The 144,179-nt window shown below is 47.5% G+C and overlaps 1 protein-coding gene across 1 annotated transcript; it reads left to right on the plus strand.

Annotated features, from left to right (window-relative positions):
* The first annotated feature begins 45,774 nt into the window (after nt 1-45,774).
* LOC144807707 (uncharacterized) lies at nt 45,775-98,963 on the plus strand. Its single transcript, XM_078673351.1, has 2 exons — nt 45,775-45,893; nt 95,668-98,963. The coding sequence occupies exon 2, from the start codon at nt 96,385-96,387 to the stop codon at nt 98,740-98,742; it is 2,358 nt and encodes a 785-aa protein (XP_078529477.1). The 5' UTR covers nt 45,775-45,893; nt 95,668-96,384; the 3' UTR covers nt 98,743-98,963.
* Nucleotides 98,964-144,179: the final 45,216 nt, after the last annotated feature.

Consider the following 144,179-nt stretch of genomic DNA (forward strand, 5'->3'; position numbering starts at 1 on the left):
GGGGTCTCCGCTGTGTTGGTCGGGTAAATGGCAGGCACCCCTGGTGAATTTTAGTATATATGGCACCCCTTACCCCAACCTGCCGTTGGTAATGGTGGCCGCCGCTCCGGGCAGTGCACGAGCGTTGCAGCGGCTCTCTTCCCTCTGTGCGCTGCAGGGAGACTCTCCCCCTGTCGGCCCCTCTGCAGCCCGTAGCAGCAAGTGTCAATGCAAAGCAGCGGTGCGGTAGCCTCACAGTCCCGGCCGCGTTCACTAACTCAGCCCGCCTCCTCGATGCTGGGTAGGTGTCCAGTGACTCGGCCTTGTCCCTCGTGGGCGACCCCGGACTCGCGCAGATCAGCTCTCCAGCGTGCTCCCTCCGCCGGCTCCAGAGCAAGTCCCAGCAAAAGTGCACTCCGCGTTATCTCCTGTCCCTCAGCTCGCAGCGGCTCCAAATTCACAGCGAGTGTGCAGAAAGCAGCCCTCCACACCGCAACGCAGTCTGTTGGCGATTCTTCACCATGCAGTCCAGGATAATGAAAGGATTATATGCCAGGGCATGGGAGCTACTCGTTCAGGCAGCCATTCCACTTGCGTGCCCTCTAGCGCCCCCCTGGGCAGAAATAAAGTTAAATGATAAAGAAGAAATAGAATAGTGAAGAAGAAAAGAAAAGAGTTTAAAAAAGTAGTTTAAAATTAACTAAAAGTAGCAGAAAACACAAAAATATAGAGCTAGAAAAATAGAGGGATAGATAATAAGTAAAATAGATCAAATAAACTTCAAACAAGCAAAGGATGGCAGAGATTCAGAGAGGATACAGAAAGCATGCCCAGAACCATAGCAATGAATGAGAAACAAGATGGCCGCGCCCATTCACGACCGCGTGGGTAAGTTCGCGCGAGATTTTCCTCGCGATCACGTGCGAAATTGTACTAGCGAGCAGCACACTTTGCGAGATTACACATAGCGGCCGGAAACGGAATTACGTCACGCAAACAAGATGGCCGCACCCGTGTACGACCGCGTGGGTAAGTTCGCAAACGTATCACTACAAGCGCCTTGCGAACATGCAAAAAATCACGCGAACATACACGCCGCAAACAAAAAATTAATGTATTCGCACGCATTCGCGGCTTCCGAAATCGATCTCACACGGATTCGCGCCCCGCGAATAGCGCGAAATTGCAGAAAAACGATTTTTGCTAAACTGAAAGCAATCACCAGGTGGAAAAGTTCAAACTTAACATTAGTAACCATTCACTCTAGTGCTTCCTGAGGGGCCCCTCCAGAGTTCAGTTGCCTATTTGCAACTATTGTATGACCCTGCTATGACCCAAACAGCAGGCTCATAGAATAGCTACAAGTAGACCATAAAGGTCCTGTGAAAAAAAATAGCAGCACTGCAACAGAAAGCAAATTACAGATAAGGAAGGAAGCAGGTGCCAGCCAGACTGAAAGTTTCAAAATTACTGACACATTAATCACCCCCAAATTAATTCATGGCAGTTGAAGAAGGGCAGGTGTGCTTGCTTTCACTGCAACAGAAAGCAAATTACAGATAAGGAAGGAAGCAGGTGCCAGCCAGACTGGAAGTTTCAAAATTACTGACACATTAATCAACACCAAATTAATTCATGGCAGTTGAAGCAGGGCAGGTGTGGTTGCTTTTTTTCACCCCCATAATATACAGTGATAAACAAACCTAATGGGTGGCAGTGAGGATGTACCAGAGGGTGGCATGGGTGTACCAGAGGGTGGCAGTGGTGAAACAGAGGGTGCTGTGAACCTGTGATGATAAACCAGACGTAGAAACAACATAGTCGCGGCCGTTGCGAGCCGAAAAGTAAGTTCGCAATTGCGAAATGGTCCACAAATCCTCGCGAACGCGCGCCAACACAAAAAACGTAAAAATCCATAAATCCGCGAGAGTTCGCGTATTTTTGCGGATGGCGAATCCGTAAATACGCAAATTCGCGTACGCGAGATCCGCTAGATCCGCCCATGCTTATAAAATTTACAAAACAAAATGCAATGTAACATCGATTGTGCAGATGTATCATCGCATGGGCATAAGATCAGGTTTTTGGACCAAGAATTTACTGCAGGGAACGTAAGTAGTCTGAAAAAGCTTCCCCCCTAAAGCGTGTCAGTAGCATACAAGAATAACTACTTTGTGTGGAAATCAAATATTGCTGAATGCCCTGTCCATTTAGAATCAGTTGGTTCTCTACGACAGAGATCTTACTTTTCTCTAACATCCAGCGTTTGTTCTCCAGAATAATTAGACAGATTTATTTTAGCTTCTTTCTTGATATTGTCACTAAACAAGTCGGGGATTCAAAATATTCGGAATGTCCGATATCTCTTAGGAAGTTTTTTACATATGTAAACCCATCAATTCTAAGAGCCCCCTGGAGTTTTAGACATTCCATAATTATATCTCGCTTAAGTCCAGTCTCGTCCGTGGTCCATACCTTGTGCCATAATAAAATGGGACTAACTTTAATGAAGTCCAAAATGAAGTCCACAATATAAGCTAGACCTACTTCTTTATGACACATGTATGTGGAGGTAGACCTAGGAGCTGCTAGTAGGTACCGGAGGAATGCGTTCTCACAAAGTTGGATTTCGTGAGTATCCGCTATCCCCCAGATTCCTGCACCATATGTTACGGTGGACACACATTTTGACTTATATATGTCCACCAAAACTGGCACAGGTCGCCCCTCTAATTTATTAGCAAAATTTCTCACCGCTCCAATGGCGAGTGAGAAAGCTAGTTTCCTTGTATGAGCTGCTGATGACCAGGTCCCCTTCTTGTAAAAGTTGATGCCCAGGTAAGAAAATGTGCTGGTTGTGTTTATCTTTGTGTTTGATAAAAAGATCTTGCACACGGGGTTTCTCTTTGTATTACAACACATGCTAAAAGTCTTGCTAATATTAATTTTTAATCCTCTTGTGCTCATATAATTTGAAAAATTGGCAAGTGCTCTCTGTAGACCAACTTGAGTCCTGGCCATAATTACCGCATCGTCTGCGTATAATAAAATTGGGACTGAGAGGTCTCCAATTTGGGGGTAATCCTGTTTATCTTTGGTAAGATGGGATGCCACGCTATTTATATATAAATTAAATAAAAACGGTGTAAGTATGCATCCCTGTCTGACTCCTTTATTTATGGGGAATTTTGTGGTACACTCGCCGTTGTTCCCATACCGCACCCTCGCACCCGCCCCCCAATATAATTCTTTAATAAAATTCAGCAGGTTTAAGTCAATGCCTAGTTGCAGTAATGTGGACCATAAAAATTCATGATTCAGGCAATCAAAAGCCGAACTCAGGTCGACAAGTGTTAGATAAAGTTTGTCCCTTTTTGTCACCACATATTTAGCTATTATAATTGCTAAGTTTAGACCTTGTTCTGTGGTGCCTAATCCTGATCTAAAACCATATTGAAATTTTGATAAGATACCTGTTTCTTCCGCCCATAGCTGCAGTCTATTGAGTATTACCTTCCCTGCAACCTTCATTAAAGAATCCAACAATGAAATTGGCCGGTAACATTTTGGGTCATTACGGGCTCCTTTCTTGAAGATTGGGAACACAATGGCCTCTTGCCATGTAGGGAGAAACCCAGTTTTATTACAGCTATTTAGAACATTAGTTAAAAGGGGCGCCCAAAACTTAGCATTAGATTTATATATGTCTACAGGAACCCCATCCGGCCCAGGGGCTTTTTCTGCAGCGCTCTCTGCTATAGCAGTTTCGACTTCAGATAATGAAAAGGCGATGTCAATTGGGAATAGTCCATGAGCATTGATATCCTCTACTCCAAGTATTCCAGCATTCACATTCCCTGATAAATCATCTTTTTGATATAGCTCAGTGAATTAGTTAACCTAAGTGTCCTCATCTATTGCCACCTCTATTAAATCAGTTTTCCTATCTGCAAAAAAAGGGTCATTTACCGCCCTCCAGAATCCTATGTTATCTTTAGCCAAACAGGCTTGATGTAAGGCCTGCCACGCCTCCTGCTTTAATACCTTCTTTCGATTTTTTTATTTCACTATAATACATAGTTCTGGCATTTCTAATTGCGGCGACATTTCTGGGTTTGCTTTTAAGCACCAGCTTCAGATTTAGGTTCTCTCTCACCTATTTTAAAATCCTGTGTGTTCTTAACTCTGCCACCATCACCCTCGCTCGATTTAAGAAGCGTTTTAGTGTATTTTACTTGTGGTGCCTTTCCGCTTGATTAAAAAGCGTTTACCTGGCAGACACCTCAGCCGCATCTCTCCGCTGCCTGGGCCCACTCTCAGCTGAGCACTGACACTGAGAGTGTGGTCCCGGGGAGTCGAAGCCCCTGCAGCGGCCAATTTGGGTGTGAGTAAGCGCTCTGGTGTGCTCTAGCTGCCTATAAAAGGGGACGGCCGCTCTCCGCGTAGCGGACGCGATTGGTGGACCCGCCGGACTCACGCCGGACTCACGCCGGACTCACGCCGGAGTCATGCCAGAGTCCTGCCTGTCTGCGCCCGTCCGCGCCAGTACGGGCCCAGGGACCATCAACCCTGTCCTCCCCACGGCTGTCCTAGTCACGTACCCGCGCTGCTCCCTTCTGCAATTAAAACACGCCACCACCTCGCCTAACTCCTTGTGTAAACACTCGCTAGACCCCTCACACAATCAACATTATTGCCGACACTGCCCCTACCAACTGATTAAGCCGGCAGAGATCAGGCAGACACAGGTGCACAAGCTCAATATGGCACTATTGAATTGCCGCTCCCTGCCTAAACATGCCTCGGAGATTTCACTCTTACTTCAGGATGCGACACTGGACGCACTGTTTCTTACAGAAACATGGTTAGGACCCAGCTCAGGCCCAGACATTGTCCAGGCCCTGCCTCCGGGAAACTCAATCCAGCACCTCGATCGAACAGGGAACATAGGAGGAGGGATCGCTATCCTTCATAAAGATCATTTAGTCTGTCGCTTGTTAGGCAGTCCATTACTTGACTGTGAAAACGTCCATTTTTTGATCACGCTTTCACCATCAGTCTCCTTCACGGGGCTTCTAGTATACCGTCCTCCAGGATCCTTAGGACAATTCCTCAAAACACTACTAGAATCGGTGGTGAACCTTGCCCGTGCGGCTTCCAATTTTACCATACTGGGAGATCCGAACCTCAATTTCGATAACCCACTAGATACCTTAGCTGTGGACCTGGCCCAAGACCTAGAGACATGCGAAATGGTTCAAAGAGTCCAAAATCCCACACATTTAAAGGGACACCTGCTTGACCCCATATTCTTTAACATCTCGAATTTAATTACCTTGGACCCGATCCCTATCCCATGGTCAGACCATTTCATCATATCTTTCACCTGGACTGTCTCTCCCCCAGCCCCGGTCAAACCCTCTAGCACTAAACAGACAAGACACTGGTCCAAACTCAATATAAACGAATGGTCGGAAGCCCTAAGAAATACTTTACCGCCCGCCAACCCAGACATCAATGTAGCGAACCCAGAGTTTAACCAGTGGATAGAGAACTCATTGGACGCCATCCTACCTAGGAAATCTATAACCCAAAAAAGGGGATCCATCAATGGTTTAGCCCAGAGCTCCGAAAACTTAAACAGAGTTGTAAAAAGGAGGAGAGACAATGGAGAAAAGACTTTGATCCAGAGATAAAAACTAAATACAGGGCATCCATCAAATCCTACAAAGCTGCGCTAAATGCAACTAAAACAGCTTTCTACGCAGAGAAAATCATTGCATCCCCCAATTCATCGAAAGAGATTTTCAGAATTGTTAAAACTCTGTTGAAACCCCCTGACCCCCCATTTGCCCCAAACGCATCAGGGCCCCGCTGTGAAGAACTTGCACTCTTCTTCCATAAAAAAATTCAAAAAATTCTTCAAGGTCTTCCACCCATCACCTTCCCCAAACCTCTCCCGCTATCTAAACCTTCCTCTCAAGGGACCTCCCCCGAACTCATCTCTTTTATCCCTCTCACCGAGGAATTGCTACCCCCCCTCCTCAACTCAATTAAAAGTGGCTCCCCCCTTGACCCTGTTCCTATCAACATCTTGAAATTAGCCTTGCCTATCTTGGCATCCCCTGTCATCAATCTGATTAACACCTCGCTTGAAGCAGGCACAGTCCCACGGGACTGGAAAATGGTCATGGTCAAACCTCTTTTAAAAAAACCTACCCTTGACCCTGGAGACTTTTACCGCCCCATCTCCCTCCTCCCGGGCATCAGTAAACTGGCAGAAAAATTCATAAACCATCAACTGTCCTCATTCCTGGAAAACTTTAATTTACTTCATCCCTCTCAAACAGGCTTCCGCCCGGGTCAAGGGACGGAGACGGCACTTCTTAAGGTGGTGGAAGAGTCTAGGAGGATCCTGGACACAGGTGGCAATGTGGCCATCATCCTCCTAGACCTCAGTGCCGCCTTTGATACGGTAAGTCACTGTATCCTTCTATCCCGCCTAAACAAAGTCGGAGTCTCGGGAAAGGCCCTTTCTTGGCTCGAATCCTTTCTTTGCGAGAGGTATTTTAAAGTATTTGAAGGCGATTGCCACTCTTCGCCGTTACCCCTGCAGTGTGGGGTCCCTCAGGGCTCCTCCCTTAGCCCCACACTTTTTAATGTGTACATGTCCCCCTTAGCCGAGATAGTGGCCCCCTACGGAATTGAATTAATCAGCTACGCTGATGACACTCAGTTCGTGGTCTCTCTGAATCAGGCTGATCTGTCCAACTCGAGCCTGAGCAATTGTCTCGATGAGGTATCAAAGTGGATGGGCCAGTCTCAGCTCAAACTGAACAACCAGAAGACTGAACTGATGTTATTGGGCAGGAAGGCATCATTCAACTCCCCCACGCTATGGCCTTCCTCTATGGGTGCGGGTCCGACCCCAAAAAGCGTGATCAAGAGCTTAGGATTTTGGTTAGATGATGACCTTTCATTCAAAACACAAGCCAGAAAAACTGCGGCCACCTGCTTTGGCTTCCTAAAATCCCTACGTAAAATCCTCCCTCAACTTCCTGATAGAGCCAAAAAAATCCTGGTCCAAGCTATGATTTTATCGAAGCTTGACTACGGTAATGCTCTCTACCTGGGAGCCCCGGTTTCTGTGATCCAGAAATTACAGGTGGTCCAGAATTCAGCAGCTAGACTGCTAACGAGCACGAACCATCGCTCCTCAGCCAAGCCAGCGCTAAGATCACTCCACTGCCTACCAATAAAAGAACGGGTACACTTCAAAGCCCTCTGTACGGCCCACAAAATCCTGCAAGGCAAAGGCCCCCCTATCCTTAACAAGCTGCTCAAACCATACAAAACGACCAGAAACCTCCGCTCCAACGATCTTAACCTGGCACAAGTCAATTGAATCAACAAGGCTCGTTCGGGTGGTCGCCTCTTTTCCTATAACACCTCAAAGTTATGGAACTCTCTGCCCCCCCCCCCCACTTCATCAGGAGCCCAATTATCTTTCTTTCCGTAGGAAAATAAAAACCTGGCTTTTTCCTGGAATCTAATGAAACTATCTCTGCTTATCTCAGGCCCTTTCTGCTCGCAGCTTAAGCGCTGGGATGCCTCCGGGTAGCCATGCGCTATAAAAGAGCTAAAAAAAAAAAATGTGCGTGAGCTTTGCTACACTCTGAATCAAACCAGCCCTGCACCTTGGGCTTGTTATTCTTCGGAGTTTCCGTAAGAGAATTGCAGATTTCTTCAGAGATACTACAAAAAGCCGAAATTACTGAAATACAGTCATCATTCTCTGAGAGGCATGTTACGAATTCTTGATATTTATTCTTAACTAAGGTTTCAAAGAAGGCAGTGGGCTCTACTTTGTTCCACTTAATAGCATATCCATTCTTTTTCGCTAGGCTTAAATTATCAATTAAATCAGTTTTTTTCTGTTACGTGCCACAAAAGAAAGGAAGAAGCTATTTGGGAAGTGATCGCTTATTGCCATGTCCCATGTTTTGTTAGTAAGAACGTGGCAAGAATGACTGTTGGAAATCAGTGCCAAATCTATCACTGATTGACATCCCCTTCCATTAAATGTAGGCTCAAAAGGGACATAATTCATTTACAAAGCCCAAATCCAAGTGGAATATTAGGTTATTAAGATAATTTCCTACAGCCGAATGTAGAAAATGAGTGCAGGGGTCTCCTCTACCATTATCCAGACCACAAACGCCCAAGTGGCTGTTAGGGCATAAAAAACAATTAAAATCGCCCGTCCATAGGACACATGTCTCAGCGGGGCAATTATCGTCAATATCTAACAAGCTTTGCGAGATCTCTTCAAAAACCTTACTTAGCTCTACTTTCGGGATATTGTTATAGAAATTAGTCCCAACAATTGTTTGATTTCCTCCTACATTCAGCTCTAAAAATTGGTAATAGTTGGAGTGAGTATTAGATTTTATAACCATATCGTTCAATATATTTGAGATATAAATACAGAGTCCACCTTTATTTCGGCCTCTTGTTGACGGAATAGCGGGAGTATGGAAAGTACGGAAGCCATTAATATGAATAGCCTCCCGTTCCCAACACTCCTGTAGGCATATGATAGAAAAATCTTGTATGAAAGGTAAAAACCCTGGATCCCTGATCTTATTTGATAACCCGGCAATATTCCAGGATAGGAAGGTAATGGTGTTACCCTTTTCTATATTCTTAGATTCGACAAGAACATTTTTGTTTGCACTTAAATTACAACTGGCCAAAGGATGGGGACAATGTTCTATATTCTGTTGGTTATCTGCGATAGGTTTTTCCCTTTCACTTCTTGATCGGGATGCCTGTAATTTACAGGGGTTACCTTCCTTCGCCATGGAAGGATTAGAATCGTTCCTCATGTTCATTTTGCCTTCTGCAATGAATATGTCTTGCACACCCATAACAGAATTAAAGGATCTACTTTCACTGTATTGTCCCTCTGTTTCTTTCATCCTTACTACATTAGGATACCTGGATGTAATAATTCTTGGGGTGAGTCAATCAACCATTTCAAGCGCGCTATATCTATTGCTAGTGGGGCAGCCATATTCCAGATCAAAACTCTCATAATCATGCCCTCTACTCAGGCCGCTATCAACAAACTTCCATTCCGCAGGCCTTCTCTGTTGGATATAATTTTTCTTAGATGGATCGTGTATATAGAAGTAAGTTAAATTTAGTGGCTGTATTCTAGTATTTGTGAGATTAGGCCACCCAGCACAAATGTACTGTACGGCTTGCCTATCCTTAAAATTTACAATAATGCAGTCCCCCGAAACATTTTTTCTAGTAGTACCGACCCAATTCATTCTGCGAACGAATAAAATCTTACTTTGAATGTGATAGGGTAAGGGTCTGTGGACGTTAAGCCAGTGTGTCGTTTTATTCTTTAATTCTATAACTGATTCCTGGCTGTCTTTACCCAGCTCGGGGACCCCTGTCAGAACTACAACGTACGGGACAGATTCCGGTGGTAAATCAATATTTGGGATCAATTGACCTTGATCCATCGTTTCATTAAATTCATTTCCACCCTTCCCTTTAATCAAACCACCCTCCACTACAGCATTTATTTCACCAGATCTATTAATTGAGACTCTTTTTTGCTGTGAGCCTATAGCATTCTTTTTATGCTGTCCTCTTTCAGCATCACTCCGTGGAATTTCTTTTGTCAAATCCACAACGGAAATCTTAAGGATAGGCGTAGGCGTCTGCACATTACTTGTCGCTTTAATAGGAAGAGAATTAACTTGAGATACTGGGTGTGCTGTAAATTGGTTCTTTTTGTGGAGTTCTAGGTTTGATAAGGTCAATTGTTCAATTTTCTTTAATCTTTCCTCGATGACCTTCAGTCTGTCCGTAACTGGTCGGATAGAAGATGCAACAATACCTCCAACTTTAGCCCAAAACCCTTCATCAAGAAACAGTGGTCCATCAGCTGTGGCATTAGAGCCAATGGTATTTTCTCTGTGTGTATCAAGATCCGGGTTGGATTGTTCAGCCGATGTTAATACAGGACAGTTAGCTTTAGAGTTTTTTTCTTGATTACCTCTTTTAACACCCCCTCCACGTTTCTTTTTCGCTATTGCGCCTATTGTTGTTCATTTGAAGACAGTTTCACTCCGGACTGCGCTAATGTTGATGAGCCGGTTGATACCCCGTCTGGGGGCCTAATCACTGCACTGGTAGTACAGTTGGTTTGAGGATTAGAAAGCCCACTTGTTGATTGGGACGCTATATCTGTGGTGGTTAGGTCAATGTCCAAACATACAGATGGCAAATCAGTAATAGCTTTTGAGTTTACACTGCGTTCAGGTGTTTTTGATAGCACGATGTTACCCAGTGATGAACGTTTGGTAAAGGCCGGATCAAGAGAAAGTCGACGCTCTGTCATGTCGATTTCTCTTGCAAGCACAGATGTAGCTCTAACAATAAACTGATCAAGGGTACCTGCCACGGAACCCCCAAACATGGCCTTACTACCTTTTCCTGAGCGGCCTGCCATACTCAATACATATAGTAATACGAGCAGTCAATAGGAGACTTACTGGAAAGTCGCAGTCTTCAGCCGTTTGAGGGGTGGCCCAGCCCAGCCTCTCCATGCTCGAACGGGCTCAAATGGGCCCGCCCTTGGCCCGGGCTTCGCCCAGCGCGCGCCAGTGCGCATCCCGCGCGCGTCCTACGGAACGCTGAATGAGCGTGACTGAGGGCCATATGTATCAAGGCCAAATGGGTTCGCAAATGCCGAAATTCGCAGAATTTTGGCTTTTGCGAACCCGTTTTCATGGTATGTATGAAAGGATTTGGGTACAAAATAAGGAATCGAAAAATTTGCCATTCCTTATTTTGCGATTGCATTTAAGGATTCGCAAATTTTGCGATTCCTTAAATGCAATGTATGAAGCAAAAATAATTTTCAAAATGTCCTTAAGGAATCGCAAATTACCACCAACTTCTAGTTGGTGGTAAGTTGCGATGTCCTTGAAAAATGCACATTTCAGCATTTTTCAAAGTGCCATGTGATGCACATACATGCCCGTAGGGCATGTATGTGCACCACATGTGCACCCATGCTTATTTCAGGGGTGCAACAGGGTGTCCTTTGGACACCCCTGCACCATTGAAATTATTCTCAATTTGCGATTAGCAAATTGTGAATCGCAAATTGCGAATAATTTCACATTCATTCCTATGGGCCTCCTGGCCCATAGGAATGAATGGTAAATTATTCCTTAATTGCGATTAGCAATTTGCTAATCTCAATTAAGGAATTTTTAGAAATCGCTAAAAAATTGCGATTTTCTACATACATACCATTTTGCGATTTCTAAATAGCGATTCCTTAAAAATCGCTATTAAGAAATCGCTAAAGGGTACGTTGATACATATGGCCCTTAATGCAAACAGGAAGTGGGCGGGAAGAGGCCCCAGCTGCGGACGGTGATAAGGCTGCTGGTCCTCGCAGTCCCGCACCAAGAGTCCTGGCTCCACGAAGGGTAAAGAAATCCCGCGTTGTCAGTCCCGTAAGTAAGTAAGTAAAAGCAACCACTGCTTGTACAGGTCAGAGCAACAACTACTGCTGCGAGCGGCACATTTCTATACCAAATTAGTATTTACAAAGCTTATAGACCTGTCCTGGTTGCTGGAACTTAAGTAAAAAATAAGGTATTGAGCTACAATGAGAAAAAAGAAAAACATTGATTTCTATATATAATCCCTCTAGGAAAAAAATAATTTAATAGGTGATGATTCTGCATACTTTTGAAATGTAAACAAACCTAAGCACTCAATAGGAGGTGGAGCGATGCACCAGACAGCCAGTACTCTGAAGTGAGAGAAAATACTCTTCTGTTTGAAGCCGAGCCCACTTTATACATATTTGGAAGAATTTGTAATATTAGGTCTGCAGACAGGCTTCTTCATGGTTAAAAAAGTGCACCAGACTCACTGTAGAGGTAACTTCTTAGGCCCCATTATATAATGTGTTCCATCTGCTGGGGCAGGAGATAAAGATTACTGCCTGGGTGGAGAAAACACTTATAGTGGCATTAGGAAACAATGCTACTCCACTCATTTTCCTGCAGGACAGTGTCATTTTTGCCGGCAACTGGGAGCAGCAGAAACAGACAGCTCAGTTAAGCTGAGCAAGGTATTTTATCTCCATGTGCATGGACAGAACAAGGATTTTGGTGCCATTGGAAAAGTAACAGTTTGCCTCAGCCACAGGTGGCTGCCTTCCACCTTAGGGTAGCACCGGTCCTACACACTACTGCTCTACCCCGAAGAGGGGGTCTCATTGGTTTGCATACATAAGGAGGGGGAGGGGGTGTCACAGGTTGCAGCAGAAGCCTATCCTACCCCCAGCAAGCCTCTTCTCTGCAAGACCCACGGGCGCACCTCACAAACTTTCATAAACCTGCCATAAAGATCAGAAAATGATGATTGAAACCTAGATGCCTAGATTCGGCTGGAAAGCTAGTAGTCAAATGTATAATACAGCCAACAAAGTGAGGCAGCATGACTCTTAGCAAGTGCCACCTCCAAGCAAATAAACCCAGCTAGCCTCAGAGATGTGTGTACATGAACCGTTGTTTTTGCAGATGGTGGGTGAATCCTCATGGTCCCTCACATCTCCCACCTTTGCATAATATAAGGTACGCTACTGCCTATACATAAGTGCATCTTAGAACTCAGCACCGGGAGAAGGGAATCTTCTGTGCTAATGATAATTTTTTTATGGCATGCCTGAGGCAGCTCATGAGCGGCTGCTCGCGAGGCATTGTGTTGTAGATTAAAAGGGATGCAAAAACAACAGGCGATGGACAGAATGCAGAACATTGTCATACATTCACCGCAGTACAGAGATCTGGGCCTAAATCCATCGTTTTTTTGCTCCCCATGCTCAGTGCAAAAAAACGATGGATTTAGGCCCAGATCTCTGTACTGGGGTGAATGTATGACAATGTTCTGCATTCTGTCCATCGCCTGTTGTTTTCGCCTTTGTCACCCCGAGTGTGATGGGTATGCTCAGACTTGAGTCCCATGCTCTCCACACCACTGGAGTCAAGCTATCCAGGCTGATGACGGCTGATAGCCAGAAACCGGTCCTTGGATGCTTGACTCCGGTCCAGGAAAGACATGGCTTGGTAGTTCGGGCTGGACTGTTCCCATGAGGCACAGGGTCAGAGCTGATTTGCACATGGCCATGTCTGTCCTGGGGTGGTGTGGAGTGCAAACAAACTATGGATTTAGGCCCAGATCTCTGTACTGGGGTAAATGTATGACAATGTTCTGCATTCTGTCCATCACCTGTTGTTTTTGCCTCCGTAGATTAAAAGGGGGCTTAGAGCCTGCCCATTGCTTACCATTGGTTGACTTTATCGTCACTCTGATTGCCATTTCTTGCTTTCGATTAGTCAGCGTGGACAGGTTTCACTCTCTCTTTCTGTTTGGCCTTTTCAAGAGTTGTGCACTTTCAGAGGTACTTTTTTTTAGGTCGAGTCTGGGCAGCGCATGCGCTGCTCTGCAAGACATGCAATGTTCGGTATATGGGCTATCGGGGACTTTAAACACGCCCACCGCTTTTGGTTGGTTAGCTGGGCTGCTTTTCAAATTCTTTTTCTCTGGTTGGTTGATATTGTGCATATGTCCCGCCTTTCGATGCTTGGTTCCCACCCAGCAGACACTGGCCTGCTGAAGAATGTCATGACATCCCAGAGGTAAGATCAAGATTACACAAGGATTTGCAATGCAATAGGTCTTGCAATAATAATGCAACACCAATAGCTCAATCTTTCAGTAATGTGCAACCTATTGCGTTGCAAATGCTTGTTCTACACGCGTTGTCTTGTATTAATGTCAAATGTGTCCACTGCCATACTCCTAAGCATATGGTCTCTCCAAATACCCTTTAATCTCGTCTTCTTGGCTCTACTACATAGGTTCTCTTATATGATATAAATAATTATCATCTATCACCTGTGGGCCCTATACATAGGTTTTCTGTAACAAAGGTCATAAATGAGTTAAATTAAAATATGATTATTGTAATCAGTGGAATAAAGTTGTAATTAAATATGAATTAGCTGGGCTGTGCTATGTGTGCACCTACTGGAGGTAAAAAGAACTCATTAACATTATTGAGATGGCTTGGTGTGTTCCATGCACAGGTGACACACAGTGAGTGCATGTATCCCCTCTCCATCCTCCATGAACCATCCCATTCTCCCTTCCCCTCATTGGGATCAGCATCCTAGGATCGGTTTCAGGGCTTTACTCCTCATCAGCCAGGATAGCTTGAATCCAGTGGCACAGTGAGCCCGGGACCCACATCTGGGGTTTAAACCAGCTGACCAACATTGCTACCAGCTCCTCCCGCATTGTCATCATCGGTGACTTTAATTACTGGTTTCAGCACGAGGACGCTGGCCCTCATGCCTCTGAATTGTTCGAGGGTCTTACGAGCCTGAATTTTATCCAACTTGTCAGGTCCGCCACCCATAAGGGTGGCCACATCCTCGATCATATTTGGACCCATGGAGTCACGTCCTCTCGCCCATTAATAACACCTTGTGTGTGGTCAGACCACTATCTGATCGACACCACATTTTCGGCGGTTGGCCAGATCAAGGTCCCCCCACGGGAGGGCGGCTCGGCTCGCAAGTGGAAGGCTGTCGATTCCTCTAAACTACTGGCTCATCTGTCCCATACTTACCCCCTGCGACCCAATGACGCTGGCACCGACGAGCTCCATGGGCTTGTGGCAGACTGGCTCACCACAGCCAGTGACATCTTTGCCCCCCTCACTAAGTTCCCCCAATCCCGGCACAGCAATTCCCATAAATGGTTTACCCCCCACCTAAAAGTTCTCCACCTGGAACTCCGCCAGCTTGAGCGCAAGTGGAGGAGGGACTACTGCCCCTCTAGCAGAGACGCCTATGTGGCTGCCCGCAATAGGTATAAACTTGCCATTATGGCTGCCAAAAAAACGTATGCCTCAGGTAAAATCCTATCTGCCCCCTGCCAGTCTAAGGAAATTTTTAAGGTTCTTAATGAATTTACCTCCAGGACGCTCCCTACCCAGGCCCCCACACAGGAAGCATGTAACACCCTTAGTACTTTTTTCATCGAAAAAATCGTATTGATTAAGGACACCATCCCTGTTATGTCTCCTGGCGCTGGATCCGTTTCTCCCCCTCACAATACTTCCTCTTTCACACAATTTCCTCTCCTAGACTCATCTTCCTTGGCCACTCTCGCTACCCGCATCAAGTCGGGATCTCCAGATGACTGTTGCCCCCCCTCTATACTCCGGGACATCTGCCACTCTTTACCCGACTGCATTCTCCCTCTGCTAAACTCTTCTCTCTACTCTGGTACGGTGCCGGGCTCCTTTAAGGAGGCGGTGTTGGTGCCCCTCCTGAAGAAGCCGGGGGCTGACCCCGCTGCCCCGGCTAACTACCGCCCTATCTCCCTCTTACCTTTCTTCTCAAAAATCCTGGAAGCCCACGTCACCACCTGTCTCTCACAGTTCATTGAGAGCTCCAACTTTCTCGAGGTCAATCAGGCGGGCTTCAGACCCGGCCACTCTACGGAGACAGTGATCTTGGCCGTGCTGGATGCCCTGAGAGACGGTGTTGACAAGGGGGCCCCCCAGGCCCTGGTACTACTAGACCTGTCAGCCGCCTTCGACACGGTGGATCATAACATCCTTCTCCGCCGTGTCGAGCAGGCTGGCATTCAGGGCCTGGCGTTGGCCTGGGTCAGATCCTTCCTGACTGGCAGGTCTCAGACCCTCAGTCTGGGCGCCTTCAGGGCTCCTAGAGAGCACTCGCTCTGTGGGGTCCCCCAGGGTTCTTCTTTGTCCCCTCTTCTCTTTAACCTTTATCTTCGCCCCCTTCTCTTTTCTTTGAGGCAGTGGGACGTTACCGTATTTAATTACGCGGACGACCTGCAACTCATTTTTTCTCTCAACTCCCCCTCTGCTATCCCCAACTTTCAGGCAGTCATGTCCCACATTCTCCAGTGGATGGGCCACAACCAGTTAAAGTTGAACCCCGGTAAGACGGAGCTCCTCCTTCCCGGTAGGAGCGCCACCTTCTGGGGGCCCCAATTCTGGCCGGCGGAATTGGGCCCTTCTCCCACCCCGGTAGCTTCGGTGAAGAGTCTGGGGGTCACCATTGATTCCGCCTTATGCCTAGGGCCGCAGGTGGGGACCGTGGTCTCGTCCTGTATCTACCAACTGCGCAGGATCAGGAAAGTGGCATATCTTCTCACACCTGATGCCCTCCTGCAGGTTATCATGGCCCTCGTCCTCTCCCGCCTAGATTTTTCCAATGCGATCTACCATGGTCTGCCTAAAACATCGTTGGCTAGACTGCAAGTGGTCCAAAATCAGGCGGCGAGATTGGCCTTAGGGATTCCGAAGTGGCAATCCGCCAGGCCCCTCCTTGTCAAACTCCACTGGCTCCCTGTCATCTCTAGGGCAGCCTTCAAGATCGGCTGCCTTACCTTTAAGTCATTAGCTGGCCCCTGCCCTGCCTTTGTGAAATCCCTCATCAGACCCTACTGTCCATCCCGCAACTTGAGATCCTCTCACCTCCACTTCTTGACTGTCCCCTCTTACAAGCTCTGCAGATCTGGAGGCCGGAGATTTGCCTACCTGGCCCCCAAGCTCTGGAACTCTTTCCCTCTCTCTCTTAAAACTTCTAATTCTTTGACTCTTTTTCGTAAATCTTTAAAAACTTGGCTCTTCCCCCAATCTGGTTAGTCTTTCTGTCCCCCCTCACTTCTGACCAGCGCCAGGAAACCCATGGTGTCAGTGCGCTTTATAAGCACCCCTTACGATACGATACGATACGAAACCCAAAACCGGTCCTAGGATGCTTGTTTCCGGTCCTGGGAGGACCTGGCTTGGTAGTTTGGGCTGGCCTGTTCCCATGAGGCACAGGGTCAAGACTGATTTGCACATGGCCAGGTCTAAACTGGGGTGGCATGGTGAGCAAAAGAATGATGGATTTAACCCAGATCTCTTGACTGGGGGTGAATGCTTTATTTGTTCTGCATTCTGTCCATCACTTGTGTGTCTTTTGCCCTGGTGAAAGCCTGGAGGCCTGCAGGATAAATTTGGCCTGCTGGTGGGGCATGTGTAGTGCCTGCTCTAGCTGTCAAGGTGCATTATTACCCTGGCAACATATTTCATGTGTCTCTGAGTTCAGGAATCTGGAGAAACAAAGTTGGCAAAAGGATCTATCAAAGACCCTGTGCTCAATAGGGGAGAAGCAGAGAGACACGGAAAGAAAGGTACTGTTTTAATGAGACCTAAAAAATGCTGAAAGTGCCCGCACCTGTCCATAGAGGGGATCATCTCTGGGAGGAGCTTCTTGGCACTGCAAGGACTGTAACCGTAAAAAGAGGACTTGGCAGTAAACCGTGGAGCTACACCCCCTCCCACAACCCCAATTCCTCCCCACGCATCAAATTACCCACGTGGTCAATTAAGGTGATAAATGGGAGAAAAAATGTCTCTGGAACTATAGATATCCATTTGCAGTAAAAGGCCTGGTAATTTTGTGTCCATATCATCTTTCTCCATTCTGAGGGTACAAGCTGGTCATTGCATGTTGCAGGGGTGCATGCATCTTTAGGATTGAAGCATAATTGAGGAAGGGCAATATCCACAAACTATATCGGAAAAATACCCCCTTTTAAATCTTTGAGAATCAATATTCACGGACTGTATTACTTATGCTTTTAGTCTTCAATTGATGGACAGCCTAAAATATAAAAAAATTCTATGGGTCTACCTCAACTTGAGAAAACCATGTTACCAGGAATCAGTGTCCGGAATTACCCAGGATATATTCCGGACGTACTCTGAGAATTACGTATATAGAGCTCAGAAGGTGTATAACATTGGTTGGTTTTTATATGCACTATGAGAGTTAATATTATAGTCTTAATAAAGGAGGTTTAAATCTGGACAATACCATCGAAACCCGTCGACGCCTTTGACTCCTAATCTGTGATGTTTGCTGGCGCAACAGATGAAATATTTTCAGCATATCGAGTTCCAGCCTTAACTTAACTTCGTCATTGATAGATTTTATTGATAACAAACTGTATTGTCTTGTTGATACTCTCTTTTTGATATTTTTATCTTTTTCTTTGATTATACTCTGTTTCTGTGGGACACTGCCTGGTACTTGTATGTAATGTAAGGGATCTGATTGTTTTTGACACTGGTTTTTAATGTAATGAATTGATAAACAAGTTGTTATTATTGTTTTATTAAACCTATTTATATAATTTTATTAGTATACCTGCGTAGTGGCACACTATATTTGCAATCGACTGTACTGTTTGTGCTCTTTTTGTGTGAAGTGACGTGTGTGGTTTGGATGATTGTGAAGAATAGTACGTGTCCTATGGTCGCCAAAGGGAACACAGACGTTTATTGTGCAGGGCTGCCATAACCATCTGGAATCAGTAATTTTACCAAGCAACTCGTGCCCAGGCACATGGTCTACTGTGAAGCTCATCTTGAGATCCACTGATGCCTATTATAATTTTAGCCTATTCTAGCTCGGGGTCCATTAATGGCTATCCTAGCTCGGGGTCCATTAATGCCAATTAGAGCTTGAGGACCATTGATGCATATTATAGAATGAAGGCAATTATTACCTGTTACATCTTGAGACCCCTTGATGCTGATTACAGCTTGAATCCCATTGATGTCTATTACTGCTCGGGGATGATTGATGCCCAGAGCTGCATGAGGCCTATGAGGCCTTTGAGCGTGTCACAGCTTGGGGCCAAATAATGTCAATTACAGCTATGGACCTACTGTTACAGATCGCTGCCCACTGATAGACAGCTTGGGACCCACTGAAACCTGTTACAGCTCGCTGCTCATGGATTCCTGTTACAGCTCGGGACACACTGAGGCCTGTTATAGCTCGCTTCCCATTGATAGGTATTACAGCTTCGAACCGACTGCTGTCTCTTATAGCTGGGTGTCCATTAATACATACTACAGCTTGGGACCCATTGCAGCCTCTTATAACTCTCTGCCAGTTGATATATAAGACAGCTTAGGACCCACTGCGGCATGTTACAGCTCACTGCCCAACACAGCAATGCAGGTAGCAAAGTGGCAGTCCCTCCTACAGCACAGCAGCTCTTCTTCTAGGCAGAATGTCCTTGGTTCCAGCAAAATTCTGATTTGGTCGTATCATGGTACCAGACATCAAAGAGGCCTTTGAAGATCATAAGGTCCTGTCTTTCCTGCACTGGCTCCAGATTCACTACAGGAGTGTATGCAGCTCTTTGTTGGGGAACAGGCACAGCCCTATTCAGGTGTGAGTGGCATCTCCCCCCTCCCAATCTATCTCAGGAAGGCCCATCAACCTAGTGATGGGCCATCAGGATGCACATGTCACACCCTAGCTCCCTTTGTGTCACTGTCTGCAAGGAATGCACAAATCCCAGCTGTCACCCAACATAGACATAGATTCAGAGACAGGCATAGGCATAGAATGGTTAAAGTAGAAAAATGCAAATTTTCTAAATGTCTTATTTTATGACTTACAATTTAAAATCAGACTTCACTATATTTTGTGATATTTTGTGATTTTAAATTGTGAGTCTGGAGACACCAAACTCCAAATTTCTTTCTGACCCCAATTAGAAATTACACTTTAAAGATGTTTTAAGGCAATCCAAATGTTAACCTTTGGGAGAGGTAGACCTTGCAGTAGTGAAAAGAGGATTTAGTAGTTTTTCACCACCAGGACATATAAAACACAAAAGCACATGGCCTACCGTTTAATTACACTGCACCCTGCGGGCCTACCTTAGGGGTGACCTATATGCGTTAAAAGAAAAGATTTGGGCCTGGCAAGTAGGTTAACTTGCCAGGTCAAAATGGCAGTTAAAAACTGCACACACAGGCTCTGCATTAGCAGGCCTGGGCCATGTTTAACATGTTTAAAGGCTACTGAAGTGGGTGGCACAATTAGTGCTACAGGCCCACAAGCAGCATTTAAATGTACAGGCCATGGACACATACTTTGCACTTTGTTAGGGCCTTATAAGAAAATTAAACATGCAAATTGTCAATAAACCAACGTTACCATGTTTTGAATACAGAGCATATGCATTTTTGCACTAGTTAGTAGTGGTAAAGTGCCCAGAATCCTAGAGCCATCAAAAACAAATTCAGATAAAATGGGAGGTGGAAGGCATAAGGTTTGTGGGTGACTCTGCATAAAGGGCCATTTCCAACACGAAGAGAAAATTCAGTTACAAAAGGTGAGCAAAGGATGCCAGATGTTAAACTACCTCAGTGGCTATAGCTTTCAAGTTGGTTCCTTCGACTTTTGCTCCAAAAAGGGGGATGGCAGCAGGTACCCAAATTCAGTGTGTTTAGCCATGCAGAGCTACTGATGCCCACACCACTCTGCCACACAAGAAAATGTTGACTTCCATATGAAATACATTTGATAATAAACCAGCTTACCAGGATGAACCAATAGACTTCTTCTGACCCACACTTCGTTGTGTTTATGCTGAACAGCACCTAAGACTCTGTCACCTGAGCACCAAGACTGTCATTAAGTTTCAAATTCCCATTATTCTTTTTTTCAGTGTTATTCAACATTTATTTAAAAACATTGTAACTCCTTACCCCATCAACTTCTTTTTACAATGCTGCTGTTATTTTATGTATTACATTTTTCTTCATTTTACATTGCTTTGAGAATTTTAATTTGTAATTGCCTACTTTACAGGTCTTTTGGATACTGCTCAAAAACTTTACTCATGTTTTTCTTTGAGAGATGCCTATTGCATGGGGCAATGCTGCCAGGGGGAAGCTTAAGGTTTCCAATTGTAATTCTGCTCTATATTTCTTAGAAACTGGGTTACCTGGAGTCGGTGCTATCCATAACAGGTATACAAACGTGTTTTTATCATTTAGGAGAGTAGTTTCCATCTCTTGGTGAGGGTGGAAGCCTGACTGGGTAGATGTTCAAAGATTGAGTTGAGCTTATAAGTAACCAGCATTTAGGGCCAGATTTACTAACCTTTCACACAACTCAGTTGAACACGGGAACTTGTGCACTGCATTGCGTTAAAGGGAGAGAGGGAAAATTCGTCATATCTCTTAAAGCGAGGAACATTGAGTGGAGCAAAGTGTCGTAGAGTGTCGTAGAGAGGAGGGTCATAAAGTGGTGGGGTATAGTGTGGAGTAGACTGTCAGAGGGAAGTATAGTGTAGTAGAGTGGAGTGATGTGGCATAGAATGGAATAAAGTGTTGCAGAGTGGCGTAGACTGGAGTAATGTAAGTAGAGTGGCATAGAATAGCGTTGAGTAGAGTAGCGTAGAGTGGAGTGGAGTGTCATCGAGTGAAGGGTCGTAGAGTGGAGGATCGTAGAGAGTCATGGAGTGGAGTACAGTGGCGTACACTGGAGTGGAATAGAGTGTTGTAGAGTACATTAGAGTGGAATGTCGTAGAGTGGAGTGTGATAGAGTGGGGCAGGATAGAGTAGAGGAGTGTAGAGCAGAGGGCCGTAGAGTGGAGAGGGAGTGGGGGGCATAGAGTGGAGAGGCATAAAGTGGAGGTGAATAGAGTGGAGGAGCATAGAGTGGAGGAGAGTGGAGTGTCATAGCGTAGAGTGGAGTAAAGTGGCGTAGAGTAGGGGAAAGTGTTGCAGAGTAGAGCAGAGTGGAGTAGAGTGGCATAGAGTGGAGTGCGTGAGTGTAATGAAGTGTTGTGGAGTGGAATGGCATAGAGTGGCATTGAGTGTCATAGGGTGTCAGTGAGTGTTGTAGAGTCAGGTGTAGAGTGGAAGGAAGTAGAGTAGAGGAGCTTAGAGTGCAGGGACATAGAGTGCAGTGGAGTAAAGTGGTGTAGAGTGGAGGTACGTAAAGTGGCATAGAGTCTTGTAGAGTGCCATAGATTGGAGTAGCATTGAGTGGAGTGGCAAAGGAGAGTCGCATAGAGTGGAGCATCGTAGAGTAGAGTAGAGTGGAGTGAAGTGGAGTGGGGTAAAAGTGTGTCTGCAGGTCTGCCATTGCATTCCTGCCCAAGCTCAGGAAGAGCTCTGCACACGCCACCTTAGCACCAAAGCATCTGCCTGTAGGCGTCCCTGACAGGAGATCCCTCACTAGATACCCATTATTTTAACTCCTGGTTGGCAACACTCAGTAACACCTTCGCCCCGCCAGGACCTTCGAAAAAGAAGTCTACCAACAAATTTTCCACCCCCTGGTTCACCCAAAAGCTGAGACAGACAGCTAGAATGTAGACAGACAGCTAGAATGTAGACAGCTAGAATGTAGACCGCGGATAAGCTATAGACAAGACGAGCGAACCCCTTTTAAAATTGCCCTCAAAACTTACCATTAACAAATTAAAATAGAAAAGAAACCCTGCTTCACCAATCTACTCAGGCTGGCAGACTCCGAACAAAAAACAATTTTTAAAATTGTGAAATCCTTCACTCACCCTAAAACACTTGAACATGAGATCCCGCCATCACAGGTTTCTTTGTGAACAAATTGCTGACTTTTTTTAACAGAAAATTCAGATTTTTCGAAAAGATTTCAAGACGATCCCTTCTTCTATCACAGAGGTATGTGCGAATTTCTCAGGTGATAGAACGGCCTTCCTATTTTGCCATGACTTCAGTGTGGAACAGGCAAGTCAAACCATCCTCTCCTGCAAGTCAGGGTCTCCATTCAACCCGTGTCCCTCAGGGGTACTGCATGCCATTATTGATATCATCAACCCTACTATTAATAAGATAATAAACTCCTCACTTGCGTTAGCGGGAGTACCTTCGACCTGGAAAGTCGCTGTAGTTAAATCTCTTCAGAAAAAACAACTAGCCGACCCTAAGATCCTTTCCAACCTCCGTCCTATCTACCTGCTGCCCTGCCTCGGCAAAATCACTGAAAACCTAGTAATCACTCAACTGACTTCTTTCTTTCTGTTGATTTTATTGGATCTGTCGGCCGCATTTTATACGGTCTCCCATGACATCCTGTTGGACCGCCTTAAACCATATGGCATTTCCCACATGGCCCTAGCATGGCTAATCGAAGACAAATAGTCACCCTCGGCCACTATCGATCAGCAGAGAAGCCCTTAATCTCTGGTGTCCCGCAGGGCTCCACTTTAAGCCCAGTACCGTTTAATATTTACATGGCTCCCCTGATAAACCTGATATCCTTGTTTAATATTGAAACCATCTCCTACGCCAATGATCCTCAGTTAATTCTAGTAATATACAAACACTCCACCAAGGTGGAAGAGAATCTCCAACTCTGCCTTACAGCTGTTTTTCACTGGATGCAATCGAGCCCTCTGAATTGTAACGCCTAAAAAAACGAGATCATGCTTCTTGAAAAAAACAACACTTTCTTGCCCAGCCTGTGGTGGCCTAAAGATATCCCTTCTCCCATCACAGTAGATGTAGTAAAGAATCTAGGAGTAAACTTTGACACCTCACAATCCTTCAATCAACAAGTGCTCACAGTGGCCGGCACGTGCTTCCACCTGATAAAGTCTCTTAAAAGGTTTTTGGACCTGCTAACTTGCATGGCTAGAAAGGCAGTGGTCCTGATTACATCTAGACTGGACACCTGCAACAGCTTATGTGAAGGGACCAATAAGTCTGTCCTGAAGAAACTGCAGATTGTCCAACATGGAGCCGCACACCTTATCCTAAAATTGCCTCATGGCACCTCAGCAGCCTTAAAATCGCTACAATGGCTACCCATTCATAAAAGAGTCCTTTTTGAGATCCTGGTAATAGTCTACAGAGCCTTTAGATCATCAGGACCTAAGTATCTTAGGGCCAAAGTTAAACCGTATGTGACGTATCGCCTCCTTAGATGCTCATCAGCAAGCCTCCTTAAGCCTCCCAGGTTTAGGCACATCTCAAAACGTGGCAAATCAGTGGCAGCCCTGGGGATTACAACCTGGAATTCTCTGCCCATCCACCTCAGGTTTTCTCAGACAGAACTCATTTTCAGGAAATCCCTGAAAACTTTAATCTTCGGAGCCTCAGATACCCTATCTGATTTGACAGGACACCCGCTGAATGTTCTGTACTGTCCCGCCTAGCACCATGATGCTCCTAGAAGTGGCAGCTGCGCTCTACAAATACCTTATATATACATACATACACGTGCTGCAAAGACACTTCACTGCCTAAATGTAAGCAATTCCCTCTTAAGGTTGTCCTCATTAGCCCAGGAGGTAGAGTAGTAAAGGTGAGGGTATACATGTTCCAAAATATATATCCCTAGAGTAACCCTGTAAAGCAAGGTTTTACTGTAAGTGACCAGCCTCCCATAGAGTAACATGGGCCAGCTACAAGGCAAACTCAAGATTGCCAACTCCATTTTGGAACAAACAAATTGTGTTGTGTTTGGTATCAAACACCATGCTTTTTCACCCCTACATGATTCCCAAGTCTGGAGTGAGCTGGCATGCACAGGGATGCCACCCTGCGTGGGTGCCCCTCTAGGATATAAACCTCCACTGCCTTGGTGGGCTTCCCCAGCCAGTTCTGCCAAGACAACAGCCTAACCTCCTGACAAGATGCGCTACAAGAGCCTACCCTCCTGACAAGATGTGCTACAAGAGCCTACCCTCCTGACAAGATGTGCTACAAGAGCCTACCCTCCTGGCGAGATGTGCTACAAGAGCCTACCCTCCTGGCGAGATGTGCTACAAGAGCCTACCCTCCTGGCGAGATGTGCTACAAGAGCCTACCCTCCTGGCGAGATGCGCTACAAGAGCCTACCCTCCTGGCGAGATGCGCAACAAGAGCCTACCCTCCTGGCGAGATGCGCTACAAGAGCCTACCCTCCTGACAAGATGTGCTACAAGAGCCTACCCTCCTGACAAGATGCGCTACAAGAGCCTACCCTCCTGGCGAGATGTGCTACAAGAGCCTACCCTCCTGGCGAGATGTGCTACAAGAGCCTACCCTCCTGGCGAGATGTGCTACAAGAGCCTACCCTCCTGACAAGATGTGCTACAAGAGCCTACCCTCCTGACAAGATGCGCTACAAGAGCCTACCCTCCTGAGAAGATGTGCTACAAGAGCCTACCCTCCTGACAAGATGCGCTACAAGAGCCTACCCTCCTGGCGAGATGTGCTACAAGAGCCTACCCTCCTGGCGAGATGCGCTACAAGAGCCTACCCTCCTGACAAGATGCGCTACAACAGCCTACCCTCCTGGCGAGATGTGCTACAAGAGCCTACCCTCCTGGCGAGATGTGCTACAAGAGCCTACCCTCCTGGCGAGATGCGCTACAAGAGCCTACCCTCCTGACAAGATGCGCTACAAGAGCCTACCCTCCTGACGAGATGTGCTACAAGAGCCTACCCTCCTGGCGAGATGCGCTACAAGAGCCTACCCTCCTGACAAGATGCGCTACAAGAGCCTACCCTCCTGGCGAGATGTGCCACAAGAGCCTACCCTCCAAGGATGGCTTGTGATTACAGCCATCAAGGCATTGAGCTTCATAGGCTTTCACAGCCCTTAATGTGCAAATACCCTTTTCCTTCTGCTCCAGAGAAACAAGGAACCCAGACAAATTGGACCGGATACCAAAAGAAGAAAAGGGCAAGTATATTCACTGCCCAAACATGCACTAGCTTGCATGCATCACATACACACAATAGCATAATGAGCTACGAAACTGGGGAGGTGAGTTGTATCATCCTGATGAAAGCCCCGGTCCTCCTTAGGCCTTCAGAGTAGGGCTGAAACATGTTGGACAATATAGGGTCATAGGACCATTGTATCCTAATCACCCCTTTAAATTTTTAGTTTTAACATCCAGACTACTCTGACAATAAAGGGATACCTTCCAGTATTCAAGGGAATTTTAATCTGTAGTTAGGCCCTCCGGTCTTTTTCTTTCAAGAGCTTCCTGGAAGACGGTTGAGCCCACCCTGACCTTTAGGTTACAAGTTGGGGTAAACCGGATTATGAAGCATGAAGCGGAGTGTGTGAGGGTTATTTTAAGAAAAGGAAGTATTTTCTGCATTTAGAAAAGCAGTGTCTTGGTGAGGACAAGCACTCCCCAGCATGCTACATCTGGAACTTTAGGTGGAAACTCGTTGCTCCCAACAAGAGGGAATTCAGTGGACATCAGAAATCCAAAACAGACTCCGTTGACTGGTGGAAACAATTGACCGCAACCTGCAGGAGAAGCGATGTTTTGCATCACAAGAATTGTGACTCCCTGGGCCTGTCGAGAGTGAGCCCAAAGAGAAGTGATGTCCTGCAAGCCGGGAGTGGTAGCCAGGCTCACACCAAGTATTGAGCTGCTAGTCCACTCCTGTCGATCCCCAGCCACCGAAGTATTCATAGACTACATTTGCATCAGCCAAGCCTTTATGATCGCCAATCGAGTGATCAACTCTATCATCAACCTCTCCACCTAGAGAGCACCTCACAGAGGGCCCGATTCACAGAACTAACTTAAGACTTAATCCTAAACTTACTACCATTTTGGTATTCACAGAAGGCACTTACTCATTTTGGTATTCACAGAAGGCACTTACTCATTTCGGTATTCACAGAAGTTAGGACTCCTAACTTTAGGACTCCTAAATGCCTTCTGTGAATACCAAAAGTCTTAAAATTAGGATTTTTCTCAGTTTAGGAGTAGTAAAGTTAGGACTCCTAACTTTACTACTCCTAAACTGAGAACAATCCCAACTTTACAACTTTAGGTATCCCCGGAAGGCCTTTAGGAGTTCTAAAGTTAGGAGTCCTAACTTTGCTACTACTAAACTGAGAAAAATCTTAATTTTAGGACTTTCGGTATTCACAGAAGGCATTTAGGAGTCCTAAAGTTAGGAGTCCTAACTTTACTACTACTAAACTGAGAAAAATCCCAATTTTAAGACTTTCGGTATTCACAGAAGGCATTTACGAGTCATAAAGTTAGGAGTCCTAACTTTACTACTACTAAACTGAGAAAAATCCCAATTTTAAGACTTTCGGTATTCACAGAAGGCATTTACGAGTCCTAAAGTTAGGACTCCTGACTTCTGTGAATACCGAAATGAGTAAGTGCCTTCTGCGAATACCAAAATGAGTAAGTGCCTTCTGTGAATACCAAAATGAGTAAGTGCCTTCTGTGAATACCGAAATGGTAGTAAGTTTAGAATTTTGTCTTAAGTTAGTTCTGTGAATCGGGCCCAGAGACAGCATCCGTCATCATCAACGAACCCACTGCTGTGTCTTGCATCTTAAGGTTTGTGGTGTCGAGTGTTCAAAAAGCATCTTTGGCGAGACCTGCCCCTGACAGCTATCCTCTGCATCTGGCGGCGCCGAGCAAGGTAGAACAGATTCAGCTGTTGCACCCATAACCTGGGACCCCGAAGGCCTCTAATTCCTGAGGGTTCAGTGTACCTTCAACGACAAGTGTGGTTTTGCCAAGTGCTGCATTTTGACTGCTACCACGTATTCCATCAGTACCAAGAACAGCCAAGTAACCTTTGCACCCGGACTCCCTCGGCAAGGTAACGGAGAACCGACTGTCAAGTCTTGGTCTAGTGGCCCACATAACCTTAAACATGAAAAAGCTCAACTGAGCCCACCTTGCAAATATCGTATTGCTAAGTGTGTTTTTCTCCCATTGACTTTAATCTTGAAAAATTGACAGCTGGATTGCATTTATTTATGAACACTTTGAAAATCTATAACTCCGGTTATGTGCAACGTATCAACTTCATTTTGGTGCCTATATTTCAATAAAAATACATTCAATTTTTATAAATTGGTGTCAAGGTATTTCGTGAGTCGTGTCCCTTACTTTTTGTCAATGTTGGTAGTATGAACTGCTTAACACATGTTCCTCTGAGTAAGCCTGAATGCTCAAGCTACACTACCAGGACTGAGTTAAGGCTGCCAAGGGTGGACCTGAGGTCCACTTTTGTGTATTGTGATGTTATTACATGATAAGGCCCCCCAGCCATAACATATAATACTTCGAACTTGCAACAGTCGTAGAGTGTCAATCAATCAATCAATCAGGGGTTTGTTAAAGCGCGACTACTCACCCGTAAGGGTCTCAAGGCGCTAGGGGTGGGGGTGGGGGGGGTGCAGGTTCCATTCCATCTGTCGAAGAGCCAGGTTTTGAGGTTTCTTGCGAAGATGGGGAGCGATGTTGTCTGTCTGAGGTGGAGCGGAAGGGCGTTCCATGCTTTGGCAGCGAGGAAGGAGAAGGAGCGGCCTCCCGATCTGGTCTTTCTGGTGCGGGGGACCACGGCGTAGGAGAGCTGGGCTGATCGTAGGGTCCTTTGAGGTGCGTGGAATTTGAGTTGGCTGTTCAGGTATGCTGGTCCGGTGCCGTGGAGGGCCGTTGAGTGTCATAGAATGTCGTAGAGTGGAGTGTTGTAGAGAGGTGTAGACTGTCAGAGTGGAGTTGAGTACCTTAGTGTGGAGGGGCATAGAGTGGAAATGAGTGTGTAGAGTGCTGTAGAATGGAGTGTTGTAGAGTGGCACAGAGTGTCGCTAAGTAGAGTGGTGTAGACTGGAGGGTTGCCAAGTGAAGGATTTATATAGTGGAGGATCGTAGAGTAGTGTGCGTCCCATCGCACATCCTGTTATGCCTTCATTGCTTTTTTCATCCTTCCCTGACTTCTTTCCCAGCTCTTCGTCTGTGCTGCTCGCATACAAGCATCTAATGCTTCAAACTATGTCGGTCTAGGCGGAGGTCGCAATTAAGCCATCACTTCCCTCAACTGATATAGCACTTCCAATCGAAATGAACAATAACGTGGAAAAGCCAGATGTCGCTCTTTTTCAGCAACCTTATGCCAATTTTTAAGCCAAACTGTAGTATGGAGTCCTACATTCGTTGCCATGACATGTGCAGGCGTATCTTCGGGTGGTGCTTCCTCACCCACTCGAGTTAAAACTCCTCTATCTCCCCTATGAAGGTCTCGTAATTGTTTAAAACATCGCATGATTAAACCAAATTCTTTGCCCACAAGATGTTTTCCTTTCAACTTCCTCCACTCAAGTCAAGAGGGAACCATCCGACATTGCTACTAACTGATGGGGCTGGGTTCCACATTCTAGATTTACTCTGAAACCCCTGGATCGTTGGTTCCTGCTTAAAAGTGTAGAGGGGAGAAATACCTTGTCCAATTAGATTTCACAATCCCAATAAACCATGACTCCGAAGAACCACTGACTCAAGGTTCTAAGTTTAGTTAGTTTATTACATGGCCAGAAACAATTGGACAAACAATCACCCCAACAGAGGGTGTAGAAATACATTGGAACTAATACATAGCCAAACCTGTGGGCTAAATTCAATATATGAAGCATCCAAAAGATGATCAGCTCTAGAATCAGGATGCAGATGATCACTGCGCCAACATCAAGAGTATTCTGCATTTGATGTTCGTAAGTAAAAAGCATTAGTCTGTCCCTACAATACCACTAGCATGACATCCCTAGTTAGCATTTCCCAGGCAAGTTCAGGAAAAGTTGTCATCGCATGAAGACTTCCTAAGAAGTGCACTCACGTTGAATTAGCATAAAGCGACAGAGCTTGTTCTAAGATGCTCCTTCTCTCTCCATCAGATCTTCTCTTCTAACTCAAACCCTCGGGGCCCTGTCCCTAACTCCAGTATCAAAATCCTAAGGCAGACCCATCATCACATCATACGAGCGTCCCATCCAGCTAGACACCTCCTCGCAAGTAACTTTCCAGGCGGCTTTGAAACTCCCAGCCTCTGGCTCAAGGACCTTGATATCTAGGCCTTCTCCAGTGAGAAAGAACACCGTCCCACATTATCAGCACCACTTGTTCAAATGTATCCTCTCATCCCTAACTCATAAAACAAAAGCGTTATTCTAACTAACGAAGATAAATTTCTCCAGCTGCAACAGAAACGTGAGAAAAAAAGAGGTTGTGCATACACAGGAACATTACGAACAACTCGAATTTGAGAGCCAGGGAAAAAAACCTATGAGGCCTACAAAAAAACGGGAACATAAGAACCAATATGAAAGTTCATTAATCACACGTATATATGAACATTATTATTGTGCACTTTTAATTCAGTGCGTTACACAGTCAATTAATTAATTTCTCATTAGTCATTTATGAAACGAACATTAAGATTTCACCATTTATAACACAATTACAATGTTCATTTCTCAATGTTCATTTCTCCATGTTGTACAAAATCCCTCTATCACTTCACTTTACACGGTATTACATTACACATTCTAATAACCAAATGTTAATACGACAAGAGGACATATGCAGGTGCAAACTACTCATGATTATAATGCACCCCTACAAATTGAAGAGCACAATCGCGCTCTATCACTAGAAAAAGTGTTTCCTTTCACACCCCCAGGTTGTCAGATAAATCCTCTCCCACGAAAGACAGAGCCTGACATTTGACCTCTGTCTTTAAATGTACAGTAAATGGGACAAGATCAGAACAAAACTTAAACAGCTGGTAAGGAATGGGCAGAATGCATTCTTAGGTCAGCTTGCAGAAAGTCCCAAAGAAGTATTTAGTAACCTGACTGCTGTGCTGTCAAGTATGCTTCGAACTAAAAAGGACTAAATGACTAGAGCACGCTGCGCCCTTCCCGTCCCCAGTATCCAGCATGATTGTCACTTAAATTCTCTCACTTTGAAGTTAAAGAAATCAATCAATCAATCAATCAGGTCATTTATAGAGCGCACTACTCACCCGTAGGGTCTCAAGGCGCTGAAGAAAGAAACGTAAACACCAAGCACCCTCTAAAGACAGTGCCTGACATTGGACCTCTGTATTTGAATGCATAGCAAAGGTGACAGGAGAAGAATTAAATGTAAGGGTCTCTTTACAGAAAGCGAGCATTTGTGGAAAAATAAAAGGAGTGAGGTGGTAAACAGGCTATGCTCCACAGGAGGGACAAAGACATACTGAACAGACTAAAACAAGCAAAGCCAGCAAATAGAAAGCAAGAATACGTGAGCTGCAAACCACAAAGCCAATGATAAGCAATGGGCTGAATGCATTTCCAGTGAAACTTTAAGAATGTCCCCAAGAAGTATTTTCACAACCAGACAGCTGTGTTGTCTGGTAGGCTTCTAAAAGAGTAAGTTCTACAACATGTATGAACTCTAAAAGTGCGCCCCTCGACTCACAGTACCTAGCTTTGAGATGGCACCCTGCGCGCCCCAAACACGATTGCCAGGTTATCATGTAAATTAAATATGTGACCAATGTGCATGCAAACTATGCCCATCATGCCACTGGGAGCACTAAGTCACTATGTTAAGAATACATTAAATAGGGCTAAGTGCTAATTTAATTTATCTTACTCCAGTTTCAGGATGCTCACCCTGTCCTGAGGATGATGTTGACTACCTAAAGATCGATACGTCGTCGAACCCACCCCCGAGGAAAATTCCCCTCCCCCCATTGTATATATTTCTGTGGATTACCCCTTGTTGTCTGTGTGACATTTCGTCTATTTTCACTTTTTCACTCAAGTCACGATATGCACTCCGTCACTCATGTGAGCACCTGAAGGTATATCTACATGTTGAAAATATGAAATGATTAAAGTTTCACATGTTGCCCTACATGTTCTGCTCCCAGACTGATTTAATATCAAATTTAAGTAACTCCTTTCGCTTTTTAGGACCTAATTAGGCCACCCTTGAACCATTGTTTTCCTTAAATACATCACAACCCCAGGTTCACTTTATGGGGTACCCTTGTTTTCTTAAACTACGTCTGGTAGGCTTCCACATAAAAACTCCTCAGGCTAACTTTGTGGCAGACACCATGTGGATGTCAGGTGCTGTCCTGTGCGGTGTACTCAGGTGCTTTCCCTTTTGTGACAACTTGAAAACATGCAATAGGATGTCATCCATTCATATGAGAGCAAAGGGGATGTATGATGGTACAACGCGGTAGAAAACACTGCAGTACCATCACAACGCAGGTTTTTCAACGCAAGTCGTTACCACGACTTGCGCTGTTGGTGCTGGACTTAGGAATAGTAAGATGTACTATTCCAACACCAGCCTACGTATAGCAGGGGAGGTGTTGGAATAGTAAATCTACTATTCCTTAGTCTAGAGCGCCCTCCAGCGCAAGTCATGGTATTGACTTGCGTTATAAAACCCCCGTTCTAATGGCACTGTGGTGTCATTACTGCGTCGTAATGGGTGTTTACCGAGCAAAGGTATCTGTGTCTGTCTCTCCTCAGTCCAGCTTACCATGGCTTCAAGTTTTTATGAGTGTGTGTGGAGTATGATAACAAATATTTTGCCTTTACAGCAGCATAAAAAGGGTGGGCTCAGGCAGCTGGCTGCCTTCATCCCAGAATAATAGACTTGGCATGATGAAGATGAGAGAGGAGAAGAAGCAGGAATTGAGAGATGTGAGGGAGAAGTGCTTGTGGAAATCTGCAGTGGATCTTTGTCAGTAGTGTGTGTGGGTTAACCCTAAAGGCTAGCCAATCATTAACAAGGGAAATCAGTGACTGGCTATAGTATTAATCAGCAGGGCATGCTGAGCAGCCATGAACAAACACCACTCTTTTTTCCAGGGTTGAAAGGAAACGAGGGTTAAGAGTGGACCGCGAGGAGGGAGGGAGCAGAATGGGGCAATGAAGTAAGAACAAGAAAGGATATGGCGTAACAGCTAGAGCACTGACATTGAAGACATTGAAGCTGGAGAACCGGGTTCGAGTCTCGGTGGGAGGCTGTAATGCAACTGGTGCTCATGTAACTCAATCCAAGGGGCCCATTATGATGTCGGGCGGATTGCTCCTCGCCAGGCTGGCGGTAGCCACCGCCAGCCTGGCGGGGGCAATCCGCCCGACATCCACACTCGTTTTCCCCCCCTCCATACTAATATGGCGGGGACCTCGGCGGACGGAAAGACCTGGCGCAGGTATAATGTGGCGCAGTGGTTTACAAAGTGACGCATCTACCTAGATGCGTCACTTTGTAAATATGGCGCAACAAGGTGCATTTTTTACGCCACTGGTGCGTCACAAAAAGTGACGCACCGGCAGCGTAAAAGTGACGCAAGGCCTAATAAATGAGGGCCAAAAAACGTTGCAAGTGCTGTATGGGCAAAACCTAAAAGAATGCCGTCCAAGCCACAATTATAAGCCTACTGACACATTTGATGAGATTTTTGGGGAGGTGGGGGTGCTGAAACATTGAGTATGAGTTTAAATTACTTAAGTCAGGATTCTGTATTGAAAATGCATGCAGATTAATATTGTGAGGAAGGGCACAACTGTGGGCATGCAGGTAACACAGTGGAATTATACACAGAGCTATTTGAGGATTTAAACGTGCAGTTGCCAACTTAGGATGCTGTTACACGTTGTGGTACAGGGTAGGTGAGGTAGGAACCAAGAATTCCTTGGCTGGGTCCTAAATAAAGAGGGCGCTGTGGTATGGCATTGCGGTATTATGTGAAGGTCTAGTATGTATAGGGATATGGCAGTACAAGCACTAGGGTGGGGGACACTGGAGCAGCAGGGGGCTGCTCTCTGCATAGATGTCATTTACGGGTTGTCAGAGTTCGCACCTATGACGACCCCCAGTTTATTATCCCTTGTGCTCCCTGGCACTGCCTGTGCAACCCCTGGCATCAAGGGTGGCAACATATGTGCCAAACCACACAGGGACAGCTCAGGGCTCATCATTCTAGTTTTCGAACTCTTTTTTTATTCTAATATAAGTGAAAAATAATAGTCCATTTTTCACCATTAGTGTAATAAAAAAACATGGAGCCCCAGGAGCTGGAATGGGACCTTCACTGGTAGCTGAGGTAATAAAAAAAATGCTTTTAAATGTAGGTTGTGTGCATATAGATGAGGGATTGTGTTTGTGTGAGAGTGTATGTGAATGAAAGTGAGGGGGTGAGAGTCAGTGACAAGTCGTTAGTGAGAATGAGTCACTACTCACTGCCACCGACGATATCTGCTTTCTTCTTTACCAGGGGGAAACCACAGCCCTCATCCTAATTGACCTCTCGGCCGCATTCAACACCATCTCCCACTGCACCCTAATTACGAGACTCTACGACACCAGCATCTGCAACAAGGCACTGAACTGGACCCACTCCTTACTGACCGACCATATACAGCGAGTCAGACGGCCCCCGTTCCTCTCAGAATCTACAGAGATCAAATGTGGAGTACTCCCTCGCTGCTCCCTGAGCCTCACCCTCTTCAACATCTGCACGGCCCCCCTCACAGCCATCATCAGAAGCCACGGACTCAACATCATCCCCTACGCCGACGACACCCAGCAGATCATCTCCTTCACCAACAAAACCACAACTGCCAGAACCAACTTTCACTTCGGAATGAAGGCAGTTGCTATCTGGATGCAAGACAGCTGCCTCATGCTCAATTCGGACAAAACCAAAGTACTCATCCGGCGACCTACCACCTCAGCCTGGAATGACTCCTGACGGCCCACCGTGCTAGGAACCCACCACACCGGACCACACATGCAACTTTGGCATCATACTGGACTCCTCGCTCTCAATGAACCACCAAATCAACGCATCATCCTGTTTTCACACGCTCCACCTACTTTGAAAGACTTTCAGATGGCTCCCCACAGAATCCAGAAAGGCGGTCACCCACGCACTCGTCACGAGCAGACTACAGCAACGCACTCTATGCCGGCCTCACCTGGAAACGTCTCAGGAAACTACAGATAGTCCAAAACGCTGCCACAACACCTCTGGCAACTCCATTTGCTCCCTATCAAAAAGAGAATCACCTTCAAGCTCCTCACACATGCCTATAAAGCTCTCCACAATGCAGAACCAGAATATTTGAACCACTGCCTCGCCTTCTACACACCAACCAGACAACTCTGCTCCACCCAACTCGCTCTGGCCTCCGTCCCATTGGGCCTGTAGTGTTCTGCTTTCAAGATGGCCTTTGGTTCTGGCATGTCGAAGGCAAAACTTGACTTAGAGGGGCACCAGTGCAATACTGATGCTGGCATTCTGAGAGCAATTCTTAGCATCACAGGTACCTGTGATAAAATACTTGCAGTGGCACACAACAGGTGAAGCAGCGGGTCACGAGATAGCACAGAAGCACTATTACTACTCGGACCCCCTCTCGGAACTCATGGAGTTTACTTTCGAAATCCTGAGAGTAAGCAGCGCACATACAGTTGTCATAGCTACCACCTTGGCTACAAATGTTGTTTAAACCTCCTCTAGGAATAGCAATAATAGCAAATATACTATTCAGTCCGCTATTTAATCACAATACCGACCCGAACCGCACAAACACTGCCGTTTTTTACGCTTTTCACCAAGGCACTACTGATAATTTCACTGTATACAAGCCTTAGCCATATGTGTGTGCTTACGTGTTTGTACTGTCTACCTTCCTTTACAGGTACAACTCGAGAGGAAATCCTCCTCTCACAGTTAAAGCATCTTAGCGAGTGCTACACATTGCAACACATATACATCATATGTAGCTCCTTTTTACGTTTCGCTGAACCAATATGTAAGCATTGTTCGGCGAGATTATAGTAGAAGGATTTCAAAAGTCTACCCAAACTGCGGATTAGGGGCAGTTCATGTGAACCAGGCGCGTGCACATTACCAGCCACATCGCACGTCGCACACCATACACCATTTGTCTAAGCCTCGGCATCAGACTTCAAAGGAAGCCGCTCCCAAGCCACTCCCCTACCCCCCCATCAGACTTCAAAGGAATGCGCCCCCCCCGCCCCCGCCACAGCAATGCCGAGAGGTTGTTGAGGCTGCAGCCTAGCCCCACTCCTTTCTGCTCTCTCACACTTGTTTTTTTTTTTATGGAACGGATTCCTAAATCCACTGGGTATGAGCAGCCTCGCTCTCTGTGCTCTGCTATTTTGCTATGCTCCTATACATAGTCGAATTTATGCCTTAAAAGCGTGCAAATCTCTGTTTTGACCTCCCAGATCAACATTGTCACTTCTGAACTGAAAGCGTGCCCCTGAACTGAAAGCGTGCCATGTGAATTGAAACCCTTTTGGTGTCCGCCCCCCCTATCAGACTTGAAAGGAATGCGCTCCCCCGCCACAGCAATGCCGAGAGCTTGTTAACCTAATTCCAACACGCTCACCATCCTGTTTTTTTATCAGTTCCCTCTGCTAGTCGTGTTACTGGGGTCATTCATTGCATGGTTTAAGGCTAAAACCACTCTTCCATGGCCTCGAGAAAAAACTTTGCACTTCACCATAGGTGAGAACCCGCCGCAGTGTATTTTCATGGGTTACGCATTCTTAACTGAATGAAGAGCATGTTCTTGTGGCTTGCTTCTAACTGACTATGTTCACTTGCTGGAAAACAGTCTTCTTTACAGTGTTAGAAGGTGACCGGGCAGGAAACTGTTCGTACTTGCCCATTCCTTCTTTATTTGCTGCACACTTTTGTATTCAGTACTTGGCAAGCTAAGTGTCAGAAATATGTGAAACCATTCCTCCCACATATTTGAATTTAGGTATTTTAAGAGGCTGATTAGATTCGGCATTTACCAAACTAATGCATTTATAACCATAACACAGAAAATAATTGGGAGACATTAAATCAGACTGTGCGGTGGGTCAATGAACTTCTTGAAAATCAGAACATTCAAATTTAAAACATAGCAGTGCTTAATAAAAAGTAAGAGCCACTGCAAACTCATAGTTTATTGTGCCTGCAATGTGAGAGTTTAAGAGTCTTGCACTCCTAGAGTGGTTTAGACATGTGTTTAAAGGAATAACTGCAGAATAATTAATTAGTAAAAGCCCCTCTTCATACAAGCGAGGTGCCCTGCCTGAGAGCTATTTTCGTCACGATATCGCACGTGCTGCACTAATGCGTTACAGGATCTGCCTTGACAACGCTGAATGCACAATTGGTTTGGTAAATGATGCGGCAGTAACTGTACAGTGATTGATGCCACCGCGTTTGTGTTGCTGTCTTTCGTTGCATGATTTTCGGTGTCTTCTACTATAGGCCTTCCGCCATGAAGACAATATGCTCTGTTGGAGTCCTCATACTATATGGGGATGGTGTCGTGCCCTCACTCTATTGCCCTCACTCTACCACTCTATCGCCCTCCCTCTACCACTCTACCGCCATCATTCTACCGCCCTCACTCTAGCACTCTACCGCCCTCACTCAGACAAATTGGGTCAGGGCGAAATACCCAGAAAAACTGGGCCCTCTGGAACGTACGAAGGCTAGGTTGTAAGTGCCTGGACCCGGAGCCGGACATCAGCAAGTGGAGAGTGCCTGGGCCTAAGGGACACCAGACTGCTACGATCCCACTGAACATATGCGATGGTGAAAGACAAGCCTACTAAGGACATGGAGGCTGATAAAATTATATCCATCCAGTGTTCAATGAGGGTACAGTGGAGGAGCAGGCCAAACAAGCTTTGTTTGCGGCGCCAGGGCTCCAACTATGGCTTACATCATGGTGGAAATAAAGGCTCGCTGGAGGCCATGCTGGTAAAAATGAACACCTTGGCTATTGAGGTGGGCTTCTCCGTGCACACTTTCGGAACATGTTGAAGGGGATCGCTGAGGCTCAAGGGCATGTCAGAATTTCAACAGGAATTGGTGGCCCTAAAAAGATGGTAACCCCACTCCAGTTGCTCTCCGCCCGAATGGAGGAATGTTTTGAGGACGTGGAGGGGCACTCTCAAAGGAACAACCTAAGATCTGTGGGCTTCCCAGAGTGTGTAGATGGACAACCCTTAGAGTTGTTCCTGGAGAACTGGATCACAAATGTCCTGAAACCAAGAAAATTCCTCAATTTCTTCATGAAAAAAGTGTGCCCACCTGGCAGTGGTGCCTTTGCCCAAGGCCAGAGCACCGCCCAGCGCCATTATTGCCCAGCTTTTTAACTTCAGAGTCCGAGACGTACTATTGCAGCATGTCTGGGTAGGAGGAATGTCATGGTCTTTCCGGATTACACCCGTAAGGTGCAGGAACTATGCCGGAAATTTTTACAGACCAAAAAGAGACTGTGGGAGCCAGACCTCCAGTACAGCCTAATGTTCCTTGCAGCACAATGAAAAGGTTTTCTTATGTGTTACCCCTGGAGAGGCAAATGACTGACTAGACACTCAGGAAGGAGTAAAAACGGAATCCACCCTCGAGCCGCAGAACTGATAGAAGTGGTGTCAGCCACCAGTCATCATGTTCATGCAGACACTCTTCGGGAACGGAGGACCCGGACTGAGGCTCTACAAACAAGGAAGATCCTGGACTGCCCGTACGGACATTAGAGGACTCAAACTGTGTGCTGGACACTTGGGAATCATGCAAGCCCCAAAGGGGAGATTGTGGCTACCTGAGCAATAGCACAGCCCTGGGCTAGCGAGAGCAGTGGATGAGGCTGGGATGCTTTGGTGTGGGGTGATCTGCCCTGGACTATGGGGCCATGTCCCTGCACTGGGGGTTGCCAAACAGAGATGCTACATACAAAGACTCGAGGCTGGTGCAGATTTCAATAGACTGCAGATCCGCTGCTACACTGGGTACTAATGTGATGTATAATTAAGACCGCAGACACTGGATATACTGTTGCATTGGTGGGGAGAGTTGTCTATTATGTGTCAAAGTTACTATGTGGGTAGAATGCTTCCTATGTGGTATTATCTAGTTCAATATGATTGCATAGCTTTTGATGTAGGTCGGTGGGAGCCTACGGAGGGCCGCGGTCCCATTGGTGCGGTTTGAGTGGCATTGGCCTTGCTGCACCAGCAGTGAGTTGCTGGGCCCTCAGCATGATGCAATTGAGGAGGTTGAGACTCTGGCCTCCGAGGGAGGGATGGGGCAGTGGTTGCTGAATGTTGGCCCAGCTGTTATGGGCTAGAGTTGTTTGGGCACACTGCCTGTGGGTGGGAATATATTCACAAAAAAAATCATTTTGATGTTTAAGCTGGGGTGTAGTGTTTTAGGGTCGCTCTACAGTACTCTAAAATGGATGGTGAATGCAAGTCTGGAGTGGATGTGGGGAGTGAGAGAGCAGGGGGAGGGTGAAATCGATAAGGGACATGGCACTTAAGATGGATCAGACATAGAGGTTCCTAACATTGAACGTGCATGGACTAGGGCAGCACACTAAGGGGCTTGTGTATTTGTATCTGAGGCGGTGGGATCTCTGTGGCCTTCCTACAGGAAACACACACCTGGGGGGCCTGTATTAGTCCGTTGATAGCAACATCGGGGCTGAGTTGGAATTTAGTACAGAAAGGCTTTTAGATGTTTCCTGAAGGATGTATACAGGGGAATATCTCTAAGAAATTTGGGAAGACTATTCCAGTATTTGGGGGCGCATAGGAGAAAGCCATACCACCTGTACGCTTGAGACGGATGCGAGGAATATGAAGCAGCCTCGCCGAGCCCGATCTCAGCAAACGACCAAGAGTGTATCTGTTCAATTTCTTTTGTAAATATTGAGGGCCTCGGCCATTTAAAGCATTAAAAGACAAGCAGCAGATTTTGAAGATGGATCTTTTTTTTACCGGCAGCCAGTGTAGAGATTTTAACAAAGGCAATGACGGAGAACTAGCAGGCATGTTTAGGATCATTCTTGCAGCTGTATTTTGGATTACTTGAAGTTTGTTTAGAAGTGTGGTCCCAACCTCAGCCAGTAAGGCGTTCCCGTAGTCCAAATGGCTGATCACCATCACTTGGATCAGCGTTCTACGGTTGTCAGTTGAGATATATGGGAACATTTTCCGAAGTAGGCGAAGGCTGTGGTAGCAGGAACCAATAGTGGCTGCTACATGATCCTTCATTGACAGTAGGCGATCTAGTTTCACACCCAGGTTTTTTACACTCTGTTTTGGAGCAGGGGGAATACCCTGTTGTAAAGGCCACCATTTGTTTGTCCAGATGGTAGCGGCCTTTCCCAGCAGCATAACTTCCATTTTACCAGGGTTCAATTGGAGACAGTTGTCGGTCATCCAGTTGGATATTGCATGTTTGCCCTTGGTTAACCGGAGCCTGTCAGCCTCTGGGTTTGGGCCGAGGGTGAACAGTAGCTGGGTGTCATGCGCATAGGAGATTGTTTCGAAACCTAATGCTTCTACTGCCCCAGCCAACGGAGCCAGATAAATGTTAAAAAGGGTAGGGCTGAGGCAGGAGCCTTGTGGGACACCCTTGTCCAGCGTTGTTTTATCTGAGTGGAAAGGACCCATGATAACCGTTTGGGCTCTGTCCGTTAGGAAGTTTTGAAGCCATTTAAGGGCTAGACCCTGGATGCCAGAGGATATTAACCTCTCCGCGAGCCTGGTGTGGGAGACGGTATCGAAGGCCGCGGAGAGGTCAAGGAGAATCAGTATGGCAGATCCTCCAGCATCCACAGTCAGCCTCAAAGAGTCCGTAATGGCTAACAGGGCGGTCTCTGTTCTAAAACCTGGGCGAAACCCTGATTGCGAGGGGGCCATGATGTTGTTGGTTTCAAGATAACTGTTTAGTTGTCTATTTACAATGCTTTCCATCCTTTTGGCCAGCAGGGGGAGCAGTGAAATGGTGCGGTAATTGCTGAGCTCCTGCGGGTTAGCCAGAGGTTATTTAGGATGGGACGAACAAACGCTTCCTTCCAGGAAATAGGGATAGTGCCCGATTGAATAGAGTGGTTGAAAATTGTTTGAATGGTTGGTGCATAGCTGTGGGATAAAATAGACATAATTTTAGTGGGGCAAAGGTCAGCAGGGGAGCCTGATTTGGCCACATTTAGTGCTTTAATCACTTCTTCAAGTGTGGCAGGAACAAAACTGTCCAGAGAACAGGTTAAGCTGCTAGTGGGACTTTTTAGGCTGGACAGGATTGAAGGGGGAATGTTATCCTGTGAAGGAAAATTGGAGTAGATAATTGAGATTTTCTTCTGAAAGAAGGCGGTTAGGGAATCACAGAATTCCTGGGATTCCACAGGCAATTGTTTGCACACTTCAGGTGACATACATTCTCTAACAATGCCAAAGAGGGCTTTGGAGGAGTTACTGGCATTCTCAATTTGATTCAGAATAAAAAAGGCGTCTGGCCGTCTTTAGATTTCGATGGTAACTAGTTAGAGCTAGTTTAAATTTCTGTCTACTTTGAAAACACTTGGTCGCTCACCAGTGTCTCTCTAGTTGTTTGCAGGAGGATTTTTTTCTGTCTTAGTGCTAAGGAGTACCATTGGGCTGAGGTTCGACAAGGGATTGGTCTGGACTTTTTACTTGTCGGAATAATTTTGTCTAAAGAATTTTCAAGAGCCTTATTAAAAGATGTCAGCATAGCAGATGAATCTTGATCATGGTTTCGTATTTGTTGCTCGGCCTGAAAAGTTATATTGAAAGCTTAGGTTGTTAGTTTATGTCAGGGCCTACGGGATGATGGTTTTCTGAGCGCCAACTGTGTTGGAGATTTAAGGGCGATGTTGGGCATTGCAAACTTGATCATAGAGTGATCGGTCCACGTAAGAGGCCACGGAGGATCGCATTTGATTTGATCTATATTGAAAAAATTAGGTCCGAGGTGTGGCCCGCCTGGTGGGTAGGACCTATTACTCTTTGTGTAAGCCCTAACTGTTCTAGATCACCGAGGAAATTACTGATCTCTTGAGTTATGTGAGCCTCACAGTGAAGATTAAAATCACCCAGCATCAGGAATTTATTTGACGCAAAGACATGGATGGCTATGTAGTCTATTACGGTAGCCGCAAAGTCTGTTTTTGGGCCAGGAGGTCGGTAGACTAATGCTCCAAGCCAACTTTCCGTAGGGGATTTAGTGACCTTAAAAATGCCTATTTCTAGGCTCTCATCTATCATAGTGGAAATCCAGGATATTTTGAGATGATTTTTGAAATCAATGGCTATCCCCTCGCCTACTTTCCCTGTCCGATCCAGATGGATACATTTGTAGTTCTCTGGAATGGCAATGTTTATAGTGGGGTGGTTTGAGGGATTTAGCCAAGTTTCCGTAAAAAACCATATCTCTGGTGAGTGAGAGGTGATCGTGTCCCAGATTTCATATGGGTGTTTGGCTAAGGAGCGCACGTTGCATAGGATGAAAGAGGTGCCCTCAGGAGAAAAGAATCTTTGAAGTCGGGCTGGTGATACGAAAGATATATACAGATTTCTCTGGAAGGAACAATGTCTGCAAGCTACCGGACCTTCCAATAAGTCAGGAAAAATATTTATACAGCTAGCACTAGGTCATTTAGTGAGAGTTTGTGTGGCTCTGATAGTATGTAAGATATCAGATGAGTATGAAATCCGAGGGAGAGAAATAGGTGTTACCTGATTTTGGGCAGGGGTCAAGGTCTCTGGGCTTGTGCGGGCGCGGACGGGCGCAGACGGGCTTTCCTTCGGCGTGTTGTAAGCGTGCCTGCTGCTCGCGTCCGCTGCGCAGAGGCATGCCCGTCTGCTTTTAAGCTGTTGCAGATCGTGTCAGAAAAGACTAGACCGCCACCCAGCGTACCTGGCCAAGATGGCCGCTGGTTTTGTCCGGCAGCCTCCGGGTGCATATGTCAACTCAGCACCTACTCGGCTGAGGGGTGATTGCGGCGAAGGATCTTAAAATGTGAGCAAATTGCTAAATGATAATTCAAGTATTAAAAAGTACAGAGTACAAATCCACGAAACACAGCTCCCGGCTTCCGCCTCAGGAGTAGATCTAGGACTGTGTGGGTGAAATACCCCCTCCGTCAGACCCCATCCACTGAGTGAGAGACCCCTGTGTGGGTGAAATACCCCCTCCGTCCATCAGACCCCATCCACTGAGTGAGAGACCCCTGTGTGGGTGAAATACCCCCTCCGTCCTCAGACCCCGTCCACTGAGTGAGAGACCCCTGTGTGGGTGAAACACCCCCTCCGTCCTCAGACCCCATCCACTGAGTGAGAGACCTCTGTCTGGGTGAAATACTCCCTCCATCAGACCCCATCCACTGAGTGAGAGACCCCTGTGTGGGTCACACCTGATGGTTCTGTCTCATGACTTTATTGTGACTACAACCTGCTTCTTTCCTTGTTTTATGAATGAGCTCCTGAAGCGGGAGGTGGACAAGAAAGCAGCAGAGAAATGCAAACCCTTATGTGGTGCAAAGCAGCGGGAGAGAGTTGATTGTCGGATGTAGTCATTGCGGCGAGGTCCGGACCGTACAATTGCTGCTCCTCGAGAGGTATCCGTTTTCTTCAAAGTGTACTTTATATTTTATTAGTAGCGCTAGCGCGCTGCCAGTGCTGCCGTTCCTAATACTTTCAGTGCCAGTTTGTGACCCAAGTTGTTTGTATTAAATAGTAAAAGGTTGTGCTGCTTATTTGCAGCGAAACCCTCTTCTACGCAGTCCCGGCTATGTTTTTGCTTCTTAGAGGGCATCGTTCAATAAGAATGGAAAATATCTTCAATTTGTAGCGTTCCTTAAAAAGTAAACATTTCTTTAATTGCAAATTGTCCTTGATTTATGTGTGGTACAACGTTCCCGTTGTGCGCTCTCTGTCATCATGTAACTAGCATAGACAGAGGCATCGTTTGTCTCAATTGTCTCAGCTATTCAGCTAAGTTGTGCCAATGTAGCTTTGTTTTTAGACTGAATTAATCTATTTAGTAAACAGGTTCTCTTGGTTTCTTCTAGTGAACTTTATTCAGCACAGCTCACGTGCTCAGTATCTATGTGGTAGCTCTCCGTGACAGCAACTTCTGAAAACAAACGTGTGCAGGGCCCTTCTGTTCATCTGGGCAGTGTACGGACTCTGCATTCACATCATAATGTTATGCAATTATTTCATAACCTGTTGCAGAGGCCTGCTTGGGAATTGTTTAGCAGTGATATGAGTGTATTTAATCCCGAACCTCTCTTGTTTTTCACATACTCCGGTTCTTATCTACATGACTGCGTTTTTGTATAAACGATTGCATTTTATTTTCCATGGGCTGTTTCTTTAGTACATTGTGGCGTCTCGAGGTCACCTAAAAGCGATCATGGGAGTTCTGTACTTCGTTTTCATGTTACACCTGACCTAGTGCTGTCATCCGTACTGGATTGTGCACGTGCCCTGCTCTCCACATGCGGCCTAAGCAGAATATTGCTTGTAAGACCTGAGCTCTTCTGTTTTTATAAACGCCAAAACAAAAACCTTTTTTGAACAGCAGTATGAAGACGGAAAAGGGAGAAGTTTGTCCCTTAAAAAAAAAACATGCTTGGACGAGTTACAGTTCACATATAATGCTTCTAAAAATGATTTCTTAATTACCATGATTGATCATCTGTGTGCAATTTATATCCCATGAAGTTTTAAAACATATGCTTACAAAACGCCCTGGTGTAGCCACACTCAGGGCGGAGCATAAGGGAAGGGGAAAAAATAATAAAATATTGAGAAATGATAGGACACAACACAAATGTAACAAACCAAGTGATAGAACAGTGAATATCACCCTGTGACTGGGAATGGTGATAAGACAAAGTGCAGCTAATGGGAAAGTGCTTTAAAAGTGGTTTGTGGATACCAATGAAACCTTTATTTATAGGTTCCACAACCAGGATTAAAAAGAATGAGGATGGGTCGTGTTAGAAGAGAACACTAGGTTCTCAAAACATTATTAGTTTTTCCCCTTCCCTTATGCTCCGCCCTGAGTGTGGCTACACCAGGGCGTTTTGTAAGCAGACCCGATGATGAAGCATGTCACACGCTTTTGTGTGTGGGTGAGGGCAGTTTTCAAAACAGATTTCTTTTTTCTGTCTCGTGTTGTTACACGTGTACTCTTTGACCCTCTCCCTTGTGAATAGTGAGTTTTAAAACACATGCCTTTTGCTAGCAGGCCCCCTTCCAGTGACATTCATCTTAGAAAGGGGCTGTCGGTTTGTAAGTTTGCAATTCAGGGGCTATGTAGAAACTTGAACGTCTTTCCAAAGCTTATTACTGTTTTAAAGGGCGTAGTAATTTCTGATATTTCGCTTTTTCCATGGATTTATGTGTTTGGTTTTATTTCAGGGGGAAAATGTCTCTGTCACTGAGAGCTGCAGTCATGCTGCTGTCTCCGGTTAGTGCCCTTCCTTCCATTTCTGATGCTTTGATGCAATTTTAAGACCTTGTTAGAGTTTCTTGTTGCTGAAATGGGGGTAATTTCCGATATTTATGTTTCCCTAATCTTTATTACTTGATTTTGCCCGCCACAAGTCAGTGTCACTCATAGTCATTGAAATGTCACTCATAATTTCACTGAAATTATGAAAATTTCACACATAGCAATCTGAAACCTTGGCAGCTATGGTTTGAGGATTCATGGCCCTGTACAATATAAACAATCACCCCCAGGAACATTAGAAACGCTGCTCAGCCTCATTGCAGCAGCTGTGTCTACATTGCACACTTGAAATACAAGTCCTCATTTAAATTCACTCCTGAATGTCATGTCTGATCCTTTGCAGGCGCCAATGCTGGTTTCCAATACAAGACCCTGTCATGGACTGTGAGTGTCCACACCTCTGTGACATTTAAAAACCCAGGTCTTTACAGTCACCAATGCTTGTTTCCCTGCTGGAGCCTGGAGGCGGCGGTTCCGTCCGCGGCCACCTGAGGGCGCTCCTCGCCTGCTGCTGAAACCACTGATCTGCACATTGGATGTCAGGAGAAGAGTTTCCTCTTCTGGGTCAGCGGTGGCAGAGACAGCACCAGCAGCGGGGGTGACATCACTTCCGGCCTCTACTGGTGTGTGCAGCCTGCAGCAGAGGAGGAAGGAGCCCTGTCTGTCTGTGCAGCGACCTTCATCTTCAGACCCTCACAGACCCCAGATCTGCCCCTCCCCCCCAGGAGGAGGAGAGAGCCCGGACAGGTTTCTGCTCAGGTAGGAGAGCTGCCAACTCACTTGGCTGCAATTTATGAATTCCTGTATCAGATTCCACCCCCGGAGCGGAGGAGGAGAGGCCTGTCCAGGGGATGTGGAGGTGGAGAGACCTGTCCAGGGGTGCAGAGGAGATGAGGTCTGTCCAGGGGTGCAGAGGAGGTGAGGCCTGTCCAGGGGATGTGGAGGTGGAGAGACCTGTCCAGGGGTGCAGAGGAGGAGAGGCCTGTCCAGGGGAGAGAGGGGGGGTGCAGAGGAGGAGAGGCCTGTCCAGGGGATGTGGAGGTGGAGAGACCTGTCCAGGGGTGCAGAGGAGATGAGGTCTGTCCAGGGGTGCAGAGGAGGTGAGGCCTGTCCAGGGGATGTGGAGGTGGAGAGACCTGTCCAGGGGTGCAGAGGAGGTGAGGCCTGTCCAGGGGGTGCAGAGGAGGAGAGGCCTGTCCAGGGGAGAGAGGGGGGGTGCAGAGGAGGAGAGGCCTGTCCAGGGGATGTGGAGGTGGAGAGACCTGTCCAGGGGGGCAGAGGAGGAGAGGCCTGTCCAGGGGGGCAGAGGAGGAGAGGCCTGTCCAGGGGGCAGAGGAGGAGAGGCCTATCCAGGGGGCAGAGGAGGAGAGGCCTGTCCAGGGGTGCAGAGGAGGAGAGGCCTGTCCAGGGGGCAGAGGAGGAGAGGCCTATCCAGGGGGCAGAGGAGGAGAGGCCTGTCCAGGGGTGCAAAGGAGGAGAGGCCTATCCAGGGGGCAGAGGAGGAGAGGCCTGTCCAGGGGGCAGAGGAGGAGAGGCCTATCCAGGGGGCAGAGGAGGAGAGGCCTGTCCAGGGGAGGGGCAGAGGAGATGAGGCCTGTCCAGGGGTGCAGAGGAGGAGAGGCCTGTCCAGGGGAAGCAGAGGAGGTGACGCCTGTCCAGAGGTGCAGAGGAGGAGAGGCCTGTCCAGGGGGCAGAGGAGGAGAGGCCTGTCCAGGGATGCAGAGGAGGAGAGGCATGTCCTTTTTAGGGGGGTTGCAAAGAAGGTGACGCCTGTCCAAGAGGTGCAGTGGAGGTGAAGCCTCCCCAGGGGTGCAGAGGAGGAGAGGCCTGCCCAGGGGTATAGAGGAGGTGAGGCCTGTCCAGGGGATATGGAGGAGGAGAGGCCTGTCCAGGGGTGCAGAGGAGGCGCAGTCTGTCCAGGGGTGCAGAGGAGGAGAGGCCTGTCCTGGGGGGTACTGCGGAGGTGAGGCTTGTCCAAAGGGTGCAAAGGAGGTGAGGCATGTCCTTTTTAGGGGGGGTTGCAAAGAAGGTGACGCCTGTCCAAGAGGTGCAGTGGAGGTGAAGCCTCCCCAGGGGGAGGATAGGAGGTGAGGCCTGTCCAGGGGTGCAGAGGTGATGAGGCCTACGAAGCTGATGCAGAAGAGTTCGGGCCTGTTCCGCGGGAGTGCAGAGGAGGTGTGGCCTGTCCAGGGGTGCAGAGGAGGTGATACCTGTCCTGAGGGGTGCAGAGGAGAAGCCTGTCCAGGGGGAGCAGAAGAAGTGAGGCCTGTCCTGGGCGTGCAGAGGAGGTGAGGCCTGTCCCGGTGCATGCAGCGGAGGTGAGGCCTGTCCCGGGGTGCAGAGGATGTGAGGCCTGTCCTGAGGGGTGCAGGGGAGATGCCTGTCCAGGGGGAGCAGAGGAGGCGAGGCCTGTCCAGAGGAGGGGCAGAGGAGGAGAGGCCTGTCCAGGGGAGCAGAGGAGGTGAGGCCTGTCCAGGGGAGCAGTGTCTCTCTACGGGGCCTGTGCATAGCACCTGATGCTCAGGGCGGAGTCAGAGGCGCTGTACGGGGTGGAAGGAACTCTGGGCTCCTCTGTCCTTAATGAGAATCCTTCACCGAGAGGCCTGTCCAGAGGAGGAGCAGAGGCGGAGAGGCCTGTCGAGGGGAAGAAGAGGAAGAGAGGCCTGTCCAGGGGTGCAGAGGAGGTGAGGCTTGTCCAGGGAGGAGCAGAGGAGGTGAGGCCTGTCCAGGGGGCAGAGGAGGTGAGGCCTGTCCAGGGGATGTGGAGGAGCTGAGGCCTGTCCAGGGGTGCAGAGGAGGAGAGGCCTGTCCAGGGGTGCAAAGGAGATGAGGCCTGTCCAGGGCTGCAGAGGAGGAGAGGCCTGTCCAGGGGTACAGAGGAGCTGAGGCCTGTCCAGGGGTGCAGAGGAGGTGAGGCCTGTCCAGGGGTACAGAGGAGCTGAGGCCAGTCCAGGGGTGCAGAGGAGGTGAGGCCTGTCCAGTGGTGCAAAGGAGGTGAGGCCTGTCCAGGGGTGCAGAGGAAGAGAGGCCTGTCCAGGGGTGCAGAGGAGGAGAGGCCTGTCCAGGGGTGCAGAGGAGGTGAGGCCTGTCCAGGGGTGCAAAGGAGGTGAAGCCTGTCCAGGGCTGCAGAGGGGGAGAGGCCTGTCCAGGCGTCAGAGGAGGAGAGGCCTATCAAGGGGTGCAGAGGAGGAGAGGCCTGTTCAAAGGTGCAGAGATGGGGAGGCCTGTCCAGGAGTGCAGAGGAAGAGAGGCCTATCCAGGGGTGCAGAGGAGGTGAGGCCTGTCCAGAGAACTGTCCAGGGGTGCAGAGGAGGAGAGGCCTGCCCAGAGGTCAGAGGAGGAGAGGCCTGTCCAGGGGTGCAGAGGAGGAGAGGCCTGTCCAAAGGTGCAGAGGAGGGGAGGCCTGTCCAGGGGTGCAGATGAGGAGAGGCCTGTACAGGGGTTCAGAGGAGGTGAGGCCTGTCCAGGGGTGCAGAGGAGGTGAGGTCTGTCCGTGGAAGCAGTGTCTCTCTGGGGCCTGTGCATAGCGCCCGAGGCTCAGAGTGGAGTCAGAGGCGCTGTATGGGGTGGAATGAACTCTGGGCTCCTCTGTCCTTAATGAGAATCCTTCACCGAGAGGCCTGTCCAAGGGTGCAGAGGTGGTGAGACCTGTCCAGGGTTCAGAGGAGGTGAGGCCTGTCCAGGGGGCGGAGGAGGAGAGGCCTGTCCAGGGTTGCAGAGGAGGCAAGGCTTGTCCAGGGGGAGGAGAGGAGGTGAGGCCCGTCCAGGGGTGCAGAGGAGGTGAGGCCTGTCCAGGGGTGCAGAGGAGATGAGGTCTGTCCAGGGGTGCAGAGGAGGTGAGGCCTGTCCAGGGGTGCAGAGGAGGAGAGGTCTGTCCAGGGGTGCAGAGGAGGTGAGGCTTGTCCATGGGGAGGAGAGGAGGTGAGGCCTGTCGAGGGGTGCCGAGGAGGTGAGGCTTGTCCAGGGTTGCAGAGGAGGTGAGGTCTGTCCAGGGGTGCAGAGGAGGTGAGGCCTGTCCAGGGGTGCAGAGGAGGAGATGCCTATCCAGGGGTGCAGAGGAGAGGCCTGTCCAGAGGTGCAGAGGAGGTGAGGCCTGTCCAGGGGTGCAGAGGAGGCGAGGCTTGTCCAGGGGGAGGAGAGGAGGTGACGCCTGTCCAGTGGTGCAGAGGAGGGGAGGCCTGTCCAGGGGTGCAAAGGAGTTGAGGCCTGTCCAGGGCTGCAGAGGAGGAGAGGCCTGTCCAGGGCTGCAGAGGAGGAGAGACCTGTCCAGGGGTACAGAGGAGCTGAGGCCTGTCCAGGGGTGCAGAGGAGGAGAGGCCTGTCCAGGGGTGCAAAGGAGATGAGGCCTGTCCAGGGCTGCAGAGGAGGAGAGGCCTGTCCAGGGGTACAGAGGAGCTGAGGCCTGTCCAGGGGTGCAGAGGAGGTGAGGCCTGTCCAGGGGTACAGAGGAGCTGAGGCCAGTCCAGGGGTGCAGAGGAGGTGAGGCCTGTCCAGTGGTGCAAAGGAGGTGAGGCCTGTCCAGGGGTGCAGAGGAAGAGAGGCCTGTCCAGGGGTGCAGAGGAGGAGAGGCCTGTCCAGGGGTGCAGAGGAGGTGAGGCCTGTCCAGGGGTGCAAAGGAGGTGAAGCCTGTCCAGGGCTGCAGAGGGGGAGAGGCCTGTCCAGGCGTCAGAGGAGGAGAGGCCTATCAAGGGGTGCAGAGGAGGAGAGGCCTGTTCAAAGGTGCAGAGATGGGGAGGCCTGTCCAGGAGTGCAGAGGAAGAGAGGCCTATCCAGGGGTGCAGAGGAGGTGAGGCCTGTCCAGAGAACTGTCCAGGGGTGCAGAGGAGGAGAGGCCTGCCCAGAGGTCAGAGGAGGAGAGGCCTGTCCAGGGGTGCAGAGGAGGAGAGGCCTGTCCAAAGGTGCAGAGGAGGGGAGGCCTGTCCAGGGGTGCAGATGAGGAGAGGCCTGTACAGGGGTTCAGAGGAGGTGAGGCCTGTCCAGGGGTGCAGAGGAGGTGAGGTCTGTCCGTGGAAGCAGTGTCTCTCTGGGGCCTGTGCATAGCGCCCGAGGCTCAGAGTGGAGTCAGAGGCGCTGTATGGGGTGGAATGAACTCTGGGCTCCTCTGTCCTTAATGAGAATCCTTCACCGAGAGGCCTGTCCAAGGGTGCAGAGGTGGTGAGACCTGTCCAGGGTTCAGAGGAGGTGAGGCCTGTCCAGGGGGCGGAGGAGGAGAGGCCTGTCCAGGGTTGCAGAGGAGGCAAGGCTTGTCCAGGGGGAGGAGAGGAGGTGAGGCCCGTCCAGGGGTGCAGAGGAGGTGAGGCCTGTCCAGGGGTGCAGAGGAGATGAGGTCTGTCCAGGGGTGCAGAGGAGGTGAGGCCTGTCCAGGGGTGCAGAGGAGGAGAGGTCTGTCCAGGGGTGCAGAGGAGGTGAGGCTTGTCCATGGGGAGGAGAGGAGGTGAGGCCTGTCGAGGGGTGCCGAGGAGGTGAGGCTTGTCCAGGGTTGCAGAGGAGGTGAGGTCTGTCCAGGGGTGCAGAGGAGGTGAGGCCTGTCCAGGGGTGCAGAGGAGGAGATGCCTATCCAGGGGTGCAGAGGAGAGGCCTGTCCAGAGGTGCAGAGGAGGTGAGGCCTGTCCAGGGGTGCAGAGGAGGCGAGGCTTGTCCAGGGGGAGGAGAGGAGGTGACGCCTGTCCAGTGGTGCAGAGGAGGGGAGGCCTGTCCAGGGGTGCAAAGGAGTTGAGGCCTGTCCAGGGCTGCAGAGGAGGAGAGGCCTGTCCAGGGCTGCAGAGGAGGAGAGACCTGTCCAGGGGTACAGAGGAGCTGAGGCCTGTCCAGGGGTGCAGAGGAGGTGAGGCCTGTCCAGGGGTACAGAGGAGCTGAGGCCTGTCCAGGGGTGCAGAGGAGGTGAGGCCTGTCCAGGGGTGCAAAGGAGGTGAGGCCTGTCCAGGGGTGCAGAGGAAGAGAGGCCTGTCCAGGGGTGCAGAGGAGGAGAGGACTGTCCAGGGTTGCAGAGGAGGTGAGGCCTGTCCAGGGGTGCAAAGGAGGTGAAGCCTGTCCAGGGCTGCAGAGGTGGAGAGGCCTGTCCAGGGGTCAGAGGAGGAGAGGCCTATCCAGGGGTGCAGAGGAGGAGAGGCCTGTTCAAAGGTGCAGAGATGGGGAGGCCTGTCCAGGAGTGCAGAGGAAGAGAGGCCTGTCCAGGGGTGCAGAGGAGGTGAGGCCTGTACAGAGAACTGTCCAGGGGTGCAGAGGAGGAGAGGCCTGCCCAGAGGTCAGAGGAGGAGAGGCCTGTCCAGGGGTGCAGAGGAGGAGAGGCCTGTCCAAAGGTGCAGAGGAGGGGAGGCCTGTCCAGGGGTGCAGAGGAGGAGAGGCCTGTACAGGGGTTCAGAGGAGGTGAGGCCTGTCCAGGGGTGCAGAGGAGGTGAGGCCTGTCCGTGGAAGCAGTGTCTCTCTGGGGCCTGTGCATAGCGCCCCGAGGCTCAGAGTGAAGTCAGAGGCGCTGTATGGGGTGGAATGAACTCTGGGCTCCTCTGTCCTTAATTAGAATCCTTCACCGAGAGGCCTGTCCAAGGGTGCAGAGGAGGTGAGACCTGTCCAGGGTTCAGAGGAGGTGAGGCCTGTCCAGGGGGCAGAGGAGGAGAGGCCTGTCCAGGGGTGCAGAGGAGGCGAGGCTTGTCCAGGGGGAGGAGAGGAGGTGAGGCCTGTCCAGGGGTGCAGAGAAGGTGAGGCCTGTCCAGGGGTGCAGAGGAGATGAGGTCTGTCCAGGGGTGCAGAGGAGGTGAGGCCTGTCCAGGGGTGCAGAGGAGGAGAGGTCTGTCCAGGGGTGCAGAGGAGGTGAGGCTTGTCCATGGGGAGGAGAGGAGGTGAGGCCTGTCGAGGGGTGCCGAGGAGGTGAGGCTTGTCCAGGGTTGCAGAGGAGGTGAGGTCTGTCCAGGGGTGCAGAGGAGATGAGGCCTGTCCAGGGGTGCAGAGGAGGAGAGGCCTATCCAGGGGTGCAGAGGAGAGGCCTGTCCAGGGGTGCAGAGGAGGTGAGGCCTGTCCAGGGGTGCAGAGGAGGCGAGGCTTGTCCAGGGGGAGGAGAGGAGGTGACGCCTGGCCAGTGGTGCAGAGGAGGGGAGGCCTGTCCAGGGGTGCAGAGGAGGTGAGGTCTGTCCAGGGGTGTAGGCATAGAGGCATGTCCTGGCTTGTCACATGGGTTCTGTGCGTTTAGACAACATAGACTATAGGATTGGTGTCAGACTGATTCTGGACACCTCTATCTGGTATGTTGGCCTGTATAGCAGCCAGCTCACAGTACCAATGGAAACTCCTCTTACCAAGGAGGGAAGAGTTTCTGGCAACTATCAAACATGACAACTCTGATCCTCTCAGATAGATAAACAGAATAAACGGTTGGGATGTTTTCAATATGTATTTTATGAACAGTCGTTATTCTAGTGTAAAATAGATGTGCTGAGACAATCAATAGACAGTAGAGGATATACATAACTAGAAGCACTAGAAACGTAAAAGGATGATAGATTTCTACCATTCTGCTAAAATAATGAATGCATACCAGCATATAAAATACATTACAGTAAAATGCGACCTCCTACGATGTAATCCTAGCTAGATGTACCTAAGTGTACCAAGCACGTATGTAGGTGTTAAGCCAAGAATCCTCCTAGGATAAGTCAAACCCCATTACCTGAATTGAGAGAGTGTGGGACCCCCGTTCTGGTCTCGAACTGGACAACCCGCAAGGGATGTTAACACCACTGCGAGCTGGAGTGTCTGAATGCAGGAACTTCAGCGTCTCACGTTAGTGTGTCGGCATGGGAGTCCTGATCTCCTCTCTCTTAACTCAGTAAGATTGTTTGAAATTTTTTTTATTGCAGATATTTCGAAAACATACCAGCATTTGTTTCGGGTGTCACGTTATCCAGCAGTGTCCCACCCCAGCTGCAATATAAGCTGCACACAGCCGTTTAGCCCCCATCCCGGGGGCCGGGCGGCAATAGCTAATGAATGCCGGATTAGGAAACACTTAAGGAAACAATGACATCTGCTCAGCTAAACAATCTAGTATCTGCTTTTTCCGTTTTCCCCCTTTCCCTGACCCAACAAATAACTGGCCCTAATGACCAAACAATAAAATAAGTAGCGCTTTTATAAGTAGGAGGTCCGCCTCCCGCCTTCCGGTACCCTGTACATCCGACTCACGTTAACACCCCTCAATATAACAACCACTAAGCAGGGAAGCACCTTAACCAGTCAACTGACTTGAATGTCACATCTGCAACCTTCACCTTGTTGTGCTCCCATATGTCAGCATTAGGGCCCTGATAACACCACCCATACCCTCCCCCCCAATTACTGCTGGTGTGGGCCCAGTGTCATTATGTCCACTCCTAAATGAAAGAGACCTGTAGGATCACTGCACTTCTAATATTGTATCACCTGGAACTTCAGTTAAGACCTCCCCTTCCGAATCCACTTCAGCTTCTTGATAATTGCGCAATGTACATACTAATACTTCCCATGCTCGTGCCATCTCCAGACTTTTCACATTAGCTGTGCGGGCTGCTTGTCTGAGCATAACAGTGCCCTCCCCATGGGCCCATTTAAGCAAGTCGCTCGCCCATCGTCTGTAAGAAGGACCCCCCTTTGATTTCCAGTGCCAGGTTATTTCCCTCTGGGCTAAAATGAGACCCAAATCAATGAATTTGCTAGTGATTTTGTTCATTTTCGTGTGAGGAAACCAAAGCAGTAAACAAATTGCCTTATCAAAATCCACCTGCCGGTCAGTGATAGTGTTAAGAAGTGCTCCCTCAGACCAATAGAGCCCTAGCTTCGGACACTCCCACAACATGTGATCTAGTTCCACGGCAGGCATCGAGCATATAGGACACGCTGCGTCCTGCACCTGGAAACCCTTCGTATCTTCCCTGGTGTAAGGTAAGCTCTGTGCACTACAAAAAAATGTACTTGCTGGAATCTGGCATTCCTACACCCCTTCCACGTCCGTCTCAGGATATGACCCCATGTTGTATCCGGTATGGGTTTCCCCACACTTGCCTCCCATTTTTGCTTCAGGACCGTCAGCGGTGCCATACCCTTTTTTAACATCTGAGAATGCAAGCACATGACCGCCTTAAACATTCCCGCTGCCATCGCCACGTATTGGCAAGCCATCATGGTCTTTGGTTCTGCCTGCCCAGTCTTCCAATGTTTCTTAATCGCCGTTGTGATAGCCATGTGCAAGAGGAAACTGCCATCGGGGAGGCCAAATTGGTCCTGCAGCCCCGAAAGGGTATTAACTCGGCGTAGAGGTCGCCCACCATAAGAAGCCCCAACTCTTCCCACTCCATTAGCGGGGACCAGTCCCCTCCGTGCGGTAATGCTGTTAGCATGCCCAGCGGAATTTCAGGCGCATACGGGTGTACCACTCCCGCCCTCTTTTGGCTCTTATTCCAGCACATCCTCAAGGTCTTCTCCTCTAGGGTTAAATCCCGCAATACTAACCTTTGCTGCATGACGATATACGAGAGGACATGCCTCTGCACTCCCGTCCCTTTTTTTTGGTCCAGTTCACCCTAAGACCTGACAGCCTTCCAAATTCCGATAGCAAGTCCATTGCTCCTTGCAGCGCTACTGTTGCGTCCTCCAAAAACAACAACAGATCATCTGCATACAATGAAATGTAATGCGGAGTGCCGCCATACATGAGGTCTCTGTATGCCGTCCCCGTTCGCGCTCTTGTTGCTAAAGGTTCGATTGCCAATGCAAACAGCAGGGGCGAGAGTGAGCACCCCTGTCTCGTTCCTCTCCGCACCGGGTATCCTGCAGATATCATAGACCCCAATTGCACCCTAGCAGTAGCAAAGGAGTACAGGACCCTCGTCCAACTGCGAAAACGCTCACCTAAGCCAAAATTCCCCAATACCTTATCCAGGTAATCCCACTCCAGGCTGTCAAAAGCTTTTTCTATGTCTACAAACAACACGGCCGGTATCATATCCTCATCCCATGCACTCCCCAACACTCGTACGAGGCGTCGGATATTGCTCGAGGTATTTCTGGTCGGGATAAATCTTGCCTGATCTTTGTGGATTAGAGTGGTCATGTGGGGCAGCAGTCTCGTGGCCAGTATGCGGCTCAAGGTTTTATAGTCCACCGTTACCATAGATAGGGGTCTACAGGCGGTCACATCACTACTCTCCCTCCCAGGTTTCAATAAGGGGACAATCAGCGCCTCTCTCATGGATTCCGGCAGGCGGCCAAGCTCTACTGCCTCATTGTACATCCTCCACTAAGTGCGGCGCCAGGAGATTGATGTATGTTACATCCCCTGGTCGAGTCTCCCTTTTGCGAGCCCGTTATTGCCGCCGCCGCTGCCGCCTCCAGAGCTCCCCACGTTGGGATTGGCGCATCCGTGGTGGTTTCGGCTGTTCGTGTTCTCCCTTGTGTCTACGGTCAGTACCAGCTCTATAGGATTCAAGCCAGGACCAAGCATCCTCTGGTGTCAAGAAAAACTGCGTCGAACCATCCAGGATCACCCTCAGCTTGGCCGGGAACAGCAGCGAGTATTGGATCCCCTCATATCGAAGCTCCTTCTTGACAGCTAGATACGAGGCCCTGCGCCTCTGTACATCCTGAGTGTAGTCTGGGAAAATTGTGACCGCGCTGTTCTCCACCGTGAAAGGCCCCCCTGAGCGCGCATTTTGAATCAACAGGTCTCTATCCTTATAGTGGGGAACTCTGGCCATCACAGGCCTGGGGGGGGCGGCCCGGCAACGGCGGCTTGGCGGGGACCTGGTGCACTCTTTCAAGCATAAAGAAAGAAGTTAGACCCTCCGGGGCCACCTGCATTTTGAACCAGTTCTCCAAATAGGCCACCATGTCCGTGCCTTCTATTATTTCCGGCAGGCCCACTATCCGTACATTATTCCACCTATTGCGACTTTCGGAATCTTCAGCCCTCTTTTCTAGTGTCGCTAGGCGTTGCAATGCATTTTCTAACTTGCGTTCCACCGTCACCACCGCAGGTTTCAAATCCTGGAGGGCCACTTCATGATCTTTAACCTTGTCTGCCAATTTTGCGTGGTCCGCTCTCAGTAGTCCTAGTCCGGTTGCCACTTGGGTTATATCTTGATGTGGAGAGTCCTTTGTGGCGGCAATGGCTTCCAAGATTTTATCCAGGCGCTTGGTCAACCTCTGTTCTGAGCTCGTACCTGCAGCTTCTCCCTCCTCAGCACGGACGTCGTCATGCATCATTGTGTTTTCCTTTCTAGGCTTCGGTTTCATTTCATGTAACGGTGTGACCCAGTAATCCGCCGGCGAGACTCCTTCAGCGGGTAGGCAACACTGCCATCACCGCTCCTGAATATCACTTCCGCAGCGCACCGCCAGTTGACACCAGATATCGTCAGGCTGAGTATCCCCGATGTCCACCTTCCGCCAGGGGTCGTCTTCTCAATAGTGACCTCCAGTCACAAATATTTCCAGCTTCAGCTCCAACTGCGAGGCTCTTTCAGCGACACAAAACGTTCAACCCCCACTACAATGCCGCCCCAGGGTCCAAAGACCTTGCCGCATTCAGATTCCACTCCAGCCTTTATGCCACTGTCAGTACTTCTTTTTGGGACAGTTACCCCGAAATATCACAATCACCGTACTGGGGCCCAACAATGTTCTCACACCCCTACGCCCCTCGCCGCATTCCAATCAGCAGCGGGCCAGGTTTCTCCAGGTGTACACCGTGCCCAGTGTTGCCCTCTTTCAATCCCACTTTGACGCGGCGATTCCGTCTAGGTACCACTTAGGCGCACCGTGGTGTGCAATATTCAGGCATCTCCTGTAGCCTGGCAATGCCGCTTCCATGTCTATGTACCTCGGATGTGTGGCACCGCTGACCTGTTTCCGTCCGCACTCCCACTGCGTCAGTATTACTCCCGCAGCACTCCTCACCTCCGGGCCAGGGGGCGATCCCACCGCACTCCTCACCTCCACCGGCACTTCGTACTGTATACGTCGTGTTCGCCACTCCTCCCAACAGCCCTGGACGTATGGGGGCCTACAAGCCTGCTCTCCCGGTGGTGTGCTCCGTATGCTGTGCTCGCAGCTGCCTCTGAGTCTGACCGGAGCTTACAGAGCACCAGAATCAGGTCCATATATCAGGCTCTCAACATTAGCGGCAGCACATCACCAGGCCGCTGGCCGTTGGGGGACACCCGCTGCATTTCGCCACTGCTATCGGCTGCCCCGATCCGCCGTCTCTCCTGGCGCCATTTTAGGAGCCCCAGTCGGAACTTCCGCCTGTCGATTCCTGAGCAGGCAAAAGTGGCTGCTACTCACTTGAGGTACCACTCAGGGGCGGCTATAGTCCGCAGTGTATGCTGAGCATATGATCGTCATGCGGAGGTGTACCGACTCAGAGTTCCCTGGGCTCCGCCGTCCGCTCGCAGTTGACGAGCACCGCCGCCATTTTGCCTACTCCTCGCCCACAGCTCCGCAGACGAATTCCGCCTGCCACAGAAGCAGCTCAGAGCTCCCTACGAGCACCGCTCCGTGCCGGCCGGCCTCCTCAATCGTTCCGGTGCTTGATTTTGTAAATACTGCTGCACCAGCCGCGGTTTAACAGGATAATTGGCGGGGTCGGGCACGGAGCTAGCTGCTCACGCCGACTCACCATCGGCGCCCAAGCCACGCCCCCTGAACTCAGTAAGATGTGCCGTGTTTATACAAAAATTATCTAGTGTTTCTTTGTCCCTTGTCCCTTGTATTAGCCATTTTTGGATTTGAGCATGACCTAGGGGATGAACCTTGTACATAGATATTATGCAGGTGGTGTAGCTTCTACCTAGTTTCCAAGAACCCTCATGAATATTCATTCATACTGTATTAGTCCATTGATGAAGTTATAGGAGGCTATTGTTCAGGGAAAAACCCTTCTGCTGCACCCAGGACTTGAACTAGGTAAAGGTTCAATCCTAAAAGGTGAAAGTATATGATATTACCCAGACCTATATATGGGTACCTATATGGAACATAACAGGTCCTCACCAGGCCACGGTTCACATCCTGGTCCTCACAAGGCCCTGGTCCACCAGGCCCCAGGTCATGTCCTGGTCCACCAGTCCCGGCTCACGACCTGGTCCACCAGGCCCGGCTCAAGTCCTGGTCCTCACAAGGCCCTGGCTCACGTCCTGTTCCTCATAAGACCCCAGCTAACATCTACGTCCTCACAAGGCCCCGGCTCATGTCTAGGTCCAGACAAGGCCCTGGCTCACATCCTGGTCCCCACCAGGACCCGGCTCACGTCCTGGTCCTCACAAGGCCCAGATTCACGTCCTGGTCCTCACAAGACCCTGACTCACGTCCTGGTCCTCACAAGGCCCTGGCTCACGTCCTGGTCCTCACTAGACCCAGGCTCACATCCTGGTCCTCACCAGGCCCTGGCTCACGTCCTGGTCCCCACAAGGCCCTGGCTCACGTCCTGGTCCGCACAAGGCCCTGGCTCACGTCCTGGTCCTCACAAGGCCCCAGCTCACGTCCTCGTCTTTACAAGGCCCCAGCTCAAGTCCTCGTCTTCACAAGGCCCCAGCTCACGTCCTGGTCCTCACAAGGCCCAGCTCACGTCCTGGTCCTCACAAGGGCCCAGCTCATGTCTTCGTCTTTACAAGGCCCCAGCTCACGTCCTGGTCCTCACAAGGCCCAGCTCATGTTCTGGTCCTCACAATGCCCTGGCTCACATCCTGAGCCTCACAAGCCCCTGGCTCACGTCCTGGTCTCCACAAGGCCCTGGCTCACGTCCTGGTCCTCACAAGGCCCGAGCTCACGTCCTGGTCCTCACAAGGCCCCAGCTCACGTCCTGGTCCTCACAAGGCCCCAGCTCACGTCCTGGTCCTCACAAGGCCCAGCTCAGGTTGTGGTCCTCACAATGCCCTGGCTCACATCCTGAGCCTCACAAGCCCCGGCTCATGTCCTGGTCCATACCAGGCATTTATCACATCCTCATCCTCAATAGACTCCGGCTTACGTCCAGGTCCTCCCCAGGCCAAGCAGAAGAGGGAGATCAATTGGTTGTTGGCCCACAATGCCACCTCAAACAGGAAGCACCATATTCAAATCAGCTTTAGACTCCTTCCAATAGAAGCAATCCAGCCTGAAGAGCCAATGCAGATCTTTTCTGAGCCGGAACTCAACCAAACCAAGACCGGTTTCAGCCTATCTGGGCCTTGACTGTATGGTGCGGCTTGATTCCAGCGGTGCAGCGAGCACTGAACCCACATCTGGGTCCTGATTGTAGGGTGCGGCTTCATTCCAGTGGTGCAGCGAGCACAGGACCCACATCTGGGTCCTGACTGTAGGGTGCGGCTTGATTCCAGCATTGCAGCGAGCACGGGACCCACATCTGGGCACACCTGGCATATTTATGAATACGGAAAATGATGGGTGGAGCGTTTGAGTTCATCACTGCCACTGGTAATGGGCCAGACTAACTTCAGCATCTTCAAAAACTGTGCCTGTTTAGTACCGGCACGGGGGCTTCTCTTCCGTCCCTTCCCCTGAGCTACGTGCATATTGAGGCTTAAAGTGAGTGACCCAATGCTCCTGTGAAACGTGGTTTTGCGGCTGGGTTGGCAGACCACCCCTGTCCCACTTAGCTATGTTCCAAAACTGTTTGGGATTTTTGTTTTCGCATGCTAATTTGAGTTCCTGCCATCTATCTAACTTGTGCTCTTCGGTAATTATACCTTAGTTGCCGTACAGCACTGGGATTTCACTCTTTAATTGCAGCTCCTAGTTTTCTACGCACCTCTTTACATTCCATATTGAACCACTGTGGGCCTTTCCTAGGATAGACTCCCTTGGCATAATGGCATCTATTAAAATAAGTGCGTAGCTTGGCAAAAAAGCTAACATGGGTACCGATCACCGGGTCAAGAGCAGCTGAGTTTAGCATGCATACTTCCAACTCTGAACTCGCCCCTTCAACATCTAGTGATATTGAAGCTAAAGCTTCGGGGTGCTTGAGTATATTTGCCCATTTTAGGCGTCTCATGTCGTTTGATGGAACCACATCCTTGTGAGCAAATTACTCTCTGATCGCGTGTGTTCCCGTTGTGGTAACAAATCAAGAGTTGCACACAGGGGGTTGTGGTCACTCTCTGGCCGCTCTCTTACTACCATATCCCTTAAGGGATGCCACAGTCGCAGGTTGATTAATAAGTAGTCTATGCGACTAGCACAATTGCCATTGTTGAAAGTATTTGCTCCATGCCTATCGGATGTGGATCTGACATTCGCCGCCCGTGGTCCCTTCTCTAGATAAGTGGCATTGATTTGGATTGCCACGTCAGACCATTTTTTAATTGGTGGCAGTTCTTACTTTAAGATCCCCCATTGCTCATCAGCATCTGCAATAAAATCACAATATTGTATTGTATTGTAATTGCATTTGTATAGCGCTTACTACCCCTGACGAGGCGTTGAAGCGCTTTTTCGGCGAGTAGCAAGCTACTCCGGGACCTATTGAGGATTAGTTTTGAATTAGTATAGTAAAACATGCAAGTAACTTTTAAGTGGTGGATATGTTAGTCAGTTATTTGGATTCCGAAGGATAGCAGAAGGATAGAAGAGGAAAGAAGGTTTGTATTTATATAGCGCTTCTAACCCCTGATGGGGGTGTTGAAGCGCTTTTTTTGGCGGGTAGCATGGTATTCCGGAAACCCATAAAGGATTAGTGGTGAATTAGTATGGTGAAACATGGAAGTAATTTGAGTGGTGGATATTAGTCTGTTATTTGGAGTGTGAAGGATAGCGGAGGGATAGAAGGGAAAGAAAGGGTTGCATTCATATAGTGCCTGTTACCCCTGATGGGGTGTTAAAGCGCTTTTCTGGCGAGTAGCAGGCTACTTAGGAACCCATAAAGGATTAGTGTTGAAAATTAGTATAGTGAAATATGAAGTAATTTGAGTGGTGGATATGTTAGTCAGTTATTTGGATTGAGAAGGGTTGGGGAGAGGTAAAAAAGGAAAAAAGGTTTGCATTTATATAGCGCTTGTAAGCCTGATGAGGTGTTGAAACGCTTTAATGGCCAGTAGCACGCTACTCTGGAACCCATAAAGGATTAGTGGTGAATTAATATGGTGGAATATGGAATTAGAGAAATGGACATGTTAGTCTGTTATTTTGATTGAAAAGGATAGTGGAGGGATAGAAAAGTGAAGGATTTCTTTTTTTAGGTCATAGCAGTAGGAGGAGGCTTTTGGATGAGTAAAAAGTGTTTTTGGAGGGGAAGAGTCAGAGGGGAGAGTTTAAAAAGGTTTCTTTAGGGGGATCGGTATAGTAAAAGAGATGTCTGTTGATAGAAGGTGGGACAGAGTAGGAGAGAGGATTATTTTGTGAAACATAGTGGTATGGGGTTTGGGATAAAAGAGAGTGGGTGTAGAGGATATATTGATAGATATATAGGGTGAGACATAGGGTAGTGAATTGGAAAGAGTAGTAGAAAGAAGTTTGAAATGAGTCAGAAAGTTGGGCTAGAAGATATATTGAGAGAAGTATAAGCTGAGAAATAGGGTAGTGCATTGAAAATGCTAAATTAGAAGAAAGTGATAAATATATAGATACATAAGTAAATTGAAAGTATATAGATGCATAAAGGAGGTAAGTATATGCAGATTAAAGATATTGATAGAGGTATAGGATGAGAAATAGGATAGTGCATTGGATATGCTTTTTAAGGAGAAAAGTAACAGACACATAGATCCAAGTACATGGCGGTACATAGATGCACAATGGAAGCAAATACATGTAGACCAAAGATGATTTTTGTCTTTTTTGTTGTTTTATAACATAAGTATTGTACATGTTTATACAAAGCAATACACAAAGATAGGCCCATATCTATAGTGAAAATAAATGTATATGTACAGAGTGACAAATACGTAGGGTGGGTATTAATGAATGGCCAGCATTCCTGGCACTGGTCCCGGCCAGTCTCCAACACGTTTAAACAGGCACTCACCCATGTCCTCTCCACCCTTAGCTCCGACTCCCAAGCGGAGATGCCCTAAGCCTTGGCTGTTTATGGCCCTAGTAGTCAGGTGACCCCTTCAGCCCTAGTCCCTACTTCCAATAGAAATCCTAACCCTAGCCCCAACCCTACATTGATTGAATCACAGACCCAGAAACCAATCAGAACCCTCAAATACCCAACCAATGAAGACACTAACCCTAATCCAATAGAAACATCAGATACAACCACCAATCAGTGTACACATGTATCAAACATTACTATATTAGGTCCCAGATACCTCAGACAAGGTTTGCTGACCAGGGAGTTAGAAGCTGCTCCTCTATTCAGAAATCTCCAAGGAGACAGACAGGCTCAATCCACACTTTGTACTTCTGCAGGTAAGGCCCTAACAAACGTGTCCTCTAACAACACTATTTGTATAAAACTTTACTCCCTCTCCTGGCCAAAAAACGAAGTGAACAGTCCCTATTAAACACAGTTTAAACAGCTTACAACAGATGATTGCTGTCTCAGGGGGAAGGGGGGCTGGTTTCACTTACTTGTTATCACAAAATGGTCACTGGGGGTGCACTGCTTAACATACAGGTCTTAGCACAGAGCAAAGGAGACATTTGGAGGGTAAAACTGATAGTCACGGGGAATGAAGGGAAAAACTACAGAGTTTGGACTGCAAATCCCACAATTCAACAGGTTAAATGCTTCCAGTCACAGGCAGGAAAAACCACAAGCATTGAGGGACACCTGGTTCACAAGCACCCTCACAGACATGCTGGATCTGCCTTAGTCGAGCGGATCGGTCACAAGACACTAAAGAACACTACAAGATGACATGCCAAAAAATATTTTGATGGTGAGGCAGAAATGAGGAAGGGACTATAGTTGTAATTCACATATACAAGTGGGACACTGCCCTCAAACATGTTATGATTTCACTGCATTAATGGCACACTCAAAATGATACACAGGACTGACCCAGGAAAGACAAACATGTGGCGAAATCATGCATTGGCATGGGCTATGTTCGTCTATACAGTATGGTCATGTCCACGGATAATGAAGTACTGGGAGAACGCATCTGACAGCTAAATAAAACAGACCTGTTGATTTCATGACGTAGCTTCCAAACAAAACGAAATCCTGCCTTTTTTATTCGGGAACTTGTATTCTGTGCCCTAATATAAGAGGGTATAACTTTTATGTGATAAATATACTTTGTTTTGGGGTATCGGAAACGCACAATCTGTTGATTACTCATCTGAAGCAAAACACAAGCCGTTGAATGAATTACATTATTTATTTAAAACAACAATACTATGCGGTGAGAGTTGCCTATTTAATGCACTTCGAGAAATCCAATTCTTAACCCAATCAAATTGTAATTGTTTTAGACACTCAACTTGGAATGGCCCACCACAAAGGCCACTGCAACTAGAAATTATATACAAAACCACGGAGTATCTTGTATTGAAAATGAAATCTATCAAAAGTCATATGTAGACATAATTAATTCAACAGTAATAGAAACTCTTTACAGCAGGCTTGCTTCTTTTCGTTTTTTCTTTTTCTTTTTCCACTTTAAGTGTTATTTTTCAAAGATGCTTCAAAATAAATGATGATCAAATACATCCAGTTCAATTGATGATCAAATACATCAAAATACAGCCTACGCGTTTCGTCCTCAAAGGGACATCATCAGGGCTGTAGAAGTAAAGAAAAAAAGAAAAAATATAACTAACCATTCATATATACTTTCGTTATCGATCTTGCATTCCATAGTTCATTTACTAATAATTCCTCTTGATTCTGCCTATATAACAATCTAAAACAATTTAAAACAATGCCTGCCTATTTAACATTCTGCCAAATAATGTCATTTAATTGAGAATTTTAAACAGAACAACTCCTCCTGAGTGTGACCAATATATGAAACCTTTAACCCTTCTTTTTAAGATTTTTCAGAGACAAAAACATTTTAAAACAGAATGATTCATTTCGTATCTATGTGCACCATTTAAATTACAATTATCCCCTGCTTGTAAACAAGTCAATGGTAAATGATTGCTCACCTAGATTTATAAAGAAAACAGGAAAATGCTTCCGTTTAAATCAAGTAGTTTTCACAGAAGCGGTTGAGAAGTCTCCAATTTTAAGAACACGGTATCTCTTATGGTCCACTAGTATAAGAAAAGAAATTGTATATATTTGAAAATAGAATACGTCCTGATCTTCTCAAAAGTCCATGTTTGGGAAAAAGAGAATTATTCTCAATCCCTTTAAATTCACCAAGCTCTATTTAATACAGGTATGGTATCACTACCTAAAGAAAATGTACAGTCACCTAAGATCCAGTACAGGGTAACGAATCCTAGGATCTTTATGAAACACTATGTCTATTCTACCAAAAACTCAAGTTTAAATGGCTCCTACCCTTCGAATCGTGCTCGTACTGTCTGTTCGGTCAATATGCCAAAAAGTTATCTTCCATACGATATTTCACAATTCCAAAAATTCCTAAGAAAAGAATCACAAAGGCAAACAAGGAGACAAAGTAAATTAATTGTCCCCTTTCAAATAACCATGTCGTCTCTATTCTACGCAAAAATATCTGCCATGTAAGGCTCGAGTCGGCCATACACCTACCTCCGTCAATAATGATCAGCTTCTCCCGCATCTTACATCCTCGACGACTCGCTTGGTAAAGAGTCGACAATTCCTAGTTAGTTCCTGCCTCTATTTAAATGCTCTATTATCCAATCGGAATGTTTAAAAAACGCGCCAACAACCGCCTCTATTATAGGGTCTGTGTTCCCTAATACGTCCGCTCACCGGTGTAACCGGAAATGTTATATAAAGCCCATTATTTCAATCTGTATTGCGTCTGTACGGGTCAAGGTATGCACAAACGGAAATTGATGAAGTGTTTCCGGTTAGTCTCAAATTTTCAGGGATTGGTTCAAATGCAAATCGTCTATTGGCCAATCATTGTTAGTGAACCGAAACATGATATCGTAAGTTGACTATTCACTGTTCGTTCCTGCACATGAGCATGCGCGCCAACTACAGCCTCTATTTTTGATCCATGTTCCCTCATAGGTCCGCACGTCGATATGGCAGGAAATACTTACTGAAACCATGGCATAGACAAACGGAAATCTTTAAGATATATCCGGTTTGTCTCAAGTAATCAGATATTGGTTAAAACAACTGTCGTGTCTTGACCATTCACTTTTAGAATAATATTAACAAAAACGCGCCTTAGTTTATTGTTTACACCGGAAATATTACACGTTTATCCGGTCGAGTTTCTATGTCTCATCGATGTGTATAATCTATCACTTTTTAAACAGTGCTTACGTACCGTGACCCTGCAATGCATAAATTTATCTATTAGTAAATTGTTCTGACTTAATTTACTCATAACAAAAATCCAGGCAACTAGTATTACATGTGCAATTTCAGATAAAGAGTATAGACAATGTGTGTTTATTGAACTAAACTCAACGAAGACCGCAATTATTCCACCTTCTGTTTTTAAATATTTATATGCTCCGTTGGGAATATCTTGAATTCTAAATTATTAAGATTAAGGCAAATAAACGACCTTATGCATAACTAAGCATACTCAAAAATACTGTGTACATATCCTGTATGTGATCAGAGTGATCACAAAAAATGGAGGAAAAAAATCAAAATAAATGAATGTAAAAATCATAACCATGGTATTATTTATTTAACTTGACTCCCCAAGCCAAAAGACAAATACACTGCACTCCCAAGTCCAATTGAAAAGAAATCCCATTCAGTATTATTATGAAATAAAGAAAGGGAAACACCTAAACACATGTGCATTATATGTTGTTTTAATTATCAAATGAATGGAAGGTGCCTGTTAGAGGAGGCTGTTTGCAGGGTGGGTGTTTTTGTTGTTGTTATTAATAATCAGTCTCGGCTGGTTTAAAATCATATGCAGACCCTGTGCTCTATTGTTCGCCCCCCTTTCAGAGACCATGCTTCTTCCATTGTCTGGCCTAGGGTTGTTGTCTAAACAACACAAATATCCATGGGTCTGATAAGCAAGATAAATGTAAGAAACTAGCAACAGGACTAATCTGGTTTCTACAACTCAGTGAAGGAAAATTCTATTAAAAGTACGGATTCCCATAACTCACTAGTGGTGACATGCTTCATCATCTGTGTCTCCTTCTAATGCCACACTAGTGGCACTAAGGGCTGCAATCCTTGCTTCAGGAAAGGGGAGCTCGTAGATGTTTTGACCTATTTTGATAAAACACGCTGTATTTGGACCTCTAGATGCGAGTACTCGATTATGTGGGAATCGTGAATGCAGTGCAGTAGTGTGTATGTGATGTGAGTTAAAATTACCAATGGGAAGCAAAATTATTTATTCGTGCCTCTCAGAGATCAAGACATAAAAACAGTGCAAAACGGCAGTCTTAAACAAGTAACTGTCTAGATGTGAAGGGTCAACATGTTTCAGCAATTAATGGATAACGTGTCCTATGCCTTCGTCAGGACCTTAAGTATTGCTACTGCAAGTGAGTGTTATAAATACACAATATATAATGTGTGTAAAGAGTTGGAACTGATACAACCTCTTTATCTGTAAATAAGGATAACAGTTCCTCTGTAAATGACGATTTCCCGTTTTTTGAGAGGATAAGACCTCTCCTCACCTGGCCACTGATAGGACATAGGAGGCACCGCTCTCTCCGTCAGTATCTCTGGCGGTTCCAAAAGCCCCAGACGGCTTTTGGAACCGCCAGAGGTACTGACGGAGAGCAGTAGCAATACTTAAGGTCCTGATGAAGCCATAGGATAAGTTATCCATTAATTGGGCAATGGTGCCCGCTTGTTTGCATTTGCAGCGGGCCCTGCACGCTCCCACTGCAAGAACAGCCCCCGCCCCACACAGCACTTGCAGGACACGCATGCTGTGTGGGGCGGCAGCCGCTCCCAAAGTGAGATCCTGCATGGCGCTGCAAATACAAACGAGCAGCGTCTCACGAATGCTGTGTGGGCTGCATTTCAAATAAGCGACAGGCGTTATTAAAGTGGAAGGGCGCATGGCACGCTGCTGCAAATACAAAGAAGAAGGGCGCCAATGCTGTGCACTTTGTCGTGCCTGCTTTAGTAAGACTTGAATTAATATTTGAGAAGTTGGCCTGGCATATGCTGTCCACTATTCTAGTGGGCACCTTGCACCAGTCCAAACAACCCTTATTGATGATAGGTTCCATGCAACCTTTATTGAAAGCTATCCTTGTGGTAACTATGGAGCAGCCTTCAGGCTATGTATTGGAGGAATGTGAAGCAGCTTGTTTTACCAGTCTATAATCTCGTGAATGACCAAATGAAAGGAGAACCACTCAAGGAATATATATAAAATATATGTATTTATTCTTAACACATCTCTCTAGTCCCTTTATGAGGCTAGAGGCAAAAGTACATACAGAAAACGTAATAGCACACAGTAAATTACCACAATATATGCTGAGCCCTAGGGGCGTACCAAACCATATATCAATAAAGTCGTATAAGAACCACGACTTTGATAGACACAAGGACTAGAGCCTGTAGAAGTGCTGGGGCCACCAGGAACCACCCAAGTGTCTGAACACAGCCGCGGATTTATTTATTTATTTATTTATTTTGCATACTTATATAGCGCTGTTCTGTCACCCAGAGGGCATCCTGGCGCTTTGACTCAGTAGGCCGAACCACCAATGCGGAGCTTAGGCTACTCTAGGGAACAAATGAGTTTTCAGCCCTTTTTTAAAAGCTGGGAATTCACCCTGACTCCTTAACAAGAGCGGGAGAAAGTTCCAGAGTTTGGCGGCCGCAAAACTAAACGACCGCCCTCCCATCCTTACCCTCTGGACTCTGGGGACCGACACCAGACACGCAGAAGAGGAGCGAAGGCTCCGAGATGTAGAGTACCAGGAGAAAAGATTCTGTAACAAAACTGGGCCCTGCCCATGTATAGCTCTGAAAACCAGACAGGATGCTTTAAAAAGGATCCGCTGATGAACCGGCAGCTAGTGTAAATCCTGTAGTGCCAAGGTAGATGAGGCAGTGCGCAGTCGAGAAAGTGCCAGCTTGGCTGCCATATTCTGGACCCGCTGCAGCCTGCCCACCAGCGTTCTAGGCGCCTCCAGGAGCAGTGCTTTGCAGTAGTCCAATCTGCTTAGGATCAAACCCCGCCCTACCTCTGGCCTAGCCTGTGCTGGGAGTAGTGGTAGGACCTTCCGCAACATCCGAAGCAACATCATACAAGTGGCTACGGTTTTGTTAACGAAAAGGTCCAGGTGCAGCAGTCACTGTCCCAGAAAAAGAAGGAGGCCAGAAATCATCCGGAAGAGCACGCGGTACACGGTCTTTGGAGCAGTAGAGTACCTCCGTCTTAGATCCATTAAACTGGAGGGGGTTGGAACACAACCAGTTCGATGTGGCAGTCAGGCAGCGGTGGAAAGTCTCTAATTGCCTTGGGGCTGTGTTTGCATGGTTCCAACTGCACAGCCTCAAGTGCAATTCCGATAAATCGGAGGTTCTCTTCTTCGGGTGCGATTCGGAGCCTAGCTGGCAGGCCTGGTGGCCCATCGACATGTTCCCTCCGTCCGGCTCCTCTCCCATGGCTAAAAACCTGGGGGTCAAGATGGACAAGGGGCTGACGATGAAAGCCCAGATTCTGGGGGTAACTGGCACTTGTTTTGGCTTGCTAAAAATGTTGCGGAAGTTTCTGCCTCTCCTGTCCGAGGATCACAGGAGGCTGACGGTGCAGGCCCTGATAGGCTCCAGGCTGGATTATGCCAACAGTCTGTACCTGGGCCTACCAGAGTATTTGCTGCAGAGGCTTCAAGTGGCACAGAACGCGGCGGCCAGGGCCATTTTTGGCCTAAGTAGACGTACCAGCGCCTCTGGGTTGTTGGTGAAACTACACTGGCTACCCATCCGCAAACGGATTGCCTTTAAGGCGCTGACCCTGGCCTATAAAGCTCTCCATGCGGTGGGAGCCAAACATCTTCGAAAGAGACTCACTTTCTACCACCCTACTCGCGCGTTGAGATCGGAATCTTTACTTCTCGCGGCTGTTCCGCGTGTGAAGAGGGCTCGCCTAGGTGGCCGCTCCTTCAGTCTTCTGGCCCCACAGATGTGGAATTCTTTACCGCTCCCCTTGCGGGGGGCGACCAGTCTTCTTGAATTTAGGAAAGGCCTCAAAACCTGGCTGTTCTCTCAATAGGTTTGCCAGTAGCCCTGTTTCTTTTGTGGACTTTTAAACTGTTTTTATCTGTGTTGTGTTATTCTGAAACCAGCTTCACCTTACCTAAAGCGCCGGGATTCTCTTTTTGAGTAACCGTTGCGCTATACTAAATAATAAATAACATAACATAACATAACATAAAGAGACAGCATCTTTGCCCTCCAAGGAAAAGACCAGTTGGGTATCGCCGGCGTAATTAAACACCGAGATACCGAAAGATTTTATCAATTGGATCAAAGGATGGAGGTATAGATTGAATAATATGGGGCTGATGGCCGAGCCCCGCGGTACCCCCTGCCCAACTTTCCGCACGTCCGACTTAAAAGGTGGCAAAGCCACTACCTGCTGTCTGTTGTTAAGGTAAGAGACTAACCAGTCCCTTGCCAACCCCGTAACTCTGATCTCCTCCAGTCTCTTAATGAGGGTGGAGTGGCTGACCGTGTCGAACGCGGCCGACATGTCGACCAGCACTAAAAAGGCTGCCCGTCCTGTGTCGACCCGCGAACGAAGATTGTCTAACACGGCCACCAGCGCCGATTCCGTCCTGTGCGCTGGCCGAAACCCAAACTGGGCCACATCCAGCCAGGTGTCATCCTCTAGGAAACTGGATAGAGAGCGGGTAATCAACTTCTCCAAGATCTTAACCGGAAAAGGAAGCAGGGAAATAGGCCTATAATTTGACAAACAGGTCGGGTCAAGTGTGGGTTTTTTCAGGAGGGGGGAAACCACCGCCAGCTTCCAGCTCTCCGGGACAGTCGCAGTAGCAAGCGACTGCTGACAGTTGGAGTACAGAGGGTGGAAGAGTTCGTCCTGGAATAATTTCCAGAATTTATGCGGAAGAGGATCCAGCGGCGAGCCTGATGATACAGTCTGTGCCAGTTTACAGAACTCCTTAAAAGATGGCAAAGAGAAACAACTCAGCTGAGGATGATTGGGAGGTTCGTCCAGGGTTCCCAGACTGAGAGGAAGACAGTTCCACCGGGGATGGCTGGGAGATTCCTCCGAGACCTCCCAACTAGAGGGAGGGCAACTCAGCAGGAGACCATTGGATGGTACTCCCGGCGCAGCTGGGCCAGGAGGAAAATCATTCAGTTGGAAAGAGCTGAAAGGCTCCTCCGGAGCTCCCAGGCTGAGAGGCCAACAGCTCTGTCAGGGTCGACTGGAAGGCTCTTCCGGAGCTCCTACACCGAGAGAAAAACAGCTCGGCGGGGGTCGACTGGAAGATTCGTCCGGAGCTCCCGGACTAAAAGAGGGATGGCTCAGCTGGGGTCGGCTGGAGGAGCTCCCAGGCCGAGGTGCAAGCGGCTCGGCCGGGGTCGACTGGAGGACTCCTCCGGAGCTCCCAGGCCGAGGTGCAAGCAGCTCGGCCGGGGTCGACTGGAGGATTCTTCCGGAGCTCCCAGGCCGGAATGCAAGCGACTAGGCCGGGGTCGACTGGAAGGTTCTTCCGGAACTCCCAAGGTAGACTGACTAGGTAGACTGTCCAAAGGGGTCAACAGAGACAAAGCCTCCCCAGCAAGTCCACTCAGAATCGTGGCGATCTTATCCTCAAAGGCGGCTGCCAGGGAATCACACAAGGCCTGTGAGATTGGAATAGTATTCATGGCACCAGCCGGATGGGAAAGATCATTCACAATCTTAAATAGGGACTGAGACTTATTAGTCACCTGGTTTAACGTATCCTCCAAATATACTGCTTTGGCACACTTAATCTGTGCTTTGTATTCCTGTAGTGTCAATCTAAAAGTAGTTATTGCAGCCTCCAGATAGTGCCTCCTCCACACCCTTTCTGCCCGCCTGCATCTCAACCTCAGCTGCAAGAGGTCAGGAGTGAACCAAGGCATGGCGCGGTTCTGTCTATTCCTTGAGCAGCGCAATGGGGCCACCTTATCCAGGGAGTCGGAAATCTGCCGACATAAACTGGCGTAGCTTTCATCGACATTGTTTCCAAGTGCAAAACCTTCAGGGAGAAGGGTGGGCAGGACTGAAGATTTTAAAAGTCTAGACCAAGATCTACCCATTTTGATATTGCTCTGCCCTGTATCACTCGGACTGCAGGTAGGCAAAGATGGAATGAAACAAGCGCATGATCCGTCCAGCATTCAATCAATCAATCAATCAATCAGAGCATTTATATAGCGCGCTACTCACCCGGAGGGTCTCAAGGCGCGGCGGGGGGGGGTCCGCTACTGCTCGAACAGCCAGGTCTTGAGCTGCTTCCTGAAGGCGAGGTGGTCTTGGGTCAGGCGGAGGCGGGTCGGAAGGGAGTTCCAAGTCTTGGCGGCCAGGTAGGACCTTCCTCCTGTGGTGGCTCTTCGGATGCGGGGGACGGCGGCGAGGGCGTGGCTGGTCGATTGAAGCTGGCGTTTGGGAGCGTAGAAGTTGAGGCGGCTGTTGAGGTATCCTGGGCCTTGGTTGTGTAGGGCTTTGTGTGCGTGGGTGAGGAGCCGGAAGGTGATTCTCTTGTTGACCGGGAGCCAGTGCAGGTCTCTCAGGTGTCCGGAGATGTGGCTGCGGCGGGGGATGTCCAGGATGAGTCGTGCTGAGGTGTTCTGGATCCGCTGGAGTCTCTTCTGGAGTTTGGCGGTGGTTCCGGCGTAGAGGGAGTTGCCGTAGTCCAGACGGCTGGTGACGAGGGCCTGGGTGACTGTCTTCCTGGTCTCGGAAGGGATCCATCGGAAGTTCTTGCGTAGCATGCGCAGGATGTTGAAGCACGACGAGGAGACGGCGTTGACTTGTCTGCTCATGGAGAGGGAGGAGTCCAGGATGAAGCCCAGGTTGCGTGCGTGGTCTGTTGGTTTGGGTGCGCTGCCCAGGGCGGGGGGCCACCAGGAGTCGTCCCAGGCGGAGGGTGAGGATCTTAGGATGAGGACTTCCGTCTTGTCCGAGTTCAGTTTCAGGCGGCTGTTCGACATCCATTTGGCTACGTCTGTCATCCCTTCGTGCAGGTTGGCTCTGGCGGTGGTGGGGTCGTTGGTGAGGGAGAGGTCAGCTGGGTGTCGTCGGTGTAGGAGATGATGTTGAGGTTGTGCTGGCGTGCGATGGCTGCGAGGGGGCTCATGTAGACGTTGAAGAGTGTTGGGCTGAGCGAGGAGCCTTGAGGAACGCCGCAGATGACTTCAGTGGCCTCCGATCTGAACGGGGGGAGGCGGACTCTCTGTGTCCTTCCGGCGAGGAAGGAGATGATCCACTCCGGTGCCTTCTCCTGGATTCCGACGTTGCTGAGGCGCTGTACTAGGGTACGGTGGCAGACGGTGTCGAAGGCCGCGGAGAGGTCCAGGAGGATGAGGGCCGCCGTTTCTCCGTTGTCGAGCAGGGCTCGGATGTCATCGGTAGCTGCGATCAGGGCGGTCTCGGTGCTGTGGTTGGCCCGGAAGCCAGACTGCGAGAGGTCGAGGGAACCGTTCGTCTCGAGGAAGGCGGCCAGTTGCTTGTTGACGGTCTTCTCTATGACTTTAGCCAGAAACGGGAGCAGCGAGATGGGGCGGTAGTTCTTAAGGTCGGTGGGGTCGGCTGATGGTTTCTTGAGTAGAGCGCTGAGTTCGGCATGCTTCCAGCTCTCCGGGAAGGTGGCGGTGTCGAAGGAGGTGTTGATGACGTCCCGCAGGTGGGGTGCGATGACAGTGTCGGCCTTGTTGAAGACGTGGTGAAGGCAGGGGTCTGTCGGAGATCCGGAGTGGATGGAGTTCATCGTGCGGGTGGTGTCTTCGATGCTGATCGGGGTCCAGGCGCGGAGGGTGGTGGTGGGGGACGGTGGTTCTGTCGTTGCGTGCGTCGGTTGAGTGCTGAAGCTGTTGTGGATGTCCGCGATCTTGTTGTGGAAGTAGGAGGCGAGGGAGTTGCAGAGATCTTGCGAAGGGGTGATGTCGTTGTTTCCGGCGTTGGGGTTGGAGAGCTCTTTCACGATGTTGAAGAGTTCCTTGCTGTTGTGTGCGTTGTTGTCTAGTCGTTCCTTGAATGCGGTTTTCTTGGTGGCGTGGATCAGTTGGTGGTGTTTTCGGGTGGCGAGCTTGAGGGCAGTCATGTTGTCCGGTGTTGGGTCTCTGCGCCAGGTTTTCTCGAGTGCTCTGCAGTTCTTCTTGGAGCTCTTGAGTTCGTCGTTAAACCATGGGGCTTTCTTGCTGCCGGGTCTGCTCGGTGGGGTCTTCAGAGGGGCGAGGTCGTCTGCGCAGTCGCTGATCCATTTCGTGAGGTTGGTGGCCGCTTGGCTGGGGTTCGTTGTGCTGGTGGGAGGCTTCTTGCTCAGGGAAGTCGCGAGCTGGTCGGCTGTGATCTTGTTCCAGCTTCTGCGGGGAACCTGTTGCATTGAGGCATGATGTCATTCACCACTACATGCTGGGCGTCAGCAAACACCAGGTCCAGAGCATGGCCTTCCTGGTGGTGGGTCGCAGAGAGAACCAGCTGCTGCAGCTGAATATTATTACAGGCCTGGCAGAGGTCATGGTCGGCAGAGTCTAAAGGCCCGTTTGGCCATAGGTTAAAATCTCCCAGAACTAGCAGTCTATTGTGGGAGTTAGAAAGATCATAAATAAGATCAATAAAATCCGGTAGAGTAGAAGGGGCATTGCCTGGTGGTCTATAGCAAAGCACCCCTGAATATAGCGTTTTCTCCTGCCCTTTAAGGGAGAAGCCCATAAGCTCAAAGCCCAGCACCTCCTTGATCTGTAGCTGCGAAAGAGCTAGAGTTTCCCGAAAAATGAAGCCTATACCACCACCTCTGTTCTTCAAGAGAGGAGTGTGCCTGATTGTATAGCCCTGGGGGCACGCCAGACCCAATTCTACCTCACAGTCCGCCCGAGTCCATGTTTCCGTGAGGAAAAGCACATCGAGTCCACAGGACTCAATAAGAAAAACAATCTCCATATGGTGCTTACAGAGGGACCGGACGTTAAGTAGTCCACATAACAGCTGCTCTGGTTTGACCGAAGGAGCAGCCTGCTGGGGTCTAAGCTGCAAAAGATCTGTCTTGGAGAATACTATGCGTGGGCTAGTCGAAGAGACAGAGTGTTCGACCCTACGCGCGCCCGTAGCGCGAACAGGCGCAAACGGGCTTACCTCTGGCGCACCTCCGGCGCGCCTACGTCGCGCCCGCTGCGCGCCAACGCTGCGCGCTAAGGGGGTGGCCATCTTATGTACCGAAGTATCGCAAAATTCCTGTGAGGGCAAGCCACTGGCCCCTCACTCAAGATGGCGCCTAAAGATGGTATTGACCTTCGTGAACCCAACCCAATATGGCGGCCAAAAGCGGCGAGTTCCTGATGAGCCCCCAGCTATCCCTCTATCCCAGCAAGGGTGCCAAATAATTAATATGCGGGTAAGTCCTAGCTGAAGAGCCACACACACAAGAAGAGAGCGACGGCGTTCTAGCGCGAACAGCGCAAGCGCGGAACAAAATAGTGCAAAAACAGATTTAAGCCTAACAAGTTATTTAAAATATTTAAAACAGCAGGTAATAGCGGCGTGCGTCGCGTGTCGCGTAGCAGGCAAATAAGTCTACCTGACTACGGGGAGGCGGCTCGCTTAAGTAGGCTCCTCCTCCAATACAAAAGTCCTGTGAGGGCTAGCCACTGGCCCCTCACACAAGATGGCGCCTAAAGATGGTATTGACCTTCGTGAGCCCAACCCAATATGGCGGCCAAAAGCGGCGAGTTCCTGATGAGCCCCCAGCTATCCCTCTATCCCAGCAAGGGTGCCAAACAGTTAATATGCGGGTAAGTCCTAGCTGAAGAGCCCCACACACAAGAAGAGAGCAACAACGTTCTAGCGCTAACAGCGCAAGCGCGAAACAAAATAGTGCAAAAACAGATTTAAGCCTAACAAGTTATTTAAAATATTTAAAACAGCAGGTAATAGCGGCGTGCGTCGCGCGTCGCGTAGCAGGCAAATAAGTCTACCTGACTACGGGGAGGCGGCTCGCTTAAGTAGGCTCCTCCTCCAATACAAAAGTCCTGTGAGGGCAAGCCACTGGCCCCTCACACAAGAAGGCGCCTAAAGATGGTATTGACCTTCGTGAGCCCAACCCAATATGGCGGCCAAAAGCGGCGAGTTCCTGATGAGCCCCCCAGCTATCCCTCTATCCCAGCAAGTGCGGGTGCCAAACAATTAATATGCGGGTAAGTCCTAGCTGAAGAGCCCCACACACAAGAAGAGAGCAACGGCGTTCTAGCGCTAACAGCGCAAGCACGAAACAAAATAGTGCAAAAACAGATTTAAGCCTAACAAGTTATTTAAAATATTTAAAACAGCAGGTAATAGCGGCGCGTAGCAGGCAAATAAGTCTGATCACCGTTAAACTTCAAATGGGAATGTCGCGGTTGGAAATTTAAAGAAAATGGACACTTAGAGGAGGACTTTGAGCAAACCCCTTTAGACTTAAGGGGTTCTAGAGCCAACACCCACAGGAGCAATATAGTACTCGAGTTACCTCACCCAGGGAAGCCGGGTGCATAGGTGTCTTTTGGTGTTGGGAATCGTCGCTGTTTCCAATGGCGATCTGCTGCAAAGTGCTACTGCTGTCAGAGTGGAAAGTGTCCACAGTGATCCAAGTCTGGATCGAAGATGAGAAGAACCTGAAAGAAGAGGGGACAGAGTCTGGGTCACTTGCCAGTGACCAGGGACACGATAGGCAGATGCCCACCGATGTCGGGTGATTTCAGGTGAAGGAGGTGAAGATTGACTCTTCAGCCACAAGGACCAGGAGGCGTCGACGACAACCAGGAGCTAGATACGAGCTGACCCACGAAGTATGTAGAGTGCTGCAGTATCGGTGCCTGGATTGGCCCCAACAAGCCTTGGCAACAGCAACCCACGCAGAAAAGAGAAAGATGCTTCAGTGTGGGCCAGCAAGGTCCGAGGGACTCACCACTTGGTGGGGAGTCAGGGCACATCTAAAGCAAGAGGTGTCGAGAAGTCAATGCACTTGCAAATGTGCAGGGTGTCCAGGAGTTCTAGTTCCACATCACTCACGAGGGCTGTGGGTTTCAGCTTTGCTGGGGACTCCGGTCAGCCTCTGAGAAGTCTGGAAATCCTCTTCCTGGGCTGCAGATACTTCAGAGTCCGTCTGGAGCTTGGGAGATATAGACCGGCAAATGCTTTGTTGGTGCCTGCCAAGCAGAGGAGTTACTCCTTGACCCCAAGGGAGATTTCTTTAGTCCTCTAGTCTTGAGTAGAGCGTCAAAGTTCCAGGATTCAGTTGCAGAGTTTCCTCCAGGGATATCTAAAGTCCTGTTGCCAGGGGTTCCTTACTTATACCTAAGAATGGGGTTGGACTAACTCTGGGGACCCACCTATGGGAGGGTTTGGAAAGAGGGATGGCTACACCCATTTCCTTTGTCCAGTTTCGTGCCAGAGCAGGGGCTGGTAGCCCCTGCAACTGGCTTGAGCTGGACTATGCACAGGGACACCAAATGTGCCCCCCGTGCAGACTTCAAGCACTCCGGGAGTGTAACCACCCAGCCCTAATCCACCAAGGCCTGTCTGGGAGGTGGTTACGCCTCCCTGTGACAGGAAACCTATTGTCCAGGCCTCCCCTGCCGGAGTTTCGGTCAGCAGCAGTAGGCCAGACTTGTGTCTGTGGCTGCAGCATCCATTTTGTGATGCCATAGCTCTTTAAACTGGTTACCGGGTAGACCGGTGTGTAAATGTCTCTCCCTCAAGAAGGGTGGAATTCTACCCCCGCCGCCAGGACTGGCAAAGTGTTTGACACCAAACACAACATGTTTCCGTGCAGCCATCCCAAAGTTAGCATTTACTGCGAGGATATAATGCAGAGTATATGGTCAGGCTGCATCTCAGGGCAGCCCCAGAGAATGGTTCCGAAAGCTGCAGAGGGGCTCTGCTCATGCATGGGCACCCTCTCACATGAAACCAAGCACCCTGCCTTCAAGATTGATAAGGCCTGCCATAGGGGTGACTGATAGGTCTCTATGTGTAGTGATTTAAAGTAGATATACGTAACCTATATCTCAGTAAGGGGTGCATGTCATTTTGGAAGGCTTCCGAGGGGTGGCATAATACATGCTGCAGCCCCTGGTAGGCCTCTGGGGTACCTATGCCCTTAGTACCTAGTGTACCATGTACTAGGGACTCAAAAGGGTATCCCAGTAACCAAACTGGAGTATATCCATAGTACATGGAATCAATTTTAGGGAGAAGGCAGATAGGCTGGGGTCCTGAATAGCAGGATCACAGCCAAACTAAGTCGAAAACCAGCAAAACACCAGGAAAAAAGTGGGGGCAACCATGCAGTCAGATGACACCTTCCTACAATAATGTTCAAGAGTGAGGGGCTCAAAAGTCACAATAAAATCCCCCGCAATCAGAATGTTTGAACCACGGTAGATCTAATAAGTTGTCTAAAGCCGCTATAACTTTAGACTTCTTCCCCTTTGAGCCCCTGGCATAAACGTTAGAAACGTCCACAGCCCCTTGTTGGCCCCACTTCAACCTGATCGCAACAATATCATTACTCTGTGTTTCAAGGCCCCAATATTAAAACCGCCAGCTTGGCGCACCCAGATAACCAATTCACCTGAGGGTCGACCCTTACCCCCACATGTTGCAGGGGTATAGTAATTTAAGCAACCTAAGCAGTATAGGGGGTCTATTTCCCAGGTTTCTTGAAAACAACAGACATCAAACTGATCAATAAAAGCAAACCAATCAGGGGAGACGGTCTTCGTCTTCAATCCTGCTACATTCCAGGATAACATGGATGTCCCATGGGTAGCAGGTGAACGTAGCCGCTGTCCGCTTGTAACATCAATAAGTACATCATTTGGGCCCGACACTCTTACAGGTTAGGAGGGCGCTTCCCGAGAGGCAGTAGCCTCCCTTCCTGGATGAAGACAAGGGAGTTGAGTACCAGCTAAGGGTAAGAGAGGGGATTCCATAATCATATGGGGAGCAAAAAGACCATCTAGTTTGTTCTGGGTATTACAAAGCAGTCAATCATTAGCCTCAAGAAAGAAAAAAACTCTTAACCTCGAAAGTGTATTTTCTAGTGTTTAGTGGCACGTACTTGTTCTGTAAGAACCGTCTGAATGGGATCAATGAACAATCTGGGGGAAAGTACGATATTCCAGGGAAAGAAGATTTTATGCAACATTAATCTCATTCAGTGTAAGCTCGATACAATCTAGTGATTAGGTTCGGGAGGTAAACCTGGAAGCCCTTGAGATGTCTTCGCGAATTACAGAGCGACAGCCTCTAACATGGCGTATCCAGTGTATGACCTTGCTGGTCAGGGAATGATTATTTTCATGGCCCTTGCTTGGGTCATATTTGGGTACGTTAATCATGTAAATTTTGGGAGGAAAATGGATATTAGACAGCGCAGGTAGTCGTGCGTTATGGTTTTGTGTAAAGCGCTGTGATGGGGGTGGTTCGGTGGGTCCAGTGACCAGTGGGTGTGCCAACTTTGGGGGTACACTACTGCAATTTGCATGTATTGGGCATGACTAGGGGCTATAGGGCGCTCGGTCCTGGAGGGTGCTGGAACCACTATACGTGGCATGGCTGCGGGGGCTAGCTTGCAAAAAGATGCCAACTTGGGAGCTTTACCTACAGTGGGTATCTCCCGCTCTGGATAAACCACCTGATGAGATGTAGAGTCAGTGGGGAAGGGTCCTTATTCAATATCTGATTTACCAGGGAAGTAAGACCCTTAATTATGGTTCTCATATCCTTGACCTCTAGTCTGAGAGTATTAATGAGGTGTATTTCTTGGGGAACATTGGTAGATCTACAATCTGGTTCTAGGATACATGTCTCGGGATGCTGTGTTTGATGAGGTGGTTGACACCTAGGCCCCGTTTCGGTGTCCTCCTCCAGCAACTCAACCAGTGGTAGAAACCTATTAGGGTACGGGATTTCCAACTCTGTCTTCTGTAGGTCACTCCCAGATGACTTATTTGAGGATTGGCTATCACTTCCAGCATCTAGGTTTCCCTCACAGCCTATGTCTGGGCACCCTTTTTAGGTCAAGCCTAGAGCAGCCCATGCGCTGCTCTAGGAAAACGACATTTTGGAATTGCTGTGGACTTTTCTCGCCCTTGTGCGTGAGAAAAGGCCTACGGCTTTCGGTCACGAGCGGCGGCACGCAGTGTGCCATCTGTTTTGTGTCACTTTTCACACCAGCGCACGCGCACCACTCGCAATAGACTCGCACCAGCAATGTCTGGTAAGTGAGACCTAAAAAGGAAAGTGCCCCACTTCAAACATCTACAACTTTCACTTTTCTGTACTTTAAATCCATTAAAATTGTATATTTGAAGTGTAGGGATACATTGTAAGGGAGTATTTGGTTGATACCGATTTTTACTTTATTAGTGGGTTTTTATTCCGTACTAAATAAATAGCTGAACCTTTTGAAATGTAATTCACTAAAAGGGCAACCTAAGCCAGAGTCTCGTAAGAAAACAAACACAACGGGACAGTGTCTGAAGTGCTGATGTGGAAGAGGCTATCCATAGCCTTCTGTCAATGGAAATGGGGCAGGACAGTGAGTCGGCGTTCATCCTCTGGTGGCCAATCATTCTTTTACTAATTTTCCCTTATCACTTTGGCTGGTGGAGGGTGATTTTTGCTTGCCCTTTCCTCCTGTCCTGCTTGCTGGATTGACAAACTTGGAAGTGATTGTCCGGGCATCATTAGGCCATCAAGTATTTTGGGAGCTTCTTCCTCTGATGTTGCCCATAAGCCAAGAGCATGGAATGAGATCAGGCCCTGGTGGCAGCCAATGTGCTTTATTCCTTTCTCTTTTTAGCTAAAATTCTGGTGCCAGTCACACCCTTTGTTTTCGTCCTAGAGTTTGACTTAAGGTGTTTCTTATTCACTATTTTCAAAGTCAGTAGAGTGTGACAGAAAATGTTGCTTCAAGCACGCCTTCACAGCTTGTTTGATCATCAGAGTAATATGCACCATTATTTTCAGGGATATCTCATGTTGTTCCCTACTTAAATTAAAGTATCAAACAGTGATGGGCAAAGGGTAATAAATGTTGGAGTTATCTTACTGGGTCACCCCGGTTTTGGGACGGACGCTGTTGTTTTTTTTTTGTTTTTTTTTTTTAAAAACCTTTATTGAGATATGCAAGTTGTTACATGCGCAGGCCCACAACCACAGGGGCCGGCTGCAAACGAATCAAAGAAACCAGGATTCGGACAAAAATCAATTAAAAAAGGATAAGCAGTACGACTACCACACGTGGTCATGGGCACCTCAGGGCAACAGGATACATTAGGTTTTCTTTTTTTAATTATAAAGAAGAAGTAGCGGCGGCTATCTCAAAGGCATCACACCATTCAGTTTGAGAAAGAAGAGATGAGGGGGACATACCCCGCAAAGCAATCAAAATCAGGTGAGAACCCACACAGCCATGCGAACAATACGGTCGCCGAGGCAGCCACAGGGCAACAGGCATTACGGCAGCAAGCAATGTAGCAGAGCACCATCCCATAAACCCACCCTCTAATGACAGAAAGGCATAGGCAAGTGGAGACGCCTGATAGAAAAAGGAGAGGAGGTAAAAGAAACCGCCAACCCTACTGGAGAGACAGAGTACCCTCCCAAGAACAGACAGAAAAGAAACAAGCATTTGCAATGCAATAGGTCTCGCATTATTTAAGTTTGAGCTACTAGTACTGTAAATGGCAATGTTTTTATTTTTATTTATGCGCTATTTTAATTTTCTTTGCATAAAAAGGTACATATAAAATATGTGTTGTAGAAAAGTCATTTATGCAGTATTTACATTTTCTTTGCATAAAAAAGTACATATACAATCTTTCTTGTAGAAAAGTTAAACATTTTAATGATGTGCCCAAATAATTTTTATATGTACATTCTATTTGCAAACGGATGGGGTGGGGGGGGGGGGGGGGTCTGAAAACTGAAGGAGGGCCTCGGGCCAGAACATCCTAACAATCATATTTTTTCATGTTTCAAATTATTTGTGGACACTTTTTCCAAAACAACATACTTGCAATTTAACAGCGAACAACAGGCTGACTCTATTTGGCCCCACCCCCTTTTGCACCTATGACCCCTGTCCTCACGCCCTTCCCAGTGGAACTCCGGGCAATTTGTGGTATCCCTTAGTAAATCTTTTTAATTTCTAGCACACGAAAGGAGACCACAGTCACTTATGTGCCTGCGTCACCGTGGTGGATTCAAGAAGCTTCCCACGGCGTCCAGTTCTTACTGGAAAGCCGCTGTTATTGGCGAGCTCGCACTGATCCTAAACAAAGTGGTATTTTCTGTGTAACTGGTCCCCCCGGCCAGGGCAGACTGAAGTGGCTCTAACCAGATTTCTACTGCTCCTTGCTCAGTAATTGCTGCTTCTACATGCCGGCTGCAAACCTGAAAACACCTGGAGATCTTTTCCGTCCGTCTGAATTTCTTGAATTTAGCGGTTGTGTTTTTAATTTGCTACATTAAAATATTAATGAAGCACTCAACAAGAGGAACAATAAAAATACACCCTTTACATTTGTTTCACACCATACTATCCCACTGAGACACCCACACTGCCTACAGCTACAACCCAGTTGTGCCCGGCTATATATACCTGGATGCAGCTCAATTCAAATTATGCACAAGAGTGATATGCTGTCTGGAAAAAAAAGTACCTTCCTGGAAAAAGCAAACCCTCATATGGATGCAAGATTAAGTAAAGCATGTGAAATGTAAGTAGAACAACATGGCTACCTTAACACTTTTATACTAATTATCCAGAAATCAAGAGGTTTTTTTACTGAAACTTTAAGCACCACTACAGATCTCGGGAGGGACCAGTATCATGGTCCATGGATTATATCCTATTAACCGTGAGCAGTATGGTTTACAAAGACTACATTCCTAAAAACACTGAGCCGTGGTACGCATTTTATAAACTAAAATAAGGAAAAAAGCGGATAAGGATCACATTAATCGGTTTCCACTCCACCCATCAACCAGGTATTGCAGTACCTCCAGGAATGGTGCATCTCATCACCCAGGGAAAACAATGCTGTTCAAAGAAAGAGGAGAAAACAAAAAGCAGTGCTTCGCTGGCAAACCCTGTAAAGTGGCACTACTGTGTTTGGGTGTTAATAAAACTAATCTGGCCACTTTGTGAACGATCTGTAATGCTTTAGTTATTTATTTATTGTATTTTGAACCCTGAGAGGGCAAATAAGATGATCAGAAGGACAGAGGTTGAAACATATGGGTACAGATGGGTGGATGTCAGGCAGTGGAATACATGTATAGACTTTTTTCCTAGCTACTTCATCTGTTCCATCTGTTGTCTGCCTGTGGTGCAAACTTGTGTAAGAAATGTGGCCTCAACCAAAGTAAGGTCATCAAGGAGCAGGAGGCCCGAGGCTGCACTTTGGAAAATGTCAGAAACACTTCCAACAAAAGTTTTTCGTTTTTCTTTCTTTTTTGGATCCATTTCACAAGGGAACGAAGCACCGTTTCAGCGAGAGAGACAGAAAGAGACGGGGCAGCTGACAACGGCAGATGAGGAAAAGCGGACTTCAAAATGAAATTAATCATACCTGAATACACTGGCACCTGAAGAACCTCCGCAACAGAAGCAGGCTGCACGATCGGGCACCGACCAGTTCTTTGCTTGCCGCTCCTGAGATGCATGCTACACGAATCACGGGCAGCCCCCCTGGTCCCCCCACATTGGCAGGCCACAATCAGTGATGGATGCGTGCCACACAGAGATGGTACAGACCTGGCTGCCTTCAGCTCGAGGTGTGAGCGGGGTAATCATGTGCCTGCGGCCTGCGCAGAGGCAGGCCCATTAATCATCGGACCTCCAGGCTCCAGTTCGTGACTGCTGTGCGCGAAGCGCTCAGAGAGGTGTGTGATTGTGGGCTCGTCACCCAGTTCAGCAGTAGAATTGTCCTGCGACCAGGAAGTCAGGCAGGCCGGGGGCGGTACTGCGGGACACCTCTGTGACGTCATTCCCGGGCCGCGCTCTGATTGGCTGCTGGCCCGGGACCTGACGTGCAGGAAGAGGAGCCGGCAGCAGGAAGTGGCGTGAGCTTTGTGGCCCCGGGGCTCCCGTGACCAGGAAGGAGCCCTGGATACTGTTTCCCTTAAAGTCCCGGTCCCGAGATGGGGGACCGGGTGAAGACCCGCGGGGCGAAGCGGGTGCACTGAGGAGGCGGGGCTCCCATGTGGAGAGAGAGCCTGCAGCTGCGGAGGAAGGGAAGGAGCCTGGAGACCCGGGGAGCGCCCGCCAGACACCGGTGAGTGGAGCCGGGAGGAGAGGGGCTGGTGTGTGTGGAGGGGTCTCTGTGTATGCGTGTAGGTGCGGCGGCGGCGACGGGGGGTGTGCCTGTGTATGTGCGCATGCGTGAGTGCTGTGTATGCGTGTGGCTGTGATGTGCGCATGCGTGAATGTTGGTGCGCGTGCAAGCAGCTGAATCCAGCCGGGGAGAAGCGCGTGACAGTTTTTTGTCCGTCATTCCCCCGTGTCAGCTCGCTATAAGTCTCCAGCCTGGACGCATCCTTCGGATGCGATTTCCAGGCGAGACCTAAAAAGGACCATAGAACAAAACAAACTAAAACAACAAACCCCCCCCCACACCCACCACCCTGCACACATGTAATGGCTACGGCCAACCCCACTAACAGCGTGCCTGTCGCCCAGAAACTGCCCCACAGAAGGGAAAAATATAAAATGGAGGAGGAGAGCCACAAACACACTCCCGGACACCCATACCCTCCACCATTGGCGACCTCCCCAAAGCATATCAACCAACCATTAGAAGCAAGAAACAAGTGTCCAACTGGGGAGGACATCAGCCAAGACCACCCATCTCCCGGTGAAGCCCAGGCGAGTTCAAATCCGCATTAAGACACATATCGCCCAAGTGACAGCAATTACGAGGGAAAAAATACAACAGTCCGTTCGAAGCAATGGTGACGTGTCAAAGCAGGATACCAGATGAAGTCAGCCCTGGCCAGTGCGACTCCGCATAGAGCCCCATGTTCTCCGAATCACTATAGGCAGGAGACAGTCAAAATGTCTGCGGAGGTGCGGGGCAGCTAAATCCGAACAAAGACCAGGCACAAAATGGCGGAGGAATACAAAGACACTGAACCTGGAAGAAGGGAAAGAATGGAGACAAATTGCACACACAAATTGCAACAGCAGCAATGTTGTTTACTTAATTGAATGCACCTGCAAAAAACAATATGTAGGAATGACCACCCGCAAGATCAAGCAACGAATCTGCGAACACCGCAGCACCATTCGCTGTAAAAAAAAGTGCAACCAGACTGACTGACCACTTTCATGAGAAAAATCACACGCCAAACGACATGATATGGACTATCATTGAACAATTACCTACTGGGCCAAACCTACAGAAACGTCTGTATGAAAAAGAACAAAGATGGGTGTACAGACTGTCCACACATATCAATGGTCTCAACGATAACATACAATGGGCTAATGTCCTGTAAAACACTCCCTTCCCAGATGTTTACAACATGCCTTTACACTCCAGGCACTTCAGGACTGTTAATTCTTATCCCTCTTAGCAGCCGCTTATTAACTTCCCTTGTCTGATATAGGCTTTTGTTCTGCTACGTCTGTTTTTCCTCACATGAAAAACTTGCGAAAAGCTTTACTATCTTGAACTGAGACACGTAATGTGCTTTATTGACTGTGCCTCCTCAAATGAGAGTCTCTCAGAAGTAATAAGCATCACCCCCCAGATCGCCTCTGAATCATTTACTTGTGGCGCTACTTCCCCCTGTACTAAATTCAATCCAACGCATACATCGGAGTACAAACGTCACCCCCTAGATCTCCTCGGAATCATTTACTTGTGGCGCTACTCCCCCTATACTAATGCATACACCGGAGTACGAGCGTCCTCCTGGTGACGTAACTATGGCAACTCAAAATTCTGCACCCGCGAGGCTTCCGTAGTAAACGCCTGAGCTTCGGCGTGGCGTCATCACGCCAGGCCGGCCACGCCCATCACATCCTCGATGGCGGCCGCCTTATCACCGGCCCCGTCTTCAGTCCTATTACGGGCGCGTGGAGGGACTCCATAGGTGCATTGCCTTGTTAGACCTGCGGAAACTGTAAGTAGAGACCCTCCGCACCTCCAGGCAACATGAAACCCTATGCCTCTTGACTCGAGTTTTTCGAGTGCCTTTAATCCCTTGATCAGGCACTCAGCATTTTTCTACGCCTTATCTTGCAGAATATGTCTTCAAATACAGGCCTTCCCTCCCTTATCCCGTGCTGCCCAATGACCCCTCATTAGGAGTAAGCCTTTCTACTTTGTGTTTGATGTTGTGTTTGTTCGGTATTGTCATGTGTTGAATCAAGAGACAATTATCACACTTCGCTATGTCCTTCACCTATAATGACATGATTGTTGCATAGTCACGCACCTATAGATTTCGGATGCATGTGAATGACTAATTAATCTCAGATTACTACCACAAAGCACACTACGATTGATAGGTGTGTTAGGAAGACATTGAGGCTTTTCTGCGCCAATAATTGATTACGATATTTTTTGAGCTGCACTGTGCACCCCAGGAATAATGCACTATAATAGTCCGCATGAACTCAGTATGGGATGATTCATGAAGCACAAAGACAGGAGACTCCGTCACTTCACTACGTTGCAGGCTTGTAACGAGTTTTATTGTGATTATTACCTTTCTCTCTCCACAGGTCTTTTTAGGATAACCACCACCGGGTTATACCTTTATTTGTTTGTTTTTTCTGCCTGGTACCACGAATTTTGTTACCTAGGCACAAAGGAATGTCGGCACGGCAGGGTGTTAGTGTACCCTGACCACCCGTTTCTTTGATTTGGTCCTGAAGAAAAAACGGTAATTCCCATTACGGTTTGAAACATGTAGACCCACCACATATTCTCCAGATACATTTGGTCATAAACATACCTGTTATTGTATCTACACCCACATTTTATTATTGTCCAGTAGTCTTAAGAATAAAGTTTTTTCCAATAAGTCATACCAGGACAATTTTTAACTCACCTACTTTTTTCTTTTTCACACCCATCACTCACATACCAGCTCCACTGTAGTTCAGGTGTTGTAGCACACCTTGATGGCACTCGGTCATCGAGGTGGCCCCGATGATGAAGCATGTCACCGACCAGGTCGGTGAGTGAGGGGTTATTAATAACCAAAGAAGGACTTTTCTTCTTTTTGATATTGAATCATCCCGCCGGAATCGCTCTTTGAGCACCTTTTCTGGTGGTACTCCTTATTTTGTTAATTAAGATACAAAATGGCGGAGTCCACAGAGCCAGCAGGGCAAAACGGAAAGGAAATGCCGACTTCTCAAATAGTCTCGGAAGGACTTTTTACTGCGATCAGGACCATAGGCAGCGAAGGTCCGCCGGGCAGGGAGCACGTAGGGAAAACCATCGGTAGTTGCGGGTGTAGCATAAATCGGGCCAAAAGAATCTTAAATGAGCCAAGGCAGGCCGCCGCTCGGGAACCTCAGAACGATGGGTCAAGTCCTCCACCGGTATCAACGGATGCAGGTCACATGTCACAGGGTCGTCGTCCGGTCCCAGGCAAATGTTTTCCAGCTTTACCGCGAGGCGGAAATACGTGACGGTAAGCTGGATATGGAGCGCCCCTATGGCGGCCATGATGGACCCCAACAATGGTGCGCCATCCGTCCCCTCCATCCCCCGGGCCACAGGGACGAAGCAGGACTCGAGCCCCGGACTCACTTCGGAGGCTCTAAGCACACACAGAGCAGATGTAAACTGCGGGCGCTCTCACCACCGGCAAACACTACACCCTCTTTGGCCGCGGGGGACAGCCCTTCGACCCCGTCTCCCCAGCAAGGTCTCCGGGCGGCGTCCCCGGACCGCGGTTCAGGATGATCGCCGTCCGTCACGATAACATATCTTCGTCGCCTATTAAAGACTGGATTGCGATGCAAAGTCTCAAAATCCGAAGTCGGAGGACCGGACTAGACCCCGGACTCACAGCCGCTGTCGATCTACTGCAACCCGGGTGGGCCGGAAATCGAGGTCCCGGCGGCAGCCCTGGAATAGGCCAAGAACAAAACACGACAGAACTCTGTCACCCAAGCAGTTAGGAAGACCGGGTTTGCACTTACGGTGTCAGGCAGACTTCACACACCCAGGCTCCCGGTGGTGGTACAGGATGAATAGCAGGATATACGAGCCGCCGGCGGAGGTCGACGGAGCCGGGAGCTTATGCGGCCATCTTGGATCGTTGCGTAGCTCCTCCTCGACGCTGTTGGTTTTTAAACAATCCACTGGTACCCTGTCAACCATTAACCAGTGGATGTGCGTTGACCTTTGAAACCATGTACGCATGCGCTGCTCTAGGAAAATGACCTCGTGGAATCGCTCTGGAAGCGTGTGAAAAGGCCTACGGCTTGCGGTTACGAGCAGCGGCGCGCAGTGTGCCATCTGTTTTGTGTCAGATTTCACACGAGTGCACGCACCACTCGCGGGACGCTGCAGCTTCTAAAAGTTCTGAGTTTGCTCCTGAAACTGATGCTCAAGGGGCAATCTTTCTTACCCTGGTTTCACCCTTTCTTCCACCCTGTTCCTTAAACCTGCTCTTCTGTGTTCCTTATAATGTTCTATTATCTCTTCCCATCTCTTGTCCTTTATTCGAACTAAGCCCCCCCTCTCTCTAGTTCTCACGTTTACTAATTAGACGCATTTGGTTTTAATTCACTGTAAATCGAGTCAAATGATTCGATTCAGTCACAGAAGGAGTCACACACCAGAGTTAGTATTCTGTAAGAACACAGTCAGTTCAGTAAATGAAATAAACCCAACAACACAGAGAATTGGTCACCCCATCCAACAGACGAGAGGCTGCGCACAATGCTCGCACAAGTGAAATGCACTCATTGTCTGACATATTTAGCACTGAACCTCCCTGATTGGCTTTGGTTCAATATTTATGTACTTATGTGGTATCTGTAGAGCGCAAACCTACCCTAAAGGCAGCTGAGCACTATACACGGGCAAAGGTAAAGGAAAATCCATGAGTGATCGGAGGGGTGTCTGGGTTCAGGGAACAGAACAGAAGTCTATTGTTATTGCATTGTGATGTAGTGTTATTTTTTAAGGTGACTTGTGTTCTGCACTATGCTAAACTCGAGCAGAATTAAGGGTGTTGTCCCCAGATCCTGGGTGCATGCATAGATGGAGTCCGCTTTGGGGTATCACGATAGATACCACATAATTACATTGCACTAAATGCAACATACACTCCAAATAATAGCACTTAGTGCAACATGATTACATGCCACATAAATACACGCCACATAATTACACTCTACTGAATAAAACACACTCCACACAATACCACTCAGTGCCACATAATTATATGCTACATAATTACATTGCACTAAATGCAACATACACTCCAAATACCACTCAGTGCCACATAATTACACCCACATAATCACACTCTACTGAATGCAACATACACTCCACACAATACCACTCAGTGCCACATAATTATATGCTACATAATAACACTTCACTCAATGCAACATACACTCCAAATAATACCATTCAGTGCCACTTAATTACGCACAACATACTTACACTCCACTCAATGCAACATAAATACACTCCACATAATACCACACAGTGCCACATAATTATTTGATACATAATTACACTGCACTCAATGCAACATATACTCCAAATATTACCACTCGGTGCCACATAATTACTCTACTGAATAAAACATACACTCCCCATAATACCACTCAGTGCCACATAATTACACGCCACTTAATTACACTCTACTCTATGCAACATTAATACACTCCACATAATACCACACAGTGCCACATACTTATATGCTACACATTAAATTTCACTCAGTGCAACATATGCTTCAAATAATACCACTCAGTGCCACATAATTATACACCACATAATTACACTACTGAATGCAACATGCCCTCCAAACAATACCACTCAGTGCCACATAATTATATGCTACATAATTACACTGCACTCAATGCAACATACACTCCAATTAATGCCACAAAATTACACTCCACTGAATACAACATACACTCCCCATAATACCACTCAGTGCCACATAATTACACGCCCATAATTACACTACTCAATGCAACATAAATACACTCCACATACCACTCAGTACCACATAATTACAAGCCACATAATTGCACTCTACTCAATGCAACATAAATACACTCCACATATTACCACTCAGTGCCACATAATTAAACACCACATAATAACACTCTACTCAATGCAACATAAATACACTCCATATAATACCACTCAGTGCCACATAATTAACCAACATAATAACACTCTACTCAATGCAACATAAATACATTCCATATAATACCACTCAGTGCCAGATAACTACACGCCATATAATTGCACTGTACTCAATGCATCATAAATACACTCCACATAAATGCACTCTATACCACATACCACCAATTAGCATAAATGCACTCCACACCATGACACAATTTTCCTAAGCATAATTTCACTCAACACCACAGTTCCAGGCCACACATTTAAACTCCACATTTCCAAAACACACTGCTTAATTACACACCAAAGAACATGTTTCAACTCCACAATCCACAACATACCTCCAATCCACACCATATATTGTCACCACCTGAGCACTAGTCATCCTTCACCACCACCATTTCGTATCAGTGCATCACCTAATCATCACGTCAGTCTGCCCTGGAATCTGTTGATTCTCCCCTAGTGTCCGTCCGCTGCTCGTGTTCTAATTAAATTACTGTTTTCCAACCTGCACTCCCCCGTTATTTATGTCCTGCTTTCCCATAATAAAAAAATTATAACAAACAAGCATGAGAACAGGCAGGAAAAAGTTGCCAGCCGTGCAAGTACAAAAAAACTAGAAGACAATTTTTATGTTAAAATCTTTTTTTATCAGGTTTTTCAGTTGTATATAATGTTGTCTTCGTTTGTATAAACTTAAAAAAAATGCTTAACACTTTTTATTATAACTTTTCAACAAAATTCACAGCAGCCATAACGCTCTACAACATAGCCAAAAGTTCTGGCTAAACACATAAGGTCCCAAAGACGAGACCCATTGGCTATGACAACGCTTGTTTTAGGGGGTTATGAAACATAGCTGGAATAGCTAATTGGCGGGCCGTAGTAGGGTTGTTTAAACTAGCTGGTTGGGTAGAGCGTTGTGGGGATTTAGTATTTGCTACATGGGTGGTTGTATCTGTCACTAATATGTCCTCGCACTCGCTAATGCGGGTGTCTATCCTATCCAGTACACAGTTACTCCCTGCATGTTTCTGTATCTTCCTAGCCTTTTTCCCTTTACTATCCCTCCCGCCCCTCCCCCACTGCCCTCCATAGTTTTCCCTTTCCCCGTGCTACCTCTATAGTGCAAGTTAAGTCTAAAGCAACCTGTCTACACAATCAGCAATGAACAGGCCTCTTGGCCCCGTGGACAATGAGAACCCGCAGGCCACCCGTATACCGGCCCCACAAACCCCTCAGGAGAGAGAGCGTAATTATTTAGAATCAAAGAGTAGTTTGGGCAATGCTGGGAGATAACCGCGTTAACAGTACCTTGACTTGTCCACGACAGTTCTTGAATGCCCAGCGAATCTGAGTTGGCAAAATGCCTAATGCCAGTGGAAAGGGGGGTAGCCCTGCCCTGCCTCTTCCTGGCAATGAGGGCAAGGACGGGACAGCCCTTGGCCCAGGCTTCGTCCGCACGCGTACCGCACTGCGGGGGGGGGAGGCAGCGGTATAAGCGCGGTGACATCAAGGTATGCTGGGGCAGGCAGTCCTCACACTGAGGTTGAGCGCCTTGGTAGGCTGATGGCACTAGCGGCGTTTCCGACGTGGACCCTGGAACTCCTGTGCCACCAGGGTGCTGCGCAGAGCTTGTGGTGTCCCTTGCTGGTGATAAGATAGCTTGCTCCCCTAGTGCCTGGCCTGTGCTATTGCATTGTTTGTATCAGATTCACCTAGTGCCTGGCTTGTGTTATTACATTGTTTGCCTCGAATTCTCCTAATGCCTGGCCTGTGATATTGCATTGTTTGCATCAGATTCTCCTCGAGCCTGGCCTGTGTTATTGCATTGTTTGCCTCGGATTCACCTAGTGCCTGGCTTGTGTTATTGCATTGTTTGCATCAGAATCTCCTAGTGCCCAGCCTGTGTTATTATATTGTTTGTATCAGATTCTCCTTGTGCCTGGCCTGTGTTATTGCATTGTTTGCGTCGGATTCTCCTAATGCCTGGCCTGTGATATTGCATTGTTTGAGTCCCGTTTTCCTAGTACCTGGCCTGTGTTATTGCACTGATTGTGTCATATTCTTGCAATGCCTGGCCTGTGTTATTGCATTGTTTGCATCACTTTTTTCTAGTACCTGGTCTGTGTTATTGCACTGTATGTGCGGCTTTTGGTATGTTATTATTCCAATAGTTGCTGCTTTTCTAACAAACATGGTACCTTTTATCCCAATCAAGTGCATGTGACTGCAAGGACACTTCCTGCAGTAACAATCTACTTCCTATTTATTTGGCAACAGACAGCACAACATGTCTGCCAGAGATGCTGTAGGGTCAGAAACAGTACATAGGTAAGTAGGTATGATGGAAAACAAACTATTGGGTAACATTTTAAACGAAGAAGCTGCTGTGATAGACGGCAAAAAATTCATGTCAAAACATCAGCATTAGGACAATAGTACATGGAACAATAATGGTAGATATATTTACACTTCTGTGCAGTGCGTGTCACTTAATGTTCTTTTCTTCCACTCTCATGAGATGGTTTTGCAAGCCAACTCTGAGCTCACTGAGTGTGGAGCTTCCACGAATCCCGGAGACAGGCCGTTCCAAAGACGGTAACAGAGAAGGTTGAAAGATCTGAGTCTTCATCCTGGAATATGGAATGGTGATCCCTGAGGGGGTGTGGGTGGTCTGTGTGTTGCCACGGCTGTCCAGGGGGTGTAAGAAAATGTCAGCAATTTGTGGAGGGCCCTCTTTTGCGTGAGAACCACCCAGCTTCATGCAATACAGACTTGAGGGTTTGTGTCTGCGCAGGATGAGTTACATTCTGATAGTAAAATGGAGGACCTTGTCCAAAGGCGATAGATGTTGCCAAGGATTAACATCTTCAGTTACGACAGATAGAGAAAGTCCATGTATCTCGAGGAGCTTGAAAAGCTTTCTGCACTCTGCTGGTGCAGGCAGGATGTTTATTCTCTAGTTGGCATTTGCCAGGGGATGTTCAGATACAGTGGGTTAATTAAACCTTGCAGCAGCACTTGTAGCGTGGACTCTTGGAGTCTTGTAGTATGTGTTAGATGCGGAAGAACTGTCTTAATGTTCTACGGAGCTCAGAAAATCCAGACTTTCTGGGCCAGAACCGGGTGCTGTAAGCTGCACTAGTTTCAGGGAGATGGACAGATGTTATGGCGATAGGAAACCCCGACAAACCACAATAATGTTCCACTCTTCCAGGTTAGACGAAACCAAAAAGGCTTGAACAAAGGGAGCTGTTGAAAGTGTCAAAGGTGACCTATGAACAGCAAGGTAAAGACAGGAGTTGGTATTTGAGATAATCTTAAGTGAATAGGAAAGAAATGAGAAGTGTGTGAATGGAGTTACTTTCGTTGTATACTTCGTAAAGAGTTACTGGAAATTTTGCAGCCCCGCCTGGTCCATCTCTTTTTCTAAACTCTATTGTTGTTTGAATGAAATCTTGACCGTATGCATCTATCTTAAGCAAAACCTTAAGCACTTGGGAGCTCCGAGCACCCTTACTTTGCTAAGTTACTCAGTGAACACTGTTAAATCACCTAGTTTTCAGACATTAATAAGATGTCACCTGATCAGCAGAACATTTAGTTAAATATTTGTGTATTATGAAATATTCCCTACTAAGTTCAAAGGCAGTAAAGAAGAAGGGGCGATTTACTAAGATTTTGCGTCGTGTTTGCGTCACAAAAGTGGCACAAAAGAGTGCAAAATCTTTTTTTCCTAATTTTCTTTCCAGCAAATAACGTAAAAGTAATGTGAAGCATCGCACTGCACTGCTTCGCGTTACTTTGCACCTTGGGGCCTGCCAATGGTGGAGCATGGGCGTTCCCGTGCAACCACCCATTGGGGCAGATTTATGAGTTCTGGCGCATCTCTGCAAATCAGCAGGGATGCGCCAGAACTGATGCGTCACGCAATTCCCTCCTTGCGGCACCACAGATGCGTCGCATTTACATTGCGGCGCACCATGGTGCAAGGAAGGGCAGATGCGTGACGCATCTTGTGGTGTACGGGAGGCGCATTGCTGGAGTAGCGTCGCAAGTGCGACGCAACTCCTGCAATGTACAGAGGCCACCCATACATAACGTGGTGCGTCACTCCTTACGCCTGCTTCAAGCAGGCGTAAGGATTTGACCCAACAGCGTCGTAAAACTGACTCAGTGAAATCTTATAGATTTCACTACATCAGTTTTATGGGGCTTTCCTACGAGGGAACGCCCAACCTGCGACAGAACGCCCACATGAAACCTGACGCAGGTTTCATGTGGCGCAGGGCTTTACAACGTGACGCATCTGCCTAGATGCGTTATGTTATGTTATGTTATGTTATTTAAATTTCTAACGCGCACAGCTGCCCCAGCAAAGGGGCGTCCTGGCGCTTTTGACAGGCACTGTAACATAACACATATTATATTAAAAAGGGAAGGTTTTAATCGCCTGCCTAAAGGCGAACAGGTCATTAAGGGCTCGGATGGATACCGGGAGCGAATTCCATAGCCCTGCTGCGAGCACCCGGAATGAGCGGCCGCCCATTCTGCTCAATTTGAAGCGGGACAGACTGCCAAGTGGAGGGCCTCTGATCTTAATGATCTCAGAGGGATGTAGGGGGTAAGTAGATTGGCAAGTGCCAGCGGCGAAGAAGATTTCAAAATTTTAAAGGCCATTCACAGCGCCTTAAACTTGATCCGCTGTCTGACCGGAAGCCAATGCAGGGCCGAGATGGTACCTGACACCGAACAATGTCTAGGGAGGCCCACAATGGCTCGCGCCGCGGCATTTTGTACCCTTTGGAGCCTAGAGGCCTCCGCCTGATTCACCCTCAACATCAGCGAGCTACCGTAGTCCAGTCGGGATAGAATCGACGCCTGGACCACAAGCTGTCTGGTGGGGGGATCAAAATACTTCAGGATCGGCCTTATACCCCGCAGGATGCCGTAGCACGTGGCACCTGTCTTTTTGGTGTGGTCCATAAAGGAGAGCGCGGGGTCCAACCAGATGCCTAGATTTTTTACTCCGGACGCTGGAATTGGAGTGACGCCCAACTCTGGTGGCCACCACTGCTTTCCCCATAGCTCAGCGTGCTTCCCCAACACCAACACCTCAGTTTTGGTGGCATTCAACTGTAGGCAATTTGTGCGAAGCCAGCTTGCTACTGCCACAAGTCCCGCACGGAATCTGGGAGCCTCCACCTCAGGGTCTCCACTAAGTGTCACCGCCAGCTGCGTGTCGTCTGCATATGAGGTCATCACCAAACCCCACTGTTTGACGACCGCAGCTAACGGTGTCACGTTGTAAATAGGTTGCAGGGATGCGCCACGTTTCCGTGCCATTGCGTGACGCAACGGCAGCGTAAACGTGGCGCAAGTCTGAAATAAATCTGCCCCATTGTTTCTCACGCTAAACTCAATTTACCAAATACAGTAGATTGGGTTTAGCGTGAGAAAACTGCGCCCTTTTAAACTAGGCGCTTGGAAGGAGAAATGCTTTAATTTCTCCTTCCTTTTCTGAATTTGCATGCGTGCTGCACTGTGCAACATGCATACAAGGTTGGAAAAGGTTTCCCTCATGTCTAGGCATAGTATTTTGTACAGGAAGGGTGTCCTTCCTGTAGAAAACCTATGCTGGGCTCACACACACACGCTAGCGCTCAGGTGCTAAGGTGTGTGCATGGCGCAGGGCTGCTGTAATCAGTGCCGGCGCAAGGGAAAGGGAAGGAGAGAGCCATATCTTTGAAAATATGGTGCTCTCCTGCTCCCTCCCTGTCATGCAGTGCAGCCTCGCAGGGGGAGGCCTGCGCCACATTGCGTGGAGATTTGGTAAATCTCCCCTGAAATGTCTTTTACAACCAGATAAATATTGTGATTTCTCATTCTATTTTGTTTCAATTTAGTAATTTTAAATATCTTTACATCCTACAGATAACAAGCCTTGAATGTATGAATTGACCATCAATAATAACGCGAATGCTGTAAATCTTCAATAATAGCAGAAATATTGAGCTACAGTATTCAGGAAAACATCAGCGCAGTCGGCGACAGAGGAACCTGCACACAAACTGACAGATCCCGGATGAAGCATCAAGGGCAGTTCAGTGATTGTAAGAGTCTGAGCTGTGCACCTCCACGCCACAAGACGAAGAAATGACCTTAGGAAAATTAAGGCAACAACAATAACAAACCACCTCCTGAATAAACAAGTGTCAAATACTAACTTTGATCAATGTATCGGTATGATGTGATTACCGCAGTGCTCTATTTTCTAAAATGAAGACAAGCCATCATTCCGTGCTCTAGGTGAATTGTAAACTCTTTCTGGCCAAACCACAGTAACAAGCGAAAAGCACAACAGAGCGGAGCCAGACAACTGACGGGTAAAGGAAAGAGGAGCTCTTCTATCTACAATACAACAGACTGTCCCAATTTGCACCAGCCAGAAGGAAGATACATCTTTACCTGCAAACGTCCACAGCCATAATCCAATCTAAAGGCACAATCCCCTACAAAGACACATTCTACGTATTAGGAGTGTGGCAAATATTTGGTGGCTATTGTATTTTATTGTTAAAACAGAAATCAAACGTGCAAAATACTGCACACATTTAAAGTGTGTGAGAAATCACAAGTGCTTTATCAGCCATGTTGGCCCATCAGGAACTACAGTCAAGGGATATAGACCATTATATACCCGACCCACAGACACTAACCAAGAAAGAAGAATCATACACATACAGCAAGAGCTTTAGTTTGTCATCACTACTCAAGCTTCATCAGCACACGTACACAGGACAAAAACCATTCAAGTGCAGTGAATGTGTAAAGTGCTTTAGTCAGTTATCACACCTTCAAAGACACAATCAAACACACACAGGAGAAAAACCATTCAAATGCAGTGAATGTGGGAAGAGCTTTAGTCGATTATCAAACCTACAAAGACATCAACAAACACACACAAGGGAAAAACCATTCAAGTGCAGTGAATATGCAAAGTGTTTTACTTTCTCGTCACACCTACAAAGCCATCTGTCTAACCACATAGGAGAAAAAAAATTCAAGTGCAGTGAATGTGCAAAGTGCTTCAGTAAGTCATCACACCTACAAATTCATCTGCGAACACACACAGGAGAAAAGCCCTTTAAATGCAGTGAATGTGGCAAGAGCTTTAGTCAGTTACATCACCTACACAGACATCAGCGAACACACTCGGAGGAAAAACCATACCAGTGCAGTGAATGTGGGAAGAGCTGTAATCGATTAGAAAATCTACAAACACATCAGCGAACACACACAGGGGAAAAACCATACCATTGCAATGAATGTGAAAGCATTTTTAGTCGTTACTCAACATTAAGGATTCATCAGCAAACACACACAGGGGAAAAACCATACCATTGCAATGAATGTGAAAGCATTTTTAGTCGTTACTCAACATTAAGGATTCATCAGCAAACACACACAGGGGAAAAACCATTCAAGTGCAGTGAATGTGCAAAGTGCTTTAGTCGGTTATCAGACCTAAAAAGTCATCAGCGAACACACACGGGGGAAAAACCCTTTCATTGTAGTGAATGTGACAGTAGTTTTCACAGCTCTTCAGCATTAAGGTATCATCAGCGAACTCACACAGGAGAAAAAACATTCAAGTGCAATGAATGTGTCAAGAGCTTTAGTAAATTATCAGTACTACAAGGTCATCAGCGAACACACACAGGGGAGAAACCATTCAACTGCAGTGAATGTGGGAAGAGCTTTAGTAAATTATCAGTCCTACAAATTCATCAGCGAACACACACAGGGGAAAAACCCTTTCATTGTAGTGAATGTGACAGTAGTTATCGCAGCTCTTCAGCATTAAGGTATCATCAGCGAACTCACACAGGAGAAAAACCATTCAAGTGCAATGAATGTGTCAAGAGCTTTAGTCAATTATCAGTGCTTCAAAGACATCAGCGAACACACACAGGGGAAAAACCATTCAACTGCAGTGAATGTGCAAAGTGCTTTGGTCAGTTATCATACCTAAAAAGTCATCAGCGAACACACACGGGGGAAAAACCCTATCATTGTAGTGAATGTGACAGTAGTTATCGCAGCTCTTCAGCATTTAGGTATCATGAGCGAACTCACACAGGAGAAAAACCATTCAAGTGCAATGAATGTGTCAAGAGCTTTAGTCAATTATCAGTGCTACAAAGACATCAGCGAACACACACAGGGGAAAAACCATTCAACTGCAGTGAATGTGCAAAGTGCTTTGGTCGGTTATCATACCTAAAAAGTCATCAGCGAACACACACGGGGGAAAAACCCTATCATTGTAGTGAATGTGACAGTAGTTATCGCAGCTCTTCAGCATTAAGGTATCATGAGCGAACTCACACAGGAGAAAAACCATTCAAGTGCAGTGCATGTCTAAAGAGCTTTAGTAAATTATCAGTACTACAAGGTCATGAGCGAACACACACAGGGGAGAAACCATTCAACTGCACTGAATGTGGGAAGAGCTTTAATCACTTATCAAACCTCCAAACACATCAGCGAACACACACAGGGAAAAAACCCTATCATTGTAGTAAATGTGACAGTAGTTTTTGCGGCTCTTCAGGATTAAGGCGTCACCAGCAAACTCACACAGGAGAAAAACCATTCAAGTGCAATGAATGTGGGAAGCGTTTTAGTCTCTTATCAAACCTTCAAACACATCAGCGAACACACACAGGGGAGAAACCCTATCATTGTAGTGAATGTGACAGTAGTTTTCATGGCTCTTCAGCACTAAGGTATCATCAGCGAACACACACAGGAAAAGAAACATTAAAGTGCAGTGAATGTGCAAAGAGCTTTAGCCGATTGTCACATCTACAAAGTCATCAGCGAACACACACAGGGGAAAAACCCTATCATTGTAGTGAATGTGACAGTAGTTTTCGCAGCTCTTCAGCATTAAGGTATCATCAGCTAACTCACGCAGGAGAAAAACCATTCAAGTGTAATTAATGTCTAAAGAGCGTTAGTCAATTATCAGTTCTACAAAATCATCAGCGAACACACACTGGAAAAACCCTAACATTGTAATGAATGTGACAGTACTTTTCGCGGCTCTTCAGCATTAAGGATTCATCAGCGAACACACACAGGAGAAAAACCATTCAAGTGCTGTGAATGTGCAAAATGCTTTAGTCAGTTATCACACCTTCAAAGTTATCAGCAAAAACACACTTGGGAAAAACTATTCAACGGCAGTGAATATAGGAAAAGCTTTAGTAACTTATCAAACCTCCAAACACATCAGCGAACACAGAGACTCTGGAAAGAACTTAAGAACATCAAAAATAATATTGACCCCTTAGAGACAAAGACAAGAGCAGAACAGTGCAGTTATTGTGAGAGGAATGAATTACGGAAAAAAATTAAATTCAAATTATGTGGGACATTGAAATGCCAGATGATAGAAGACCGGACTAGCAGTAAAGAAGGAAAACAGATAACAGTATTTGCAGAGTTATAAAAGTGTTTGTTTCCAGTGATTGTTCACTTCCGTACACATAGCAAAGCAGCATGATGTACCAGGATACACAGTGGGAGGCTAGCACAATGTGGACTAAAAGAAAAGAAAAATTGTTGATTTTTATTTGGTGAAGAAGAGATACAAAGGAAAACATTCAATCGCACCGTGACCTGACCACACTTCCTTTAAAAGCAACACTGAACAATACTGGGACTAACAGTGGTATTTTCAGATAACTTGTCGGCTTAGTGAAGAAACCTATAAACCAAACACACCCAGAGTGGACATGTTGTCAGGGCTCTGGAGATGGAAGCTTCATTGGTAAAATGTATGTATTGCTATTAACAAATGCCACTGCAGTATATGTAATGAACTAAAACGAAGCACAGGTGTTCAAGAAATAACCTGTTTTTAGATATAAAAGAGCACATACCTTGTTTTTAAGTAATGTTTGCTGCATCTTTTACACACTGTTATCGGTTGCTGGATCAGCTCGTGCCTCGGGCCTTATAACTAAGTGTGACCCGTGGCTCCTTCCGACATGGCTCTCCCTATTCAGTTTGTGACTTGCCAAACTCTTTCTTTTTACCAGAATTGAGCCATTGTAAGCAGCCGACTATGTTTGAAGAATGTGGTGAAATAGCGAAATCCCACATGAAAAGCATATATGTGCCAGGACAATCAGTTGCACTCCCAGCAACTCGTCTCCCACACTTGATTGTCCCCTGTCCTCAAACGTTCTAAAGGATTTGTCGTATGAATGCCAGAAGTGGCAGTGACATTCATGAAGCTAACGCTAACAGGAGTGTGTGGGAGATAGAGAGGGTGAGAGATAAAGAGAGCGAGAGAGACAAAGAAAGGGGCGAGAAATAGAGAGAAATGGAAGGAGGGGGAACGGCACGTTATATGTACTCACCTAAAAATAGAAGAAGCAGCCGAATACATGTCAATGAGTGACATCACCAGAGAAACGGGCTGAACACCTGTGGATTTATATGTTTATTTTTAATACCTATAGACCCATGTCATGCCAATAAACAGGGCACAAGTAAGGAAAATAGTATGGAGCCCATTATCATATGCAAATTACAGTGACGTCACATGTAGTGACATCACAAGAAGTGATGTCAGGTCCTTATAATAATTTGTATGTGAAAGGTTGACGGCCTGTTTTAAAAACAAAAAACAAGAAACATAAAATAATGTAAAAATACGTTTTTGGTTTCAGTTTTTATACATCATATGTTTTTCCCACTTTTAGTTTGTAACTAAACTCGGAAATGACTGAAAGTGTAAATATTTTTAAACAGATATGTGGAACTTTGAAATTACATTTTTAAACAATTTTCAGCAAATAAATAAAATGTGCTTTTAATTTGCGTTTGTTTCCTGATGTTATTCTTTATCCAGCCCCTAAGCCCCAAAGTGGTTCACATTTACTGTGTATTAAGCAAAGAAGGGCTAATTTTGTCAAGTTCTCTGTTCCTCTCTTGCGCCACTCACACAAACAAACAGTCGCAGGCTAAGGAGCTAGATGGAACTGAGTCAAGTTTTTAGATAATAGTGGGGGACCCCTTCAAACTGTGGCTACCCCCGACTTGTGCCGTGCTGATAAACCTTTCTTGACCCCCACCGTATGATCTACTCTGATTTTTGGAGGGACACACTTCCACAGATGACCATGTTAAATCTAGCTTCGCACAACCCACTGAGCATTCCTGCAGGTGTGGTACTTGATAGCAAAGGTTTATTGTCAGCATTATTTACAGCAGATAATAAAACAATCACAATTCTTGTCGATTTAAAACGACTTAAGCACAGTTCATACAAATACTACACTTTGCGCATAATCCATGATCTGACGTAAAATGCTAGTGCAAATAGATGACGTACATCACTTTTAAAACCAATCAATTAGATAGAGCGGTCATTAGATCTTACAAAGCGTACCAGCTAACAAGCACGTACATAGGTACAGATACCGGCGTCTCCGTCTGCTTGTTGCCTACTCAGAGCAAGTAAACCCCTAGCAAGCCTGACAGCTGTCTTATAAACATCAGAAATAAAAGAAGAGCACAAGCCTGCTGCGCAGACGTTACCTAGTGTGTTAAAAAAACGAGGATTGTCCAAATAGTTAGTTTTGCTGACAGCCGGGCGGAAATTAAACCCTCAGATATGGGCCAATAGACGGCCAACACCTAAGCGAGCATTTTATAAAGTGCAGGTACAAGTAGAAAAGTGCAACAATACCTCTCGATGCTCTGTCCAGTCCATAAGGTTCTCCAGTGCCTTTCCTGTTGGAGTCGAGCTACGCTCCAATTTATGAGGGCAAATATGTCAAAGGACGAGCAAAGCCCCCAGAGGTAAACGGAAAATTTCAAAACCATCACTACTGTTGGTTTATGGTTTGAACCCACTTCCTTCGCTGCTGTCTATGGCAGGTCTGCATATACGAAGCAACTGCCTGGCAAATCTCCATACGATCAGTTCTATAACATAAGAAAAGTGCTGCCCTGCAGCATATCAGGTTACATTTTAGAAAAAGTGGACGTAAGTAGTACCTTTGGATTTTAAGCGACATATCACACAGCAGCATAGCACACATAAATGATTTGGGCCCTCTTATGTACGGGGACATGTGTCAGATCCACCTCCAGGGGCTTTACCCATGATTTAGTTAAGGTCGGCACCTGAAGAGTTCCTAATCTGAACATGAGATATAAAGCCATTTTCTCAGCAGGGAACAGCAAGTCCATGAACTGCTCCCAGCGCGGTTCACATTTTTCTTTCTGGTAATTAGTCGGAAGGATGCCTTTCCTTGCTTCTTGCTTGCGCCACATGAATGCCCAATATTTATTTTTAACCAGTTCTAGGGTTGCCTTATTCATTAGTTCCAGATTATTCTATTGCTCTACTCAACTTGTGTATGTTAGAATGTTCTTTACGTGCTCGAACAAGGGTAAACTATTGTAATCCTGCATCGTCGCAGTTCCTTCAGGACCATTCTATATGAGGGAAGAGCTGGAGTCGACCACACTCGCACCAGGTGTCTTACGGGATGAGATCCTCCGGTGAACCCCAGCTCAGCTGTTAATACTGTCATTGGGGTGCCAGGACCCAGGTTTAGTACATGTCACAAGAAGATGTTTCACAGTTTATGAAGGGCCAGAACTTTTGTAAAATCCCACAGTTAGCACCATAAGAGCAGGCCACCCGTGCATTTGTCTTGAATGCATCAGTGCTAGTTTTATTGGTCTCTCGCTGCTTGAGTTAGCAAGATTTAGAATAGTGGCATTAAGTTTGTTTCCGAATTTGCCACATGAGCTTTCCAATGTAATTGGTCATCCATTCATATGCCTAGGTAGTCATGTTTTAACTTGCTTAGTTGGTTTACCATAAATCCTGATTGTCAACAATAACTTTGATTTAAGATTAATTATCATATATTTTCCTCTCTATTGATTATTAACTTCCGTTCCTTACAGAATAGCTTGAAGCCCTCCAAAAGTCGATGCATTGATTTTTCAGTAGGTGCTAATAATACTGTATCATCTGCATCGGAATATTCTCCTTCTCCAATATCGGAACATCAAGACGAAGATTCCTGAGAGAATCAGTTCCATTGATGTGAATGTTGAATAGAGCTGGGGCAAGTACGCAACCCTGCCCAACGCCACTGTTTATTTCAAACGTGCATTCTCCTTTTACACTAAACTTACTCTGGAATGATTGTTCCGGTGCAGATCCTTTCGGATACTCAAATAGTTGCTTGGAAACCTCCAGCCTCAAGAAGACTCTGAAGGACGGAGCGGCGACAGAATCGAATGCTGTTTTTAGGTCTCAGACGACCAAGTAGAGCGGGGAGTTTCCAGGGACACGTACTTCATACAGATCATGTACAACCTCAGAGCCGGGTCGATTCTGCTTTGGCCTTTTCAGGATCCTGCCTGAAGGTTAGAGAGAATATTGTTCTCCTCTGTCCAGGTCTTATGTTGTCACTGTAAGTGTTTCCCAAAGATTTTCCAGATGTTGTCTAGTAGGGAAATTAGCCGATAGTTGGAGGGGTCATCTCTCTCCCCCTTTCTTGTGAATCACCACAGTTATGGAAGACTTCCATGATTCTGGAACCACACCAAGAGGCATTACGGTGTTAAATTGAAGTTTAGCTTTATTTCGATATATAATTAATATCATAAAAAGCATTACATATACATTTAAAAAACAGTTTTAAAAAACAGCAGACATTAAATAACATAACCTCTGTACAACACTTTACTTACTTGACTTCAATAAAACAATATAAAGTGCTCCCAAGCAAGGTAGGCTAATCTGTTAAATCTAATGCGCCATGCCCAGCCTAAAAATTTAGCCATTCCAGTGGCGAACAAGGGACGGGGTCTGATCTAAGAATTCCTAAGGCCTCCCTATGTGACCTAGTCCCAAGTTCTCTACAGAGTGGCTTCAGCCATCTGCTGCGGGGGACTGCATAGGCCAGACATTCAAACAGTAGATGGGGAACTGTCTCTAATCTGTGTGTACAACGAGGACAGAAGGGGGAGGTCTGTGCCGGGACCTTCCAGTTGGCAGTCACTGTTCCCACTGGAAGAACACCTACCCTAAACTTAAAGTAGAGGGCCCTATCCCAAGGAGCTGTAATGAAATCCATATATGGCTCACAAAAATGCACATCTTTTACCAAAAGGAATTCTGTCGATGACCTACACAAATTAACATCCCTATTTCTGCCCTCAGCCACCCAGGACCAAAATAGCTTCTTTTAAGTTGACTTAGGCGGGCCGACCTATTGGCCCAATCATCCTCAAGACCCAGGTCTATTAGAAGGTGTTTAACTTCCCTTAGCCATTGGATCTTAGCCCAGCCAGACGATGCAAGAATCTCCTTAAGGCCATCTGCGTAGCTGGACAGTTCAGGGGCTCTCCAGATACAGGCCCATAGGAGGAGCGGACGAAGCCTCGCTTGATCGCTAATAGGGCGAGTGCCCGTATCTAGAAGGAGAGGGAGGGTTGGGGTACTATGAGGAAGGGCCATTAGATCTTTAAGAAATTTATTTTCAGAACGGGTCAGCTGGTCCACATTCTGCACACCCCATAATTCTGCCCCATAGAGAGCTGCACTAACACCCCGTGCCCTGTAGATATCAAGGGCCGGTGCAATTGGTTTATAGGAGGAGCCACGATGTTTCTTAAGAAGGGCACCTGTCAATCTCTTGTGGGACAACAACATCTTTTGAAGATGGGATTTCCAACTCATGGAGTCGCAGAGGCGGATACCAAGATAATCGAACTCCCTAACCCTCTCGAGTGGGACTAAGTCAAGTGTAGGTGAATTGACAGACTTCTTCGGGGCATTTAAGACCAGGAACTTCGTTTTCCCCGTGTTTATGACTAGGCCTCTTGAGTCGCAGAAGGTCTTAAAGCTGTTTAAAAGACTCTGCAGGCCCACTGGTGACTTAGAGATCAGGAGGGTGTCGTCTGCAAATAAGAGTGTAGGTATTTTCTTGCCCGCCAGGGATGGTGCGTCTGCTGGATGTTGTAGCAGATGCTCCACCACTCCGTTAACATATAATGAGAACAGAGTGGGGGCCAAAACACAGTCCTGGCGGACACCTCTATTTACAGGAATTCGCGCTGTTTTTTGTCCCTGAACTCCCCACCTGATCTGTGCAAAGTTGTCTGCGTGGAATCTTATCAGCATGTCCAAAAGGTAAGGGGGAATGCCTAGTGCATCGAGAACACTCCAGAGCTGGTTGCGTGGGACCAGGTCAAAGGCTGTCCTTAGATCTATAAATGCCAAATACAGGCAGCCTTTGCCCAGTACAACCACTTTCCAGTAGAGCATCAGCAACCGAAATGCTTGCTCGATCGTACCCGTGCCAGTTCTGAAACCGGCTTGGAAGTCTGACAGAATATTGTTTTCTTCGACCCACTGCGTGATTCTTCCTAAGAGGACTTTGCCTGCCACCTTCTGCGAAGAATCCAGGAGGCTTATAGGGCGGTAATTTGCAGGGTCGTCCCGGTTCCCTTTCTTAAAGATAGGGCCGACCTCTGCACCCCTCCATGAATCTGGTAAGGCCACACCAGCCAAGCCAGCATTCATTACGGAGGCAATAAGTCTCCCCCAATCGGCTAAATTAACACGAAGTAGATCCCCTGGGAGGCCGTCCAGGCCCGCCGCCTTGTTGGGGACCTGGCACTTAATCGCCCCTTCAACTTCTTTGCAAGTAAATTGGAATTCCTCACTCGGCTCCAATTTACCCAAGGCATGCTGTCACACCTCGATGGACACGGGGCCCTCGGTCGCTGCATAAAGCTTGGAGAAGTGGTCAAACCATGCTCCCTCGGTTATATTGCATGTTATGAGCGAGTCCGTGGGTTTGTCCTTTGTTCTTATTAGATCCCAGAAGCCTTTAGAGTCCTTCCTGAGACTAGCTGCCAGTAGGTCCTGCCAAAACGAGTTCTCATACTCAGCCCTTGCCTTTGCTAAAGTCTTTCTATAGTTACGCCTAGCGGAGCTAATCTGGGCCCCATCCTTGGCTTTTACCGCCCTGATCAGCTCCTTTTTGGCGACACTGCAGGCGTGTGAGAACCAACCCGGATTGCGCATGGGTCTACCATTTCCGCTGCCTCTTGAGCCTAAAGGGCAAGCCACAAAAAGTTCTCCAGCGCAATAGTAGCTTCAGGGAACAAGTTAGGAACCTCATGATCTCAATCGTTGGGTCCTAAGGAGTCTAACCTCATCGCGATATTGGTCATTATAGATTTGGCCTCCCGGATCTTAAACTCTTTTGCCGCGAAGGTGTTCCATTTTAAGCGTCTGCCACAATTAGATGGAATTACTTCATGTGTTGCTTTTCAAGCATGAGGGGCTGGGGCTGGAGACAAACCCCTCATGAAGGAAGACAAGGACAGGAATAGGGGGTTGTGGTCGCTAGCAGAAGACTCGACAACCTCCATATCGATTAGATGTGCCCAGAGACTGTAGTTCAATAGAATGAAGTCAATTCGCGAAGAGTGACCCACTCTATTAAACGTGTGAGCTCCTGACTGGTCCGATTTAGTTCTGCCATTGGTGGCCCTAAGGCCATGTTCCAGGCAGAGGGCATTAAGGTCGATGGCATTTTGGGACCAGCTTCTAATAGGGGCCAGTGAGAGGGGTGGAATGCCTCTCCTGGCATCGTCTTTCCAGGTGTCCAATATATCTTCACCAGCCAGGGGTTCAAACGTACAGTTGAAGTCCCCTGCTAGTATCACTAGAGCGTCGGGCGCACAAGAACTAAGACCCTCCTCAATACCCGTAAGAGACAGTGTGGAGGATCCGGCCCTCGCCCCTCTAACATAGATGTTAAAAATTTCAAACCTATTCCCCCCATGTGGCCCTCTAGCTGAAATTCTCTGTAGGTCCGGTGATTTATTGACAATGTGCCTAATAGTAAGACCCAGCGAGATACTTGCCCAAATAAGTAGGCCACCGGAAGGACGGCCTTTCCCTCCCTGGGCTTGTGTCGCTGGAACAAAGTAGGTGGTGAAACCCACCTTATGACATGGTTCCAGGCACCAGGTTTCCTGGAATAGGCACAACCCGAATGGTTCAATAAATGAATTCCAGTCGGGTATGTCTATGTTCAGCGCAAGACCTGCTATGTTCCAGCTGAGCACCTTCAGACCCTCCACACCAGTTCCCTCTGGGCCCCGCACCTGATCGTTTGTGGGATGGGCAAAGACAATACTAGGGATAGTACTGGGGATAATACTAGGGGACTCAACCGTGGTCAGGGAAACAATCTCATTTCCAGGCACCACCACCAGGGGGCATGGTAGCTCCCCCCTTAAACGACGGGAGCGATGAAATATGGCAGCTGGCCTGAGTTCCCCCACATCTGTCGGCCACTTCAGTAGGGGTAGATCTTGAGGCATCAATCCCTCTATCTGTAGCCTCCCTGCTCCAAACGACTCCCCAGGGAGGAAGTTACCCTTGACATTATGATGAGCTGGGACTACCAGACCTACCTTATTATTAAGGGATTCAAGGTCTATATCAGATAGTCGAGATTTAACAACTCTACCCTCGTTGGGCAAGGCCCTATTTTCTGGTAAGTTATAGTTTTCTGGCATACTTGAAGATAGCACATCGACAGAGCGCGGTGGGGGTGAAGGTAAGTCCTCAGAATAGGTTGTGCAAAACACCTTGCCAGTGAGTCAATCAACATCTTCAAGGCAACCAAATCTATTATAGGTAGGTGCCCCATTCCAACTCCCTTGTGTGCCCTGCCAACTATCTACCGGGTCACCCCATGCGTGGTTTCTAGACAAAGGCCAATTCCCCCCGTTTTTGGAACGTGAAAGCGGGGGATAAAAGTAGGTTAGGGGTCTAGCTACTATAGTCGAGTTCCCCCCGTAATCGTTCCATGTGGATATGTGATGTGCTGTATTGGGGTCATCAAAAGAAACAATTATACAGTCACCTGGGATAGATTTGTGCGAGGTGCCTATCCATGGTACCCTTCGCACCATGAGAATTTTACTTCTCAGGTGGACGGGTAGCGGCCTGTTTTCATTTAGCCAGTATGTTACCTTGTTTCTCAGTGACACAAAGTTTTCCTGCTGGTGATATGCAATTTCCGGGACTCCTGTTAGCACCACTACATAAGGCCTAACATCCGGGGGGAGGTCGATATATCCCCCGCGTTGTTTCTCCCTATGTTTCACCCCCTGTGTGTTAGGGTAGTAGGAATTCTGTACTTTAGCCCTAGTGGCTACTACGGCCTTCGTGGCTGGGACGGGTTGTGCAAGCGGTTGCTTGGGTAACTCCGTTGCCACATTAATGGTGTTGCTTGTTACTGCCTTGTTTCGAGGTTTAGGAATAGGTTTGGTCACAGGAGCCACAGGTGGGATGACTGTGGTTGTTGGTGTTGGGTGGATTGGGCCAGGTGTGCTATTCAGTTTGTTATCAGCTATGCTAAGAGTTGCTATGGTTAGAATGCTCTTTTCTGTCTCAAGCAGCTGATTTTCTATGCGGGATAGTCTGACTTCCAGGGGGGTTAGAAGTTTCTTAAGTGTTTCCCAGACAATCGTTAAGAATTCCACATCTCTTCCCTCTATCACACACACTGGCACCCCACCATTCTCATCCTCTATTACTAAATCCTGCTCCCCCTCTGAAGCTGCTCGACTAGTTTCTGCAGTAATTGTGTTGGAATGTCCCGTAGGTGGTAATACTTGGGGAGAAGAATGGGGCGGTATAATGGACACCCCCCTACTAGAGGATTAGGACCCGTGAGGATCTGGGCCTTTTCAACCTTCCCCTTCTTCCTAGAGAAGGCAGATGTCGTGTGACGCTTGCGCTTTTGGTTGTACCCTCTTTGAATGTGAAAGGATTCCTCCCGGCCTCCCCCTTGGGGTTAGGTGATGACTCTATTGGGACCCCCTTTGCCGGCTCCACCCCACCCAAAGAAGGGGTATGAATGGTAGTTGGTGGAAGGGGCAGCCCCCCCATAGGGGCTGGGAGTGGGGAGACCGGCATCTGGTGAACAACTGCCTGCGTCAGAATAGGAGCAGTACCTACCCGGCGCTCGGGAGTTTTGACTGTGGCAAGATGGCCTAAGGATGATTTCCTCGCTCGGGACAGCTCCTGGGATATTCTTCTAGCTGCATCAAGGTCCATAGAGACTCTCTGCTGCATTTTATTGATTTCCACATCAATGGCAGTATTAGTTCTAGTTATAACATCATCAAGAGTCCCATTCAGCTTCTTCCCTTTAGCTGCCCTGTTTCTACACTCGCGCACGGACATTGCGTCTATACCTTGGGTTCCTCAAGGAATGATACGAACAAGAAACGAGGATTGCGCAAACAATGGTAGAGCCAAGGGGAATGGCCCGGTCCGGTCTCTACCGTTCTCTAACGGCCTCAAACGGCCCGCCCTTTGCCCGGGCTTAGCCCCGGGCTGAGTCCCGCGCGCGTCCCGCGATACGCGGAAGCCAGTCAAACTTATACGTAATAGGGGGCGTGGCACTGAGAGGGGGCGCGGCAAGGCCGGGAAGAGGAACCAGCTGTGGGTGTTCTGCTGGATGCTGGTCCTCGCAGTCCCGGTCTCCGCTCCTCTCTCCTCCCAAGCCACGCAGCACAGGCTCTCAAATCAGCAACAGAATCCCAAGGGAACAGGGACCTCCAGCCACTCCACAGAAAGAAGGGTTTTCACTAGTTTCCCCAATTAAGTCTCGAGCGGCGCCCGCGAAGCGGGAGCCGCGAGAGGTTAAAAGGCACTGGGAGGGGGCGTGGCACTGAGAGGGGGGGCGGCACGGCCGGGAAGAGGAACCAGCTGTGGGTGTTCTGCTGGATGCTGGTCCTCGCAGTCCCGGTCTCCGCTCTTCTCTCCTCCCAAGCCACGCAGCACAGGCTCTCAAATCAGCAACAGAATCCCAAGGGAACAGGGATCTCCAGCCACTCCACACGAAGAAGGGTTTTCACTAGTGTCCGCAATTAAGTCTCGAGCGACGCCCGCGAAACGGGGGCCGCGAGAGGTTAAAAGACACTGGGAGGGGGCGTGGCACTGAGAGGGGGCGCGGCACGGCCGGGAAGAGGAACCAGCTGTGGGTGTTCTGCTGGATGCTGGTCCTCGCAGTCCCGGTCTCCGCTCCTCTTTCCTCCCAAGCCACGCAGCACAGGCTCTCAAATCAGCAACAGAATCCCAAGGGAACAGGGACCTCCAGCCACTCCACACGAAGAAGGGTTTTCACTAGTGTCCGCAATTAAGTCTCGAGCGGCGTGTTAAATAACGCTGTTAAAGACCATGAAGCACTGAACATCTGAGCTGGCCATCCTTCCTCTCCTCTGAATCCATGCAATAACGCTTCGCGAAGGTGTGGAGCAAAGCACATTTCACCGCACAGTAAATCTCAGCCACAGGAACACCCCTGACAAGTGCTGATGCAGAGGACTCTGCTCTCGGGGACTGAGCGCACATTCCCTCAGTCAGTTCCTTGGTGATGCACAAGATGATGAAATGAGACATGGTCCTTTTCTAGGCAGAGGTGCCCTTCTTGCAGCCTCTATAGTCCACACCTAGGGTTAATATAGAAAAACAAGCATTTGCAATGCAATCGGTCTCGCCTTTGGGACCTTATACGTTTTTAACTAATGTGGGGGATGAGCGAGAGTGTATTGCACACATCTGCAGAGAAATGTTCTGTTTATGTTTCATGCAACTTCTATAAATTAGTTTCTTTTAGATCAAATCCGGACTTTGTATAGGAGAACGTGGGGGGTGTCACAGAGATTATTTGCTGTAATATTAGTGAGCTGCTGCTGTGTTACTATATTGAAAACACAGTGGTAAAAGGTTAAAAGATGCTCAAATTACTTGTATGGATGGATGCATGAATAATGAACAACTATGGGTTATTGAAGGTATGAGCTGTTCAATGGGGAAAGTATTGGCAATACAATTAGGTTAAGGGTGGGGGTGAGAGGTTGAGAGGTTTACAACTAGTATTGATGAGGTATTTTCTTATTGTATTAGAGGAACGGTTTTTACATTTGTATCCATGCCGCCGTCAGTCCCAGGCTCAGCTGCCGAGACCACCCCCTGTACCACCGAGTAAACACTGCAGGTAGCCCGAGAGGAGGCGCAAGCCATTTTGCAAGTGCCGAGTTGGCCTGAATATTGTGCGCTGGTAGGAGAGGTAATAAAGGGGAGCTGGGCACCAGCTTCTGAGGTCATTGACCATCCGCAGCGGAGCCGGACAGGTTCACCGCCCCACCACTGACTGGCGCTTTGTACAGATGGGATCACAATTCTTTAAACAAGCCTGGCCCTGCACTCTCACCTTTTGCTGCCTAGACATTATCACATGTCAACATATACCTCATACTTGCTCCCTGTGATTCCTGATACAGGGCTGATCTTGTATCTGTGACCGCTTCCTAAGAGTGGAGAACCTGAGCCGTTCAGGCTTGGTGACCCAACCACGGGGGGCACCAGGCTGGTCACTGACGAGCCCGGCAAGTGGCCTTCGACACCTCTTTATGACTGCTGCAGAGGGCTTCCTGCCGCTAAGATGCTGACTGCTCTGCTCTGCTCCGGAGCTGTAGAGAATGTGAACCCTGATAAACACAGTGATGGTGACCTTGGCGACCCCTCTTACTCTCTGGGCAGTCAGGCAGGGAAAGAGTCTGCAACACACCTCCCTCGGAGGGCACGGGGAGGCGCCAGGACGAGGGGGAGGGAGTGGAAATACAAAGTGCCGCCTTGCGTCCAGCTACTGTGAAAGTGAAAGAGCAGTATGGCACCCTGTTCAAAATTAAGAATCCATTTGATTGACAGGATACGGGAAAAGGGACGAGCTTCAACCACTGGTAGACTAGACTTCCCTGTGCTTTTAAAACCAGGTGGCCAACCTTCTCCCGGCAGGGTCAAAGCCAGCGATCCTGTTATGGCTAGGCAAGACATGATTTCTTGTGTGAACGATTTTATATGAAATAGGTGGTTTTACCCGTTATCTTCTCCCCTTGGTACAAATCTAAAAAAAGTAACATATTCCTTTATTTTAATGTGTCCGTCACTGAAAACATACCAGGAGTGGCTCTGCCTTTCGGTATGACAGTTTTGGCAAATGATCGGGAGGAGTGGTGGTGCAAAGCACGGGTTGGGTTGGGTAGAACGGCCTTTGATGTGGAGAAAGCGGTAGGGATACGGCACTCATTGCCAGTAACAGACGGTTTCGATATTAATAGCTGCTTTCAGGCAGCAGCAGAAAAAATTGCATGCTTGTATTGCCCATGTGTTCTGGAGACTGCCATCATTTGGTCAGGTAAAATAAGCCATCAGCAGCGCGAGACAAAAAAAGAGTACAAATTCACCCAGCCACTCCCACAACAAACAAGCATTTCAATGTAATAGGACTTTTATTTACGTGTGACCTATTGCATTGAAAACAAGGGTGCGGGTGTCCAAGAATGCAGACAGGAGTGAGGGAATGAGGGGGGTGAGAAGTCACGAACTGTGGAAGGGAGCTAGGGGGTACACAGGAAAGAAAATAGTATTGGAGTAAAGGGGCCAATAGCCAGGGAAGGATACATATAACAACATGGTCGTCAGTAGGAGGGACTAACAAGTCTAAAACCAATCAGAAGGCAGTATTTAGGATCTAAGCCAATCAAAAAGATGGGTGGAGAGTAGGCGGGCTCCATGACGCTTCCACACTATAGTGTATACTGCATGCCTTGCAAAGCGAGCAGTGCATGCTCTGCAACGCTCGGTGAGACCTAAAAATAGACTTCGTTTTGGGGCTCTTACTGATGTGATCTCACCTCCTTTGGGGGTAGAAGGTGGGAAGGGTGACAATTCGCCTCAGAGGGAAAGAGGTCACCATCTTGGGAAGGAGAGGCGATGTAGTTCTGAGGAATAATTCCTCAAGGAAGACGCATGTGAAGGGCAGCCGCACGTTCAGGGCCTGATGCGGATCAACAAAGTAATACTGTAAAGAGAACAAAGGTATGCCCAAACTGCTAGACCAGGAACCTGGGTGAATAGCGTCTAACAAGCAACACTGCTTCGCTGTAGACGGATTTCTGAAAAATACCAACTCGATGACTGTGTGGATGCCGCCGCTCTACACGAGCGGTCCATTTACCAGAAATGTACAGTTTTAACATTTGATGACATGACTTGGATAATGTGGAAAATACAGTTGAAAAGCAACAATAGAACAATCACACTTGATTCAATCCATTCACAGAATTTAGCAAATGAAATCAGCAATAATCATGATGTTAAGTGCTCAAGAAGTGAACAGGTGCTCATGTGATTAAAGAAGTGAGGGGTGCATCGAGACAAAGTGAAGACGTATGACTCTACTCCTCGAGTGACTTACAGGAGCTGGGGACACTCAATTTCATCCTGTGGTTTGTAAACTGTCTTAGTTCTTTGTTGTTTGCTGTATATCATCAAAATAATTACAACAAAAACAGTGTACAATATCAGTAACCATCGCTGGTAATTGTGGAGGGGCTCAGAAATGTTAAAACAAGTCAATTGATGCATAAGAAAGGGACTAGGTGCAAATATATGTGCCAGTCCCTTCAAACATCTATGATTGTAGATTGCATGAGGCATGCTGGACAGGGCAGAAATGTATCCTTTGTCTACTGCTCAACTCTGCAAGACCACCAACAGAGAACAATGGAAAGCTTCTGAAAGGAGTGCCTTCGAAGATGCCACGGTATGATCAACACGCCAGCGATGTATGAGTTTTATCTTCAAGAAGAGGCTGACTAGGTGGAGGGGCAACACGCTGATAAAATTACATTGATTAGCAAGCAGTGAGAGAGGTAATGATTTTGGGATCCTCCCTAACCTAGGGGGAGTATCAAACAGATGCCTTGAAAACAAAAAAGCACATCTTATTGAACGATTTGGTGGTGGTACCATCCTCTTAGGACCACCCCAAGCACAGTTATTGGCAAAAAAACATTCCCAACCAAAGGCCCTGCAAAGCATTATTGGATAAGATTAGCAGTGGGCAGTGAATATCATATAGTATCCAATATCAAAATAATTCTACAAAGAGCTGCAGTTCAACTGGTGGTTACTAGATGTCCCTCACAAGTCAAATGCAAATGCTTGATGAAAGGGTTTCAATGGTTTTGCATTTGACTCGTGAGGGACATCTAGTAACGACCAGTGGAACTGCAGCTTGATGCAAGAATAATTTCAATGCTTTGCATTTGACTCGTGAGGGACATCTAGTAACGACTAGGTGAACTGCAGCTCTTTGTAGAATTATTTTGATATTGGATACTATAAAATTCACTGCCCACTGCTAATCTTGTCGCATAATGCTTGCAGGGCCTTTGGTTGGAATTGTTTTTTTAACTGCTTAGGGTGGTCCTAAGAGGATGGGACCACCACTGAAGTTCAACAAAATGTGCTTTTTGTTTATGTTCTTTGTGTTCAAGGCATCTGCTTGGTCCTTCCCCTAGGTTAGGGGGGACACCAAAATCATCAGCTCTCTTATTGCCTAATGTTTTTATTGTAAAAGTTAACTTTTGTGAATTGGTTATATGCTTTTAAGCATGCCAGATTTTCAAAGCATCCGAGGATGTTGTTGATTTACCTGCTACGCTATGCGATTAAGCACAGTTTTGGTACTGTACTACGTGCAATTTGTTAGTACAAACTTTGAATGCTCCGTTAGGGTAGCGTAGTATTATGCCCAGGGTTACTAAAAATGTGCCCAGGGTTACTTAAAATGTGCTGGGCGGGGGAGGGATAGGGTCCCCGGTGTCTTGGGGAGGGTGGCCAAGTGCCCCAATCCTGAATTATCCGAAAAAGATTACCCCCTCAACATACTTTAAGGTCCAGGAGTCAGGGGGAGAAAAGCCTTGTTAAATCACATAAATATATGCTCTGGTCAGACCTATATTAATTTGACTAGTGGCCAGCTAAAGGCTCAAAATGGGCAGTCCTCACAAATCAATCTCACCATAGTCATATGTGCAAAAATATATTATTTTATTCATCATCTTTTTTTGAAAATTAACAATCATTATAGCATATATGCTGGTACAAATAACAGCACAAACATGTTGAGAAAATCGTTCGTTATCATATGTAGGACACATCTACAAATAATGATATTTACAAATAAAATACAAATAAAATACATCAGTAGACACATGAATCTGCTCCTCATCATTCAACGAAAAGCAATCTCAAGATTCACACATCAAAATAATGTGGGGGAACTGGAGTATTTTTTTAACATACACCAATGACACAGGGATAGCGGGCTGAGTAAATTGCAATTTGCAAACGCTTTGGTGTTGTTTTGTTAATGTTCCTGGCAGGTTGGTCAACGCACGCTTTGGTGGAATTAAGTAGCTGCCACCTTCATCAGGACAACACTTTTGATCTGATTTTCAGGTGAGTGGATTAGGGAGAATCATGTCACAACCCCATGATGTTCAAAACAAGATACTTTGTTCTGTCACCGGGGCAAGTATGTTCAAATCCTCGGGTGGTAAATCAAGTTCCTTCACACAAACTGGTCTTGTAATGGTCCCTTTAGTGATCCATCTTGGGCTGTAACTGATGGATGACTGCGGACCTCCTCCAAGAGATTCAGGCCTGGGCTCGTTCTTAACAGAGAATCTGGGGTCGTGGCCTCCTCGTTACACTTAGGGTCCTCCGTTTCAAAGTTAGGTGCAGCTTTGAAGCGGCAGAGTTCAGTCAGTCAGTCAAATACTTTATTCGATAAATTAATATCATGTAAAGACAATTGCACAAAACATAGATCACCACAAAAACATTACAAAAAGTAGAGTGTGCTTACTAACATAATTGTTATATACAAGTTAAAAATCACATATCATCAACAATCCAATATATTTACACAATAAGTACAAAAATATTTCATATGTTAAAAATGGTTAAAAGGTTCAAGATAAAAATTTCATAAAATATCATAAAAGAGGTTATTTTAGATCAGTCGTCACAATCCTTTCATATTTACAAAAACATCAGGTGAGTCGTTAAATAAGATTTTCAATGCAGAAGGTTGGTGCCTTTAGTCATCCATTGTGATGCTATGACAGTTGGGTTATTTAACAAAAACCTCTTCTTTTTCCTAACAGCACCCACTAAAAAATTAGCGACGTGGAACATAGTCCTTGGGGTCTGTAGTAGCTGTAGGAACATAAGTGCTGGTTTAACCTGAATGAACCCTGCCTCCTTTAAAATAGGGATCAGATATTTTCTTCTTGCTGCAGTGTAGTGTTCACAGAACATTAAGAAATGTAATGTGTTTTGGATCGAGAAATTATCACAACTACATGGCCCTGCGTTATCTGGGGTGCTCCAGGTTGGAAAGTGACCAAGGGTCAAATGGATTAAATTAAGGCGAAAACGCGTTAAAAGAAATCGGTGATAAGAATTGTTTACCGTTGTTAAATACAACTCTGGGCCGGCCTGTGTGCACAAAATAATGCTTGCCCTCACCGTAGGTTTCTCAAGTTCCATTTGTTCCCTCTCCAATCTTAACTGGTCACCCATCATACCCTTTAGCAACCCAATGTCCCTAGTGGTTATGGAGTCCGGTGAAGAAAAGAGCTCTGGACGCCCCAGCTTTACGAAGCTGTCTTTTATGTAGGTTAACCAAGGAATTTTGTTAACTCTGTCTAACTGCAGGCAGTCTTTTAAAATACTGTGGTTTAGAGTAATTTCTTGATTCAGCCAAGTTTTTAGCCAAGTCAAGACGGTTGCCATTTTTATCTGATCCGTGATGTGTCCCACTCCTATTTCGTTATGAACTGTATATGTCGGAGTGGACTGAGGGACTGAGAGAACAGCTCTTAGGAATTTGTTCTCCGTAATCTGGATATTGACAGGAGAGCAATATCCCCAGATTGGGCTCCCATAGGTGGCCACAGCAAGACATTTTGCTTTGTAGATTTTTATCAAAGCTGCTATTGGCCTAGCTCCCAATTTCTTCGCAAAACCATGTAATGCAGAGGCTGATCTAGCGAGAGATACATTTCTGTTTTTAAGTTGGGGGCCCCAAGTTCCTCTTTCGTCAAATGTTATCCCTAAATACGGAAAGGTGGCTACCCTACATAGTTCTTGCTCACCACAAGTAAATGTTTTTGAAATCTTATGCTTGCTTGCCTTGCCCATTATCATAACTTGGGACTTCCTTACATTAATTTTTAGGTCTAATAGTCCCATAAAATCTTCAAAGGAGTCCAGGAGGCGTTGCAGTCCAACACCAGTCCGTGAAAGCAGCACGGCATCGTCCGCGTACAGAAGGACTGGGATTCCCAGACCTCCCACACGGGGGACGTCAAGTGTTGCTTCCAAGAGGGCTGGTTCTAGACCGTTTATATAGATGGTAAAAAGGAGGGGTGCCAAAATGCACCCCTGCCTCACCCCCCTTTCTGATTTAAAATGACTCGTGCATCGTCCCTCTGAGGTGACTCTAACTGATGCTATGAGGTCTGTATGTAGATCCGCTAAGAGTTTGACAAGTGCTCTGTCTAGGCCCATCTTGATTAAGATATGCCACAATTTAGTGCGGTTTACCAAGTCAAAAGCAGAAGAGAGGTCCATGAACCCCAGGTACATGGAACCCTCCTTTGCCCTAGTATACTTGTCTATCAGTAGATGTAAATTCAGTCCTTGATCTATCGTGCTTCTCTTTGGTCTGAAGCCATACTGAACATTAGATAAAACCCCCTTTTCGTCCAGCCAGTCATTCAGTTTGGAAAGGATCACCCTGCCCAATATTTTCACTGAGGCATCGATCAAGGAAATCGGTCTGTAACAGGAGGGGTCTTTCCTGTTACCTTTATTAAAGACCGGTATAATGATAGACCTCTTCCATGTGGCCGGGCAGCTATCCTGTTTCAAAGCATTAAAAACATTACACAGGACTCTAGCCCAAAATTTCGGAGCATATTTAAAGACATCTCCAGGAACCCCGTCAGGGCCTGGCGCCTTATTTTTTATAGTCATCTCTATAGCCCTCTCAACCGCATCAAAATTAATACCAGGGGTCTCTTCAGTTTGTAACTCCATGTCGTCTATTTCCAGTATACCCATGGAGCGGCTACTTTCCGCATAGATCTGTTCAAAGTGGTTAATCCAGGCCTCATCCGGGATATTAGCCTCCAGGGGAGTAGTCTCGTCTTCAGAGAATAGTGGCTGGTTTATAATTTCCCAAAACATGCCACTATTTTTAAGTGTACCAGGATCAAGAAGTTGGTCCCAGGCTGTATTTTTCAGATCCCTTTTTCTATCGTGGATGGCTTTTTTATATACAATCCTAGCATTGATTATATTGGCGTGATTTTTTGGTATGGCCTTTAGTGCTTTTAGCAGATTTCCATGCGCCTTTGTACAGCTATTGTTAAACCATCTTTTGCCCTTAGATAACCTCTGCCCTGGTTTGCTCTCTAGGCTGTGATTTATTTCTGAGCAGATATTATCAAAAGCAACCATTAGTTCTTTATTTTGGTTTTGATTAGCTAAGCAGATGCCTACTTCATCCTCCACTCTAGACAGGACATCTGGGAGAAATGTCTCAGGGATTATTCTAGTCCATTTCAGCCTACGTTTTTGATCTCTGGTAACGACATTAGTTCCACCCCTATGTGTCACCGTTCTCAGGGAAATGAGTTTAGTATGCTTCACTTCAAGTAAAACAGGATTATGGTCACTAAATACTGAAACCTCTGTACAATACATTAACACACTATACAACAAAAAAGAAGACATAAAAATAAAATCTATGATAGTGCCGTCATCATTACACTTAAAAGTAGGGGACCGTTTTGTACCATTCCCACAACTTGACTCATAAAGGTTCCATCTAGCAAGGAAGATATCAAGGAGCTCCCCACTCCTGGAGTGTTCCATATGTGTTGGTATGGAGAGGGACGGACCTTCATCCTCCTGAATCAAACATGGTTCGGTACAAGGGTGAATATTAAAGTCCCCTAATAACATTAGTTCAAAAGTATTTCTATTAGCACTGTGTGCTGACAAAGATTTATCTAATACATCCAAATTGTAACTAGTACATTCATTTGGGTTAGCATTATAAAAATTCACAAAAAGAATCTTGGCCTTATCCTGCGTTGTGAGTTCAACAATTAGGCAATTTTCATCGCCCAAGCGGCATTCCGTTAGTAGGACTTTAATGTCCAATTTAAAAAGAGTCAACAGGCCTCCCTTAGCTCTTCCTGTAGTACTAGCAATTGCAGGGGAAAAAAAATGCCTGTAACCATCAAGGGAGAAACTATTTTGTTGGTCCCAAGTTTCTTGTAGTGCAATAATGTCAAATGATTTCATGATTTTAATCCAATCGGCATTCCCCATTTTGTTTTTGATCCCAGCAACATTCCATGTAGCAATTCTTAAAGGCGGTACAGATGTTTGTTCAATACTCTTCCTCGTAGTTAATGGTCAGTCATTCTCTTCTAAAGAGGATAGTGCTGTATAACGGTTGTGTAAAGGTAGAGTATGATCAAATTGCCTGGTTGCTAACTAGTAGCAGTACCTATCCCCAGTGTAATGGCTATGTTGGGCATTAGGGAAATTAGGAGTAAATGACACATGTGGGACATTTGAAACATTTGAGACATTTAAGCCACAACCTGCCCCTTCCCCTCTATATCCATTTACGGGGTGTCTAGGTTGGGGCGAGGTTTGGCCTTTCGCACTATCCAGGTGGTTATAAAAAAAACCAGGGGTCTAGCACAGACAGAATTTTCCTCCAATGCTAATGCGGCTGCTCTAAGGAGAACTGTAGCCACATGTTGTGGATGTCTAAAATTTATGATGATACAGTCTCCCTTCGAGCTCTTTCTTCTGTTACCAATCCAGCTTACTCTACGAGTTGATATTATGTCGTTAGAGAAAGCAAGAGGGAACCCACAGTTCCTATTTAACCAGGCAAGTGATTTATTTTTTAGGGCTGTGTATGTTTCAAGCCTAGAATCAGTCAAACACGAGTCTACCTCTGGTACATTAGTTAAGACCACTGTATAAGGGACGCACTCTGGAGGTAAATTTACCGTGTTGTTCCTTCTTGGCCTACTAACTCCACCCTTTTCTCCTCTGTCTACATTCTTTCGACTAGTGGTTTGTAGTCTAGCAGGCTGTAATGGGACTTGGGCCTGTGGTTGAGCTGTTGGAGTTCTCCCCGAAATTGTGGAGCTGGTTGTGGTTTTATTTAATCGAGAGGCTGGTGCGTTCCCCAGAGGGTTCTCAGTGGGAATCTGTACTATATCTGCTGAACCCAGGACAGTTGTGTCGGTGGGATCTCCAGGCCTAGCCTTTGGTGCAGTGGCAATTACCCCAACTGCCTGATTTCCAGTAAAAATAAAAGGACCAGGAATAGAGTTAGCCATGTGGGATTCCAAAAGCCCCCCTAGCCTAGATACCTCTTTAGTGACAAGCTCCAGTTTAGCCATTAATGGTCTGACCAAGATTTCTAGTTTTGATTCAAGGATAGAAGCCAATAGCTCTTGTTGGTCAGGGTGTAGAATTTTGACCATTTCACCATTAGTAGGTTTAAGGCTACTTGTGCCGTTATGTGGAGTGTTAGAAGGGATACCTGTCTGCTTGGGTTTCCGCCCTACCGTCTTCTTAGCGATAACCTTCCTACATGCCCGCACCACTCTCCGTACCGGCGAGGGTGCTGGTGATTGTAATAAAGATGATGGTGGGCTCTGTGTGGAAGTGATGGGATCTAAGATCTCGTGATCTTCTATAATCGTTATAGTGGAAGCATCACAGATGATACTCAAGTTGGGGTTATCTCCACTAGCACTAATATCTGGCTCAGGTAAAGGACAGGTTGGCGCAGGTAGCCCTAAGTCCTCTAGGTTAGTCTTATTTAATGATAACCGCCTATCTTTGTTTATTTTACTAACAACCTTTACTAGGTAATTATCTAAGGTCCTAGTCTCATTATCGGTAGCCAACTTCGCTATCTTAGGCTTAGACATGCTGTAATGCTCTGATCAGGAGTTAGGGGCACTGGAACAGGTTAATGCAAGTGACTCAATCTGCGGAAATAACGCTTAATCAATCAGAAAACATAGGATACGTAGGGCCATATAACAATAAAATAATTAGTAAAATAAAATAAAATGGGTCAGTCTTACAGTTCAACTTGATCCAGTTACAGTAACTGAGGGCAATAAAACAATGTCCGTGGCCCGGCCCGGCCTCTTCTGGCCCCTGACGGCCACAGACGGCCCCGCCCTTGTCCCAGGCTTCTCCCGCGCGCGACTCGCGATGCGAGAGGCGTTCCAGTTTCTTCTAGTGCCTCCGGGCGCGCTGCTGGCGTGAGGAGTGTGCGCCGCCGCCCCAAGGCCTGCCGGGAGTCGTAGTTCGCCTGCTGTTCCCCTCACGGCGTTCGCGGTGTCTGCGGCTTGCAGGTAAGTTGACAAGTGAGGCCCCAGGAGCTCTAGGCGCTCCGGCTTCTTCTAGCGCCTCCGGGCGCGCTGCTGGCGTGAGGAGTGTGCGCCGCCGCCCCAAGGCCTGCCGGGAGTCGTACTTCGCCTGCCGTTCCCCTCACGGCGTTCGCGGCGTCTGCAGCTTGCAGGTAAGTTTACAAGTGAGGCCCCCTGATTTTCAGGTGAGTGGATTAGGGAGAATCTTGTCACAACCCCATGATGTTCAAAACAAGATACTTTGTTCTGTCACCGGGGCAAGTATGTTCAAATCCTCGGGTGGTAAATCAAGTTCCTTCACACAAACTGGTCTTGTAATGGTCCCTTTAGTGATCCATCTTGGGCTGTAACTGATGGATGACTGCGGACCTCCTCCAAGAGATTCAGGCCTGGGCTCGTTCTTAACAGAGAATCTGGGGTCGTGGCCTCCTCGTTACACTTAGGGTCCTCCGTTTCAAAGTTAGGTGCAGCTTTGAAGCGGCAGAGTTATGTCTTCCATCTCGGGCCGGTCGCAAAAGGCATCACTGAGACATATGTTGTTTGTGATTATGCAAGTGCTCCACAACCTCCACAAAATATGTGCCGGGCCCAGGTGGTTGGGGGGGGGGGTCCCTGGGGCCGAAATTGGCCTGTGAGGGGGACTGCATGTCCTCCCTCCTCTTAACTTTAATTAGTGGACCTGGAGGATGGAGTACCCAGGGCCAAAATAAGTTCGGGGAAAGAGTGCAAACAGCCCCCTCCTTTTTACAAAAAAAGGCCTTGGGGTCCCCAGAGTAAGGCCCTGTGCCCAATCCTGACAGTGTTACTTTAAGTTGAGGGAAAAAAATGAAATTCACTAAAACAAAGGTAAAAGTATTATTTAGTTAGGTAAAATGTCCATTTTTAAACTCTAAAAACCACTGAAATTCACCAGCTAGAGTAATCTCAAGTAACTATAACTCGTGGCCTGAGACAACTATAACTCGCGCCCTCACCACGCACTGCTAGTTACCCTAGGTATTACATCACACATTACATCTTCTTTGACATTGATAATATCACTGTACATGGCGAGGGCACGAGTTAGAGTTACCTTAGGGCTAGGGCGCAAGTTAGAGATACTTGAGATAACTTTAATGGTGAATGTCAATAGTTTTTAGAGTTTAAAACTGAACACTTCACCTAACTATAACAATACTAAAACCTTTGTTTTATTCACTGGAAAAAAATATATATATATATATTACCCTGTGGTGGATGACACAAGGTATTTTAGTTAGGTCTGCTGTTCCATGGGAAAAGCATTTCTTGTGATGCTAATAACTTTGGGACAGTTTGATGAATCTCCACAAAACTTTCCAAATGGTGCTCCTTTTTGACTAGTTTGTGCATGGAATGTTTTGTGGTGATCCATCTAGCAGGGGCCGAGAAAAGCGGCGGGGTCCCATGCATTCACCCTAGACTTCTTTAAGACAGGCACAGCAGAGTGGAGGAGCTAAGATGGCGACTGGGACGGACGTGTAGGCTCCCGGCTCCGCAAGCCTTTGTCTCCCACGATGATATCCTGATTCCTATCCTGTGATAATTCTGCAGCGGGAGGACTATGACAGTGCGCGGTGGTGGTTCGCGTTCCTCCGATGTTCCTGCCTGCCTGGAAACCGGAGATATTGATGAGATTGTTTGCCAGCCTTTGTAGCCCTGGAACCGGGACCGGTGTTATCGTATGCCGCCGGAGGCTGCTGGGGCGGCGGCGACGGCTCGAGCTGGGACGGAGCTGGCACCTTGAGACGCGCTGTCTGCTGTGAGGGGAAAAGACGGACCCTGATTCGACCTGTGCGCATCGGCTGAGTGAGAGCTTATTCTGTTCCTTTCTCATTGTGGAACACTGCAGGTGGGCTGTGCGGTGCTGACCCCATTCTGGCGCTTGCCTGGCTATAGTGTTTAGCCCCCGTGTATTCCCCCGCCTTGAGCCGCAAATGGGACGACACTCGCTGTGGGCTGATCATCGCTAACGTGTCCGGACAAGATCGGCGGCTTTGACTCCAGCCTCTCGGTGCCGGTTACACCCCCACATTCCTGTGCATCCCCTGACGGGGTGGCAATGGCGGCTGGCTCTTTGGCTGTGGGGGTGAGTGTCTCCTCGACTCCTGACTGTGTCGCCCTGAGTGGAGCTGAGCGAAGCGTTGGACCGTGTGTCACGTCTCGTGCCACGGACTTGTTGGATCGACAGCCGGTGTTAACTTATGGCTCCGTTCTGGCCGCTCTTGCCGATTTACGATCTGAATGGAAGGAGTGCTCCCGAGTGCTGTGTGGGAAACTTGATGCTGTTACACTGGCTCTGGGCAATGCGCCACTACCCTGCTCTCATAGATGTGCTGCTCTGCCTCCGCTGATTTCTGACTGGGCTACGGTGCTACCACATGAGTGCGGGGTAGATCGGTCCTCCGGCTGTGGTGGTGCTTGCGGACTGCAGTCCGCCTACCTGAGCAGCGCTACAATGTCTCCCTCTCTACCGAAGCCTGCGCCCTCACCCTTGATGTCGCTACTTTTGTTTCTGACGCCGCTGCCACAGCTACCTGTTCCCCTTGTTGCCTTTGTCTCACTGGCTAGGCTATCCCTACACTGTACTGCATTTTATCGGGCGAAACTGGAAATGCACCTTCTCTGGGACAATGGAACTGTTTGTGACTGGCGATGTCCATTTTGTTTTGGTGCACGTCTTCTTTACCGAATGTGGCCATTTTGTTCCTTTGTTCTGTCTGGGGCGGGTCTTCTTTTGGCGCCATGCTTAGGGAGACGCCCACGAACTGGCCAGGGCTAGGGGAGTCCTTTTTTACAACTTGTGATTGAGTGGCTGGTGGGGACTCGGTCTGGAGCGCTTCCACAACACGTACTGCTGTGATATGTGATGATTCTCCCCATTTCATCCTGTGCTTGAGTCATTTTGCTGTTGCTTGTTATATACGGGGTAGAATTCAAACGTGTGGCGGAGGAGTCCGGGAGAATTTCGATTTTGCCCTCCTCCAATCTTCTGTGGTTTCCTTTTTCTTTTCTCTCTTTCTTTAGTTTCTATATTTCGGGTTCTTTATTGGGCGACAGGCACACTGCTGGGGGGGGGTAGGCCGTAGCCCCTGCATGCGTGTAGGGTGGGGGGTAGGTGGTGGGGATTATTATTTTTTCAGTTTTCGTTACTATGGGCCTTATTTTTCTTCTTTTTCTCAACACTTTTCTTTTCTTGCTTCTAACTTGGGTCCGCGGGTTGGTTTGCTACGGGGTGGGTAACGGTTGACATGATCTATATCAGTTGTTTGATATTCCTGTTGCATATATCCTTGTGCCGCCATGCGAGTGAGGGGACTTCATTGCTTGCTGATACTTATTCCACGATGTTGCCAACTCATGTTGTCAGAGGATTGTACGGACTCCGCTTATCTTTTGTGCTCTATTTGAAAACGTTTTATATTAAGGAAAAAGTCTTTAAAATTAACCTTCATTGCTCCTGTTCTCAGTAACACGATGATGTCCAGTGTAACCCTAATTGATTGTTACTTTGTGTAGATGTGCTACTGAGTCGCCGCATTGCTTGCAATATTGTCTCGAATGATATTGTGGCCGGCCGGATGGTTGTGGGCCCGTATTTGTTCTTCTGCAATTCCACAATAAAGGTTTTAAAAAAAAAAAAAAGACAGGCACAGCATAAATTGCTGAGTGGGATTGCACCAAACTAGGCAGGAAGTTAGACCTTGGTCCGCAAATTGTGCTTTTTGTCATTTGGTGTTAATCCGTTCAGTAGTTTAAGATAACTTAAGGCTGAAAAAGAATTGCATATCTGGACTGTTGGGTCCACGAGAGCCTTGAGAGACTCTTGCGGGTGCTGCAGTTTAAAAACTCAAGCGTTCTGATTGGTCTTGGGAGTTTCCTTTGGACCAGCTCGCTCCTGCACGAGTCAAACTCCTGCAAGCGCTCTGATATAAGCTCAATGAAGGCCCTACTCATATAGCGGGCCACACACTGGACATTATTTTTTCCAGTTCTCCCAAGGTCCATTGTGAGCCCCCCTTCCAACTCACCTGGTCCGACCATGCGCTAATTGAATTCTCTATTCAGGGACAAAGGGAGCTATAGGGACTAACTCTGGCCACCCACCATATCTGTATTCAATTCAATTCAATTCAATTGATTTATATAGCGCGCTACATACCCAGAGGGTCTCAAGGCGCTTGGAGAAGGGTGGGGAGTTACTTGTCGAATATCCAGGTTTTAAGTTGCTTTCTGAATGCTAGGTGGTTCTGAGTGAGGCGAAGGTGAATGGGAAGTGAGTTCCAGGTTTTAGCCGCCAGGTAGGAGAAGGATCTTCCTCCCATGGTGGTTTTGTTGATGCGAGGTACAGCAGCAAGGGCTTGGTTGGAGGAGCGTAGCTGGCGGGAGGGGGTGTAGAAGGAAAGTCGTGTGTTGAGGCATTCGGGTCCGAGTTCGTAAAGTGCTTTGTGTGCGTGGGTTAGGAGGCGGAATGTTATCCTCTTATTGACGGGGAGCCAGTGGAGGTTTTTCAGGTGGCCAGAAATGTGGTCTTTGCGCGGGATGTCTAGTATGAGTCTGGCTGAAGCGTTCTGAATGCGTTGGAGTTTTTTCTGAAGTTTCGCTGTGGTGCCGGCATATAGGGTGTTTCCGTAGTCCAGGCGGCTTGTAACCAGTGCGTGGGTGACCGTTTTTCTAGTTTCGGTGGGGATCCAGCGAAATGTTTTTTTGAGCATGCGAAGAATGTTGAAGCAAGATGATGAAACGGCGTTGACTTGTCTGGTCATCGAGAGTGAGGAGTCTCGAATGACGCCCAGGTTCCGTGCGTGGTCTGTCGGGATGGGTGCTTTTCCAAGGGACTCTGGCCACCAAGAGTCGTCCCAGGCGGAGGGGGAGGTACCTAAGATAAGGACTTCTGTTTTGTCGGAATTCAGTTTCAGACGGCTGTGCTTCATCCACTCGGCTACTTCTTTCATTCCTTCATGTAGTTTGGTTTTGGCGGTGTATCTGTAGACAATGGCAGAAAGTCACCCCGGAGAGCTTTCAATCCTTCTTCTCAAGACCTCAGACTACCACATCAGATAATATAGTAGAAGCCTTGACAAAATACAATTCTGCACTCTCCAAGACGCTTGACTATCTTGCACCATTGAAACTTCTTCCTAACCACTCCAATGGACGCAGGTTGCCTGGTTCTCCCCTCAGCTGCATGCGCAAAAACAACTTTGCAGGAAATATGAGAGGTGCTGGCGCACGACTCATGATGAGAACGATAAAACTCAGTTTCTGACCGCTCTGTCCAGATATCACAATAATATGAAAGAAGCACGTAAAACCTTAATTGCCTCCCAATTGGACATGGCTTGTAATGCCCCTAAAACCCTACATCGTATCCTCCAGTCTTTTACCGATCCCAAGGCTTGTGAAAACCTCGAAGCACACAAACACTATGCAATAATATCGCGCAATATTTCTCACTGAAAATTGAACACATTTATGAAAAAATTGTTCTGTTAGATGGCCAGGACCTGCCCCCGCTCAGTTGCGGATCTACCCGTACCGGCTACTTCTCAGATGTTGGAAAGCTTTCCCCCGCTGACCTTGGCAGAGGTTATCACTCTGATCCACAGAATTAAATCCGGGTCTCCCCATGACACCATCCCAGCCAAAGTCGTCACCTCTCTGGCCACCCAACTTTCCCCCTCAATTGAACATCTTCTCTACCTTTCACTATAGGACGGCCATGTCCCGGCAGAATGGAAAGTAGCACAGGTGATGCCCATTCGTGAAAACACCAAGGCCCCTTGACAGATCTGTCAATCTACGGCCCATCTCGTTTCTCCCCTTTCTGAGTAAACTTCTGGAGAGACATATTAACACTCATCTCTCCAACCATGTCAAACTTACTGGTTGTCTTGATTCATCCCAGTCTGGCTGTAGGCTCAAGAACAGCACCAAATCAGCCCTGCTAGCGGTCACCGATAACATCAGGATGACCCTAGACAAAGGCCACTCTACTATTTTGGTGCTGTTGGACCTATCTGCCGCGTTCGACACGGTTTCACACCAAATAATACTCAGAAGACTGCCGGAGATTGGTTTAAGAAGCTCGACCCTCCAATGGTTGTCGAGTTTCCTATCCGGTCGCTCTCAGACTGTCAATCTTGGCCCATATCGCTCGGCACCTCTGGAATTGTCCAAGAGGGTGCCTCGGAGATCATGCTTGAGCCCCACACTTTTCAATATCTATTTTGCTCCCCTGGCCACCCTCCTGAGGACCCATGGGCTTACTCCAATATCATATGCAGACAATACTCCGCTGCTTTTCCCTTTTGACAAAATTACACCGTTGGTGCAGTTGGCCTTCTCCTCGGGAATGAGAGCTAACTCACACTGTATGAAGAGTAATTTCCCCCAGTGTAACGTCGGAAAAACTGAGATTTTGCTCTTTGGGGAGGCCATTTTATTGTGGTCTCCCGAGTGGTGCCGCCTGATTTTGGCACCCCTCCTGACCCGAAATCCACTGTTAAGAAAATAGGCATTCGCATGGATCAAGCCGTCACTCTGAAAGAGCATATTACTCAGACAGCTGGTGTCTGTTTCTACACTGTGGGACTTCTTTTTCGAGTATTTTCTCTTCTTCCTGATTCCACCAGAAAGACTCTAATTCGGACACTTATACTAAGCCTGTTGGACTACTGTAATGGTCTGCTGATCTCTGCGAGTGAGACCTCAATCAGCAGAGCACGTGCAGCACGACTAGTCCTTAATGTGCTCCCTAGGAATGTTTCCCGCCCTATTCTTGCTCAGTTTCACTGGCTTCCGATACACCATAGGGTAAAATTTAAAACCTGCTGTACCATTCACAAGGTGCTTTTTAATTTTAGCCCCTCCTATCTGGCAGAGAAATTATTGCGCTACTGTCCTTCTAGGTCTCCCCGCTCGTGTTCTAAACATTTGTTAGAAGTTCCCTGAAATAAGAGGGCAAGACTATGGGGAATGGCCCTCTCCTACATCAGTCTGCGCTACTGGAATGAGCCCCCCTACATTTACCTCAGTGCCCTACTCACTTACAATTCAGGAAGCTGCTTAAGACTATTCTCTTCTCCTGTTGATTCAGGCTGTAGTTGCATTCTACCTGTGCTCCTCGTCCGAACCGCAGAGATACTCCTTCAGGAGTCAGTTCTGGCGCTATACAAATGAATGAATAAAATAAATTGGTTACCAGCAATATGAGAAAAGTGTTGCTGGCTGCAATTACAGGAGAAAGTAACTTAGTACCTTGTCCTGAAGTTAAAATAAATAGGTCATGCAGCCAATTTGTTCAGTGCCAGGGTAACCTCAAAGCAATCTTCAAAGCAAACCCACTTTCTTATCCTTGCAGCAAGACATGGCTAAAAACCACCCCAGAAAACTCTACATCAGTCAACCCCCATAACCCACCCCCCCCTTACCATCCTAAATTCAACCGCCACAGTGGAGCACAGTGAGGTTTTCACAGAATGTTTTGCTGACAATAGTGCAAAAATTCTGTTTGATTACCATGACAGTAGCTGGTCTGCAGTGATTACACGCCCAAATGTAAGTCAGGAAAACAAAACCGGGGAAACCACCAGATACCCCGCTCCATACCTACCCCATAAGAACAATGCAGTGTGGCATGAATTTAAGACACGCCCACAAGATAAACTTATAAACGTATCGAAGTCATGTCAGACCTAAACTCAATGACTCACATAGCTTATCCCATTCCCTCACCCTTGGTCAAGATATTCCGTCACACCATTGCATCTATTTAAATAAAAACAATCAACACCTCATCATGTCTACTATACGCAAATCCGCGCAAAGCGGATTTTTGGTTTGTGTTCGCACTGCTCGCGCTGCTCGCGGTCTGCGGCGCGGGCAGGAACAATCTCGCACTAGCGAAAGTACAAAAATTAGTAAAGGAAGTGGCCCAGTCTCCAACTTCCTGTTCCTGTCCAGCAAGCTCCTCCCATAGGGGTGTGGTGAAGGAAGTGCCCCAGTCTCCAACTTCCTGTTCCTGTCCAGCAAGCTCCTCCATTTCCTGGCCACTTTGATTTCGATCTTGACTGGGAAGGATTACTTTTTGTGGTTGCTGCTGGATATTTGGATTTGAGGCCTTTTGGATTACTTTTGGATTCGAAATTTGATTTCACAAAGAACACAAAGAAGTAAGTTGATGTTGTTTGTTTGTGGTGATTTTTGTGTGTGTTGCTTTTTTTTCGACTTTTTTTGGGGAGAAAATCTGCAAGTTCGCGAGCTGAGGATGTTTTTGCTTGTGTTCGCACTGCTCGTGTCCCGCGCAGCAACAATCTCGCACTCGCGAAATTGTAAAAATTACAATTCTGCTGCACATGAATTGAAAACCACCAGGCTTATTTATGGGTGCATGCATGATACAACTGTTTTGTTGAATTTTTTTTTAACATGATTCTGGCCAGGGCATGGATGGCATTGGATTGTGCTGATTTTTGTGTGTTTTAGGACTTTTGGGGTGGTGTTGGGGGCTTGCTATGTGGGTGGGGGCCATTTTATTGTCTGGTCCCGTGTGGGTGGGGGTCTAGGGGCCATTTGTAAGCCAGTTTGTGTGCTTTGTGCCATAGGCCTGCACCCACTGTGCTCTGATGTCATCCATTATGCCCAGGGGGGCCCAGAATCGGTCTGTTTGCGGATTTTGCGGGTTTTTGCCACGTTCGCGCCGTGAAGCAACAATCTCGCACTCGCGAAATTGTAAAAATTGCAATTTTGCACCGGAAAACCACCAGCAGGCAGCATAAGCCTTCTGAAAATTGATGGATGGCATTGGATTGTGGTGATTTGATTTGTGTTGTGTGTTTTCACTTTTTGGAGTAGGGGTTGGGTGCTGGCTATGTTGGTGGTGGCCATTTTGAGGCATGGTCCTGGCCATGTGGATGGGGGGGTCAAGCGGCCATTTTGAAGGCAGGCAGTGAGCTTTGAGACATAGGCCTGCACCCATTGTGCCTTGCTTTCACCCATTGTGCCCAGGCGGAGTCAGGGGTACATGAAAGTACAACCCTCTGTGTGTGTGCTCTCTTGGATCAATGTTAAATTCCTGTTTCCCAAAAATTTTGCAAATCCTAATTTTGAAATTTCCATATTGTGTGGTGTGCACGTGTGTATTCATAAATGCCTACTTGCAAACTGTTTATTCAAGCGCTACATATGCAACATTTATATTTACTGATGTTCCTCTGTCTTCGTTTGCTTTTAGGTGCACAAAACTCTGCATCATCGTTGAGCATCAGTGCCAGGAAGAAGTGCTGCTGCGGCCTGTTGTTCCGACATCTGAAGAAGATGGCTCCAAAAAGAGGTGCCCGTAGGTCCTCTTGCAAGAAAGATGTCTCTACTAAGGAGGAGAAGATGCAAGTGGCACCACTTACCAAGGAGACTGGTGGCTCGACCACTAAATTTTTTGGGGAAAAACAACAAAAAAAACAAAGGCCCACCATGAGTGCTGCACAGGTAGCCTGTTTAGTTGTTGAATCACCAACGACCAGTGATGTTGGATCATCGCAAGAAAGTAGCAGCACGCCATCAACACAGGTTTTAACTCATCTCACAAGTACTATTCAACAACCAAAGCCGCAACAACAACTGCATGGGATACTAGTACAAGCAGAAGTACATGCGCAAGGAGCTGTCCAAGAAGGAGCTGTCCGAGAAGGAGCTGTCCGAGAAGGAGCTGTCCGAGAAGGAACTGGCCGAGAAGGAGCTGTCCGAGAAGGAGCTGTCCGAGAAGGAGCTGTCCGAGAAGGAGCTGTCCGAGAAGGAGAAGGCCGAGAAGGAGAAGGCCGAGAAGGAGAGGTCCATGGAGACTTGCAAGTAGAGGTCAGTGAAGATGCCCATGTAGCGGCGCATGGAGCGGTGCAAGTGCCCACAATGGTTGTTCTTCCAGAAGTAGGGGCACAGGAGGAAATTGACTTTGGAGCCGGGGTATCATGTCAGGAAGACGAAGCCACTCCTCCTGATGATTCATTTTCTCCCAGCTCCCCAGCAAGGAAAAGATCAAGGAGGGTGTGTAGAAGTTCCTCTTCAAGCCCCGCTCCATCAGATGATGATCTGGATCTAGATTGGCAACCATCTCTGACGTCTGAGAGGGAGGCACACCATGAGCTGCGAAAGGCATCACATGTTAAAAGGAAGGGCCCCGGAAAGCTCATACTTATGGATCCGAACGTCGGACTTGATGAAGTGGTGCATTCTGATGTTGTTGAACAGGATGACAGCAATGACCTAGTCATCACACATGTCAGTCCAGCCACACCGGCCATGCAGCAGACAGACATTTATACCCTATCCCGACGTCATGCAGAGCGTGACCCTGGCGACATGGCACTGGTAGCACCACCAACGCAGTCAAGTAGTACCACAAGTTCAACAAAACCTACAGCTCCCATATTTTCTACCCAGAGGGGGACTCCATCCAGCTCGACTCCCTCAAGTAAGGTTGCTGCAATAATTGCACAACCCAGTAGATGTCTGCAAGGCTCATCCACCACTGCTTCATCTGGCATTGGCAGCAGTATCACCTCGTGCGGCAAAACCAGAAGTTTCCAGTCACCAGTTTGGAACTTTTTTAGTGTCCATGAAAAGTATGATAGCATAGCCGTTTGTTGCATTTGTAAGACTAGCGTTAGCCGTGGTAAGACTGGTACCAACTATGGAACCGGAGGCCAGATAGGTCATCTTGAAAGAAAGCACGCTGTCGAATGGTTTCCGCACCTAGCAAACGTCAAGGGAAAGCGATCCCAAAGGGAAAGTGGCCAAAATATACCCATAGTAGGTGTTTCATCTGAAGATGATGGGGAGGTAGAAGAAGCGTCAGACATGTGTCCGGTTGCACCCAGTACCCCTGGCAGCACCACACCCTCCGTAACACATAGCAGGCACACTGAGAGTCTGGGAGACACACCAATGCGGAAAATGTCAACACTGATCAGAAGTGGGTCGAAGAAGGCATCAGCATCATCCCGTAAATTTGTCCAGCGCACCATTTCAGCCATGTTCTCCTCAGATGCGCAATTTCAACGCAACCACCCAACTGTACGCCTGTATAACACTAAGCTGGCAAAAATGCTAGCGGTGGCCCTTCTCCCTTTTTCGTTTGTCGAAGGTGTGGGTTTCCTTGAACTCGTGGCAACATTGGCCCCTAAATGGAAGGTTCCTAGCCGGTACTATTTTGCCAGGGTTGCTGTTCCAGCACTACACAAAGAGGTGCTTGAGTTGGTGGGGGCAGCTTTGCAGAAGAGTGCTGTTCACACTATACACTTGACAACAGACATGTGGACCAGTTGCCAAGCCCTTGATTACATGTGCATCACTGCACACTGGGTCTCTTTTTCGGGGGTTATAAAACAGATAAATGCAGGTGGTGACTTGGTCGAGATTTTTAAGGGTGCTCGTAAACATGCAACATTAGCCATGTTTGGCATGGAGAAAAGTCATACTGCAGTCAACATTTTGGCTGACTTCAACAAAAAGGTCTTGCAATGGCTGCGCCCAAGACATTGCAAGGTTGGTTATGTTTCTACAGATAATGGCAGTAATGTAGTTAAGGCCATGGCGGACGGTTTCTATTTCAGAGTGCCGTGTTTGGCGCACTGTATCAACCTTGTTGTGCAAAATTTTTTGAAAAAAGAACTTGCAGTCGACAAAACACTGACCATCTGCAGAAGAATAGGCACACATTTCAACCATTCTTTTAAGGCCCGGAAGGAGCTGAGGCGCAAGCAAAATGAACGTAGAATGCCAGTGAAAGCACTTATCCAGGAGGTGGCAACACGTTGGAACTCAACCTTCTACATGCTTGAGCGTCTGCATGAGCTGTTTCCAGTAGTCAATGAGTATTTCTACAACATGGGTGGTGATACGACAGAAATGATGCTAGCGGTGGAGCAATGGCAGCTAGTTAAAAGCCTGACAGACATGCTTTGGCCTTTTGAGGTCTTCACGCGTGACGTCAGCAGGGAGGACTGTTCTTTGAGCAAAGCTATCCCACTGTTGCTGAAGCTCGAGCACCAAGTCAAGGTGGTGTCTTCACAATTAAAGGACGTTGGAAAGAACGAAGCACATGAGTTGGCGCAGAGATTATTACAACGCCTAGTTAGCAATGAACGGCTTGTAAATATCAAGAAACAACAGCACTACATCTGTGCTACTATTCTGGATCCACGTTACAAAAAGCCATTGTTTGGCAAAGTAATAATTCCTTTTGAAACATCGGATGTTACAGAGTACAAAGGTTGGCTAGCTCAGTCAGCCTTTCGTTTTGAAATAGAGCGGAAGGAAACTGTAGGAGAAGACAGTACTACTAGTGAATCAGCAGGCCATCAGGCGTCCCAAAAAAGCACTTCTGCATCTGTGCCTGTGGCAGAAGTGAGTGACTTTCCCTCTGAGCCGTTAACCACACCAGCAACCGTATCATCTGCACCAGGCGCAGGCGATATGTCTGAAGCGAGTTGGCTAACTCAGCTAGGGTTTCCTGGTCCTAGAAAGGACACAGAAGTGCAAAGTACAGGAATCCGGGAGGACATTCTTTCAATGGTGCAGGCCTATCTGGATGACTCAACAGAGGTCAATATTACTGAGGACCCATTGGCGTATTGGCATGGGAAAAGAAAAATATGGCGAGAGCTCACCAACCTGGCTATCAATTACTTGTCTTGCCCACTCGCAAGCGTGTCCTCAGAACGTGTTTTTAGTTCTGCTGGTGGCATTGTGACTTCCAAAAGGTCCCGCCTCTTGCCCGCAAATGTGGAGCGGCTCACCTTGATAAAGATGAACCAGCACTTCATACCACCAGATTACAGAGTACGAGAATGCACGCAGGAAGAAGAGGACACCGCCCTACCTGAGGAAACTTCTCCTCAGTTACCAGAAGTAACCCCGACTGATGATTTAGCAGAGTATGAGGACGAGTTCTGCTTCCCTGACAGCGAGTTCTGAAAATGACTCAATCATTCATTAATTGTAATTAGTCCTCCTTATTCACTTTTATTCCTGTGTGTCTGTCTGTCTTTCTTTAGCAAGTGCTTCATCACATTCCCAACAAAACTGTAATCAACCAATAAAACAACAAGCCCATCAACAGAACTGTCTTGATTTTGATGCCGCAGCATTCCTCAGGTTCACAACAGTTAGTTGACAAGAACTAAGTCCTGGTCGTCTATCCTGAGTCCTCCTCCTCCAGACTCACCCTATCCATTACCCATAATGCTGATGCCTGGATTCTGCACAATGAAGAAACTTACTTAACGTTGACGAGTCCCCCACTGTGAATTCCAGGTGGAGCCAGCCCTCAAACACAAATTACAGGTAAGATAAGCGTTTGGATGGGAGGTAGTATAATGGAGTATTCGGAGAGGCGAGAGAGTGACAGTGGTACTAGCAGTAAAGTCCTAGGGCTCTTGTCTTGAATTAACAAACTCTGTGACAGGCATTTACTTTGGAAAACATTTGGCCTATTGCACGTGAACGTGTAGGCGTTATTATTGCTCGCTTGCCTGTCTCAGGGGTGCTGTCTCTGGGGCTTCTAGGTTTTAGGGTTGTGTGAGCACCGCTGCCACATTTTTAATGTTGATTGCTTTTGCTTTGCAGAAAATCCACGCCGGGAAACTCCAGTTGTGGCCCTGCTGCAGAACGCTTTACGACTCTGTGAATTCCAGGTGGAGCCAGCCCTCAAACACAAATTACAGGTAAGATAAGCGTTTGGATGGGAGGTAGTATAATGGAGTATTCGGAGAGGCGAGAGAGTGACAGTGGTACTAGCAGTAAAGTCCTAGGGCTCTTGAATTAACCAACTCTGTGACAGGCATTTACTTTGGAAAACATTTGGCCTATTGCACGTGAACCAACACGATGACAGTGTTCAGTTAAATGAAATTACTGCAAAACCACCACCCACCAAGCTCAAAAGTAGTAAAAAAACAGGTATGCTCAGATAAAGTTTGAAAAAGTATATTTATATCCCTAACAAAATAATCTCCCGCAAGACCCTCCCTAACCCCAACAAATAAATAGTCCTTCAAAAGTCCCCCAAAAACCCAACTCCCAATTCCCACCCCCCAAAAGTTTCTAAAAAGGGGCAAGGGACACTCTAGGGATGCAAGCTGTTAAGTTTGGCCTCCAGGGCATCATGCCTTAGGGCCAGGGCATCATACTTCTCCTGGAGGATGGCTTGATCTAGGCGGAGGCCCTCCACCACATTCTGATATTTGTTCAATTTCTGGACCTCCGCCTCTAGGTCGGACACTCTGCGGAGTGCACGGCGCAAGCGACCCTTAACAGTACTGCGAGGTGCAGCTTTTGCTGCTCGGCGGTGGCGTCTTCCAGCACGGCTCCGGTTCGCTGGAGCACTGCGCTTACCGGCAGAACGTGGGGTAACGGAGGAGGATGTAGATGATGTTAGATTTGATGCACTGGAGTGCGTGTCGTCCCCCTCCAGTTCCACCAGCCACCGATATTCGGCAACAGTTGCTTCCAGCCTCCGTTGCCGGGCCAGTACAGCCAGCATACTCCTCGTTGGTTTGGAGGTTTTAGTATTGCCAACTATATGAAGAAAGAAAGACATAATATGTAACCAATGCTCTTTAAGAATATGATTAACACAAAATAATTCAGCAGGAAGTTGTGTCACAGTACAACTAGCAACTAGCCAGCGCAGTACAAAACTATTCAAGCCAGTATCATGGGCGTCCGCAGGGAGGGGCAAGGGGGGGCGCTTGAATCACCATTTCCCTTCCCACAACTCACTTGTATCCTTGGTTTGATGCTCTTTCATATGAAAGAGATCTGGCAGAAGCCCAGGCGATATGTCTGTTTCCCTCTCTCTCTCTCTCTCTCTCTGTCTCCCTCTTTCTGTCTCCCTGTGTCTCCCTCCACCTCGCTGTCTCTCTCTCTCTGTCTCCCTCCCTCACCCTCCCTCTGGCTCCCTCCCTCTCTCTCTCTCCTTCTGTCTTCCTCTCTCTCTGTCTCTGCCTCTATCTGTCTGTCGGTCCCAGCCTGCTGTAATTACCATATTGTAATTTGTCACTGGGCCACCACTGAATACACATCATATCCTATCTAAGAGTCAGATAGTACCATGATCCAGCTTACCTGTACTCGCCACCGCCACTGTCTCCTTCCTCACAGTCTGTACTTCTTGCTCTTGGTCCGACTCCTCTAGCGCCGCCTCCTCCCCAGATTGACCCTCGGACTCCGAGTCAATGATGACCACCACATCCGAGCTGGCCCCGCCAACAGATGTTCCACCTACAAAGTAGATTTAAGAATGTTAGATTACACCACTCACTAGTATTTGGTCTATGAATGAAAAAATGTGAAAACAACAGAAAAATTAATTGACTGTCTACTCTAGTCTAAAGTAAAAATGTCCCTCCTTCCAGGGAAAGCTGTTGTCTTGCTTCATTTTTTTGTCACAATTGTTGAATGCTTGCTTAATTTTAACACACACTATTTTTCTCTGAACAGACAGAAACTGGACTTCTAAGGACAAGAGCAACATCAACTTCAAACCAGGTGAAAGCTCGGCTCGACCACAAGAAATGTGTTCCAATCCATTACTCATCAACTCAGCACCAAGCACTTTTCCATTTCCAACTAACTTTATTTTAATATATGTGTTTACTTAAACTTTTAATAAAGCTTTTAAACTTGAATAGACTCTGTGGTTTTTAGTCCTCCAGACTAGAGTGACTGAGCGAAAAGTTTTGCAATTTTTGCAAGGAGGAGTCCGTGCTGCTGACACTACCAGGTTTATTTATACAGTGTGCCAAACACGCCACTCTGAAATATTATTACTCTGGTCTTTGGTGTCCATAGTTCGGTTTGTGGAGAATTGTCCCTGCAACAGTAGTATTATTGATTTTGCTCCTATCTAAACACTATTTCGAAACAATTAAATTAGGAATGCTTGGACAACAATAGGTCCTCTATATTTAAATGAAAACTTACTGGGGCCAGCAAAGGAGCACTCGCTGCCCTGGCCTGCATCCTCCTCCTTTGGAGCCACTGCATCCACTGTTTCTGTCCGCTTGCCCCTGGGCGGACCTGACGTACAACATGAAAGAATTAACAGAAAACATTGATGATTGCTGCTTGCCGATGTCCTTGTCAACCAAATCAAACATTTAGAAAGAACAAGAACCTACTATTTCATCCAAAAAGAGGGCTACAAAGGAAGGACTGCACCTGAGCCTCTACTCTAGGGGCAGATTTACAAGCCCCTTGCAGCTCTTTTGCTCCATTCTTGCGTCAATTTTGTGACGCAGCGCCACAACAAGAGAGGCGCCATGGTGTAGCGTATATTAACAACGTGACGCATATGGGAGATGCATCCCATTCTAAAGCCCTGCGCCATTAGGGAGCATTCCATCGCAAGGGAGGGCGTTCCTGCGCAGGAACGCATGCTAAAAGTGGCTATGGGGAATATATAAAATTTCAATCAGTCATTTAGGACAATGATGCGTCACTGAAACCCTGCGCCTGCATGAAGCAGACTTACGGCTTGACGCAGCATTGCTGGAGCTGCGCCATCGTTGCAACGCAACTCCATCAATGAGCCACCTTTACGGCACCGATGCGTAACGCTTCGGTGACGTTTTGGGACCATGGTGTGCCGCATTGTAAATACGGCGCACCATGGGTGGTGCTGCCGTGCCGCACACTTTGCAGGGGTGCGCAGGTAATTGCTAATCTGACACTTAGGGGCATACTTACGAGTTCTGAGCTGGACACCTCCAGATGTGCACCAGAACAAATGCGTAACGCAAAACTAACCTTGCGTCACGGCAGATGCGCCGCTATTACAATGCGGCAAACCCTGGCGCAAGGGTAGGTAGATGCGTCACGCATCTCGTGACGAAAGAGGGGCGCATCTCTAGAGTCGCGTCGCGGGCGCGATGCAACTATAGCAGTGCTCAGGGCTGCCCAATACTCAATATACCGCATCAGTCCTTACGCCTGCTTCAAGCAAGCAGGCATAAAGAATTGACATAGCAGCGTCGCGGAAGTGCCTGCGTTAAATCTTGTAGATTTCACGCAGGCACTTTTGCGAGGCACACATCTGCCTGACCGGCACCCCCCACCCCCCACACCCCCCCTGCGTGGGAACGCACCCATTGTGGCGCAGGCCCAGGCCTTCACGTGGCGCATCTCCTTAGATGCATCACGTTGTACATGACTCGCAGGGATGCGCCACGTTTACGTCGCTGTGCGTCAGGTAAGGCAGTGTAAACGTGGAACAAGGGGCTTGTAAATCTGCCCCTTTGTGTCTAGCATTACGCAGTTCTGTAAAATAAACTCATACATTACTCAGCCCAATTAAATGAACACAAAATAGAAAACAAATAAGCAGTGGCACCGGCACAGAGAAGGAGAACAGTGCACCTGAAATGCACAGAAGATTTTGAAATATTAATTTACCTCTCTTATCAATGTAATTACCAGCAGCATTATTGCTCTTTGTAAAAAAATTAAAGCAAACATTTGCAATATAACACAGTCACACAGAGCAGGAGAAAAAACAGAGTAGTGAGTGATGAAAAAATTGCTACTACTACTCACCAAGCCCGGGGACCTCCACTCCCAGCACGTCTAGCAGGTCACGCTCTCGGTCCAGGATGTCGGTCCAGCGGTGGGTGACTTGATTGTAGGTGCGCTGGACCCCCGTGATCTTAAAAAGGGCCCGGCACACCTGCCCCCACCGCTTCCGTCGCTCCTGGCTGTTGGTGTAACCAGCAGCGATCCTGCCGCCTGCCGCGATGGTCCTGGGGAGACGGCGCTGCACATAAAAAACAAGTGCGCCCACCTCCTCAGGGCTGAAGATCTCCCGGGGCACCACCATTTCCGCCCTCAAGCGACCACACGGGAGCCGGGCACGGGCTGCGGTGGCCGTCTTGGGCAGCTTGACAGCTGTCTTGACCATGTTCTGGGCAGGTGTTAGCAGTAAAGAAGAGACAAAATGAAAAGGAATAAGAGTAGGGAAGAAGGAAATAAAAGTTAAAAAAAGTAGTTGAAAAGTAAACAAAAGTAGCCTAAAACACAAAAATATAGATCTAGAAAAATAGAGGGATAGAAAATAAGTTAAATAGATCAAAAAAATATTAAAACAAGCAAAGGATGGCAGAGATATACAGAGGATAGAAACACCATACCCAGACACATAGGAATGAATGAAAAACAAGATGGCGGCCCGATCACGTGCGCGTAAGTAAGTTCGCACGCGATTTCTCTCGCGAACTCGTGCGAACTTGCATTCGCAAGGCGCGCATTGCGCGAGATTACACATAGCGGGCGGAAACGGAAATACGTCACGCAAACAAAATGGCGGCGCCCATACTCAACCTTGGGGTAACTCGCACGAGTTCGCGGCTTCCACGGGCGAGTTCACACTACGCCGTGCCTCGCGAATAGGGCGAAATTACCGAAAAACGAGTTTTGCAAAAGCAAAACGAACGAGCAGGTGCAAAAGTTCGAGCTCATCATTTGTAACCATTTACCTGTAGTGCTTCCTGAAGGGGCCCTCCAGAATCCGGTTGCCTACTTGCAACTATTGTGTCACCCTGCTCTGACAGTCACAGAATAGTTACAAGTATGCCATTGCATCCTGTTAAAAAAAATTATTTACATTGCATTTGCAACAAAAAGGAAAGGGAGCAGACAAGCAGGTGCCAGCCTTCATTAATGTCAGTTGGGGCAGGGCAGGTGTTGTTGTTTGCAAAACTTAAAGCACTTAGCAGGTGTTCACTCACTGGTCAATCAGAGGGTGTTGTGATGACACCGAGGGTGGCATGGGTGTGCCAGCCAGAGGGTGGCATGGGTGAACCAGAGTGCCAGTGTTGACAGAGGATGGCAGTGCTTTGCTTTGCCCCAATAATGTACACTGGTGAACTAGAGGGTGATGTGATGACACAGAGGGTGACATGGGTGAGCCAGAGGGTGGCATGGGTGACCAAAGAGAGTGCCAGTGGTGACAGAGGGTGGCAGTGATGAAGAAAGCTTAGCAAACAGGCTGGGCATGTAGAAACAACAAGTTCGCAAAACTGGCGACCCGACAAGTAAGTTCGCAATTTGCGAAATTGTACAAAACCCTCGCGAACTTGCAGAAACCCGTGCGAACACACACACCCCCAAAAAATACGCAAATCCGCGAGAATTCGCGGATTTCGCGTATTTTCGCAATACGCAAATACGCAAATCCGCAAATTCGCGGATTGCGAATCCGCAAAATCCGCCCATGCTTACTTTGAACTCTCCTTGGAGTTAGCACAGTCACCCACAACAAACTCAAACACCTGAAAATCATGTATCGGCATTGGCAGCAGTTTTAAACTGGTTTGTCTAGTTCCTCAGCTAACATACAAAACAAATCAAACTCAGCTTACTCTCATATTCAACCCAATAACCTAAGGAGTCCCCCAAGACTAAGTCTTTCCCACCCACCCTCTTAAACCTTTTCCATGAAGCCTCTAACTGCGATCCTGCATCATGCTAACCATGCATATCACATATATGCAAACTACACTCGGCTCTACCTACAAATCTCTCTCAGGGATGTTCTCTCCCTGATTTGAACCCTAAAAGAGGTACAGTATGGACTAGCTGGCAATCAACTAAAGTTCAACTGCCTTGAAGATGGAATTTCTTCTGATCGCTCTACAAGGCATCTCCTCACCAATCCAAGTCTGGACCTCGCTCCTTGATGCTCTCAATTGTAGGTCTTAGGATCACGCTAGACAAGAGCCTGCGCATGACTACTCACAAACACAACAATGAGAAATGCCTTGAAAAACCTTAAGCTCCTCAAAAAGGTTAAACCCGTTATCCCGGAGAAGGACCCTTAATGTGATTTAGACCTTGGTGTGATCTTAGCTCATCTCTGTAAATTTGACTCTAGCCACATAAACCCCCCTCAATGATTAAGCTAGAATGGCTCCAGATTGAAGCAAGATGTATCATTAAGACAGCCTGCATTGCACGCAAAGCCCTTCACATGGGGACTTCAGAATACCTAGCAAGGCAATTGACCAGGTTAGGAAAGAAGCTCACCCCACGGAGCGCAAATACGCTACTATTCAGACTGCTTAGATTCAAGAAAGTAAAGTCTTGCGCATGCTCCTTTACTGAAAATGCACCCTGAATCTGGAACTCCCTTCCATTGGAGTTGCCCAAAAATTCTATAGCGAGATTCAATAGATGTGTCCAAGCACTACCCCTTGGAAAGACACCTAAGACCACCCAGTAAATAAAATCCTCTCATGTCACTAACCTCCAGCAAAGTGATCACTCAGACTCCCATCTAACACAACATCACAGAAAGATGGGTAAAGATGCAAAGACTGGAAGACAAGTAGTGGCTCAGCCGCAAAGGCAAAAAGGACAACACCTTCTAATCTCGTATAAGCTGCAAAATGAATCTCAACTAAAATTCTGAAACCTACCATATGCTATGTAATCATCAACCTATAGGGAGAGCTTATGAATATATTAAAATATGTAACCTACCATTTGAAATGATTAACATTATTTGTAACCTCCCGTGGTAACCATGTGTATTCTCTGATATCCTAGAGTTGTGTACATGGTTTACAAAACTCTCAAAATAAGTAAAGGTAAACCTTCACTGCTAACCAGTGGTAAAGTGCCTGTGTTTCCCCTTTAAACATGGTCGAATTGGTATAATCCTAATTGGTTTATTTAACTTGTCTAAAAGTTCCTAGTATATGGTACAAAATGTATCCACGGCCTGAAAGTTAAAAGCCACTGGTGGACTGTAGTTCCTTATGTGCCACTCTCTACATTGGAATTGCAGACAAGGCTTCAGGCTTAACATTGTAGCATGACTGTAGCAGTGTCAAAACTGCATTTTGACGTGTCATAATGAAGCCCTTTTTAGTCAAACCCCCCTTTTAAATATTATTAAACCCCTATGTAGGCCTTGTAGTCCACAAGAATAGAAGCATGTTATTTAAAAGTAGGATATTTGAAATGTAATGTTATGTTAAAATGTCCTAAGTGACTGGCACCTAAACGCATTTTTTCACAGTGGTATTCATAGTTGTCCTATGTAGATAGCCAAAATCCAGATTAAAATCCTAATATTGGAAAATGGTGGCTTGGTAGCGGACCAAGATAGCCGCAGAGTAGCAGAGCTTCCAACCAGGCCCTTAATTATCTGTCGATATCCTGATTCCTGGAGGTTGAAACCTCGCTGGAGAACGTCGGCGAGTGAAGAGGTGACTCTCCGACGTCCCAATCGGTGTTCCGGAGGCCCCTGGGAACCTGAGTTTCACCGCAGACAGCTGGCCGGTGGACGCTTAGCACACTGAAGGGCCTCTCTGTCGCTGGGGGCTGCTGTGGAGGCCGCATTGGAGGTTCTGGCTCACTGGGCCGTTGCGGTAGGATTCCCTCGATCAGGCTGGGAACCATTCTGAGGGACCTCTCCCTCCCCCATCAGTCTGTTACTGTAGGAGCTGCGGGGGGAATCTGAGGACGAGTGGATGTCTGCAGAGCCCTGAGGCGGAGTCCGGAGGTTTGCCGAAGGACCGAAGCTGTGGTAGGCCTCCTCACGTGTGGAGCAGAGGCGAGGCGGACGGAGCACCCGCGACGGTGCAGCGGTGACTTTCCGGAGCTCTGCTCGCCGTGGCCCAATTTAAGCTTTAAACATGGCACCCCGAACCGGCACACAGTTTTGTTCCTGGCCGGGAGCCCAGCGGAGGAGTTAGAAGTGGAAATCGCGATCCCGGGAGGTGCGAGACACGCGGCGAAGGAAGAGCAGCGGGCAGCCTGGAGACCTCGTGGACGAGCTGAGCTGATCCCCAGTAGGCCAGCTGATGAGTGCGGGGGCGTCAGCGTAGCCTAGGCCCTGCAGTTGTGGAGACCGAGGCGGACCGTGGTGCTGGTGGATCGCGAGGAGTACTGGAGAGCAGGACACATCCGGTGAAGTGGAGCAAAGTCGAGGAGCTTAGTAGACGTGTGCCTACCCCGGAGGACTTAGAAATACAAGTAAGGCTGTCGGGGCTGTGGGGCACATCGATAGACACCTGAGCATACACACAGCCCAGGACAAGGTGGGTGTCTCCAGGAGGCCAGAAGGGGAGATGTGAAGCGGAGCCCTGAAGGTAGTCTATGCTTTGAAGCCGGGAAACCCAGAGAGCTGGCTTCTGGACCCAGAGCACTAGAATCAGGATGTGCTGATCTGGGGCTGCCATTTTATGCTGAGGTTGCTGTGACTCTTACTCTGGGCCCACCATCTTGTTGGCCTCGAGTCGACCGTTTCCTCCGTGTACAACTAGCCTTCTTTCTTTAGTCTGTCCAAATCTGCCATTGTTTGCCATCAATGCTGCGCCAGGCCTGGAGAAATGTGTCATGGGAGTGCTTTTGTGTGTGCGTCTGTGCGTGTATGAGGGGGTGTGTGCGGACGCACATGTGTGTGTGCGCATGTGTGTGTATGAAAGTATATGTTCACATTTTTCGACCGAGTAGATCATGGCATATTATGGAGTAAACTCACCAATTGGGGAATCCCCGAAAAGCTGTTAAAGGCAATAAGGTCTCTACACGAAGGGACCTGGGTACGGATTAAGACCAGTCAATCGTCGCTGACCAACAAGGTCCAAACAAATAACGGCCTTAAACAAGGGTGTGTTCTCGCACCACTTCTGTTCAACATCTACACATCCGACCTGGGTCAAGCATTGGAGGGGGCAAACTTAGTCATTCCAAAGCTGGGGAATATGCAGCTCCAAATCCTTCAATATGCTGACGATCTTGTCATTTTGGATCATACCAGGACAGGCTTACAGAAAACCCTAGATGCGCTATACAGGTTTAATCAAAAGAATAACTTATTGGTAAACCAGGAGAACACCAAGATTCTCATCATTGGGAAGTACCATCGAAAGCAT

The sequence above is a fragment of the Lissotriton helveticus genome, chromosome 1_2, assembly GCF_964261635.1.
Source record: "Lissotriton helveticus chromosome 1_2, aLisHel1.1, whole genome shotgun sequence".
Lineage (NCBI taxonomy): Eukaryota > Metazoa > Chordata > Amphibia > Caudata > Salamandridae > Lissotriton > Lissotriton helveticus.

What these genes read in the sequence shown, in the direction of transcription:
- LOC144807707 (XM_078673351.1), top strand. Translation starts at nt 96,385, where the DNA reads ATGTTGGCCCATCAGGAACTACAGTCAAGGGATATAGACCATTATATA.